Source organism: Phaseolus vulgaris, chromosome 10 (genome assembly GCF_051622355.1).
Source record: "Phaseolus vulgaris cultivar YP4 chromosome 10, ASM5162235v1, whole genome shotgun sequence".
In the NCBI taxonomy this organism is placed as follows: Eukaryota; Viridiplantae; Streptophyta; class Magnoliopsida; order Fabales; family Fabaceae; genus Phaseolus; species Phaseolus vulgaris.
In genome coordinates this window covers 42,035,471-42,167,500 of record NC_143507.1, presented here as the reverse complement: position 1 = coordinate 42,167,500, position 132,030 = coordinate 42,035,471, and the positions used below count along the sequence as shown (strand labels likewise).

The window sequence follows — 132,030 nt, the reverse complement described above, 5'->3', positions numbered from 1 at the left end:
GTAAGTGTCTGCAATATTATTTTTAAATAATCTTCTTCACCTTTTTATGCACTATTTTTGTAATTTTTGTTTTAATTTTATTCTTTTATTTTATATAATTTATATGTATAATTGATTATGTTTAAAAGATGTCATTTAAAATTTACATGTATTGCTAAACAGATTTGTTACTACGTTTTGTTATTTGTTTATACAATTACGGTGTGAAAATGTTGACTTTTGATGATGTTTAAGATTTTTTTTATTAAAAACAAAGTAATTTAAATTAATGCATTTAGGATTGTAATTATAATGTTTTTACACAAGCTTATACATAATGCTTGCTATGCACTCATTCAAATGTGTTATTATTATTACTTAAAACTTTTGGCACTAATGTCATTTAGTTGTAATTTTTAATATATTTCAGTCACTATGAAAATGTGTATTGGGAATAATATTATTCGAAATTTAATCAAGCCTAATCGAACCCATAAGTTATCCATCATTTTGAAGTGTAAGAGGGGGTTTAATGGATAAACTGACACAACATAGTGAGTGTGCTAAACCACTGATAAAGTCATAATGTATTACATTAGCTTATCAAATCATGCTGAATATGGTCGCCAAACAAGCCTTTATTTTACAATAATTTTTTAGGAATAAATGGAACATGAGTGGATAAGATATCTTCAAAATAAACTTTCTTCCCTCCCTTTTTTTACCATTTTTTTTCATGCCGTCAATGTTTTAGATTTTAGGATCTTTATACCAGTTGTTGAAGTTATTCCGTTGTTATGAAATTTTCTAACTATTGCACTTTTGTTTTCCAGAAAATAGCAGAGCAAGGAGGGAAATGTGAAGCAGCTGTATATGCAGCCCAGTGTAGCAACCTAAAACGGATGCTTCCACTCTGCAATGACTGGGAGGTCTCTCTCTCCTATAATTGTTCTGGAAGTTTTTGTTCTTTCATCCATAGATATTGAGAATATGCATTCTACGAGCATACTGACATGCAAAGGCACTGTCATGAGACTGAAAACAAGCTATTTTGCTTTAACAGTTCATTAAACTGGTGTTGAATCCTTTAACGCAGTTATCAATCCCATATATAGAGGTGTGTTGTAGTTGACCCCTAAAATGCTTTAGCAGGATAGTGGGTAGTGGGATGCTGCTGTAGCAAATACTATAGAAACAAGACTTATATAAGTGCTAAATAAACAGTATTATCGAAATTTGAAGACATGTTTATAAGAATAAAAGGTGCTGGACAATAAGCAAGAGTGGGAGTGAATTCTTACAAAAGTATTCTAACAACAAGAGCCTCTTTTAAAAAATATTTCTTAAATCTTCTTGATGTCTGTTTCTTAATGTTGCAAGAAAAATATAAGGAAAATGTGGGACAAGCAGGAACACAAAATTTTAGATTGATTTGATTCTCCCTTGTCTACATCTAGTTCAATACAACCAACCTGAGATAAGTTGTTTATTATTCTTCAAATTCAACACGGTTACATACACTCAACCACAGAGTATGCAACACGCATGAGGATATGATCTCTTTTGGAAACCTATCAAGAAAAGACTAAGAACAGAAACCTACTACACCAACATACTAAACCTAGGTGTGATAACCATTAGAAGAAATGATGAGATGGGTTACAATGATATTACTTTCAATGTGTTTGACTTCTAACCAAGAATGAACTAAGAAAGGAAGACTTCTATTGAGATTTTTAATGCAACTTGTTCCAAGAACCCTATCTTTTTGTCTGTCAGTAGAAACTGAAAGGTTTTAATTAGAGGGAGAATCTTGAATAACTCTTTGTTTTCCTATGTATGCATTTTCTAGAATTTATTATCTTATAGATTTTGAAAAGATAATTTATATAACCTTTGAATGTAGAGTAAATTGATTATTATTGATAGTCAGTTATGTTGTTATTGTTGTTGATGGGGTTTGGAAATCCATTAGGAACAAATTAATTGATTATGTCCCATGATAATTGATTATTTGTGCGTGCTATGTTTCAAGAATCCTGATATAATCAACTATGTATTGATGATAATCAATTATCTACAAGCCTAAAGCTTTTCTCAAGCATGAAGTTCGTATGATAATTGGTTAATATGTAATTTAGTCAATTAAAAGGTCCTAAACGATTTTTCCAAAATATTTTTCGAAAATGAGTGTTCTTGGATCAAGTAATCAATCAAGCTCATGAATTCGTCTTAGAATGCTTAAGCTAATGCATGAAACACATACAATCAAACATGAAAACAATACCCACCTTGGTACATTGTTCATCACTAAAACAATAATGAAAAAACTAATTTTCGTAACTCTTGTAAAATCAATAACGTCAACAATTAATAAAAATAAAATATAGTCAGATATATGACTGAATATAGTATATAAGTGAGTGAAAATCTCATTTCAAAAACTGGTTTCGAGGTTGTGTTCAATTTTTAAGATGATATCAAAATCTATCTTAATAAGATTTTTTGGGCCTATCGTATCTTCCATTATCGCGACCACTCACGAATATCTAGTTTAATGTTTGAGATGTCTAATCCTTGTTGTGAGGGGTTTGTGTTAGGAGTCCTACATCAATTAGAAATATGACCAAATTATAGTATGTAAGCGGATGTTAACTTCACCTCACAAAGTGGGTTTTTGAGGTTGAGTTAGACTCAAAGACAAATAATCACCTAAAGAGGGTGATGGAATCTGTATGTATGTCAAACAGAACAGATAGTATTAGTGTGTAAAGCACTACAGAAACCAGTATTGAATAGAGACTTCATGGGTGAGCAGTGACCCAATGAGTAGTGTGTGTGTGGAGGACACTTGGCTTGGTTAGAAACAAGCTGGGGAGTATTAGTAACAAGTCACAGATTGTTTTGAAACAGAACCCAAATGATGAGGTAAAAGGTTTAAAACCCTATAATGTTTCCGCTTCCTAAAATGGGGGAGATATACAAAATATTTTAATGGGTTGGAAAACTCATTATAGCATCTGTGATGCAATGATGTGATACATAATCTCAGCTCTCAGGCTTCTAACTCCAGTTCTTTAAGGAGTTATTGACTAGCCTGCCTACTACAAAGCTCTACGAGTTTTAAATAGACTTCTAACTTATTTGATAGAAATGGATTAGATTTATAGGTAAAATGGGAAAAATTCCCTTGAGGCTCTGCATCTCTCAATATGCCCTAAGGGCCCTATCATCTCAAAATGACAAGATGAAATTGCTCTCATTCCCTCTTATATTTGTAGACAGCTGCAGGTCTTCTAGCATAAACCCACCCTCAATGGGCCTAATCAGTTGCCGGCACATTAACGTATCCCATTGTATTTCTTAGACTAGCATAACTAACTACTTGCCTAACATTATTAGTTTTTCCATTGTACTATCATAGTTGGAAACCTTATTTACAGTGTAACACCTAATGTTGCAGTCAGCATGCTGGGCAATGGCAAAGTCTTGGCTAGATGTGCAGGTGGACTTGGAAATCACTCGTTCACTGCCAGGGGGAGTTGATCAACTTAGAACTTTTGGAGATGTAATTGATGGAAGCCCTGGACACGCTGACGGTTCTTTTGAGCCTTCTAATGGACCTGAAAATTGGCCAATTCAAGTTTTGAATCAACAACCTCGACAACTCTCGTCTCTTCTGCAAAAACTTCATTCAGGGTAGTTGTGTAATTTTTTCAGCATTTGTAGTCTTTGTTATGGTTGTTATATGTTACAAATCTGTTTGCTTTCCATTTTAGGGAAATGATCCATGAATCTGTTACTAGACAATGCAAGGAGCAACAGCGACAAATTCAGGTATTTTTTTAAGAAATGTGTGATTACCATATTTTTTGTTTGTCATTTTTTAAACTATTTCATATTCAAACATTTTTTAAGTTTATAGCATTTCAGCTATCATAAGAAAAGGAAATAAGGGTGATGCAAAGTTGGGATTTTTTAATTCCAACTATCTGTAAACGTGTAGCTGCTGATGAGAAGATATAGAGCCTTTTATTCGAAGGATAATCTTTAGCATCTTTTTTAATTTTAATTTAATTACATAAAAGAAACTCGATGGTGCAACCACTTTGGTGCAGACAGAACAATGATACTTTTTAATTCTCTTTAACTTAGTTTATGTTTTTCTTTGCTGATGTCCTGAGGTATATATTGCTTCACAGATGACTTTAATGCTTGGGGACATACCACGTGTACTAGACCTTATATGGTCATGGATAGCACCTACTGAAGATAATCAGAATGTATTTAGGTAAGTGTTGTTACAGCTCTTTCCTCGTCAGATGAAACCTGTTAAAATCTTTATATGAAACAATTTTTAGAAGTTCTTTCCTATTGTTATCCAAATGGGTCCCTCACTAAAACCTGTTAGAGACATGCATGACAGTAATTCTTTTTCATACTAGTATTGCTGCAATAATAACATGTGGGATTACTTTGAGCTTGTAATAGAATAATGGATATATTATAGGTATAACTCTCACAAGTGAAAATTTCAATTTCATCATTTGATACTTTAGTAGTGTGAAGTGTCTAGAGAATTTATAGAAGAGAATTTTAGGAAGGTGACAATGGGAATATTTTTATTGGATTTGGAGACAAGGTATTATAACTATTGGAGATCCTACATCGACTAGAGATAAGGACATTTCATAGTATATAAGTAGGTGAGACTACCATATTATGGCTGCGTATGAAAAATCCACCACCGCTTTTGATCATGGTGCTACCATGGTCATTTTTCAATAAACCTGCTGATGGCAGTCCTGTGATTAAGCAAGTGTATTTTAGGAGGAAGTAGTTGGGCCACAGCTGGATGGGCACTCATAAGGGTAGTTTTTTTGTTATACACGGTAAATCTGTTGATGGGATACTGTTGACCAAAATTTTTTGTGCTCTCTCACAGGCCGTGTGGAGATCCTCAAATGATACGATTTGGTGCACATCTGGTCCTTGTGCTTCGATATTTACTAGCTGAGGAAATGAAGGACACCTTCAAGGACAAGATTCTCAGTGTTGGTGATAATATTTTGCACTTGTAAGTAATGTTGTGTGATGTTCTTTCCACTCCTTTTCTCTTCAATAATATTAGAGTGAAGATGGCCGCACTATATTTAGACAATACCTTAGCTTTCCTGCTTGTTGCATGACTTCCTAGTCTGTGACTTTTAACATAATTTTAAGTATACGATGGAAGCAGAAAAGCATTGTGTTGAATGACAATTTGCTCTGCTATATTCATTTATTGCAATGGAAAACATCAGGTATGCCCTATTTCTCTTTTCAAAGGAGCATGAAGAGTTGGTGGGCATATATGCTTCTCAGCTTGCATGTCACCGTTGCATTGATCTCTTTGTGCACATGATGGAGCTTAGGCTGCACAGCAGGTAATATGGACTTATTCCTTGTTATCTGTTTTCTTTTCTTTTTGCAATAATTATGTCACCTGTTAATCTAATTTTGTTTTTATTGATGTGGTTGCAATCTCCGTTCTTGTTATATGCGTCATGTCGATTCTCCCAAGTGAACTAGGTTTTTTGGTGCAAAGTAAGACTATATTTTGTCAGGGATCATTTGAACATGTAGTATAACATGAAAGTTCATAACTGGCAAGTACATTCCTGATTTTGGACATCAGATTTATCTATTTTTTAAAGCAATTGTAGACAAAGGGTTCATTACAAGGTAAAAGAAGTACAAAGGATGAGGGTTGAATATATTTTTCTAAAGCAGAAAAAAGCAACAATGAAGAGCATTGAGTCAAAAAGCTAACCAGTCCTTTTCATAATACTTAAATGAAACCACTTAAATAAGGCCATGGTAACTTCGAGAGGACTATGAAACAAACCTGTAACTTAAAAGAGGTGATTGGAAAAAAGGGCTGGGTAAATAGGTGACAATCCAAATACACCAAACATTAGTCATCAATTGTTCCTGTAAAATGTTTGTAATTCTAATATTCTATCAAGACAGAAAATTAACCTGCTTGGAAGAATGTAGGGGTGAAGTAGTCAGTCTTGGCTGTTAGAATTAGAATAGTTGGTTAGCTAGATAAACAAATATGGGGAAATCTGGGAGGGGGATTATTCAGGGAATTGTGTTAAGAGAACCGAGCACGTGAACAATTGTGTGAGGGGAAGCTTTTGTATTAAAGCAAAGATCTTTCTCCTTTTTGTGTTCATTTTCAGACAAGCATTAAAATTGTTTTTCCCCACTATTTCCTTTTTGGTTCCTAACAACTGTGATCTATATTTTGATTAAATAGTGTACATGTCAAATACAAGATATTCCTTTCTGCTATGGAATATTTACCATTTTCTTCTGTGGATGATTCCAAGGGAAATTTTGAAGACATTACTGAGAGGTATATAAACTGTTGATTTATAATCTAATCTTTTTTGCACATAGGAAGTTTTTTTCTTTTCATGATAAATTCATTTGGAACAGAATTTTGGCAAGATCCCGAGAGATCAAGGTTGGCAAATACGATAACCTGTCAGATGTTGCAGAACAGCACAGACTGCAGAGTCTTCAAAAAGCTAAAGTCATCCAATGGCTTTGCTTTACACCACCATCAACAATTACAAATGTCAAAGATGTCAGTAAAAAGCTTCTTCTTCGAGCACTGGTTCATAGGTAAATAAGGCATCTACTAAATGCCCCATCATGAGATTTCTCTGACAAACTGCATTGGTGAAAGTTAAGCAATTAAAAGTAGTGAAACCTGGGAATGATGTTTGACCTTTCACCCCCAATTTTTATACAGATGTTTGCAATATCTTGTGCCTATTCTTATTTTGTATTCAACACTTGAACCTACCCAGTGGGAAAGAAGCTTTTGTTGGAATACTATTATTTGAATTTCCTAGATTTATATAAGAACCTGATATTTCCGGTCCTCCTGTTGGTTGTTTTGTATATAACTTTTACATCACAGAATTTTAATCCGTCCCTGTATTATTTGCTCTTCCAATTTAATTTTGCCCCTCGTTCTGAATTTATAACACTTTTCCTCCCTCTGTAGCAACATACTCTTCAGGGAGTTTGCTTTGATTTCTATGTGGAGAGTGCCAGCAATGCCTATAGGTGCCCACACAGTGCTTGGTTTCCTCGCTGAACCCTTAAAACAGTTTGCAGAAGCTCTTGAGACCTCTGAGGATTATAATGTTTTTGAGGATCTGAGGGAGTTCCAAGACTGGGTACTCTGAACTAAGCTTTTCCTAGTTTAATTTTGACACCTCAATCACATAATATCTGGCTTGACTGTAACACTTAACATTTATATTTGTCCTGCATTCAACTAGCGTGAGTATTACTCTTGTGATGCAACCTACCGCAACTGGCTTAAAATTGAAGTGGAGAATGCAGAGGTTCCTGTCACTGAACTTTCACTTGAGGAAAAGGAAAGGTCCATTTCAGCTGCCAAGGAAACACTGAAGGCATCCCTTTCACTGCTACAAAGTGAGTTAGTTGACAACCTTGTTCAAAAATCTAATGTTTTAGCAATATATTGATTGTGAAACTTCTGTTCATGTTTCAAAATTAATTAGTACATTGACATTTTAACAGACTTGTAATTCTCCTTTATGTAGGAAAAGAGACACCTTGGTTGGCTTCAACTGGTCGTATGTATGAGTCAGCTGAACCAGTTTTCCTTGAACTTCATGCAACAGCAATGCTCTGCCTGCCATCTGGAGAATGTTTGTGTCCAGATGCTACTGTTTGTACTACACTTACAAGTGCTCTCTACTCTTCAGCTGGTGACGAGGTTGTCTTAAATCGACAACTAATGGTATGTTTTTTCAACCATTGACAGCTTAAGCTAGCAAATATACTGATGTTCCATAAACTATTTATGCCTGTTTGAATGATTTTAAAAATTCTTGTTCAGTGATGTTTATTTCAAAAGACAAGTCACATGTTTGCCCCTTTATTTTTTCTATATGATTTAAAATGTGTAATGAGCCCCTATAGTTTTGAAATCTCTTTCAATCAGGTCCTCAATTCCTATTTGTTGTTCAGTCCCTGATTTTTTTTGATGAAATATCTATTTATAGAGCTTAAAACTATTGCTACCATGCTTTTTCTTAAAACTGTTGCTTCATGATTTCAGTAAAGTAAAGTAAATGCTTGTTTTTCAAGAGCAGAAAAAAGTTACTGAAGAGCAAATCATTCATTTCAGAGATTTACTTGGGTCAAAAATTAATTTGCTTAGTATGTGTCTAATTGGTGAATGATGTTATATGGCTGGCATTGTCAAGCTTCCGTTGTTCTCTTGGATAAATTATATTGAGTGGCTTTTCTGAGTTTACGATCTATTATTTTTGCAGGTGAATGTTTCCATATCTTCAAGGGACAGTTATTGCATTGATGTTGTTCTTCGTTGCTTAGCAATTCCTGATGATGGACTTGAACCACATGAGCTCAATGATGGTGGTATTCTTGGCACCATCCTGGCTTCTGGTTTTAAAGGTATAAATTTTATTAAATAATGGCTAGCTTTCATGAATTATAAGGTGTCACCTGTCATTAAAATCCCTCCCCTATCTTGATATCATACAGTGAACTAAGGGACTTTTCCAATTAAATATGCGAAGACATTTAAGTTAGATTAATCTATTGATGTTCCGTTGTGGAGTCGTTATCTTAAACTTGAGTTAATGCTTTGCGATTTCTCATGTTTTACTATTTTTTTTCTTCTCTTCATTCCTTTTTTAAGTGTCATTATTGTGCACAAATTTAGAAATTTAATTAATGTCCTTATTTATATTAAATTATCTTTTAAATTTCCTATGCCTATTTTAATTAATATGTCATTTCTCTTATTAATCATAGCTATTATCGGTGCATTGAAATTGAAATATCCAAAGCGTGTGGGATTATAAATACTTAATTATAGGTAAAATATATATTTGGTCTGGTTTTAATTTTGGATTTGTCTATAATTTATTGTTTATGATAAGTGTGTTGGAGTATTTGTGAAGCAATAGTTAGTTATCCTAGCAGTCTTATATCTGTTACAGGAAATTACAAAAAATTGCTTCCTATCTCTACTATAAATACTTGAAAACTTTGTAGAGAGATTCTGAAAATAAAATAAAATAAGAGAAAACTTTCTTCTCTTTCAATTCTCAGTTTCTCTAAACTCTTCAGTGTGTAAAATAACTAATAAAAATATAATTGAAAAAAATAGTGATTAATATTATCCGGGACTTTAAAACCACATAGAAATATTAAATTTTTTCTTCCGAAACGTTAATTGAAAAGGAACAGTAGTGTTTTGGTTGGGAACCCCTTCCAGTGACATACAAATTTTGTTGTCCTAATAAAATTGGCTTTACCTAATTTAGTTCACCTCCTTCCTGTAATGAGAAGTTGGAATTGTTAAAAATTATAAAACCATTTCTTAGTCTGCTCTATACTTACGTTTTTATCAAGAGCCATTCCATATTATGGTATTGAAGCCTTTTTGTTGACCAGATAATCAGTAGCTTGGCTTGGCTCTTTCTTCCATTCTACACTGTTGACTTAAATCACAAAGAATGGTGCACTGGGTCTTTGTTTTCTTTATGTTCCAAGCTTAAGAAGCTGTTCAGTGAAAGGTTTTGTAAGAAATATAAAAACCATTATTGAGAGAAATTTCAAATATAAGTGTTTTCTGATTTTTGAAATTTATTGTTATAAGACATTAATATATTTGTTTCTTCCATGGAATATAATACTGGATCATATCAAATGTGTAGATCTTGTAACTTTATTTCCTTGTCACAGGTGAGCTTCCTCGGTTTCAAGCTGGAGTTACCATGGAAATATCCCGTTTGGATGCTTGGTATTCTGACAAAGATGGCCCCCTAGAGTGCCCGGCAACCTACATAGTGAAAGGACTTTGTCGTAGGTGCTGCCTTCCAGAAGTCATTCTTCGTTGTATGCAAGTAAGTCAAGGGATTGTATTGACACTATATATTTACAATTTTTGAAACTAAAGCTGAACTGTTGATAATGTTTCCAATGGGAGTTCATTGAATCACTCAGGAGTAGTTAATCAAGGGGGTAACATTAATTAGTTGAGTACTCAACTGGTTCTAAATAAAATATGTTCACAATGATTTATTTATTTTTTCGGAATTTTCAGAGATTTATTATGTTCAACTTCTGTCTTACCAACAGGTCTCTGTTTCTCTAATGGGATCGGGAGTCCTGCCTGACTGTCATGATACTTTGATCGAGCTGGTTGGCAGTCCTGAAACTGACTTTCTTCACTTGTTTAGTCAACAACAATTACAGGCAAGATTATAGTTTGATGTTTCTCAAAGAAACATTAGTTTCTATGCTTTAAACGTCATCCTTTGTCTATTAGCCTATTTTTATGTGAGACCTCGTTGTATTGTTTTCATTATTGGCTTTAACGCACAGGAGTAAGTTACAAGACATTTTTTGCCACATTTTTAATGTTACTACTGAGACACCCATTTTAATATTAAAAGTATGAGAAAAAATGAAATTGACTTCTAGCTTATAAAACTTGTTATGAAGATGTTCTTTCTAAAAGACCTATTGACTTTTTATCAATTTCATTATCACAAGGTGCGATAAGTTGCATATAAATAACAGCAACATAACACCTAGTTGTCTGTTCCGTATATTTCAATTTAGATATTCAAGTCATTGAGACACTGGATTATATGTACATGAAAAATATTAGAGGGGTGTGTCAGTTGCAACTAAAAATAGCATTTATTTTGTCAATTTAAGCCTGACTGGATGTTTATCTTTTCACTTGTAGGAGTTTTTATTGTTCGAGAGGGAATACTCAATCTGCAAAATGGAGATTACAGAGGAATGATTACTGACCCTTGAGTAGAGCTTTTTCGGTGCTTCTGGAGCTACAAATTTTGAAAGGATGAATTGCCTTCTAAATGCTTACACTTTCTTGTTTATGTAGTCTTTAATTTGCTTTTGGAAGAAAGGGCGAGGATAAAAGTGTCTGGTGCTGATTGCACAAAGTGGCCGGACTCAAGCCTGCTGCTATTGTATGCCTTCGCTGTTACCATTATTCTATATTTTAGGTTCGAGACTTATTGAACAAAGTGTATTGGGAATTGTGATTTTAGCCTAGTTCTTAAATCGTTAAAAGAAAATCCCCTTGTATATAGTTTTGTATTATTTAAATCAGACTATTTTTATATATATCATCCTGGTTCTCCTTTCCGCTCTGTTTGGTTGTCTTTTATTTGCATATTATTAGAGTTTAAGAGAGAAAGAGGAAAAAGGGGTAATTTGTATTGATAATAAGTTTCTTCCAAAATAACAATGGTTCTCTTTGTATGGTGGAAGAAAAGAAATAAAGTTGTGAAATATCAGAATGATAAAACGCCTATAACAAATTTGATACAACACTAACACCATCCGCCCGCAAACTTAAGGTGGGTGATAATTAATGTAAGGCAACCACACTAATTTTGTCCCAAATAAACCTGAAAAAACTTTGGAGAGAGAGGTTTGGTAATAAGATTAGTTCATTGTATTTGGGTTGTAATATGTTGAAAATATAGACTCTTGGATAATACTTTTTCATGTGCTTAGTTCTTGCATTAAGAACATGATTATGTGTTTAGTTATTGTACTTCGGTTATCACTATGGAGAACCATGTGATATTTCAAGTTCTTTAAAAGGAGTTTAAATCTATAGAATTTTAGCAGTTGTTTGAGCAAGATTGTGATACCCACTTTTACCTCACCACAACTTATTTCTTAAACCACAATGCAATGAGATTTGATCTATAGGAAGAAGAATCGGGATAAAATTCAAAACCTTCTTTTGATAATTTGTAATTAGAGATCAAAGAGAAGTGAACTTAACTTCAAACATCTTACATCACATCGATCTAAGATATGACGAAGATATTTTCTTTGGGTTAAAAGAGGAGAATTATCTATTTCTAGTATTGATAAAAAAAGAAGAAAATAATTTTTTTTATGTTGAATCATGAATAAGAAAATAAAATGGGGAAAAGTGTTAAAGTCAATTAAATTGGTGATAACACATATGTTATAATAAAGTTATAATTCAACCTCTAATTTAGGAATTTGGTTTTTTTTTTTACATATTTTTTATTATAAAATGAATATGAACGATCTTTTTTTAAGTTTGTGCTAATTTCAGTAATATAGGGGAAGATGAAGATAAAAAAGGACTAAGGGAGAATGAAAAAGTTAAAGACAAGATGAAAGACAAAGTTGGAATATTGAAATCTGGCCCGAACTCGCTCAAGGCTTATCCAGTGAAGTTGGGCTTTTTGTCGTGAAACTCACTTAAGCAAACAATATTTCGCTTGAGCGATATGTCACTTAACCTAAGCCCAATTAGATTAAATAGAAGGCGTGGTGCAAAACTCTAGATATCGTTCGGAGGATAATCAGAGATAGAAAACTCTAGAGGATGCAACCGTTAAGAAGAAACACCATGGATATTCTTTTATTATTTTCCATGCTTGTAATGACCAATATTAGTGGCTGAGTATTTCCTTTGGAATTGTGAGTTATCTGTTCAAACTCTTATGTATTGGTATTATCATTTTATTCTTAAAGTTTGAATCTTTATTCATAACTTTGATCTTTAGATTTGACTGAAAAGTATTTATAAGCATCTGACCTAAATGATAATGCTTAACATATTTGAATGCTAGAAATATATTTGAATTGTTAATTTTTTTTATAACATTTGCTCGCAATGATAAGAAATTTTTATAAATATGCAAGAAATCAATATTTTGGAGACATTCTTAATAATTTTGTATGAGAGGAATCAATATGAATTGTTTTTATATATGCATTAATGTCAATCAAGATGAAATGTTATATATTTATATTCATTAAAAATACAAACGAGTGAGAATGGTGAACCTCAATCCACATTCTTTCAATTGAATTTTCTACAACATTTATTTTGTTTGTTTTTATTTAATTTCTTACAAATCATGATACAAATAACCTTTGACACATCTTTTCATATTCATATTTAGTGAATATTATACTTGAAATGTTAGAATTGTTCCTTGTGGGTTCAATATCCATCTTTAGGAACAATTTATTACTTCTAACTCTATATAATTATTGTTAAGAAGTCATCAGTATTATTAAACACCATGTTATTTATATGTCTCCAAAGTTCACTCACAATACTTATCGACATGCTGTCACACACAAATTTCCTAGTTTTATTGTTAGTCTTAAACTATTAAATTGATTAAAGTAATATTTGAAATCATGATGTTGAACCGCCAAAACCACCTGAAACACTAGTTCCAAACTGATAGTACAACAATAAAAAAACAAGTAGTGGTTAACAGTTTCTAAGTCCATGGTGCATAAAACACACAAAGTATTATCGAAAAATATTTTCCTTCTATAGGTTAACTTTAATTGCAATCTTGTTTATCATTACTTCCATCCTACAACCTTTGTTGATGGTAGTGCCTTTAATTTCCAAAACTGATCGAAAGTGTTGCTAATTTTCGCATTTTCCTCCTTTCCAAACTCATTGTATGCTGATTTGACGAAGTAAATCTGGGTTAACCATTCCATCTCCATTCATCTTTCTTATCCTTACTTGGACAATTGTATATGATGCATTTGAAAATAAAGAAACATGGTAATTTTTGGAAATGCAGTCGTATATGGTGAAGAAACATTTGCAGAAACTCAAAGAAAAGATTGATCTTGCACCACTAATGAGGTACCTATAGTGCTCGTTTTCATACTCAAATTGGTACTATAGATGTATATTTCTTTTATACTATATGTGTTACAACACCCGAGTATTAATTCTATTTCACATATAGTTTCCTTTTGCCAATATATATAAATAAAAAAATGCTTAGTTAATTGACATATACCCAACCTCACTTTTCTGATTTTATGTGCTAGTCAACACTAAGTAAAGAATTAAAAAAATATTATATACACATTCATAACCCAGTAAAGAGAAATGTATTAGATAATAAACCTTATACAATAATAATATTGTAAATTTTCAGTTATAACTATTTTATCTGTCACCTTAATACTAATATACAGGAGTTACAATTGATAATAGTTATAACTGAAAATTTAAATATTATATGAAATGAGAATATCATCTAATAAGATGTTATTGTATTAAGAGTAATTGAGCATGTGAATATGAATGTAAATTATGTTGAAAAGAAAGATAAGTTGTATCTCCCATCAAGTTGGTTTAACCTTGTTCTTACTTGTGATCTTGAGATTGGAGTTGGATGTTGTAATCAACCATTGTTCAAAATCTTGAGCTTCAAATTGGATCCTGAGAATCCCTTGATTCCTAAATCCATATTCTTCAGCAGATCTACCCAGCAGCTCTTGGAAATAAGCATCAGCAAGTGCTTTGGTGTGAACCATAAACCACTTCCAATCATCCTCACTTTTCCCAACCCATATTGGAACATAACCTTTAGGTACCAATAAACTACCTCCATAATCACTTTTCCTTAACTTGCTTTCTCTTCCTCCCATTTTCATCAACCTTTTCTTAATCATCTTCTTCCAATGTTCCATATTCCATCTCCTTTAAATTATCCTTTCTTTTCTAACTTCTGTTATTTACTATGACCATGATATTGACATTGATGCTGATGCCTTTGTACTTTCTGTGTATTTTGCCTCGATACTCAATGTCCTAACAACAATGTTTTAAATACATTTTTTAAATAATAGTCTAACATATCTTATACAATCTATATAAGTATTTCTAATATATTCCAAATAAATTATTAAGAAAATCAAGTGTAGCAAGAGGTTAATTTCACACAAAATATGATTGTTTAAATTCTTCTTACATTAAATATAATATAATAATTTTACTTCACTAGGTTAATCGATGCTCCGTTACGATTTTGTACTTAAAAAATGTTTTAATGAGTTACGGTTGGAAAAAAAGAAGTACATAAATTGTTTTTAGTCTTAATTATAAACGATGTGCGACTATATTGACAGTAGTAGAACACATAGATATATATTATTCTATCCCATCCAAATATTTAATTATTTTTTAAATATATTTTACCTAGTACTCTGAGTGTCTAAACCAAACTTACTTAATTGGTATAGTTGGCAGAAGACTGAAATTTTGGCTCCTTCTTATAAAATATAAAAATGTTTATTTCATATCATACCACTACTCTCTCTCTCTATATATATATAAAACAGTGAAATGTTTATAAATAAACGTTTTCTAAATGTTAGAGTGAATAATATTGTAAAATGATAGAATTGAGGTATAAATGTTTGATAAGATATATAACAAATTAAATGGTTCCTAATCCATATCTATTTAATGAAACACAAAATTTATATTAATTGAAGACAGTATTTTTCTCATTTTAACCAAGTAATATCATTTATATTTTTTTATATATTTTTAAACATTAAATACCTTCAACTTTTTGTTAATTTTTTCATCTCGAATTCTAGGTCTTATATCTTTAAATTAGTTTCATTTCATGTTTTAAAATTTTATTTTCTGAGTATAATTTTATTATTTATATACTTAACTTATTTGTATTTTTTAGTTTTTAAACATTTATCTCTAAACTATTTTAAAAAAATTATTTTCTTATTGATATTTTTAGATTGAATGTTCAATTTTTTTTTATATATATTTTTAACCTTTTTATTGTTGATAAGTTAAATTTTTTAATTAAATTAACATAACCATACTATCATTTTCTTAAATACTCGTATACATAATACATGAAATATTTGTTAATTTGTAATCCTACATAGTACAATCTCATAAAAATACTAAGCATTTTTCAAATTATGATCTGTTCATTAATAAACACTAAACTCGTTAATTATAAAGGACTGTAAGAAAGCCATCCAACCCTATTTTCATAATCAAAATTTGCCAATAAGTATTTTCCCACCAAACAAAGTAACAGATTTCAAAGGTTAGAAACTATAAATATCATTTACATAGACAAATGTTCATTTGTAATATTATTTATTTTCATCAATAATTAAAAGTTTAGATTTACTCTATTTCTTTTATATAATATATTCATCTATCAGTTTATTTATTTATTGAATCACTCAAAATATGTGATGGTGGTTATGTTATACATGGATATTAATCACATATTAAGCAGTGCTGCAAACATGTCAAGAACGTTTGTGTATGGTAACTTTCAAGCCATGAGCCATGGATAATATTGTCATCATCCTATATTTCACTGTATGACCTGGCACCAAGTTGAACTTGTAAAATCTGCACAAAATAGCTAGCACCATCCTCATCTGTAGATATGCAGAGTCCTTACCAAGGCATATCCTAGGGCCTGCCTATAAGGTCCAAAGGAAAAACAATAAAACTAAGGTCTTTTGTTCATCTTGATTCAAACTTGCAACACCAACTTTGGATTGTTATCACATATAACAGATTTCAGAGGAGATCAAATTACCTGAAAAGCAGTGAATTTGAATGGAGATTCATTTTTTAGAACACCATCTTTGAACCATCTCTCAGGGACAAATGAAGCTGCATCAGGACCCCAATTATACTCCATCCTTCCCATAGAGTATGGAACATAAGTTACCATACCCCCTGCCTTTACTTTGGTTCCATCTGGCAATACATCATCCTCTAATATGCCCTTTGGATCCTACAATTTAACATCCATGTTTACAAAATTGATTCATAGATCCTATATAGTGAACTTAAAGCAACAACCTTAGTGAGGCTCTTTTCAGAAGTAAATGAAAGTGCTTTGATTATCATAAAACCAAGAGTAAAATGTGTTTTGTTAATAGGGTAAAATGTGTTTTGTTAATAGGTTTCTTAATTTTCAGAACTTAGTTTTGTTAATATCTTCAGTTTCATGCAGAAAGACTAAATTAGTTAATTATAAAAACAGACTCTGACTTAAGATCTGATATTATATTCAACCTTACAAAACAAATGACTCATAATATATGTTGTTCTTATTTTTAATGTATATATGTGGATCTTCAACAGAAACTAAGATATTAGCTATGAGGTATTATTATCTTTAAACCAATTGACATAGTTAGAACTAATATAATCTATGCAATTTGCCTTTTTAGGATGATTAAAAATTGCCTCACTTTTTATGGAATTTTCATAACTAGAATCAATGTAGGAAAATGCATACCTGAGGAACTGCTGGATACAATCGTAGGGTCTCTGTTATTACAGCATGCAGATAGTGCAATCTCTCTAGTGAATCTTTATTCAATAACCTTGAAAATTGCTCTACTCTTTGATTGAATGATTCTGAGTCCTCTTTGTCACATTCAGGCAAGGAAATGTTCTCTTCTTTTGCACGATTCTCCTCAAAAAGTTTCAGCTCCAGGTAAAGTTTGTCAGCAACATGAGAATGTGTCATTACCATGTATATGGCCCATGATAGGGTTGTTGCAGTTGTGTCTCTACCAGCAATCACAAAGTTCAACATAATATCTCTCAAACTCTTGTCTGTTGCATTGCTTTCTCCCAGTTCTATGAATCTTGATAATATATCATGCTTCATCTGTTTTTTAACGTAGGTGATAAATCAATATGTGTTTGATCATTAATATTTGGTTAGGATATAAAACTACCTGGTTTTCTTGCCCACTTCTTTTGACATCTTCTATCTCTGCCTTTCTTTTCCGAATTACTGAGTAGGTGAAATCATCAACGACTTTGATACTCTTCTCAAGTTGTGCTTCAGAACCTATACTTAGCATTTTTTTAATCTTCCAAAGTGGATCAATGAAGCGAAGTGTTACTATGATATTTGCAGTGTCAAATGCATGAGCAAAACTATTCTTTGGTAAATTGGAAGATAGTGTTCCAATTTCCACTCCAAATCCAACCTTACATATGGAGTCCAAAGTCATTCTCATCAACAGTTCCTGGTAATTAACATTTCAACCATCATCAACTGCAAAATCCACTACTATGTATGAAAATAAAATTTAAGTTTGAAAAAAAAAAATTATGAGCATGGAGAATGGTTGCAGCACCTGCATGTCTATTTCTTGGTTAAGGATAGATGCTTGACTGAGAATGGCTGAAAGTTTCAAGCCATATTCTCTGAAAACTTTGGTGCTAAATTCCCTTAAATTTCTGGATGCAAACTCTAAGCTTGCAGTTTTCCTTTGTTTCTTCCAAGGCTCACCATCAACATTAAATATCCCATCACCAAGCAGCACTTCCATATATGAATGGTACACTTCACCCTGCAATTAGAACCACAAACTTTTCCTTCTTTCAATTATGCAGTTAAGAGTAAAATCTTTTTACACAGTCGAACAATAAAAAGAATTCTTAATACTTATTGTAAGAGTTAAGAAATTTACCATGTCAAAAAGGTTGTGATCATTGCATGCAATATTTAATAAAAATAATATGACTCAAACATGATGCAACACCATATGGTTTATTACTGAAACTAGAAATGAGGTGATGTAGATTACCTTTGGATAATTATTGAAGTTGGTCTTAAGTACATGTTCTACATTAGTAGGATCAGCAATGTAAGTATAAGTTGTGAAAGGCATAGGAACCACAACAGTTTTTGACATGGACAGATAATTGACAAGCCAATCATGCATTCTGTCATAGTTCATCAATTGTTCAATGGCAGCTCCAAAAAAGGGCCAAGTTTTGGGACCTTTCTTGTCTCTTTGACTCCATCTATGTATGAACATCCATGAAACAACCATGCATATCAGTACTACTAAACCTCCCATGTTTCATAGGTCCCTTAAGGGAGCAACTAATGCGAGGTTCCTCTCAACACCTTATTTTAAGACATGAAAAATGAACTGCATAGGAATATATAACGTGTCACAAAAGATGCATGTTTTTCTGTTTTTGACAAGCACAAAAGGTGCATGCTTGAGTGATTGGTTTGTGTTTATCTTTACAACAATTAAGAGGGAACAGAGGTAGTTATAATGTAGGTGTCTAACTGGTTTGTTTATTTGTTTTTGGTTGATTTAGCAGCTTTGTCACATTCTTTTAGTGCTTATGGTTTGAGCACTTCAAAGATAAAGGAAATTTTCATTTGTTTCGTGCCATTGACCTAAACTTCGTAGAACAACCAATATGGAGGGCACAACTGATATTGAAATCATTTAACTGATCTTCATTATCTTTAACTCTCCTTAAAGAGAAGAATATAATGAGTACTCATTTATTATCATCTATTCTCATCCAATTTTTGGTTTCCTACTCATAATTCATCCTCAAGGAGTCTATAAGTTCGGGAAAGATAAATGATTTCCTTCTACAATTTAATACTACCATCTCATCTTCTTCCAAAACTAAGATGAATCTTTCCTTAGTAAACATCTTAAAGACTTGTAATTGGTGTGCAACAGGACATAATGAAAACCTAATAGTTACCCGTGTGGATATAGGTTGCAGATGGCGACCGAATCACGTTAAATCCTGTGTTGTTTATTTTCTGTCAGTTGATTCGTGATTATGTGTATTGCTTCCGTATGCATTTTTTCCATAAAAGGAGACCATTCAAAATAAGATTACTCATATGTAGCAACAAGTAGAAGAAAGTCACAAAGTCTTAATGAAACTACAAGATCAATTGTAAGTACAACTTGGTAAAGACTTGGGAATAGTTGGACAAAAGCATCAAAATGAACTATAAGGACTTGGCTATCAGCTGGACATACTTGTTTGTGATTGTAACAAACAAGTTGCAGAATCTTAGGTCCAAGAAGTTACTCGTACTGAGAAAAAACACATTGAAAAAACACATTGAAACACTTAAAGGCATACATAACACAAGCCAATTTTTTTTCAGTGACTTGGTCATCCATTGCAAAATCTTTTACCACATTTATGGGACCAACTTTCTAATGATATTACTCATGTTGAGATCCTAAATGGTCTAAGATCCTATAGATGGTCTGTTGAAACACTACATGATTTATGACCCACTAAATGGTCGGATGACTAGAAAATCATATGAGGAGTTTATGTTTTCAAGACAATAAAAACAACCTGAATGATTTATTTGTATTTTGAATGTTCTAATAATATTTTGTACAATGTTAGTACATTAGTAGACTCTCTAAGTGTTTATAGTATGTGTTCATGATAAATGTTTGATAAAACTTGTTAATTGCATAACAAAGATTAAATATTTTATTTGTGATTTAAATGATCTAATAGTGATTTGTACAATGGTAGTATATAGTAGACTTGTTGATTATCTACAACTTTTGTTCATAACAAATGAGCTGGTAGATTATTCATGATAAACTATCTTATGAACAAATTGAACGCGTAACAGATTTTGAACACTTCTAACTTAAGTAGGAATTAACATAAACTTATCTTTTCTCTTTTTCTTAATTTTTCCATAAATCTTTCAATCTTTTCCTTCCACTCCATGATAACCTAAAACTTGTACAAAAGCTGGAATCAAATGATTCCATTTATCTCATGACTGATAAACATATATTTTTATTCAATAATTTTTAGATTAAAGTTAATAGTTATCTCATAACTATAATTATGACAAAAATTGACCAAATTTTCATATGTAGCTTCAATAAATATTGACCCTTATCACTCGCCAAATAAAGAAAAGATAACATTAATGATCAAATGAGTAAACTTTTGTTATAAAATCGTGACATTTGTTCTATAAAAATATAAATGTCCCTTATCAATACTTGATTGATAAAGTATTCAAAGTTTTTTCATAACTTATTACTAATTTTTTATAAGATAATAACAAGTCTATTAAAATTTTTATCTTATTATTTTATCATTAGCTTATAAAAATCTATAAAAACACATTGATTTCACATATTCATTCTTATTTATTGCTTACAATTGACTTAAAACTCTTACTTAATTACGTGTACAAGAATCTTTTGTTTCGGTCTTGGACTTCCTAATCAGATATCACCTTAAGAATGAGTCAGTTTTCTTCTCCAACTCAATTCAGCAACTCTCTATACTTTAATAAGAAAAAAAAAAGTATTTAATTTTTTCCTTTTCTTACTATCTTTAATCAAACTAATCTAATTTTTATTTTATTTTTCATCTATTTTTCTTTTTCTCACGTGCCTTCATCTCCTCGTTTATTTCCTTCCTCTCTTGTTAACAACAGCATTAAATTTTGATTAAATTGCAGTTTTAGTTTCTAAATTTTATAAGAACAGTAATTTTATTCAAATTTTAAATAATGCATACGTTTATTTTTTTTTATCCAATTAAACTATAGATTTAACATTTTCATTTTAGGTACCATAAAGAAATGATTTAGTTAATCAAAATATTAAAAAATAAAATACCTTAATATTAATATATGTCAAATTAAGAATGAAACCGAAATTACAAGATTTTTTTATGATGTATGAACTAAAATGGGACAACTAAACTTGGACGGTTTCTTCCTCCACCTCTATATCTTCTTCTGTCACCTTCATACACAACATGAAAAATATATTTTTATCCTTCTTGTGTCACCTCCATAAAGTAGTTTCTGGATTATGTAATTCGAAAACTCATTTGAAAAAAGACTTCCGGATTACATAATCTGAAAGCTAAATAAGACTTCTGAATTATATAATCCGGAAAGTAATCATGCATCTGAAAAAAGGCTTCCAGGTTATGTAATCCGGAAGCTAATTACAAATTTAAAAAATGAATTCTGAATTACGTAATCCAAAATATTATAAAGAGGCATTTTTGGAAATTCGAAAATTTATGGAGGTGAGAGAAGAAGGTATGGAGGTGCAGGAAGAAACAGTCCTAAACTTGTTACACTTACAGACACAAGATTTTGGGCTGCATAGTTGGGCCAAAAACTGAAGAAGCCCAAAAAAGAAGGCCCGTTTAGTGATAAGCCTGTTGGTTGGAGCTGTCGCCACTGTTGGTGGTGGCGGCGGTGCCAAGCAGAGAGGGAGAGATGTCGAGATTGCGAAGACTGATACAAGCTTCGGTTGATGCCACCAAGAGAGGTTCTTTTTCTTTTCAATCTTCAATTCATTCTCTGTTACTCTAAATGTTTGCTCTCTGTAACTCCTTTCTGCATTGGAACAAAAGCTATATCCGGTAATCTCGATGATTTGATGCCACCACCGGAGAGACCCATCTTCAGCTTCAATTCCAAGCAAGAGTTAAGCAAGTGGCATTTGTATTCGGATTCCGAATTTGGAGGTGGGGTGCCTCGTTTCGTGCCACTACTTCATTGATTCTAGTGAAGTTTACATTTTTTTTTTCTTTCATCCTTTTAGTTTTCGGGGTTTTTAATGATTCGTTGTTACCCAGGTTTGTCCTCTGCGTCTCTGCAGATAACAGAGTCGGAGAATGGGGTAACTTCTGGAATCTTCTCCGGGAACCTCTCTCAAGATGTCTCTGAGGGCTCTAAATGGAACATCAGTCGTAGTGGCTTCTGTGGAATGCGCTCAAAAAAGGTTGATTTTTTCAAAACCATGTTATATTTAATTAATGTGATTATTGGTGCTTGATTTTTGTTTTTTCTGTACAAACAAATTTGATTACAATGCACTAACAATGTAAGTTGTAAAGGGTTTTTTCGCTATTCAATCGTTGATATTGTCATCTTTGAAGTATGATAATATTGCTCAGTTTTGTACTAACTATTTTAAAAAATCATATCTAAGAATTTCTGATTAGTTCATAGTGGAAAAATCTTTACACTGACAGTGAGCGGGAGAGAAATTCTATATTAAATATGTTATTCTTACACAGTTTTTTGTGTCTTTGCAGTTTGATGGCTTTATTGATTTGGATTCATATGATACTATTGCTATGAAACTTAAAGGAGATGGAAGATGTTATATATCTACTGTGAGTGCACTTTTTCATTGCCAATTATGTTATGCTAGAAAATCTAGAAGTTGAGGGCTTAAAAATTTCATTTCTGAGGTGGGTTTATGAGCATTCTGCCTGGGGTGATTTTTGTACAGATCTACACAGAGAATTGGGTCAATTCACCGGGACAGATGGAAGATAACTCATGGCAGGCTTTTGTTTATGTGCCTGAAGGCAACTGGTACATTACAAAGGTAAGTTCTATTTGCTTCTCACTGCTTACAACCTACTCATGATTGACTAGGCTTTCACTGTGTTTCTCTTTGGTGGGATGTCTGCTCAAGTAACTTCTTTGAGTGATATATATCCTGTTGCTTGAAACTTATGATAATTTCTCCTGCATACACTATTTTACTAGTTGTGCCGAATTAAATGGCGAAAGTTATAGGTTTATCTTTGGGAAAATAAGGACTTGGACAAGTCAAATAAGATGCAACGAAAGATGTTGCACATCACCACATTGCTTCTGTAGCTTTCCATCTACTTCCTTAGAAGCCTTGCTACTGCAATGTTTATAAAAGGTCTAGGTGTGATGAGGAAATACTATTCCTGGAATCAAATTATAACAGTACACTATTTCCCGGAATAATGTACTGTTTTGCTTTGATTATAAATCTCTAGAGCATTAACACAACACTGGATCATGGAATTTGTAAGTTGGAAAGCTTCTGATACATTTCAGGAGGCTTCCAAGGAAGTATAAACACTTCAAAATAATGGTTGTTTGTGTCATAACCATATCAGACTCGTATATATCTTAGACTGTTCACAAGCACTTCAACTTCTTCTAACTGCATTCACAAGTTTTTTTCTTTTTTATTCTTTTGAAACTTAATACCAATAAAGATGTGAATATGACAATAATTAGATAAACTATGGCTTTTTATTCGTCTCTTCTGATTTTCAAAATTTGCCATACTATTTTCTAGTGGTATCATAGTTGTAGTTTTTATGAGGTAGCTTTTGTGAATAAGAAATGTTGATTGTTTCTGTGGATCTTATGTTTAACAATGTAATTTCTGTGCTGCTCATATTTGGAAAAACTCAGGCCGTCATGTCTGCTACTCATAAAAGTATTAAATATCAACATTGTTATTTGTGAGTAAAGTAGGTCTTGATGTGCTCCAATCTTATTATTTGAAGTTGAGTGGATAACATGTCAACATATGATAGAATTTTGCTAGGTTTTGTACATGGTTAATCTCGGTCTATGGCTTCATAATCAGCTCATGCCCTGATAAAAGGAGGGTTGTGTAGATCCTCAGCAGCCAACATAAAAATTTTCAATATACTAAACACGGATCACTCATGCTCTTCATCCAAGTCCAATGACATCGTGTAATCTAAGTAGTGAGCCTTACCTAGTGACATAAGAGTTTCTTTGTATTGTTTGTACCTAGTTGATTTTCTATATCAACACAAGTGATGGGTATCACATGCATATTAAATTCATTGATTGACCAGATTCCTCTAGCTCGGTATTTACCTACATGGAGAGGGAATGTTATAGATGCACAATTGGAAATGAATCCATCTCGTATTTTGGGCATGTCTTTGTCTATCAATGCTGAGGGTGGTGTCCCAGGTGCTAGATCTGGACCAGGTGATTTCAGAGTTGAACTTGATTGGATCAAAGCCTTGAGGACAGAATGAAGTGTATAGGTTACACATAAAAATCAAGAATTTTCCTCTTCTTTTAGGGAGCCCTTTTTTGTAATAATAATGTATCATTTTATGGTTCTCAATGGAAAAATGTATTTGGTAGTTTTCACAGTACCGATACAAAGACTGTATTATTGAGTGCTATAGTAGGTCCAATAATGTAAGCACTTGCAAAGAACAAAATTCATTGTTTTCATCATGTTCATAGCAGAAGAATCAAGACTTATTGTCACCTTGAAAATATTGCTGACATAATTGGATTGTCGGTCATGAATTAAATGTGGTGAATGAATTTGATAGAAATGTGCAATGCTACTAACCTAGTAATAGTGGCCAAATCTCATCATGAGCTGGTCTTGTACCCATACATAAATTAAAGCTGATGACAGCAATTATGATCTTCTCATGCTATAGGATATTAGTAGCTTACTACTCTAGTTTGCCAAACTAACTGATGCCTTCTGCTAAGAAAGGGTTTCTAAATGTGAAATGATAGCAATATATTTCCTGATGTACTCTTTGAAATAGTATCCTTACCAATGACTGAAAATCATTATAACTCAAAATAATGCATGTTTCATGATCTATCACTTATTAATTCACTTTTCAATAGAAAGGCAAATTTCAGCTGTTTATTAATTCAAAATTATTTCACTAAAATAAAGTATGCTTAACTTTAAAACAAATGGGCCGAGGCTCATTTTTATATTGTGTTTTCTTATAAATTTAAGCTAAAAATAGATAATTGAGAATGTTTTGAAAAGAGTGATAATGGATGTACGATAAATTCTCCCTCTCCCTCCATATATTTTCCCTCCATCTTCATACTTTTTTTTGTGTTTTCAACAATTTCCTTCTGGTTATGGTGGAGAATGTAGTGCATTTTTTTTTTTTCATTTTCAAGTGGTGGTGGTCGTTGTTGTTTGTGGTAGCTGATAGTGTTGGTGATTGAGGTAAATTTGTGGTGTTTTTATGTTTTCGTTCGCTTTTTTTTTCATTCTTTGGAAGCTACAAAATTAAAAAAAAAAATTAACGAGATGCAAGAAATAAAGTACAAAATTATATATATATATATATATATATATATATATAACGAATTTTTTTTTAATTTTCATACGTTCAAATGATGGAATTGTTTTCTCAAATACTGGTTGGAAAAAAAAATTAAATTGTTCTGGAAGGAATGTATGGATTGTGGTGTTATAGTTGATGTTATTTAAAAAAAATGAGGTTATTATTTATTTAGGATTATTTAAAATTTTTGAAAAGGTTAAAATTAATTTTTTATAATTAATATGGAGGTATAAAGGTAGGTAGGGAGGTGGAGGGAGAATTTGTGTATTCATTACTTATTGCTTTGAATGAAACTTATTTGATTTTTTGTGTTAGGTATCTTGCAATAACTTTAATATATCATTAATATGAATGCAACTGGATTATATTTTCCTGAAAAATCTCATTTTTGAATTCTGCAGAGGAAATGAATATGTTATTGGAAATAAATATTTCATTAAATGTGATCAACGTGGTATTTGAACAAAGACTAGTCGTAACCAGGATAATAGATCTTTTTGGACTAATGTCACAATAAAGAAAATATCATAGGTTTCCTTTGATTTATTATGTGATCTATAATTGGGCTTGCAGACTTTTCTTTTTCCTTTTGAAGTATATGCCATTACCCACTCCTCGTTATCTGCTGCATTTTTCTGCAGAAAATATCTTATCTTATCAGTGCTATCAGTCACAATGACTGAAGATCCTAATAAGATAAACTTATAACTACAAGCTTCATACTGTTTCATCTTATTATGTTAAATCTACTCTTTGGATATAAATAGTTTTTGGTATACCTTACTTAACTTAATCATCTAAATGAATTAATTAGAATGAATATCTTTCATGTACTTGTATTAGTTTTCCCACTAAAATATTTTTAGATTTTTTTAAACTAAAGCATTTTAAAGATATCTTCTTAACTTGGACAAAATAAACATCTGTTCTTACATTACAGTGATTAAAAACTAGTAAAATAAGCATCTGTTCTTACATTACAGTGATTAAAATAATAATAAATTAGGTTTCTATGAAAGGACAGTGCCTGTGTAAATCTTTTTGTTCTTGAATTGTAACTAGAAGAAGGATACACAAACACAATCCACTTCAATTGGGCTAGGGGTTTCAGATGCTTTGCATATGGTCATATATTGAAGTAAAATTCTCACTTATTCTACAATTTAGAAGTCACAAAACTTAGAAAGAAAGTAAACGAGGTGCAAAATAGGAATACAAAAAAAAAAAAGTTATTTTCATGTTGTAGAGTAAACTTTTGATTCCGAGAGTTCATAATTTGCTTTAAATTATAAAAAAATCAAATTTCATGGAACCATCACAAGTGTAACAATAGTTATTTTCTTTCTTGATAAATTTTTTGTGATGTTACATGAGGACAAACTTCTAACTACAAGAGACTCAAGTCCTCAAGTAAGTGTGAATTTATCTTATGAAGTAATTAAAACATGGCAAATGATAAAGAACTACTCTATCAAACGATGTAGCTGAAAAAGAATGGACGTGTCTCAAGTGGAAGGAAAGTACCAGGGTACAGGAGTGTAATTGAGATTATTTAGATAGATGGAGTTATGTTTTATTTAGAGTTATTTAAAATTTTTAAAAGGAATATTAAAATTGACTTTTCACAGTTAATATGTATGGAGATGGAGGAATAATTTGCTTAAAAACAAACATAAAAAATTATTGATATTTGGTATTTTGTATTTAATAAACCTTAATTCAAATTAATGTATGATTTTATAGATAAACTTACTACATGATACTTTTGTTAATGTAATGATGAATTTTAAAATGAAAATTATAGAGTGATGCAACAATAATTGTAGCTTAGGATAAACTCTTCTTCTCTCTTTGTATATTAAAGGAAACCAGCTAACACCACTTGTTGCATTTACTGTAAAAAAAAGCAAAACTAAGAGTATCAATTCTTATAATAATAAAACGTCCTTGTATGTCACAGTAAAGCCACTTGACAGTTAAATTATTATTCTTGCAACAACTTGCTATATTTTGCATTGTTCTCTTTTTCTCCTTTCTTTGAATTATTACTAATATTGGAAGTGTGATTAGAGTGTATGGGGCCACATAACATAAGTAACTAAACAAAAAGGGTATCTTCTTGGCTGCATTAAACTACTGCAAATTGGTGTCTTTCTTCAGTGTGCAAGTTGTGAAAGACTAGTTGCAAATGGCCATAAGAAGTCAATGCCATGAACCTTGTTTTTGCTGAGTTATTGGTCAAGTTTAGCCAGCTGAAATAAAATAGTTTCTGAAAATATTGAACAAAAATGGAGTGCCCCCACAAACTTTTTGAAGATTAAGATGATGAGATGGGAATTTGAACTCGTGGACAATTGCCTTCCAACAAGACAACAACCAATGAAAGGATATGGTTTTTCTTTTCCTCCTAAACATGATGCCCTGTTTTAGAAAAATTATTTCCAACAATTCACACTAAAAAAATTATTAAATAAAGTATTTTCTTTATTATAATACTAATTTTTAAAAATAAGAAAAAACTTGAATAGGTTTTTAGTATTTTGTTGAAATATCTTAAATTAACTTTTTTTTTCACTTTGTTCATAAACATATGTTGTTATTATCACTTAAGTTCTAAAAGTAGGGACTAAAATTTTTAGAAATGTCACATCAATTAGGATATGAACGAATTGTATATTATCTTATAAATTGATGTTGTGAAGTTGATTTAGACATAGATATGTTTTTTATTAGCTTTCAACCAATTTTGTTATGATAAATTTTGATATATAAGAAAAAAATATATTTTTAATCTAATTTTATAAAACTAGTTTGCAAAATACGATGATTGTATAATTTTAGGAAGATAATAGAAATCCTAAAAAGAGCTTAGATACTCACTTTTTTTTTCTTAGATTGAAGGACTTCAATCCGTCATTTATTTAAATAAACAAAGGGAACTTCGCAAAATACAAAACAATAAAAAAAAATCGGTGGGAATATACATAGCAATTAAATGTCTTTTTTTATTAATAAATTATAAATTGTTAAATAGTTAAGAAATAAATTTATCTAAGAAAATAATACAAAGGGGGGTTTTGTATTATCTATATAAGAAAAACATGTAAAATAATAAATTTTAACTACTTTTTTCACACATAAATTGTCGGTGTTAACTCTTCTCATCACGTACAATACAATTGTTTGTTTTCTATTATTTTTAAAACTTACATCTTATGAATAAGGGGTCACCCATAATTTTGACTGAATGGTTCAGTTTCTATAAAAGAATCATGTGGACAAAAATGCTTGTTGCCCATTTCAATCTTCTGTGAACAAAAGCAAAAAACATTTGAATTATATTTGAACTCGTTATAGGTTGAAATTCAAACAAAAAATGATTTCATAAACACTCCAAAAGTTTACCCAATCAAAACCAGTCTAATCAAATTCAAACAAGAGAGAAATTTGCATGTAAAAGTAGAAGATTAAGAAGTACTGAAAATGGTAAAAAAAAAAAAGGGTTACATGAACATAGGTGCTAGAGTGTTCATGCAAGCTAAGGCCATGAGTGGTCCACGATCCACATACCCTTCTTTTCCTTCTACTTGCAAGACAATGTCTCCTTTAAGTGCATGCGTGTGATGAAGAATTGAAGATGGTGGTATCATACATATTAGTGTGGTATTGTGTCACGATGTGGCACGTGATTTCGAGGGACTTCTAGTCCTACATGGCCATGAGGGACCACCATCCAAAGGACTATTTGTCTTTGTCACTGCCATAACTCTTGTGGTTCAGCACTTTCTGGTCCCACGGGATCATACCTCATGTCTACTTCATTGCATCACATGAGATCAAAGATCACTGCCCTATAACCCAATACTTCAAAATATCACTCTTCTCTCTTCACTCTACTACTGTGTTTCTGCATCAAGACTGGTTTTTGCAAGAAATCATTTCATAAATTTACCAAACTGTATATATCAAGTCTTTGTTTTAGTAGAAAACCAAGTACTTGAAGAAAGAAATAGAAAATGGTAATTGAATGATGATATATTGATAATCATGTATCAGATTCTGGAGAAATTATATTATAAACTGTGTCGGTTTGTACTAGACGATAAATAGAGCTCTCAGCATTTGGTTAGTGTTGACATGAACAAAATTCATTAGGTTCAACATAAGATTAAATGCATTAAAGTAATTCAACATTAAGTAAGACATTTCTCATTATGATCCAAAACTCTAATCCAGTTCAATAACAAAGAATCCGTGATAATCATATAAAGAGATACACACATTAATGGTATCAAACACTAAATATCAGGATCTAACTTCAACATCAGAGTATTTTTTACAAATATAGAGTTTGTGAAAACAAAATATTTAATAAAAAAAAGGCAAAAAACAATCAACTGATAAAAAAAGAAAAATAATAGTTTTCTTAATTATATTCTTTTTGAAATAATATTTTTATGGATTAAGTGTGTAAACCTAGTTTTCTCTTATTTTCACCTTGCATGCAAACATGCAATGAATGCTGACGACATTCCCTAATGTCTAGTCTCATCTTCCAAAATTCCATAGTGTCACTTTTTTTTCTTTTTTTTTTTCCTGAAATTGAAATATTATATTTTTGGATCGTGACCATTAAGTATATGAACGTGGGAGACAGAATAATAATAAACTTTTCTTAGTGTGAAGTTGATCTTTAATATTACAAATTTAATAACAAAAAAGCTTTATAATGAAGTATTTATTGTATATATTTTGCAGAAACATAACCTACTTTGGAAAAGTGAGTTGAGTCTTTAACCTTTTTTCTGTGTATGTTATAGGACAGTGACAAGTGCGACGAGGCAGCAGCAATCAATTTCTCCAAGCTGTTAAACAGCCCCAAAAACCAGTGGGACCCACACTTTCATCTCTCTCCTCTTAAAATTCACAAACTCATAAAGAAAAGGACTTTCACATTCACAAAGAAAAAATGGAGTTTCACAATCACAAAGAAAGAACCTTCTGGACACACCCTCCCATGAAATATCTAACCCACCACAGATTCTCAGCCCTACGTTACCACCCTCTCTATTCTCATACCATAGTCAAAATCAACCACCTTGCTTTTCATCAATTTTTATTATTTTTTACTTCCATCCATTTTCTTAAAGAACACTTTTTTATACATATTCTTCAAAAAAATCACTAATTTATATGCACTTCATCAAAATTGTAATTGGTATTTTATAAAAAATTGAGGAAACTAGAATAAAACTAAAAGGGTGTTTTTATCATACTTTATTTTTTTCTTTAAAGAGTATGAAAACCAAATATATAAAAAAAAAAAAAAACTATATAAGGTGCAAGGCAGGATTCGAGGTTCTGGAGTGTTCATGAGATCCTAATTTGCTCTTCACCTTTCACTCCACGGAATCAAAAGCAAGTGCTGAGTTCCGTGTCCCTATTCACAAACATGTAGAGCACCAAACCCAACTTGCCATCAAAGTTTTATAATATATTTGTGTATATATAATACCATTTACTTAACAGTGGTATTAATATTGTTGTGATTGTGTGTGATTTTGGTGTTCCTTTTTTAATGTTATGGCTGTACTGAGGTTGTGTGTAAGTTCAATTTGTCGACAACAAACCTTGGTTTGATATTTGATTGGTTCGGTGGAGAGTTTTGCTTTGGTGTGGTTTTTTTTTGTGGGAAGTTTGGTTTGTTGTTGGTGGTGGGAATAACAATGGCTAATGAAGGAAACAAAAGCAGTGACTTCTATACGATCTTGGGGTTGAAAAAGGAGTGCACTGAATTGGAGCTAAAGAATGCATATAAGAAACTTGCAAAGGTTGGAATTGAACCCAAATGCTTCTTTCTCTGTTCTGCTTTTCTCATTTCTGAACCATGTTTCTTCAAAATTAACAGTTATGAATGATGTTTTGTTTTTTGATTGGATAGAAATGGCACCCGGATCGTTGTTCAGCATCTGGGAATTCAGAGTTAGTGGAACAAGCTAAAAAGAAATTCCAGGAAATTGGGGAGGCCTATTCTGGTAATGCCCTTTTGATGTTTCCACGATTGAACATTGACCCATGATTCACTTGTTCATTTTCTCCTAAAAATTGAAACAAAGTTGGAATTTTTGTTCTTGTTGGAAATTTCATTCTGTGCTGTTTGGTTGATGTAAATGGTGTTTTTCCTCTGTGACAGTTTTATCTGACGCCAACAAAAGATTAATGTACGACGTTGGAGTCTACGATAGTGATGACGACGAAAACGTAAGTCACTCACCTCATCTCATGCCATCTTCTACAGTAACCATGCCCTAAGTTCTGCTCATCCCTATGTTTCATTGCCTTGAAGTGAAGCAATTTTAGTTTGACCCTCTTTTTTCTCAAAGTAACCAATTTGGTTCTATCTTTTTTCAATTCTGTTCTTCTTTGTGTTTAAGGGTAAAACTTGTTTTTTCATGGGGCTTTCCAAATTGGAATAAGGAGAGTAAATAGTGTAGATTTGAGATTCAATCATCATATACAGTTAAATTGTTAAGGTTTGTTAATTTTACATAACCATTTTAGAAGTCACGTATTTTTTTATTAGTTTTTATACTGTTACGATTTTGTAATCAGAATAGGTGAATGAAGAGTAGAAGACTTATATATTTAAAATATGCATGAGATAGGAAGGGTCTGATTTTCACTCAACGGTGATGATTAGATTGTGTGAATGCATGAGTGTTATTGTTGTCCTGGAGTCTTGTCACGTTTCTGTTTTTTGCACCGTCCATGTTTTTGTTTTCGTGTTAGAAGGGGCATCTTCTTGTGGAGTAATAAGAATCCGATTAGTCCTACAAATACTTGGCTGTATTCATTGGGATTGCCACAAAGGCACAAGCTTTGATACTACAAGTCAATTTGTTTGTCACAAATCACATGGGCATGTTGCTTATAGAATTCAGTGAGATGGGAATAATTCATCGAATCGAGTTTGGTTTTGGTGGAGGGGACTGAATCTTGTTCGTGATCCGATAATTTATTTGAGCTGATCAAACAATGAATTTCCTTTTGCAGGGCATGGGGGACTTTTTGGACGAAATGTTAACAATGATGAGTCAGACCAAATCAAATGTGAGTCATCATCTAGCTAGTGGGGTGTTGGGTCAGAAAGCTATTCGATTTCAATGTTGTTTGTTTTATATATTTTTTTTGTTTGATGCATAAAGCTAGACATACACATAGTATTTGCTTTTGTCAAATACTATGTAGTTTATAGTTTTTCGATTGTCATGAATGGACCAATCCATTGTCACCAAGCCACCTTTTTTTCTTTTTTGGACTTGGGACCTAACCAAATGCTATGAAATAGGAAGGCTATTATTGAAGTTTCTCGTTGGACCAAAAAAAAGATTAATATTGAAGTTTCTTGCCGCAGACCAAATCAACAACTAGTTGAAGGCCAGTTAGCCAACACCTTTTTTTATCATTCTTGCCTAAATTATAATCATCAAAATTTTCAATAAGTGTCCATTAAAACTAAATTAACTCTTCTCGAATATTTTAAATTGTAACTATAGGTCTGAGAACTCCATTGAGTTTGCTAGTTTTGAAAGGACCATCCTTGGTATGATAATCTTGTAAGAGTTTGAAAAAAATTGAAAGCATCTAAAGGTTGGTGCTAAGTTTATTTGGGCATAGACAATTGATGAATTTATGTGTGAAATAACAGGAAAATGGAGAGGAGAGCTTTGAGGAGTTGCAGCAGTTGTTTGAAGACATGTTTCAAGCTGATATTGGATTGGATGGAAGCTCTTCTCTTTCTTCTGCCAATTGCTCTACTTCATCTGCTTACATGACTTACAGTGAAAGTTCTGGTTCAAATAAACGCAATTCCACTGAGATGAAATTTGGGAAGGCAGAGGATTCCTCAGTCTTTGATACCAGTTACCAGAATTTCTGTTTTGGGGTCAGTATATACTGCATTTTTCTTATTTTTCATTTGATACATCATATACCATCCATGCCATACATAATGATTATGAGAAATGAAGTGTTGGACTGACAGTATATGGAAATTAAACTCAACAAGAATTTGCATGATCTGTTGGGGGTATTGGTTAAGGGAAAAGATAGTTTATTTTTAGTTGAATCTTTCATTCAGTCTTTTATGTTGTTCGTGTCCACAAGGTCGGTCATGTAAACTATCATTACCAGTGAGTGAGGATACAAAAGAATGAAGTATGTGTGAGGCATGTAAAAGTGGTAAGTGATTCCCTCTAGTTTTCTGCTTATACAATTTCGTTTATCTCAGGTTTTTGGCTGGTAATTGTGTAAGTCCAAATTCATGTGCCTCATATACATTACATGGCATAATACCTCATGCATTATGATGAGACTTAACCTGACTTTGTATTTCTTGATCTTGGTGTGAAGACAGGTGAACCTACTCCAAGATATAGAGGAGGAAAGGGAGGGAATTCCAGAAGGAGGAGGTAGCAAAAGATATAGAAATGGCAGAGAGCAAAAAATGTCCTACGAACATGATGTTTAATCTAATAGCTACGCAGGAGTTTCCAGAGTAATGAACTTGTACAATTCAAAATTTAGGAGGGGAAAAGAACTAAGGAAGAGCATAGTTTATACAGAATTAGTTCTAGGCCATTGTAACTTCCTGCCATGCCATACAAAAACTATGGTAGTGGCATCTTCAATCTCTTGTTGAATCTGTTGCAGTTTCATGCTAGTAATTTAAATTGAAATCAGTTGAGGAATCGTTTAAGCTTCTTCATTTGTGCAAATTGCCACTATTTCATTTTCAGATATTTAGTTCAAAAGTGCAATATTAACCATTTGTTTCAGAATTGAGACACAGTTCTTAATGTTCACTTTGATTTGAAGGGAATATTCTTCTTGTGTAGCCTAAAGTAGACAAGGGAAAGAAAGGATAAGGAGGGTAACACAACAGAACAGAAACTTATTCAGTGATATTTGACAAATTGTCCAATTCAAGGATGTGGAGTGCATTCCACTTCCTCTCTGGCCTTAAAAGATATTTTCCTGACATCATGAAAACGTGTGGAATGAATGAAAAGATGAATTGAAGCAAAGGAAAATGGCAGGTGGTGGACATTAATTCTATAAATGGATTGGCCCTACATCACGTGCAGAGAGACCCCACATGCTATGGAAACATGAGCAGATTACAAAACAATTTCTCAACTAAAAAATAGAGCAGATATTCAGATAGACACTTCTAGTTCACTTTTGGGTTTGAAAGCATTTTGGGGCCCCAATTCCTTGCAAGTAGCCAAATATTTTAATTGCCAGAAGTGTAATTTGTGGGTCCTTGAGGCACAATAATTGGTTGGCTTTTGTTGCACAAGTTGTGCAACTTGTGTTTAACATAGAATTTGATGGTTGTCCATAGTTTCCAAGTGTTTGAGCAAAAAGCGTAAACCATGGCGGCACCACAACTTTAGTCTGTCATTCTCATTGATTGGTTTTCGGTAGTTGGTACTCAATGCAATGTTCTGGTTTTTAACTTGACAAGAAAATCACTGCTAATTTACACTTCAAATAAAAGTACTACTAAATGTGTTTGTTTTTTTTTAGTTTCTTTAATCTTTAAACAATTCAAATCTTAAAAAACAATACTATTTTGGCACCAAGATATATTCTTAAAAAAACAAACAAGCCCAAGTTATGACACTGGAACACACATTTAAGACCAACACGTAATTTAGTATAAAGTAAATTTAAGTTTAATTCGTCTTCACAAAATCGACTTATGAAGTGAAGTTTGTCATAGTTTATATACTATAATTCAGTTTTATATCTAGTTTATGTGAGATATCTTACACACTCTCTCATAGCAAGACTTGTACATCTTGTGTGTAAGACTAGATATTTATGGATGGTTAGCAAGTGACGGAATAATTCCAACAAAGTTCAGTAAGATAGATTATGATATTATATTGCATTTCTATGGTTAGAGAAATCGGAACAAAAAGGCATATAAGTTTTGATGTGATGATCTAAAGTTGTGATAAAGATATATGTTGGCTATTTAGAAGTTTTGATGGAAGAAGATGAAAATATTTTGCTTGAAGTTTCGTAATCACGTGACAATCTACATCATTGTGCTTTGTACGCTAGTGAAAAATAAGATTCATAACAATTAGCCTAGTTGTTAGGCTATAACAATAAAGGTTAGTCGGATGATAAGGATAAATTTGGAGATCACATTAAAGAAACATTAGTCATTGTAACTCACAGGAAGTGTAAGCTAGAGCTCGATACTCAACATTGGAGGAAAAACGAGATATGGTGCTCAATTTTTTTGTTTTCCAAGATATATGCAATAAAAATCTTTACAGTGTGATGTTAAGGGAGCTTTATACTTTCCAAACAGGTCTTCTTACATATGTATATATACACTAGTTTATCAAGAATATGTAAAAAAAAAAAAATTGAATTCTTGATTCATTGGGTGAGATAGCTTAGAATCATCTAAAGTAGTTTTCCCTTCTCAATTTGAATTGTTGAAAACCTTTAATTGTATAAGCAAGGGAAAAAAAGCACCCTATGCAGGAGAGCCCTTTATGTACCTTAGGATACGACCCACAACATTGTGATGATAAATAGGAGGAATTGGCTCCAAAATTGTACACCGAATTTGATGTCAAGTCTAGTGTTAGTCAATAAAGTAACCTTCCAATCATTCGAAGATATGATTCAACTTTATTGAACATTTGTTTTACGTTTGTTGTCATAGGTGTAAAACATGGTTTGGCTGCACACATTTTGAAGTCTACTAAAATGTTAAGAGCACACTTCTTTGACAAACATGTATCCCTTTGATTGAGCAAGCTATCTCCAACCCCAAGAAAAAATTCCAGTTGATCAAAACCTTTCATTTTAAAACTTTCATTTAGAAATTCGTTGACTTTGTTCATGTCGTTGAGATTGTCACCACCAAGAATGATGTCGTCCACATAAACGAGTAAGGCAAGAAAGTAAGTGACATTTTTATTAGTGAATAAGAAGTTATCGGAAGGAGATTGAATGAATTTGAGGTTATGTAGAGTTGAAGAAAGCTTAGCATACCACTACATGCTTGCTTGTTTTAGGACATAGAAACTAACACACTTTATTTGGCTTGTTGGTGTTCAGTCATTGGGGGTAAGATCATGTAAACTTCTTCATTTAAATCACCATGGAAAAATGTGTTATTTACCTCAAGTTGTTCTAAAAATCAATTCTTAGAAACAGCTAGAGCAATGAGTAGACGAACAATGATCATCTTGACAACTAGAGGATATGTGTCTAAATAATCAATCATTCATGTTGGTACATTGTATTTTGAATTATAGAATCTGAAATACATATCAAAATTTAATTATGGGTTGTAAAATTCAGAATACAAAATTTGTATTCCAAATTGGACAATTTTGGTATTTTTTGAAAATATGGGGTGCCACAAGAAATTATGGAGTTGCAAGAAGAATTTGCCTACAAATACTTGCAGCTGTGATTCAATTGGGCTCAAGCCCAAAAACTGGACGGTCTAACTTTGAGACCATAGAAGCCTTATGATACCCATTCAAATTTAAAAAGGGGTTTCTATTTGTAGCCCCCTTTTGAATTTTCACATTAATAATATTTTTTAAAAATCATATAATACCTTAATTAATCTTATCCTCACACCCTTCTCTCCTTTCTCTTGTTCAATTCCTCATTTCAAAAAAATTTGGATTTATTATTAGAAACCAAAAAGATACTCACTTCACTGGACTTACTCTTTACCAAATAAAGAAATATTGGTTGGGCCTAATTAGAGGCTTCTTCTTCCTGCACCCCTACATTTTTCTTCCTGCACCCCCACAATTTTCTAAATCCCGAAATTGGCCTTAATACTTTATTTGAAAAAGGAGACCGTGGTTACCGAAAATAGGAATCTGGGAGTGTGCTACGGATTCAACAATCCAGAACTGAATTTATTTTTTTCTGGATGAGGGAGTGTTCCAGAAGCAATTTTTGCATAAATTATTGATTTCTGGATTGTTGAATCCGGAAGTCTAATTCTATTATGGATTTATGGATCTGGAATGCTTTTTTTTTTTTAAATTACAGATTTTTGAATCCGGAATGCATATTCTGTTACGGATTGGTGGATCCGGAATGCTTTTTTGAATGATGCATATTTTGAATTACGGATTGGTGGATTCGAAATTTTACCGGAAGTGTCAATCCGAAATTTTTCCGGATTCCATAATCCATAATGCAAAAAATAAATATAGTTCAAGTGCATTTTAGGGTTTTTAAAGAATAATAGGGATAATTTAGTCTTTGCATAACATTGTGGGGGTGCAGGAAGAAAAATGTAGGGGTGCAGGAAGAAACTGCCCTAATTAGAAAACCGAATAGGTAACAAGAAAGGGTTTCTATCTGTACCCCTGTGTTGTGTTTTTCACTCAATGTTGATCCTTTTGACTTATATGATGTATTTATTTATGAATCTTTTCTATTCAGTAAAAAGTACATAATTTTGATGTTTAAAATACTTTGTTTTCACAATGTTGGTTCATAAATCACCCCAGTGGTGTAATTTTAAATTTTAGTATGCCATCAACATATCATCACATCACATGTGAGGATGCCATATTAATGTATTTATTTGTCAAAACTAACACATTATGTCGCATGTTAATGAGATGTTATTACTATAGTTATTAATGGCTAAATAGATTAAATTCGACGTATTTAATTTAAAAAATATAAATATAATTAGTGCATGTATTTAGGGTTTGGATCTATCTTCATTCATTCAATAGAAATCTATTTAAAATGTGTGAATAATGATGAAAAGTAACGGATTTTTAAAAAAATGAAAACAAATAATAGACTCATTTTTTTTTTCAAAAGCTAATAATAGGTTCAATCACTAAAATGATGTAATTTATGTTCCATTTTTTTATATAGGTAAGTTTCTTTTAAAAATAATATGTAAATGGATAACTTGAGCTTGAAAATGTCACTTCGCAAATAAGAAATTATTATTGTAAATACAATTTTTTTAATAATTTTGATGAAGAAGTTCTGCTTTATTTGATGACTTTAGGTGATTTACTGTTTATTTTTTGAATCAATGTAGAATTATGATTCTAACTATGACTTTGAGATTATTTTTTTTTAAATTCAAATAAAAGTTATGCTTTAAAACATGTTTAGATTTTTTTTATATTATTTAAATTGAAATTGTGTTTGTAAGGGCAACTTTTTTATGAAATAATTTTTATTTCATTATTTTCCATGTACAATAACTTTAAGTTTACCAAAATTTATTTATTTTACACAGAAATTATATTTGAATTATACTCAACCTACAATTAAATAAATAATTATATTATAAAAAAAAATTAAAAATAAAAAACATAAAATGTGTACAAAATTAGGCAGAGCCAACATAGCAACGGGTATGTAAATAGATGGCTGAAAAGAAACCCTTATTAGCCGGAGCTAAGTCTCCATAATTAATCAATAATTAGTTAATTAGTTAATTAATTAAACCTGTTAACTCAACCTTCCATTTCTCGTTATAAGTAATCGCTCATTCTTGACAAAAATCAAACAAAAAAAAAAAGAAAAATTATAAAAAAAAAAGTTTGTTTCTGGTTTTTTTTTTCTCTCTGTCGTTTCGCTCCCTTCATCTTTGATCTCGTGTTGCAAACTCGCACATACTAATATTCGTGAGAAAAGAGAAGATATAGTGTATATGATGGGTTTTCTTCACAAGCTTTGGGACGAAACGTTGGCGGGTCCCGCACCGGAAACGGGTCTGGGCAAGCTCCGAAAGTTTAACACCTTCTCCGCCGGCACCGCCTTCCATCCAACGGTGCCGGAGGATGTTCCGATCAGCCGCAGCATCACCATTGTTCGGACTCACTCTGGTCTGGGAAGCACCTCAACCTCTGCTACTGCTTCTCCTTCTTCTTCTGCGCCTGTCACCCCTCGCTCCCCCTTGTCTCGTTCGTAACAACCTCTCTCTCTCTCTCTATAAAGCAAACAGAAATTGTCGGATTTTTTCGATTAAATCGACCAGTTATTAAGAATGTTACATTAATAAAACATTTACGAAGTTGTAGCATGAATTCAAGTTTTGTGACAATTGCAGAGGAGTCGCCCGGCGGTGATTTCAAGAAGTTCACGAGGAGGAAATTGTCAACAGTGGAGAGTGCTGCAAATAGAAGTCCGACAATTTACGATTGGTTCTCTGATTTTCAATTATTGTTCTCTTAATTTCTGCGACATTTTCTGCGACATTTAACGTGACATATGTGTCTCTCGTATTAACATGCCTATTTTCTCATTATGGTTGTTGTGTTTTGCACTCTGCAGGGTGATTCTGAGTTCTTTGGATCGCTACTGAGAGGGGAAAGGAGATGTTTTGCTTTTAATTAACTTGAATATCATCCCGCTGAGGCAGAGAGGGATTACGTTTTCTGTACATACAGCACCACTGATTCCAATTTCCGAAGGGAGCCATGTTATATTATGCATGGCACCTTTCTATATTGCACATATTATATAGTATAAAGTATATGAATATATGAGTACTTTCACCAACCAATAAAATGGCTCAGGTGATGCAGGGTCTACCCAGCAGATTGAGCCAATGCTTCATGGGATTCCGAGCATCAAAATGAGTACAAAACCAGCTTATGTATATATGGTTTTCTTTTTCCTTTGTAAATATCACTTCTGTACTCTGAAATCTCTCAGTGAACTCAATGAAGCTTGAAAATTGCTATTATATATAAATATATGTTTCTGCTTTTGTTACACCCCTGGTGCTTAGTGTTAAGGATTTAATTCTCATTTCATAAGAAAATTCAGCGACATATCTTCATACATGCACAATCCAAAGATTGAGTATGTATCAGCTTTTTACTCAAATAGATGATTAATTGTTACATGGCCTCAAGCAATTGATTGGTTCAATTCAAAAAGACTGAAACAGCAATTATTATTTGAGGAAATTAAGAGGTAAATGCGTAGATGACAATACATTAGACATTAAGCATTCTATATCAATTTCTGTCAAAATCTGAAAGGACAGTTATGGTTTGACCCCAGCTTCTTTTAGGTTGAAGCAGTCTTCACCTTCTCAATCAGATCAGCGGCATCTTGGACGGTAGAGATGTTCTCAGCTCCACCTTCTCCAATAGAAATGTCAAACTTCTCTTCCAAAGCCATCATGATTTCAACCTATTTAAATTTAGGCATATCAGAACATATGACAAACCACTTTATGCCTAGATTAATACTTATTTATCTTGTATCATATAAGATACAACTAAAAACAGTGCTAGAATTTGAGGCCTTACAGTGTCAAGAGAATCAGCACCCAACTCTGAAAATTTAGTTTGTGGAGTCACAGTGGTTTCATCAATAGAAAGTTGCTTCGCAATTGTGCATTGTACAATTTGCAGAGTTTCTTGTTGAGCCTTCAACCAGTAAATGCAACACATAAGAGAAGCCAACAAAACAAGAGACTTAGGAAATAAGTATTTAACTAGAGAAAGTGGGAGAAAGAAATTATTACAATGGAGCAAGAGATTGTACTATTAATGCCACCAGAGCATGCAAATGTCCATTTTGTTGCCTTTTTCAACTGGACTTTGTTTATATGTTTTAGCCCGCTAAATACAGAGCTTCCCTGCATAAGAAAACAAATGATGACAACAAAGAATCACTACAGACTACAAAATTCTCCCTCTGATCGAGTATTAGCACACTCAGGTTGAATATCAAGGACTTGAATTCTAGATTAGTGGTTAAGTTAGAACAATTTTAAGTTAGTTAATCCATGTGTTTGGTAGTTAAACCACTGATAACATGCAGTACAAGATACAAACTTATTTCAATGAAGAAAACAGTGTTTTTCTTACCATTGTGGACAGTTTCATCATTTGGTGAGTGGTTGTTGTTCTGACCCCATGATTGAAGGAGAGGGTAGCCAATGAAGTTGCAGTGGAGAGAATAGAAGCCATGACTTATTTGGGTAAGTGCTCAACTAGAAAAATATAACTCCTGAGAGGCAAGAACTTTATTGGCTATATTCTAATGCAGATTTTATATGGTTGATGCCATTGAGAATATATATGTAATGATTTAGCTCAAACAGCTAATAGGTTATGAGTTAGAATCGATGATTAAAATAAAACATTCTGAGGAGGAGCCATAAATTGGGCGGAGTGCACCAGAAAATGTGTCTTTTTTACAGATGGGTTATTGATTATTGAATAAGCCATTCCATGCTAAAAGACCAAAGACACTTCCTATAATTTTTGTCTGCTTTACAACTGATCAACACTATGTCAATGAGACAAGACAATCCTTACCTTTTTCGTTCTATTCTATTTTATTTTAGGTCTTTGTCTTCCCAAAGTCACAATAATCCAAATTAATGAGTCAAGTTTGATGAAGTTACTTAGGGGGATACAAATACTTTAACATTTTCTTTTCTTTAGAAATGCTAATAAATTATTCTTTGAATAAACATTTTATTGACTAAAGTTTATTGAAAATCTAAAATGCTAAAACATTTTTTTTTTAATTTAAGATATCAAAACCAACCTTTATGCAAATTAAATTTCCTTCAATCGATATGGTTGACATTTCGTTCAATAAAATTAATTTAATGTAAAAAATAGTTTTGAAATATAAAGAAAGATTCACTATAAGATAACCTACTATTATAATTTTCCAATAATTATAACTACTAACTATTAAACTAATAATATAACATATAATATTAATATAATATAAAGTGGTTGAATCTACATTTTCTTTTTTAATTGAAACTTTGGAACCTATGCTTACATCCTTATTTGTTATTACATAAAAAAAAAAAATCAATCAAATACGAGAAATTAGATCAAAACTTCTACACAAGAAATAATAAGATCACAAAATTAAATAATTGTAAATAATAATCTCTAAGACGTTATTCAACGTAATAAAGATAACTAGAAAAAAAAATTAAAAAAAATAAAATAATATATATATAAAAGGTTAAACTGTTTATGTTAATATTAAGAAAGGTTATCTATCTCAAATGTAATCTCTAACATAAAATACAGAAAAGAAGAGTAAAAGATATATCTTAATTGAACAAATTATCATTTTTTTTCAATTCACTAGAATATTATTTAGTTCACATTATTTTTCATGTCCAAACACACAAAAATTTCAAAATCTCAATATTCAATAAAATTCACTTAATTCATAACATTTTCATTCTCAATCTTGACTAAATAATGTATAAAATTAATTACAATGTTTATACAATATAATCTAAATTATGTAATTAATATGATAAAGCTCGTATTCAAAATTTATTTTATAAAAAATACAATCTCTCTTTAAACTATTTTTGTTTGTCTTACCTCTAGATTTTTGAATTAATAGTTCATCATTTTTAAGATCTGAGTCACACTTAACAAAGCTAGCTAAGTGAAGAATAAAAGTTGGCAATTGAATTTTTGTAAAAAGTGAGTTTTTGTTTGTCCATTGGGTTGTTTACATGTGTGTTTTGAACTACTAGTTTAGGGTTGTAATAGTACCTTTAGTTTAGGGTTTGTGAAACTATAACCGTTGGAATTTGTTGTAGTAGCTAGATTTCTAGATGAACGAAGATATTCTTATTAAGTATTCATGCATGTACCATCCTTAGTAATGAATATTCTCTTATGGATAGATTATAAATATTAAAAATTATTGTGATATTGTTGTTTTGATGAAAAAGGTTCAATCATAAAATTGACATTTGGTTAGAGTTATTCTTTAGTTCAGTTACTGGATTTGAAAAAGATTATTTAAATTTCAAGTTGAGGAGTTTGTGATATGTGATTATATTGAAATTCAATGTTAGGTTTTTAGTTGATGGAGTTTTTCTGTTGGTTAGAATTGAGCTTTGGACTCAAATGAAAGAATTGAAAATAATATGTCCTTTAAATGATGTCTTTTACATTATTGAATGATAATATGAGTGTGGAATGGTTAGATGCATTGAACTTATTGCGTTTGAATGAAGAACGTTTGTTAAATAAATCTGAACATTAGTCTTAGAATCATAGAAGTTTTATTTGGGAATTTTGAAATGGTTAAATTGATCATAGTAAAAAATAAATATAGTTATCTTTTGTTTGAGTTTTGAGATTAAATCATAATTAGATGGCACATGATGGAATTGTATTATGTATTTAAATGTATATTTATTGAATGTGAATGTAGTTTTGGGATTTGAATGATCAACTCAAATAATTAGTTGAAGTTAATTTTGAAAATTAGGTAGATTGATAAGTTTTTCATAAATTCGATCAAGCATTAATTATCTGTGGAGAAAACGTGAATATCAATGCGAATAAAGTTAAAAACACACAAATCGAAAACGAAATGCGAAGAAAATTGTAATTTACTAAATAAATATATATTTACTTAATTAATTAATTATAATTTATTTTTTTATACTTTTATTTTACATTTAAATTATTATTATTTTTATTTAAAATAAAATTAGAATTTAAATATAAAATATAATCAGAATTGTAAAAAAATAATTATTATAAAATAACATAATAAATGATATTATAAATATAAATAATAATCAAAATAAATATATTTTTTAATAATATAGAAATAAATTTATATAATAATTATATTAATTACAAAAAAGTAAAGATAAAAATAATAAAGTTATTTAATGTAAAAATAAATTTATATCAAATATTTATAATTATAAATAATTATAATTTATAAATAAATAAATCAAATTAATTTTTTTAACAATTTTTAAATATAAGGGTAAATTTGTAAACTTACGTTTTTATCAATTAAAAAAATAATAATTTCAATCACATCTATCACATTACTTACAAACTTTTCCTACACTTTCTATTCTATTTACCTTAATCCAAACACCATAACTTTTTTTTCACTCTTCCTTTTTCTCATTTTCACTATCTCTTCCAAACATAGCATTGCATTCACTCAACGATTTTGTTGTTGCTGAGTAATTCAATAATTAAGATTAGTATTTTTCATTGTAGTTTTGTAGTTATTGAATAGTTCAATTCTTTTTTAACTAGGACTAGTAATCTGCATGAAATTGTTGCTGTTATATTTACAATGATTTTAGAATCAATTAAAAAAACAATCTAAAACTCGAGTTATGATTGTTTAAGTGATAAAAAATCAAACAATCAATTTTAGTTGAAGTTGTTATTTTTAAACTTTTAAGCTAAATAAATTATTTTTTTTAACTTGAAGTCTTCATAAGATTTATATTTTATCATCTTAACTGGTTAATGAGATATATTTTAAGTATGATTGGATGAATAAAATTCGATATGTTTATTATCTTTAACAATTGTAATGCAATGATTATTTTGTGAATTATTTTTGAATTATTATGTTATATAATGAAGTAAGAAAGCATAATATATGATACGATGACTATTTTAAATATTATTAATTTAATTTATTTAATATATATATATATATATATATATATATATTTAATTTGTATTTATGTGACTTCAATTGTAATGAACCATATTATTGAATTTATGTATTAAATAACAGAACATACAATATAAAAAAAAACACTTCACCAATAATTTAACTCATATAAACATAAGATTATTAGATGATAAGAAGTTAAAGCCGAATTGTTACCCAACATAACATAAGATTATATATATATATATATATATATTAATAATAATAATAAGTATTTACGGAACTTTTACAGACAATTTATATTTGTAAATGTTACGTGTTTAAAAAAATAATAACTGCACAGATGTGTGTTTATTTTTATTATTTTTTTTCAATGAGAATAAATTTAGGAAGAACTTAAAACTTAATTAAATTTAAAAATAAATTAATTTTCTAACTTTATTATAAATGGTTTTTTTATTGTATAGATAGTTTCATCTACTGTAGATAATTATTTAAAATTAAAAAAAACTTAATTAAAATATAGAATAATAAGAATTTGTATACACTAGAAAAAGAAATTAAAAGAAAATTCCTTTATTAATGCTAATAGTCATAACACTAATACAAATGTTAAAAATACTATGACAAGTACAATCTTTGAAGTAGTTATAAATGTGTTAGAGCTGCAACACTGTGTGCATCAAACTGGGCTTATATATGTGTTTGAAGTTGATGAGGAATGAAATGGTGTTATGTTATGGAAGAAGAAGTTGTAAAGAATAAAAAAAGAGTGAGAGAAGATAATAAAATAAAGATGGATAAGATAAGTTTGATGGTTGAATGAGGTGGAAATGAATAAGAATGTTTGAAGGAGAAAGAAGATGACGTAAGGGCTATAAAGAAGAGAAAGAAAAGCAATAAGCACTTACCCTTGCGTGCGTCATCTTTGCTTCAATCAGCTACATTTCAATTCCCCAAATTCTCCTCCCTCCATCATTCTCCAATACTACAAAACTCGGTTTAATGAAGGAACAATTTATAGAAAGGAAAAGGGTAAAATGGGAATATCGGCGGAAGAGGGTTAGTGTTGTGTTTATCGTCAAACTCGTGAACCAGTGAGACCAGACAATAACAGAGAAGGTCCACCAACTGAGCCGGTGACGGAGTTTCGCGCACGTCCAATTCACTTCTGCCACGTCACCAACACTTCCTCTGCTCGCGCCCCACGTGGCGACGGTCACCGTCAACTCACTCCCTTCCGTCAAACCAAACCCCAAAAAAGGTTCCAAACCAATTTCACCCAAATTTTTCTTTTAAATAAATCGAAATAAAAACGAACAAGCCACGAAAAGGCGTCGATATATTCTCGCCGGCCAAAATTCAATTAAATTAAAATAAATAAAAACCCTAGCTACGATTTTTCTCTTTCTCTGTCTCTCTCTAACTTCGCTTTCTCTCTCTACGGTAGATCGGCGGCGAGGAGGAGATGGACGACGACGAAGAGATCCAGTCGCATCCGTCGCCGGCGAGCGGATCCCCGGTGTCGTCTCCGCGGGCCAACGGACGGATAACGGTGACGGTCGCGGCGCCGGCGCCGTCGAATAGTTTGGCATTAGCGCTTCCGATTCAGCAGCCGGCGAAGGGGAACGGTGGGGGAGGAGGCGGCGGCGGTGGAGGGAGGGAGGATTGCTGGAGCGAAGGCGCGACGGCGGTACTGATCGACGCGTGGGGAGAGAGGTATCTGGAACTGAGCAGAGGAAATCTGAAACAGAAGCACTGGAAGGAGGTGGCGGATATTGTGAGCGGCAGAGAGGATTACACGAAGGCGCCGAAGACGGATATTCAGTGCAAAAACCGGATCGACACCGTAAAGAAGAAGTACAAATCGGAGAAGGCGAAGATCGCCGCCGGCGCCACCAGCAAGTGGCCGTTCTTCGACCGATTGGACAAATTGATAGGGCCAAGCGCCAAGATCCCCGGCGCCGGCGGCTCCTCCGGGACCGCCGGCACCAGCGCTGCCGGAAACAGTATTTTACAGCCGCAGAAAGTGCCTTTGGGGATTCCGGTCGGCATTCGCGACGGCGTGAATCAGTACCACCGTCCTCAAAGGCCGGCGCAGCAGCAACAACAGCAGCCGGTTCCGTTGAAGAACCAGAAGATTCAGTTCCGGCGCCGCGATCCACCGTTGGAATCCGATTCGGACGAGCGTGGCGCGTCGTCGCCAGCCTCAAGCGACAGTTTTCCGCCGGAGAGTTTCGAGCGGAAGAGGCCGCGGGTGATGAGTTCGAACGCGGGGAAAGGAAGCGAAGGAAGACGGAAGGCGAAGGGCTGGGGAAGCGCGGTGAGGGAACTGACGCAGGCGATTCTGAAATTTGGCGAGGCGTATGAACATGCGGAGAGCTCGAAGCTGCAGCAGGTGGTGGAGATGGAGAAGCAGAGGATGAAGTTCGCGAAGGATTTGGAGTTGCAGAGGATGCAGTTTTTCATGAAGACCCAGTTGGAGATTTCGCAACTCAAGCTTGGGAGAAAAGGTGCTAATCCTAGCAACAATCACCATAGCACCAACATCAATAACAATAACAACAATCATAACAATAATAGTGACAGCGAGTGAATGAGAGAATGAGTGAGGGATAACTAGGTTAAGGTTAAGTTTAAGGTTAAGCTTAGAATTGAATTGCATTAGCCTGTGGTGTATGCCTTTAGTTTATATTATTATTTATCCCTTAACTGTTACAGTTAACTTAAGCGGGATTGCTTTGCTGCACCCTAAACAGAGCAGGAAAATTTGCAGGAGTATGTGCTGAGTACTGAATAATCTAATAATCTCTTTGCAGCAGATGTATCACTTCTCATAATCTGTAACACCTTCTGGGTTATATCAGTATCAGGGCATCATATCATCATTCATTATTCGTAGCTCTACTTCCATATTTTGTTTGTACATATTGGATATGCAATCTCATGGATACCAATTTACTGCATTTTCAATTTCCTGCAATATCTTCGACTTTATTACCTCAATTCCTGAGCTTTTTCTATTCTTCTCTGGAGCTGTTGTCTATTAGGTTCATCGTTCACCATCTGAAAAGACCGTTTCTTTAAAAAGTCCATCACAGACATTATCTGCCTTAACAAATGAGTGCAAAGCAGACATCTTTTACAATGGAATTGTGCACTTTGTAACAACATAAAGTTCAAATTACTAAGATACACTAAATAAATGAAGTCGTTAAAATGTGAGTTATAAAAACAATTTCTTTTGATGCTTTTTTATAAAAAGAAAGTGGAAAACTGTTATACAAGTACATTTTCTCGAGTTCTAAATCTATCAGTTCATTTCTCGCGTCTGGGGATTTCTTCAATTTATTTTGTTGTTGTTGAGACTGTGTAGCTCCTGATTGAAGTGATTTTGGCCTCAGACATCACCTTGAAATTCAACACAGCACTAAGTTGGGCTAATCTTGGAGATTTAATAACTATTATGAAGGTTTTAGTGACTAATTCTTGTGCGTTCACACTCTTGTATTGGTTTTATGTCTTTACTAAATTTCAACTTTGGATTCTTTGAATGCTGCCTCCAAAACCTAAACTAATTCTTACAACTTAACATGGACCTCTCTTACACACTGCTAATTTCAAAGTTTAGACTTTTGTCCACGCTGCCAATCATATCAGTATATTTAATCACAAGTCCTGATATCTACAGAAATGCTGAATGTTAGGTAGATCATTGCATTATTGAATATCTCTTCAATCAATTGATTAGAAATAAGTAAAAAAAATGATATCAAATAACTCGAGTTTAAATAATGATATCATGAAAGCTCATAGTTAAAGCATTGGATTCTGGTGCATTCATAAGATCACAAAACAAAAAAGAGAACATGTTTAGTGAAGTTTCAGTTGTTTTCCATTGCTATTGACAGACCAAAATGTAGTCACTTATTGCCACTTCCCTCGTATATTAAAAATAGACAGACACGTACTTCATAGTGTCTATATTTAAGATTCATTTAATCTCTGACAGCATTTCTGCATGCTGGTTTGTGATTACCTTGGTTGAGTGTGTAGTTTACATTTGAGTAGATAAAATCAAATAACTTGACTTCGTCAAGTACTTAGTTGTATAAAATCCTTCAAGTCTCCATCAATGATGGAAGTTTCAATACCTGTCTCCAAATAAAGTACATCTTCATAGCTATCAGCATATAAGGAACACAGATAACTTAAAAAGATCAAACTTAACTATTCAGTACTTTTATATTGTTCTTTGATGACTATTTAACCTTGAAAATTGGGGTCTATTTTAAGTTTCAACCTTTTTTGTACAACAGGTTACTAAAGTAAAACTGCATTTCTAATTGAGAAAAAGATTTAGTTGTCTCCCACCTCAAATTAAGAGAGGAATGTCTTCTTCTTGAACTATCAAGCTATGGGATTTTAGCACACAAGGGTCATGACCCTAGCTCTTTTAGATAAGGTAAGCATAGGCAAAGTCAGCAACATGCCACACTTGGAAGAGCTCTAGATAAAACTTGTTACTACCTCAACTCTACCAAGATAACATCTACCAAGATAACATCTACCAAGATAACATCTACCAAGATAACATCGTTAAAATAATAGTATGGTTAAAATCAAAATTATAGTAATTGAAGTATTGTAAACTTTAGATTTTTGGTGATTTGTTATGTTTTTGTCCTTAATTCGTGATTTGTCCTTAATTATTTGTTTGTATTCGAAAGGAGACCTATGAGAATTTAAAGAATTTTTGAGTAATTTGACAAAAAAAAAAGTGAAAAAAGTTAAATTATTTGGATTAAGGTATATATAATGAATTTGTAGAAAAAAATTATTAATTTTTGTAAGTGATATGATATGATGAATGTGAGTGAATTTTAAAAAATATAAGTTTACAAATTTATTATCGTTTTTAAAAATAAATAAAAAGAAAAGCAAAGAAATGGATTCATCCGATGCTACATAGGGACATTTATATATTATCGTGAAATCCTATGTGTATTTCGTCGTGTATTTCTCCACGTGAGAGAGGAAAAGTTTCTCCTTTGTGTATTTCTTTGCTTCCATTTTCTCACATACACCCTGATCCAAACGCAAGTAATCTGTACTCTTTCGTTGTTGCCGATAATAATATTTCACTTGATCTAAACACACAGTAAAAGATATATAGGAGAATTAAAGAAAATAAAATATATTTGATTTGTTTTTAAGAATCGACTTCTAAATGTAAAACTATTGTATTTAAATAAATATAATAATCAAGAACTATGAGATATTTTTACAATATCTTTTCCATTATCTAGTGAATATTTTAAATTTTAATATCAATTCTACTACTATAGCATTATTAGCATCGATAAACATACAAGAACAAAACTTATTTATTTTTAATACTAATAGTAATAAAGCAATATTATATTATTATGTCAAAAAGAAACCAAGATGATTACAACTTTAGGATCAGAGTAATTTTAGTTTTTTCTATCAAAATTAGGTTTTATTTTGATACATTGAAAAACAATATTAGAGATTAGATAACAGAAGAAGCAAACCTTTTCTAATACTTGCGTGATGGATACAATTCACACAACTTTTTTTGTATTTAACGTGATTATGTATACCCTCTAATACTTAGTAGAATAAGATTAATATAATTTACAAAGTTTTTTAGCATTTAATATAATTATGTATTGAATTCAAAAATACTGATTTAAACTAAAATAGTCTCACATTTAGATATAACAATACTTGAATATTATCTATATTAGTAAGATAAAATGTATATAACACCTTAAATCTTATATTTTGTTCTCTAATGGACTAATTATATCTTCATTAGTTTCTAAAATTTAGAATGGTTTCAGTTTTACTCCCTCAATTTTTTTTAAAATAATCCCAAGCATTAAATTTGAAAATTTAAAACAAGTTTTAAAAGGTGTAGAGTTCACTTTTAGAGTTTAAGTTTTAAATTTTAGGGTTTAAAATTGTGTTTTAGTATTTTGAACTTAATTTTTAGAAACAATTTTTTTTTTAACTTTGAGAGAGTAACAAAATCTTTTCTAATTTTGAAGAATCAAATAAAAACATAATTAAACATGATCTAATTCTAATGAGAAACACATTACAAATCAATATTAAATATATTAGGAACAACAAGGTTACTTTTTATGTGCATTGTCCCAAAACAATCACAAACATTTTGTGAAATATAATATAGAGTTAGAGAAGTATATTTTAAGCTTAACTTAATTTCGTAGAACTGGTTTATGACGTGGGATCTCCAACACATTCCCTCGCGTTGAGAGTGACATCTCATACGTGAGATAACATATTATGGGTGGTCCGATAACGGTCCGATAGCGGGTGACCTGATAAGCCCAACAAACACTTCCTAGAATAAGCTCGAAAATTACTCTGATACCATATTAAGAAGTAGATTTTAAACTTAACTCAACCTCATAAAATCGATTTATGAGGTGAGATTTTGCACCCACTTATATACAATGAAATGCTCTAATTTCTTGTTGATGTAATATCTCCAACAATTAGATGAACACATTGTGAATTTTGTAGATGAAAGTTTATTTTGAATAATTTTTCAACAATAAAATGGCATATATTATTTGAATTGGGGAACCAAGTTATGATGAGATTCTCAAAGTGTAGATTATAATGTCCTTGACTCTGAATTCTGAAACAATGGCTATGGTATGAACATTTCTAAGAGTAGATGAAAGAGGAGAGATTTTTAATTTGAAAATGAACATGGCTCCAAAAATGCTATTGGTCATGCATGCATGTATGGCACCTACTATTCAAATGATGGGTGTAGAATATAGTATGTATAGTGAGATTTGTTTGAGAGATAAGTAAGTAATATATTTTCCAAAAATGTGATGAGTTTGGTCCCACATCGCTAGAGTTTGTGGGAATCATTGTAAGTGGTTCCTATTGGTGGAAGAGACTCCATGAGTATCACACCCTTCTTTTCCTATCACTCTAATTTTATATATTGATTTAAAAAACAATTAATATAAAAAGTACTTTGAATATTAACAAAATCATTATATATTTGTAACATTATTTATATTTATATTATAGATTAAAATTATGTTTTTGTATTAATAGATAAAAGGATTAAATATTATATTTTCATATGTTACAAAATCATCTAGTTTGATTTTCATATTGTACTACAAGTTAGTTTATGTTAAAGAAACTTGTGACAGAAAACTATAAATTGAAAAAATGATTAAAATTATAAGAGAATTGTAAGTTTTAAAACTATTTCATTTTGAAAAATACACCTCTGACAAAAGGGAGGTGGATTTATTTTTTATTAACTCAAATTTTAATATAAAAAAGTAACTTTACTTTTTATTTTAGTTATTAGTCAACTTCTCTTACTATATTTGAAGTATATTGAATTTATCACCATCATTTTTATTAATTTTTTATTTAGTAAAGAAAATAAAGAAAAATAAATGAAAAGAAAGATTATTTAGGTAAAAAATAGTGAAAAATTATTTATTATTTTTTATATTTTGATATTATTATAATAAAAAAAAAGCATGCACTTATAACTAATTATAAATATCTTGCTATTAATCATGTTTGTAAAATATTTTTTTTTTCATATAAAGGGTATTGATAGTTATTTCTTTTTTCTACCATAGCAAAAGATTAACTTATCATCAAGTTTATTTAACATGGATAATGAAAATGACATTTTATTTGATGTGTTTTCGTTTTTTTTAATTTAATACAAAACCTTTTCTATTTGATTTTTACTAAATTAATTAAAAATTTGACGTAGGCACATCACATTTTAGTCTGTTTATAGTTTAAATGCTTTATTTCAGTTATATGTCGATAAGAAATGATGTGACGTTAAATTTAATGATACTTTGTTATATTTGGTGACAATTAATTCTTTTTCTATATTTATCTCTTGAAATTATTTAGTACAAATCTTTATCAGTATGAAAACGATTTTTATTGACTAAAAGTGGCTAGAAATTGATATAATTCATTATTTTTTATTTTTTTTTGTATTTGGTGACAAAAATTAAGATGAAACTAGTTGCCTTGTGATTGGGGCACAAATTCGTTAGCAAACCAAATCAATAAGACAAAATGACATGCCACTTATTCTCCAAACCCTAATTTTGGTTTTCAATTTTCATTTTTTCTTTATATGATAAGTATTACTTAAGAAATCTCCTTTTCCAAATTCAATCTTCAAATACAAGTAATTTTACTTAGGATAATTTTTTTATTTTTTATTTTTATTTTTACCTTATATAACACACATCATTTCGAAATTATACAAAAATTCTCACAATAATGCAAAACACTTCCACCATAATTTTAAACCAATAAATGATTACGTCATGTTTAATGTTCCAACCGTTATTTACTTACACGATTCATTACCATGATTATTAGTAATAGTTTTGAATTATTTCATAATTTACGTGAAAAATGTGAAAAGAGTTAACAAAATTCAAAATATGCAAGCTCACCAATAGTGGGTTCCAACAGAATTTATAATAAGTAATTAATAATAATAATAATATTTTTTTCATTTTTCTTTTCAACCACTTTTTTAGGCTCTCAAAATACGACTTTGATTTATTTATTACGATTTTTTTTATTATTATTTACAGGCTGGTTTGGTTATGTTATTTGACCGATGAATGAATCACTAATTGGTTTTTTTTTTTTTTTAATTTAAGTGTAAGCGCAAAATAAAATTTTATGTATTTTATTGCAAAGTATTTAAATTTAAATAGTAAAACTCTATTTTAACATTGAAGTGTAAAATTAAATATTCGAAATATATGGTTGGACTAGACGACGACGTTAGATGGAAAATAAAATAGTAGTAAATTTTGAAAACGACAAAATCATATCAAATAGTTAGGAAAAACACGATTACACATATTAGAAAAAGACCCTACGGATTATTTTACACTTCAACAAATATTATATTTTAATAAAAAAAATAAAATAATAAAGTTTCACCAAACTTAATTTACTTCACTAACAAACATTTAATCTGAATTTAAATATAACTTGTACAATGATTATTATTATTATTATGTAAAGACTTTGAAGCAATAGAATACAACAGTGTAAACTGGTGTTGACCAGGACTTAGTGAAGTTACAGAAATGTCCCTTGTGTCCAATACATAGATTCGTCTATTTCGAATACCCCAATCATAGAGTACAATAAAGTATTAAAGGGTGAAAATGAAACAATTCATGCCACGAAATTTGAATCAGTTTATTATTGTGTTTATATTATGAGTTAGTAAATGACAAAAACATGGGAAATGCAACCTGGTTAATGTTTCTTGCCCAATGATTCGGTTTTTTAATTTTTAAATTTTGATTTTTGGTTACAATCTGGTTTTAAAAGTTAACCACCATTATTAGTTGAAGAAGAAAAAAACTGGTAAAGTCTTAGGGAGTAAAAGTTTCAGTCACGTTGGGGTCTGGCACTGTCAATCATCACCGTTATTCACCGCAGCACACTGTTTTTTTTTTTTTTTTGTTTGGATTGAATCCTTGTTATCTGCTAATTAATTGCGTTTTTTCAAAATGCAAATGTGACAACGTTTTTTGTTTTTTGTTTGTGTCTGAACGTTGTCATTCTCTGTTTCTACTGAGAGAGAGGGACGGTGTGTGTGGAGAGAGAAAGTAGAGGGGTTTTGAAATGAAGGATGAGTAAAGCAAAAACCATCTTTTTCATTGTGGGGTTTTCGTAAAACTTCAATTTAAAAGAAAAGAAGAAAGAAAATGAGAGAAGAGAAAGAAAAAGAAAGAGGCTCATTTCCTCCACAGTGAGACACAAAAAGGGAAGAACAAGAAGAAGAGAGAAAGAAGAACATAAAAGACAAAGGAGCCAAATGCTGGTACCCTTTTGAACTCTAAATTGGAGGATCGGGTCACGCAATCGAAGATCTCGAACCTTCATATCTGCACTTCACATTCAATTCTACGCCCCTTCCACATTTCACTCCAAATTTTCAATGCAATAAAGTGATTAGGGTTTGTTCATTTTCTTTTTCCTATTTTGCAGCATGGGTGTTTGTTTGTGTGTAACCTTGATAATGCTTCGCTTGACTCTCTGTTCTTTATTTGATTATTGTGTTCTTTTAGTATGTTTTTGGGTTTAGCTTGGTTGGTATTGGATTTTGGGTTTATTTGGTATCTATGCAGCTTTAGTCAAGTTCGGTCTTTTGCTGAATCAGATCTATTTCTGATAGTTTCTGTGGCAAATTTGGGTTTCTGTTTTGCTGCAAAAGCTTGAACTTTTGGGTCACGGGTTGGGATCTATGGCGTGGAATGGTTCTGTTGAGGGTTGCAACAAGTGGGATTTACCTTAAGTGCATCTGGGTTGTTACTTGATTTTGTTCAATTTCGGACTTGATAGAAAATGTAGATTTGTAATGTAATGCAAATAGGAAAATGACTCACTGAACGCACTTGTTCGTCTGACGCGGAATTTTGCAATAGTGTTCTTTTCCTTTTTCTTTTTTAACCATGCTTCTGCAGAATCTACATTCTTAATTTTGGATTTCTTTTGTGTAGTGTTGTTGATTATGGTTGGTGCCAAATGGAAACGATGGTTGAGATTGCATTTGCTTGCGTGAAATGATCCGAAGAGTGATAGAGAGTAGCATCACCTTCAATATAGGAAAATGAAGTCTGATACGCTTCTTGATTATGCGTTATTCCAATTGTCTCCAAGGCGTTCAAGGTACGGGCAACTTTTTCCTTGGGATTTTCTGGTTTCTGAGATGTGCTTCTCTGTTTTTTTATTAGAGTTTGTAACAATGTTTTTGTGGTGTACACACCAAAACAAAGAGTTCGTAATCGTGTTTCCTTGTTTTTCTTTCTTTCATCGGGCAGATGTGAGTTGCTGGTTTCGAGTGATGGGAACACTGAGAAACTAGCATCAGGATTGTTGAAGCCATTCTTGACCAATTTAAAGGTTGCAGAAGAGCAGGTTGCTCTAGCTGCCTCATCAATCAAGCTAGAAATTGATAGACATAAGAATGCCGAGGCGTGGTTTACAAAAGGAACATTTGAGAGGTAACACTACTCTTTGATTGTATGCACTGAGCATTTTGGTTTACCTTTTGATTTGATTGGTTTTGGTGCTTACAGGTTTGTGCGGTTTGTTAGCACACCAGAGGTTTTGGAAATGGTCAATACCTATGATGCAGAAATGTCCCAATTAGAAGCAGCAAGAAGAATATATTCTCAGGTAACAACAGAGTTATGATCAAAGAGAGAAGAATGGTGCAAACAACTGAACTAAGCAATCACTTTTTTTCTTTCTTTTGTTGATATTTGGAATGTCTTATTTCAGGGGGCAGGGGATCAGCGTTCAGATCCACAAGGTATGTTTTCTTTGTTAATAGACACATAACCAAATAACAACTCTCTTTGCAATTAGACCTATAACCCAGGACAATTTGAAACTTCTTTTTGATCGTGTTACTGCTCATCAGTAACCACTCTGATGAATTTCTCTTTTCAATATTTACTACTCTTAACTCTTAAGACATTTATGTTGCATTTCCCTACTGCATATCTTGTAGTCATGGAGAAAAAAATTGTGTTTCTTCTTCTGTTGTACAAAATCGATTGAAAATTGTTGTACAGTTATGACTTTTAGTTATATTGGCTGGCATCATGCTGTCCAAATATGGAAGCTTGATTATTGTCAAAGTTCATTACTTAATCTCACATCTCATATTTTACTGTTAAAAGTAATGGAGCTGACGTATTCTACACTTTACTTAGTGTTTACCATTAAATGAAATTATTATTATAACGGAATCTTGAGGCTATATTTATGAACTGGCTACTGATTTTAGATATTTGCGCACTTCTAAAATGTTTTCTTGTCTGTAATAGTCTGCTAATTATTGCCCAATTCGGTGATAGCCTATAATATATGTGATGTTGATGTAGGTTGTTCTAAATGTGAGAGTAGATAGAAAAAATGAAATTAAATGTAGCCAGAGAGGAAAGATAAAAAAAAGTCAATAAACCATTCTCAGTTCTTAATTGCCACATGCTCCCCCATAAATGCCCCAACAGAGTTGCTTTATCTTCCTTGTTGAGAGAGCATGTCAAAATGGGTTGAGGTTTCAACAATAGAACTAGAAATGAAGAATGAAACAGTGTTGTTTTTCTTTGAATTTGTGCATAAATAAAGTATTATTTTTGATGGTTTTTTGAAAGAAAATAAAAAGCAGTGTTTTGTTGAATGAATGATGTGGTGAATTTGGCAGGTGGGAATGGAGCAGGAGCAATAACAGTGGCAGATGCTACAACGTAAGATTTGATCTACCTAGACTGCGTTTTGCATGTTCCTTTTAGAGATGCAATTGATTGATTTGTTGGTACAATTTACTTGCACAGGAAGGAACTGCTAAGAGCAATTGATGTACGACTGAGTGCAGTTAGGCAGGACCTAACCACAGCATGTGCTCGTGCATCAGCCTCTGGTTTCAATCCCCACACCATCTCTCATCTCAAACATTTCTCTCATCGTTTCGGTGCTCATAGATTGAAGTAACTCATTTTCTTAAATAATAAATACCATTAACTATTTTTCATTTTCATTTTCATGTATGGTAAAATATTGAATAAATAACGATGTTATTAATGTAATGTTGTTGTTTAATTAATTATAATGTTTTTTTTTTTGCGGTGCAGTGAAGCATGTACTAAGTACATGTCACTGTACGAAAGAAGACCGGACCTTATCAGTCACTGGCCAGGTGGCGATGACAGGGAACTCCGATCATCAGTTAGTTCTGACATGTCCATCGACAACGATGATGGGCCCAACCAACCTCAGGCCCAGGCCCAAGCCCAAGCCCATGATCAACTATCCGACCCACCAAAGCCCAAGCCTTCTGCTAACTTGGCCTCGCTGCGACGAAGCAATACTAGCGTGAACTCGAGGGACGACAACAACGACACCCCTACCAAAGAGGAGACGGAGTCGCCGGCGTCGGCCACCTCGGCGTCGACGGCTCCGGCGGGTCGGAGGCTTAGCGTGCAGGACCGGATCAACCTGTTCGAGAATAAGCAGAAGGAGAATTCCTCCGGGAAGCCGCCGGAACTCCGGCGGCTCTCCTCTGATGTGCTGCGGCGGTGGAGCGTCGCGAGCGACATGAGCATCGACGTGAGCGGGGAGAAGAAGGAATCGGATAGCCCCTTGTCGTCCTCTGTTTCGCAGACGAAGTCCCTTGTTTCTGAAGAGAAGGATCGAAACGACAACATATCGGAGAAATTTGGGAAGACTGATCAAGGGTCTTATCAGGAGACAGGGAAAGTTTCCGTTTTTGACGAGGACATGAACGAGGGGTTTAAGGATCAGGTGGGTGGTGATGGTGGTGTTCCTGAGGCCGCAGTATTGAAGAAGGGTTCATCTGAGGTTGTTGGTGGTGGTCCTATGTTGTCTTCTGGGGATGATGATGTGAAGGTTTATGGTGGGCTGAAAAATCATGTGGTTGCACCGTCACTTATTAGGGGTCCCCGAAGTCATTCTCGATCCTTATCAGCACAGTTTGAAGGTGGCAATGGACTCAAATTGAGGGATGTTTCTGTTCGTGCTGATCAATCTTCACAGATTGAGGTTGAGGACTCTTCTTCATTCCCTAACAAGGATAAGGATTCCCAAATCCCAAAAATGAAGTACCAGAAATCTCTACCTGGTAGAAGTGAACAACAGTTGAGCATGATACAAGGTAAAAGGGATGAAACTAACAAAAGTACTCATGAACTTAGCAAAATGAAACAAGTTTTGGAGACTCGGGACAATGCACGTCCAACCTCAACCCCACCTTTAGAGCAGCAACATCAGAGGATGAGGCAAGCTAAAGGAAATCAAGGGCTGCATGATGAGCTGAAAATGAAGGCTGATGAACTTGAAAAGCTTTTTGCTGAGCATAAACTGAGGGTTCCTGGGGACCAGTCTGGTTCTGCGAGGAGAGTTGAGCCGGCTGATGCACATATAGAACAGTCACAGTATAGGAAAGCTGGAGTAGGGGAGTCCACTCCTCAATTGCCTTCCAGAAGCAACGTGATTGAAGTGGCTGGGAGTTCAAGCAGTCTGGCAAGCTTTGATGCTAAGTCGGTTGCAAAGACAGTGGACAGTCACAATTCTGGTGATGCTTTGAGGCAAAGTTTTTCTGATCTTAACTTGAGTGAAGATTCTAGAGGAAAGTTTTATGAGAAGTACATGAAGAAGAGGAATGCCAAGCTTCGAGAAGATTGGAGTACGAACAGAGCTGAGAAGGAAGCTAGGATGAAGGCCATGCAGGATAGCCTTGAGATGAGTAGAGCTGAAATGAAGGCCAAGTTTTCGGGCTCTAACAACAGACAAGATTTAGCATCAGGTGCTCATCGTGCCGAGAAACTTAGATATTTCAAATCAAATATTAAGAGGGAGCAGGTATTCATTGGCTTTTTTATGATTTTTGTGATGACTGTAGAATTTTAATTTTTCGAATGCAAAGTTTGTTTTTAAATTAAAAACATCAAATTCCATTTTCAGTTCTGATTTATATACCCCTTTTTTTGGACAGCATCCGATAGATTCCCTTCAGAATGAAGATGATGAAGATGTTTCTGAATTCTCAGAAGAGAAAACTTATGGTGCTTCAAGGCAAAGTAGGAAATTTTTTCCTAGACATACATCTTCAGGTACCCCTCGAACTACGGCTGTGTCGGTCTCACGCTCATCTGGAAGGCGAAGAGACAATCCACTTGCTCAGTCTGTTCCAAACTTTTCTGATTTAAGAAAAGAAAATACAAAGCCTTCTTCTGGAGTCAGTAAAACAACCCGCACTCAGGTGAGGTCTTATTCCCGTAGCAAAAGCACCACCGAGGAGATGCAAGGAGTCAAGGAAGAGAAGTCGAGGCAAGCTCAGTCTTTAAGGAAAAGTTCTGCTAATCCTGCAGAGTTTAAGGATTTGTCCGCTTTGAACCCAGATGGGATTGTTTTGTCTCCATTGAAATTTGATATGGACGAGACTGATCTAGGTCCTTATGATCAATCACCTAGATCTTTCCTTAAAAAGGGTAATAACATAGGTTCTGGTTCTGTTGGCAATGCTATCCGGATGAAAGCTTCAATGGCATCTGATACTCAAAAAAATAAAGAATTTGATGACCTTGAATTTGATGAGGATGATTCTTTGCAGATGGCCACAGAGGAACAGGATGACATTGAAACTATGGTTATCAAAGATATTGCTTATAATAATAACGGAAAGGTTAGTCTGAGCCAGGAATCCGGAAAGTCTGGTAATTCTGGATCTGAAATTGGTGATTCTACTAGGTCTTTCGCCCAGGTTGACCCTATTTCAGGAGGTGAAATGGCTTCTGGGTTTCCATCCACATTCAACGGTGTAAGATCTGTGCAGGATTCTCCTGTTGAAAGTCCCGTGTCATGGAATTCTCGCGTGCCTCATCCTTTTTCATACCCGCATGAGTCATCTGACATTGATGCTTCCGTAGATTCTCCAATTGGAAGCCCTGCATCTTGGAATTCTCATTCTCTTAACCAGGGTGACAATGATGCTGCCAGAATGAGGAAAAAATGGGGAAGTGCTCAAAAACCATTTCTTGTTGCTAATTCATCCCAAAATCAACCCCGCAAGGATGTCACTAAAGGTTTTAAGCGGTTGCTAAAGTTTGGGAGGAAAACTCGTGGATCCGAGAGTTTGGCTGATTGGATCTCTGCTACAACATCTGAAGGAGATGATGACACTGAAGATGGCCGAGATCTGGCCAATCGGTCATCAGAAGACCTGAGGAAGTCAAGAATGGGATTCTCTCATGGTCATCCTTCTGATGACAGCTTCAATGAAAATGAGCTGTTCAATGAACAGGGTAACCTATTTTTTTCTCAGATTTCTTGTTATTGATCAACACGCTTGGTTATTGCTTAAAATCTAGATATTTAAGCAGAAATATTTTTATTTTATCATTTGATCTTGCCAATATCTTGTGCTATCCTGCTATCAGGAAATGGATCCTTTAATTTATTCATTGATGTCTTTCCACTGTTGGTTGCACATTTAAACAAATTGTACCTATCCTTAGATATTGATGTGTGTGGAGGGACAAGGAAAATTTCAATTAATGTCTTTATTTTTTAACTTTCGGTTTTTAATAGACTCAACTTCTAATTGATTATTTTTTTCTTAATTCCTGCAGTCCAATCCTTGCAAAGCTCTATTCCTGCACCTCCTGCTCATTTTAAACTAAGGGATGATCACATGTCTGGAAGTTCATTAAAAGGTGATGCCTGGGTAACATTATAGGTCAATTTTTCATCCATTTTTGGTGTAGTTTCACGTGTCTGGCTGATGAATTAGTTCTGTAAGTTGTCAGGAGTTCTCAAAATGTGTCCTCTTTGCATTTCATTGATTTTGGTAGTTCATTCTTAGATTAGGGCCAATCTCTTTGGAATTGTTTTGCTAAGAATGTAATCCTCGACTCACCGGAATGCTATTGTTAATAAAGACTTGGGATTCACATATGCTGTGGATTTCTTTTCATTGATTTCAAGAATGATAACAGTTGATTTTCTACAGATTTAATATCTTTTATACGATGCCATAGTTACATGTTAACTTCAATTTGTGCAGCTCCCAAATCATTTTTTTCACTATCAACTTTCCGAAGCAAGGGTAGTGACTCGAAACCCAGATGATATTTCACTGATTGAGCCTGGCAAGTAATTCGGATGATCTTCAATGGTAGGGGTGTAAAGCACAATATTAAATATGATACAGAAAAAGAGAGGTAGGCTCGATACAATGATCTATATGAAAGAAAGATATATGTGATTGGGGTTATGTATATTTTCTTGGACTCATGAGGTTTTCCCCTATGATTTAGTTAGTCATGGTTGTGTTGATATATGCTGCATACTGTAGTCAATGAAAAGTCGCCTATTGGTGCAGTGTCATTGTAATTTTGGCAGTAGTGGCATTCTTTTGCTCGTTTATTTTGATTTACTTGTGTGATGTATATCAGAGTTGAACTCCTGTTAGAATGAATCAGTACAGTCAGAGTTAAGAAGAGTAATGTGATTGCGGAGCAAAATAGTAGCTTTCAAAAGATTATTTCCCTCCCCCCATGAAAAGAACGAATAAGAATGATTGGTTACTTATCCTTTGCCACTTTATTGTTTTTAGCTGTATGAACTTTCAGCTATTAATGCTCATTTTCATGACAGCTACACGTTACTTAATGTAAATCATCACACAGTAAATAAACATGGCCATCGATCTTTCTTACCTTGTGATTCTGCATCCATTACTTATTGCTTTGGGCCTTGTGAACATCGAACCGTTCCATAGCAGTAATGAATGAGAACGCTTATTGTATTCCATTTATTATATTGATTTTTGGCTACTTAGAATCAGTTTCTTTCTTTCTCTTCCGACCTTTTTGCACCATGCCTCCGGTTGAGAAGTTTGTTTAATTTCTTTAAAAGCGATTTAAGTTGTTAGTTAATGCTTCTAACTAGTAACTACGAAGATGGTATTGGGAATTTATCAAATGCTTAACGCCAAAGAAAGAAAAGTAAAAGCGTGAATGATAATGGGAAGTGCAAGGACAAGACAAGGCCATCAGATCATCTTTATTTACCACATAAAGAAATAGCCGAACCAATGTTAGCCGACACAATCTTTTATGATTTGATCACTTCTAGGAAGCAATTCGGCCAATCAACAATAAATGAAGACACCAATGTTGTTATTTGATTTTCTTGGATTAAACGTACTATTCTATTATTATTATGTATCAGCAAAATAATGCACTTTGTACCCTACCTTGTTTTCCAGATTCCTCTCTGTACCTTACATTTTGTTGAAGTTAAGTTTCACCCATCAAATAAGCTGGCATCGTGTGAAACTTACAATAAAACTTACCGTCCTTTATGTACTCGTGTCCTTGCGGAAAACACTGCTTTGTAAATTCCACTGTAACTTTTGAGTCTTTTAAGGTTAATGTTTGTTTATTGCCTTTCCTTTTCTCCTGAAATATTCATTACAAACTACTACTTGGTTAAGTCTTAATTACATGGCACGACATACCTGTTACCTAGTCAAAGAGGTGATGCCACAAACATACTTTGCAGTCAGAAGATAATCTCTACATGACAAATGTAAAGTCCTTGATAGTTTTTGTTCTGATTACGGATAAGGAGAGAGAAATGTGGAATTGATGTTATAAAAAAACTCACACAAGTCAATTCAATCCAAACATGTCCTCTAAACAACAACTGCTAAAATTGAAAACAACCGAGTCAGAACTATGCTCAGCCGGCCACTTAGCTTTTGCATGCCGTCCATACACAACACATAGGATCAATGCATAAAGCATTCCCAAACAAAAAGATAAACCAGATGTTTGGTGTTTTGTTCAATCTATTGTCAGACTATGCTAGAAAACATGGGTGGAACAATCTAAGTTGTCAGATACATTGAACCAATCTCCATGGTTCACTAATCAGAAAGTAGAACTCTAGTTTTTACTTCACCCCATTTCATTCCTTTCCTTTCTTTCTAGTTACTTATTCTCTTCAAAACTCGTGTTTGCAAGCCATGGCTGATTCTTTTTCCTTTGAGGGTGACTCCTTCTCAAGCCACCAGAGACGACACCATCCAACACCAGTGAGTTATCACAGCGTGTCTGGCTCTGGCTCTTTCATACCATCCAGCTTTCATACCGATGCCACTTCCACAACCAGAACAGCTCGCCACAACCGAGTTCCTGCCACACCCTTCGCTTCAGATGATGACCATTCATGGCAAGAAGAGGTTTCATGGAAGTTTGAGGCCACCGGGTGGCACCATTATAGCACAAACTTTGGTTCTCTTCTGACTCCATGGCCAGCTAGCTCCCCTTCTGATCACAGCCGTATATTTCGACAATCAGCCAATGACTTCTACCTTTCAAGAACAAGTAGGTTCAGAGGTCTCCCAAGCTCTTCTTATGAACATTCTAGCCATGGTAGAGTTGAACTAAAGAGCTATGTTGCTAGGGACAATGATCATAGTTACTTTGATCAGCGTAGTGAGCCTCATGGATTATCCAAATCGGGGCAGAGTAGTAGAAAAGGTAAGAGCAGTCCATTGGCAGGGGAAGATGAGCTTAGTATGATAAATTATAGCATAACAGAAGAGCATCTAAATTCACCCAATGGGAATGGTCATGGTCTTGAATCCCCATATTTTAAAAATGGTCATGGGCTACCTTCACATGATGGTAGCCATCTTTATGGAAGTGGTGGGGGTTATAGTTATCCTCACCATAACATTGAGAAGTATTCAGGATATGATGAAGAAGGAGAGGAGAATATGGATGAGGAAGATGCAAGTCCTCCAAAGGCTGTTGGGCTATTCAGCTTGTTTAGATACTCAACAAAGTGGGATTGGATGCTTGTGTTTGTGGGGTGTTTAGGGGCCCTCATAAATGGAGGATCACTTCCATGGTACTCATATCTTTTTGGAGACTTGGTCAACAAGATTTCAGAAGCAGACAAGGACAAAAAACAGATGATGAAGGATGTAGAGAAGGTAGTAACCTTCATTTCTTGATTTCTTACTCTATTTTTGTTGGTCAAATGATTCTGTGGAGTTGAAGTTTGTTTTCATTGAGGAATTGTAATTTTCAGATATGCCTATTTATGACGGGGCTAGCTGCTGTTGTGGTGGTTGGAGCATATCTGCGTAAGGAGATTAAGACACGAGCCATATTTAAGTTGTAGTTTGTTATGATTTAGGTGTGTGTTGCAATAATTTTTGTTGATGACTGAAATTGGCAGAGATCACATGTTGGAGGTTAGTGGGGGCAAGATCTGCACAAAGAATTAGAACTCAGTATCTAAGAGCAGTTCTTAGACAAGACATCACTTTCTTTGACACAGATATCAGCACAGGTGATATTATGCATGGAATTGCAAGCGATGTTGCACAGATTCAGGAAGTTATGGGAGAGAAGGTTGTTTCTTCTTTCTCCTATTCTACTCACAAACTTATTTATCTGCTTTTACTCATAGACTAATTAGTATGAAAATATTAGGGTTTTTTTACTGTGGGGTTATTTTTTTTGCTTTTTATTAAAATGGGGTCCGTTTAAAAAAAATTACAAATTTAGGCAAGTCGTGTCAATTCGACACGACTTCATATGTACAAATCGTTCCAATTTGACACGACTCTGCCATGTCATACTGAAGTCGTGCCAAGTTGGCACGACTTCTGCCCTGTCATACTAAAGTTGTGTCAACTTGGCACGACTTTTGTCACGTCATAATTTTTTTTTTATTTTTTTATTTTATTGTTTATATATTGAGTAGTAAGTTATGTAATGTTAAAAATTAATTTGATACATAATTTTCTAAGAGTGTTAGTTTTAAGGAACAAAAAAATTGGATAATCGTGTATGGATCATGTGTTATTTCACATTTTCAGATTTGTCAATTTTTCAGTATGACATGGCAGAAGTCGTGCCAAGTTGACACAACTTGAGTATGACAGAGCAGAAGTCGTGCTAAGTTGGCACAACTTCAGTATGACATGGCAGAGTCGTGTCAAATTAGAACGATTTGTTCATATGAAATCGTGCCGAATTGACACGACTTGCCTAAATTTGTAATTTTTTTTAAACGAACCCCATTTTGGTAAAAAGAAAAAAAAAATAACCCCATGATGTTGAAAAATCCAAAATATTACTTTGAAAGATGCAGGTTGAAAGACATTGTTTACAATTAGATTTGGTAAAAGCAATTTTAATTACTTCATTTCAGTAAAAAAAATTATTTATCAGCTAACAAATATTTGAGTATTATTAGATGGCATGCAATGCTAGGAATTTAACTCAATGAAAAATAATATAGTAAGTTTTAGTACTTAAAAAGATATTTCCACTTTCTTTCTCTCGTACCAAACAACACAAATTAATTTCCTTTATTTGTCTTTAATTTTTTTTTCGATGAAACAACTCATTCTCTTCATTCTTTAATTTTTTGGGACATCCTAAGTGCACTTTTCATTTTAAGTGGTTTTTCCCCTTAATATTTCTCTACATTTTTTTACTATCTAAAAAAAGTTATCTTTTTTAACTCTTTAATTAAAGAACTGATAATTAAAATCAAAATATACATATACTGATAAAATGAGTATAATTAAAGATGTTAAGTGAGTTATCATAAAGATAATATATTACTAAAAGATTATTAAATAAAAACTAATTTTAGAGACAAAAATAATTAATTGCAATATTAATTAAATTATATATTATTTTATAAATTAAAAATAAATATTTAAATTAATTTTTATTATTAATAAATAATTTTTAAGTTATTATCTAATTAGTTACTCTAACATGTGAAATGCATTTTTTCAACCAAAGAGGAGAATGTTAAAAAACAAATGAGATAGCAATTAATGCAAAAAGTAAGAGATTGGAAATAACAATAACTTTATTAGAGATTTTAATTTATAATAGAGTGGTGATATGTCCACATCTTAAATAAAAAACATTCACTTTGACAATTTAAAATAATAATATTTCAATCAAATTTACTTTTTAACTTAAAATTCTAATTCATATTATTATATTATTTAAATGAGTTATAAAATGGGTGAATTTTTTAGAGGGTGTTAAAGTATTATTTTTTTTATAATATTAATTACATTACACTCTCTTCCCTTTAAAATTTCTTTATTTTAAGAATGACATATGATATTTTTTTAAGCTTAAATTCACTTTTCTTGATTTAATTATGCATTTTTTAATTTTAAAAAATTTATATTATTTATTTTTAATTTTACTGAGGTTTAAAAATTTGTATACAAGATATTCAATAGATTTAATACAAGTTGAATTTTTAAATGAAAATAATTTTAAATTGTATTCTATAGATTCCAAGCATTGCCCTGATTTTTTCTTTTTTACGAATCCATATCATTTACAAGTTTACATTTGGGACATTATATAATTTTAAGAAAATAAGTTACTTCTTACCGATAGCATTACCTAGAAATCCATTAATCAATTTCTAAATTTTTGAAAACTTAAGTATAGATTTTATAAAATTGCGTTTTATAAATAAGTTCCTACAATTTGTGGGAGCTAGATAAAGTTAAAAAGCATTGACACCAATAATTGATAGGCTAATGGGGACTTGTTTATCAATTTTAAAAGTCTAGGCATTGAGTTATATTCTTTTAAACAGTAGAACTTATTTAAATAATTAATAAAACACTCTAAAAATAAAAATAAAAAATGATTAGGACTAACATATTAATTTAAGTCAAATGATAACATGTATAGTATGACATTGATTAAAATATTATAAATGATTTTTGTATTGAAATGCATAAAAATACTCTCACCTATGATTTTTTAATACGTTCTTATATGATTTCAATAAAAAAATACTCTGTTTTAATTCTTTAACTACTTAATTAGTAAAAGAATAAGACATCATTTTGAATAACTATAACCTTGGTTTGTTTCCCTTTCAATATCTTTGAACAACATCCCCACTTGTTTTCTCCTAATTCAAGGATGATATTTGCCTCTAAAGTTTCAGTTCATGTGCACCTATGATCATATTTTTTTAGACTGACAACAATTATATATGGTTGGAGATTCTGACATCTAACTAAAAATTAAGATATTAAATAAAATATAATTGACTGTAAATCTCATTTTCTAAGTCGATTTTATAAAGTTGAGTTAGACTTAAACTTTAGTTCTTAATATGCTATCAAGTCATATATTATTTTTTTAAACTGATTTTATAAGGTTGAATTAGACTTAAAGTACGCTTCTTAATTATGTAAATTCTGTGTGTTTCATATATCATGATAGCATAGAACTTGCATGCATGTGTATTTATTTTTTTGTTTTTGGTACTGCAGATGGCCCACTTCATTCATCACATATTTACATTCATATGTGGATACGCAGTTGGGTTTAAAAGATCATGGAAAGTCTCTCTTGTGGTATTCTCAGTCACTCCATTGACAATGTTCTGTGGCATGGCTTACAAAGCACTTTATGGTGGCCTAACAGCAAAAGAGGAAGTAAGATAAAAACAATAAAACAGACACTTGAGTATTCATTAAATTTGATGTTGTATGTCTCAACATTTTGTTCATCCACTTTTTGTAACTATTTTCTCTAAAGGCTTCTTATAGGAAAGCTGGTAGCATTGCGGAGCAGGCCATACGTTCAATAAGGACAGTGTTTTCATTTGTTGCAGAAAACCAATTAGCTGGAAAATATGATGAACTACTGCAGCAATCAGCTCCATTAGGGGCAAAAGTTGGTTTTGCTAAAGGTATTGGCATGGGTGTGATCTACTTGATAACCTATTCAACATGGGCACTGGCATTCTGGTATGGCTCAGTATTAATTGCCAAGAATGAACTTGATGGAGGTTCAGCTATTGCTTGTTTCTTTGGTGTCAATGTTGGGGGAAGGTGTGGCTTCTTCTCTCTTTTAACTTAGTAGAACATATTTGATTTGGAAAACAAAAACATTCAACCATGATTGTTAAGAACTACTTGGATTATGAGTAAATTGTTTATACTATTATCCAGTTACAAATCCCATGATAAGTTTATTGATTTTTACAATAACAATCTTAAGCATTGTACTAAATATACTTTCTGAGTGATTGATGGTGTAGAAAGTTTTGTATTGATCTTGTATAGAAATTCAAAGTTTATTCAGTTGTGTTTTTGATTGACAGAGGATTGGCACTGGCACTTTCATATTTTGCACAGTTTGCACAAGGGACTGTTGCAGCAAGCCGTGTATTCTATGTTATTGAGAGAATCCCTGAGATTGATCCCTACAGCCCTGAGGGTAGGAAGCTTTCTGGTGTTCGTGGAAGGATTGAGTTAAAAAGTGTTAGTTTTGCATATCCATCACGTCCTGATTCTCTGATACTTCATTCCCTTAATTTGATATTACCATCTTCAAAAACTGTGGCATTAGTTGGTGCCAGTGGTGGGGGAAAGTCCACTATCTTTGCTCTCATAGAGAGGTTTTATGACCCTACTGAAGGTAAAAGGAGCTATATCTGCCAAAGATCTTGTGAAAGCTAAGCAAGTTATCTATTCTCCTAACTTTGTTGAGTTTCAATATCTTTGTAGGGATTATTACCTTGGATGGTCATGATTTGAGGACATTGCAAGTAAAGTGGCTACGTGAACAGATTGGGATGGTTGGTCAAGAGCCAATCCTCTTTGCCACATCTATACTGGAAAACGTGATGATGGGGAGAGATAATGCCACAAAGGAAGAGGCAGTTGCTGCTTGTATTGCTGCTGATGCTCATAGCTTCATCTCTAGCCTACCACTAAGCTATGACACTCAGGTGTAGTTAGTAACTAACGAACGACAATCATATTTCTCCTTTTCTACAATGATATATATTGAACAAAACTAGGTTGCAAAGTAGTTCTTATGCAATACACAGGAAATAGCCAATCTACACATCTATCTAAAAATAGATATAGATATATATGTATGGCATTCAAAAGTGCATACACAAGTTTGCTAAAGAATTATGGTAGAAAAATGTTACTTTTTTTACAACTGCAAATTAAAAGACACTAGTTTAGAACTGGAATTTGATCAATACAATTTTAAAATTGTTCCATTTTAGTAAAAAATCATTTCCCTTTTCTGGTGCATGATTGTGAACAAACTCTTTATGGTATGATGTTTAACTCTTACATAGGAAGTACTATATTTTGCAGGCGGGAGACAGGGGTACAAAGCTCTCCGGAGGTCAAAAGCAGAGAATTGCACTGGCTCGAGCAATGATCAAAGATCCTAAAATCCTTCTTCTAGATGAACCTACTAGTGCTCTTGATGCCGAGTCAGAGTCTGCGGTCCAACGGGCAATTGACAAGATTTCTGCTGGCCGAACAACCATTGTGATTGCTCACAGAATAGCAACAGTGAAGAATGCTCATACAATTGTGGTTCTTGAACATGGTTCTGTCACTGAGATTGGTGACCATCGACAGCTGTTATCAAAAGCAGGAGCATACCACAACCTTGTCAAGCTTGCTACAGAAGCCATTTCAAAACCTCTAGCTATAGAGAATGGCATACAAAAAGGCAATGATTTATCCATCTATGATAAATCTGCTGCTGCTTTATCAGGATCAAGATATCTAGTTGATATCCCTGGGCCTAAAGACTTAATATCTATGCATGAGGAGGAGAAACAGGAAGACATGGAAGTTCATGACAAAATAAAGGCAAAAAGTTACAGACTTTCTGAAGTATGGAAACTGCAAAGGCCTGAGCTTGTGATGCTATTTTCAGGACTTATTCTGGGAATGTTTGCTGGTGCTATTCTGTCCCTTTTCCCATTGATTTTAGGCATATCCTTGGAAGTATATTTTGGCGATGACACTTCTAAGATGAAAAGAGATGTTTCCCACCTTTGTTTAACACTTGTTGGCCTTGGATTTGGTTGCATACTTTCCATGACAGGACAACAAGGTTTCTGTGGTTGGGCTGGATCAAAGCTGACACAAAGAGTTAGAGACATATTGTTTCAATCCATACTTAAACAAGAACCTGGGTGGTTTGACTTTGAAGAAAACTCTACGGGAGTGTTGGTATCAAGGCTCTCATCCGACTGTGTTAGTTTTCGATCAGTACTTGGTGACAGATTCTCTGTCCTTCTTATGGGGTTGAGTTCAGCTGCTGTTGGCGTTGGTGTGTCCTTTGTCTTCAATTGGAGACTAACACTTGTGGCAGCTGCTGTAACTCCTTTTGCACTTGGTGCAAGCTACATAAACTTGATCATAAACATTGGGCCGCGAGTGGACAACGACTCTTATGCCAAAGCTAGTAACATTGCTTCTGGTGCAGTGTCCAACATAAGGACAGTTACCACATTCTCTGCCCAGGAACAGATAGTTAAGTCCTTTGATAGAGCCCTTTCAGAACCTAGAAAAAAATCATTACGAAGTTCACAACTTCAAGGTTTTGTGTTTGGGTTGTTTCAAGGTTCCATGTATGGAGCATACACCTTAACACTTTGGTTTGGCTCATACCTTGTAGAACATGACAAGGCAAAACTTGGAGACGTGTTTAAGATCTTTCTCATTCTTGTTCTCAGCTCATTTTCTGTGGGACAACTAGCTGGTTTGGCACCAGATACTTCTATGGCGGCTACAGCAATTCCTGCAGTTCAAGATATCATAAAACGCAGGCCTCTGATTAACAATGATAGAACAAAAGTAAGGAAAGTAGACAAATCAAAGCCATTCAACATAGAATTCAAGATGGTGACATTTGCATACCCATCTAGGCCAGAAGTGACTGTGTTGAGGGACTTTTGTTTAAAGGTCAAAGGTGGAAGCACAGTGGCCCTGGTGGGACCAAGTGGATCAGGGAAGTCAACGGTCATATGGTTGACTCAGAGGTTCTATGATCCTGACCAAGGAAAGGTGATGTTGAGTGGGGTAGATTTGAGGGAGATTGATGTGAAGTGGTTGAGGAGGCAAATGGCTTTGGTGGGTCAAGAACCTACACTTTTTGCTGGGAGCATAAGGGAGAATATTGCATTTGGGGACCCAAATGCTTCATGGACTGAAATTGAAGAGGCTGCAAAGGAGGCTTACATCCACAAGTTCATCAGTGGCCTGCCTCAGGGTTATGAGACACAGGTAATAATTCTAAAGCAAATTCTATGAAATTCTAGCAATACATTAACTCACATATACATTTTAACAGTGACTCGTATACACTTGTCACACATCGACATCCATAGGACATGTATTGATGTATCGATGAAGTGTTTAATTCAAATAATATTTATTCGATTTCTGACAATTATACCACGGTTCTAAAAAGAGAAATACATTAATTTTATAAAAAGTCAAACTTATTGTATAAGTTTTTATTATTATAATAAAAAAAAAGAAACAAATCATTTTGAACCAGTCATAAAAAACATATTTCTGTTAAAAAAAATCTGAAACACACTTGTGCACATAAATTTTTATTATCAATTTATATAATTCATAATTATATAATATATAGATCTGTGTCTCGTGTCCTACATTTTAGAAATTATATGTATTTGTATGTGTGATATGTTAGTTTCTGTGCTACATTGCTCAATTCTATGAGCAAAGCATATGATCAATTTTCTCATCTTCTCTAAACTAGGTTGGTGAAAGTGGGGTCCAGTTATCAGGTGGCCAGAAACAACGAATTGCTATAGCAAGGGCCATATTGAAGAGATCGAGGGTACTTTTGCTTGATGAAGCAAGCAGTGCCTTGGACTTGGAATCAGAGAAGCACGTTCAAGAAGCCCTTAAAAATGTTGGCAAAGAGGCAACAACCATTATAGTTGCTCACCGTCTTTCCACAATCAGAGAAGCTGGTAAGATCGCAGTTATGAGAGACGGGGAAGTGGTGGAGTATGGGAGCCATGACACTCTCATGGCTTCAACTCAAAATGGCTTGTATGCTAGCCTAGTTCGAGCTGAGACTGAAGCCAATGCCTTTTCTTGATCACATATATATATGATGAGCCTGTAACATTATTGTCAACATATAGCAATTGTGACACAAAAGAATGCCCCCATTGGCCTAAATCATTTGGATAAAACTAGAAAAGAAAGAACCAGTTTAATTGGTTTGGGCTGTTTTGAAGTGTGGATCATACAACAAAAATCATTTGATTCTATCTTTTAGGTCAGATTTCTTCTTTTTCAAATAAACAAAAGATATGTGCCGCTTGATTATGTAAATTTCATAAGGAAATACTTCAACATTTTTGTTTACTTTCTTCTATAGCACTTTTTCTTGATTATGGCAAAATAATGATTATGAATATGCAAATGCATGCTCAATATGGAGGGGGGGCTAATAATGATGCAAGTAAGGCCACAGAAATAAATGGCAATGAGCGTATCCTTAAATCTTTCAGTGGTTACATTGGCTCTAACTAAAAACGACATGTGACCAGATTGAGCCCCACCAACATCATGTATTCTATAATATCCATTAAATTGCCAACCAGGTTAGCAGGCATAATTCTTTGGTAAAGGAACCGATTTATCACTTCATGTCTCATAAAAAGTGCTTCAAATTTCCCACGCTCAAGTGTGTTGTTGTTCCATAGTTTTCAAGCCATGAGAATTTGATGCTAACGTGCCTTCAATATAAGACATTTATATAATCTTGGTTAATCCTCTGGAAAAAGCAATCAGAAGCATTCTTGTTTGGAAGCCTACTGTTTCCGCTTGTCCTTTCTGGTCTGAAGAATTTCTTACAACCCTTTCACAAACAATGCCTCTTTGATTCTTCTCTTACACACTTCTCGCGTCACTTCATGCTTCAACTCTGAATTAGGTAACATGATACATATACATACATATGCAAACACATACAAACAAATTCACATGCAAACACACACGTGTATGTTATCTGTATATCAAAATGTTTTTCCAATGTTTTTTGGCTTACTTTTTATCTATCATGTGAGATTAAATCTTGCTGCTTAATTTTCTTGTTTTGAATATCACATTAAACGATTAACTATTCCAGTTAGGTACATCTTTGAAACAATATTTTAGCACGTTAGGGGATTAGAAAACTAAAAAATTGCTTGCATTTTACACCTTAAACGGCTTAGGAGTTAGGACCTATATAAAAAGTAAGTCCATTTGAACAGAAGTATCTACCAAAATGTATTAATTTTGCTTGATGTGCAGCTCCTTGCATTCAATATTCCAGACATGCAAATTTGTTGACCCCTGAATAATATAATACATAAAACAGAAGAAAGTGAAGAGGCATGGCATCCCTTATTCCGGGGGTTCTACTGAAGCTTCTCCAAAGTATGGATTCTAATGTGAAATTTAATGGGGAATATAGATCAGTCCTTCTGCAAGTGATCAGCATTGTGCCTGCAATAACTGGATCTGAATTATGGCCTAACCAAGGTTTCTTCCTGAAAATCTCTGACTCTTCTCATTCAACTTATGTCTCACTCTCAAAGGAAGACAACGAGCTTATCTTGAACAATAAGTTGCAGCTTGGACAATTCTTTTATGTGGATAGCATAGAGGCTGGAACACCGGTCCCTATTCTTGTTGATGTTAGACCAGTTCCTGGCCGGCACCCTTTTATTGGAAATCCTAAGGATTTAATGCAAATGTTAGAGGCATCAGAGGGTCCAGTGCAATCTGATAATCCTAGAATTAATCGTTCAAAATCCATGAACTCAACAACATCCAAAGAAAGCAGAAGTCCATGGCACAAAATTGTTATTAAAGAGGACAAGTCTGCTGTTGCATCCAGGTACATGCAGGGTGTTAGAATTCCAACCTCAAATGTGAATGTGTATGATGCTATTGAAGAAAGAAAAGGAAATGATTTTCAGAATGATGTAGATAGTACTAAGAAGGTGGGATCTGCAAAAGTAAAACTGCAAAAATTACAGGTCAGGTATGATTCTTATCTTTGATAAGCAGATTGCTAGTTAAACAAGTTTCATATTTGGTTACTGGGAAATCATGTGCATTATGTGTCTAGCATTGCTCTAACCAGTGCAAGATTTTTTCTACAACAATAATTAAATAATTCAAAGATGCAGGAATGCACATTGGCATAAAGGGAATATTCATTTTGGGAAAAAATGTTCAGTGTTCATAACAAGTTTAGTGCTGAATTGTATGCTGTGCTAAATGCTAAATAGGTAATAGTAGTGAAAATTAAAAGATTGAGAATGATTTGTTTTAGCATCACAGGCACTCTCAGTGAATACAACTCGTACTCTACTGCTTGAAACATCTTCACCAAAGCTGAGGGTTGCTCAATGTAACATCCAGGAGACTGTGATGTCACCTTCTAAGCGCATATCAACCAAACCTAATTGTACTAAACTGGAAACTACAAACTTGAATGTTTTGCCAAGCAGTGAAGATAAAAGCTGGAGCACAGAGGCAATTCCATGGTCCTCTTTGCCAGCCAAACTTTTGAGGCCTGGAAAGGTACATTGCAGTTTTTTCTCTCCTTTGAATGATAGATATTACTGTAAAATTTTGATGCAATTTGTTAATCTTGTTCTGTAATCAAAATTGGAGTTTCATCTCAGTATATAATAGAGGATTCCATCAAATATTATTGTGTATTGTAGAAGTGAAACTCCAAAACTAATTAGAGAACAGTACCATAAATACTTATAATACTATATTTAAATTTATTGCTTCATCTCAATGTCTTTTTTTAGTAAAGCAAAGCTGTCTCAGAAGTTACATGATTTTTTGTTGACAATCATAAAAATTTCCACATTTTACTAGGAATTGCTTAGAAGGAAACATATAGCCTCCATGGTTGTTATAGAAGCTCAAAAAGAAGTTACTGCTGCTACAGTCCTTGTCAAGTTTTTAAGGTACATTATGCATTTTGTCGTAATATTGTCAAATTACTTACTCAAAGTTTATGTACTTGGGAAATTTTAAAAATTATACAAAAAAATTGTTGCTATATTACTACATTATAAAGATGTTAAAACTTTCTTTGAGTTTTCTAGCATTTGGATCTACACGGCATAATGTCATCTCAGCCAAGGTAGTAATAATTGGTAACCAAGCAAAATCTACCACAAATATTATTTTAGCAGACAACTCAGACTGACTTGTAAATCATTATTTTTATGTAGGAACTAAAATATAAAGTTTTTTCATTGGATTAAATTTTTAAAAATGGTGTCAAATACAAGGATAACATTTTTTCCATTTAAATTCTTCAGTTATTTTGCCTCTCTTTCCTTTTCAGTATGTTTTCCAACATCTGCACCTCAGCTGCATCAGAGAATCCTCATGTCACACTGAACAAGTTTTTTTCTTTCCAAGAACTCATGATGAACCATTCAAATGGTACAAGCACAGTTCCACACACGGATAAATTACTTAATCTATATAAAACTTCTTCTCCTACAGAAACAGATAAAAATTACAAGAAATCAGTTTTAGTGCCTGGGAAAAGTTCATCAAAGTCTCCAAAATACTCACCAGATTTATCCGACACTGAGAAACAAGAATGGGCCACAGGAAATGGTCTAGAAGAGATAAATGAACTGAGAGAGGTCCTTTTGATGGAAACAAAATTATGGTTTTTGAAATACTTGGAAAAAACATTGGATTTCTGGTTTTCCACAAGCTCCCAAGAGAAGAGGGGAAAGACGAGTAAGGAGACTGCAGGGAAGAAAAAGAATCATGCAAATCATATAGCTCTCACGTTGTCACACCTTAAGCAAGCAGATGAATGGTTAGAGAAACTGAGAAACACTACAAATTTGGAAAATGAAGAGATGTTTGAAACTGTTGACAGATTGAAGCAAAGAGTTTATTCTTGTTTGCTCCTACATGTTGACTCTGCTGCATTTGCTTTGGAAAGCCGAGCTTGATTATTGGATACTGATATGTTTTAAAGCACCTATTCTATTTAAAGTTATTTATAAGTTAAATTATCTTATTGTGGTTGAGACAGACATGGCTAATGGAAAATGTAATGTGATATGATATGACAATAAAGAACACCCTTTGAAGGGCGTTCAAATGAAGTCTAGTTGTAACATGATTTCCTGATAGATACACCTTGTTAGATGAAATCAGCTACATGATCATACAACCCTATTCCAGTAATGTTATTTACCATGAAATCCCTCTTACAACTTCTCCAATGTCCTTTTACAGAACTAAAAGACCATACAATCTACTCTTCTAACTTGTGGCAATGTTTGACTTAAAAGTGGGAATCCAGGTATTAGACACTTGTTTCATATTGGAATCTTAATACATGTACACATAGCAGTTGGAAGAGCTTACCTTGTAGCTGACAAATTGATCTATACAACAACATTGCCAAGAGATTGAAACAGGCTGGAAAAGTAGGACACATGCTTTAAAACTTAAACAAATCAAGCATGTGTCCTGCTTCTCCAGCGTGGTTCAATCTCTTCTACTCTTTCATGCCATCAATATAGGCTGAGAGAGTTGAATTGAGAATGTGGAAACATAAAACATACTTCTGTGGGAGTACAAGTTTGCTAGGTAATGTGATATGCATGTTTAGGTTGGATTTTATAAACAGAAAATGATACAACTTTATGAAGTTAAGTTTGAGATGACTCAAATGCATTGGTTGTTAACCATTTTGTTGGTGAGCAGGGTTGTTCAACTGTGTTTTCTTATACTAAAAAATGAAGTTTATATTATCTCATCATAGCTTTGTTCATGTACTGTTGAAGTTTGGCAACCAAATAAGAGTTTTCTGAGTGCTTAGTTGAAAGGTAAAGTGAGATGTTACCAAATGCCAACAAAAGTTAGCAGCTCTGCAATGTGACAGACCCACCCACTAACACCTTGCTACAGATGAATTCTCAATTACACATTCTATTTTATGGCTGAATCTAAGTTTTTAAAAATTATAAATAAATACAAATCCTAAATATTTTTATTTCCTACTTAAATAAAAATCTAAAAAAAATATATCCATTTTTACTTTCACAAACGGCGAGTATGTACACTGCAGAACGCCGCTTCCACAAACGGCGATCATGTACACTGCAGAACGTCACTTCCACAGACGGCGACTATGTACACTGAAGAACGCCACTTTTACCATGTTTACCTTCTTTATTTTCTTCGTAAAAATTTTTGGTAACTAATTCATAGTATTTTTTTTAAACCATAAATTAAATAACAAAAAAAAAATAATGACAAATTTATTGGCTTTGATTTTCATTTTACATGATTTTATGAACAAAATATAAATTATAATATTGAAAAATTAATGAATAAAATGATATAATATTGATAATTAAATGGAAACTTAACATGAGCTATACAATAAATTACTAATTTAAAAAAGGTATTTATATATTTTTATTAATGGCAATTGAATTCTTAAAAACTTTGTCTTTCTTTCGAAGATTTTCAAAATCCTAAATAAATAAAAATTCTTATGATTTTTAAACCAAAATTTGATTCAAAATTCAAAATATATACATATCCTAAAATTTCATATACATAAAATAACTGTTTTATGATTTCACTTTTATTTATTTTTCAGATTTCACTTACAACATTAATTTTTTATTTTACTTTTATAATATAGTTTAAATCTTAAGTTATTTTTTTATATCAATAGAAACATCAAAAGCAATCAATTTTTTATAAGAAAATCAAAAAAGAAATCATTTTTATGTTGCAACAAACACAGAAACAACCATATGAAAAACAATAGAAGAAACAAACCGATAAAGAGATGAAAAGAATCGACATAAATGATAAAAGTAAAAAACTTTAATAAAAAAAACCTCAAAAAATACCATAAAAAAATCAAAAATATAATATAAAATATTATTAATATAATAATAATAATACTTCATCAATCATTGTACCTAATAATTATATCTGTATTTTTTTCCCGTGCGATGCACGGGTTAGTAACACTAGTAATATACATGAAAGTTAAGAGAAAATGGTTTATTTATTTAAAGAATTTGGAGGACTAAATATGTTATTAAACTTTGATAAGAATAGAAATTACAATAACTAAAAATGAATTTAAATCTAAATCTTTATGTAATAAAACTGAAAGAACAAAGAAAATTATTAATAGTATGTAAATAATATGTATTAGCTTATGTAATTATTTCTCTAAAATCTTGTTTGGACGGTAGGATGAAAAGTGGGATAGTAGAAAAGAAAAATAAAGAGTAAAAATTACTGCAAAGTATGATATCTTATTTATTATAAATAATTTCATTTTTGATATTTTTTCCATAAATTTATTATTATAATAAAAAATACTTTTAATCAATTAAGAATGAGAAAACCACGTAAAATCACCTATTATTTTATTTACACAATCGAGTATATTATCAATTGTGTCCACTTTTATTAACAAAAATTCTCTTCTTTCACGTCTCTTTTTTTTTCGTACAAATGATCTTAAGTTCCTTAAAAGAAAATCCTTATTATGAAAATTAAAATTATAAGTTGCTGATATATTCTAAGAAAATATTTAGACAAGGAAATGTATGAAATAAGATTACTTTTTTTAATAAATGAAATAAGATTACTGTTTTTAATAATTATAAATAATTAAATATGTTTTTTATTATATTATAACACGATATTATTGATTTTCATAATATAATTATTAAAGTAACTTTTAATTTTGATCACTAGCTTTGGTGGCAGTGATATGTGGAGCTCCGAGAGGAATGCATAGTGAGCAAACATTTTCAAAACATAAACATTATTGCAATATTGGATAATTATAAATATTTAAATAGGACAGACTAATAATAAAGTTTATAACTGGTTAGATCTGAAACATTAAATATTTTATTAATATATAATGTGCTATTTACTAATAAAAACTTAAAATTTATAGAGTAATTATTTTTTATTTACTTGATTCGGAAAATTATCTACTATGTAATTGTTTCCTTCTTACATGGTCTTTATGTTTTTTCCAACTCAGCCTCATTTTCTTACTTTTGTGCTCTCATATATTTACACTTAATAAATATATTTTAAATATATTTATAAAACTAAAATACATTGGTTTATATTTTTTTTTATCTATTTTAGATGAAAATAAAGATGTAAATTCTATAACTCTTTTAGTTATAGAGCTTGTTATCGTTCGGAGGGGCCTCGTTCGGGTATTGAGACCTGGAGAACGATTGTTAGATGCACCTGTCGGTCGGTCACTCCTATCTTCGATCCTCTTCTCTTACCACTTTCCTTTCTTCTCCTATCTGCTCTTGCGGTCGTCCAGTAGCACAGACTCGGATGGTACCTGTAAAAGGCACTCTCACGATCAAGTTAGTAAAAGACTCGACTCTCGGTTGTCAGAACACTGTAGATAATGACGTACCTGATTCTTGGAATTTGCACTATTTATATTACCTTAATGGACCTTCGTTGATGAGCCGGATTAGGAGATTGGTTCATGTTTAGGATTGTGCTAAGTAATCTTTAATTGTGGGTTAACCCGGTTGACTTAGTCAACTCATGACTCGTCGGATCGGTTGGCATCGTATTACCACGCGACCTTCCTTATCGTGGGTGAGTGGTCAGATGGTCTGGGATTCTGACCAACTCAGGGTGGTCGACCGGCCGTACCAGTAAAGCTAAAATTATAAAATCTTTAATTAGATATCAAAATTTTGACATATTATTATGATAAAAAGTTTAATATTCCCTTCAAAAAATTTCATGCCTGTAAAAACAATAATGGAAAGGAAATTAATTATTATAAAATTAAATTAATTACTATAAAATTAAATTAAGGTGTAACAATTATAAAAACAAAAACTTATTCCATCCAAACCAAAAAAATCAATGTAAAATTCAACTTCATTTTTTCAGAAATAATAGTGTATTTTCAATTTAAAATAAAACACTATTAAAAAAAATTCTTCAACATACCAATGACAACTTCAATTTTTTATTTTACTCAAAGTCAAAATTGAATTTAAACTGCTCATTATTACGGCCTTCAATGTTGTCTTTTCCTTTCGATTTAAAACGACGTGGCATTTGCCTAAATTTCCAACACCATTTTCATTTCATTTCAATTTCAATTTCAATTCTCTCTGTTCATCGATCGACTCTGGACCATCCACGCCGCCGTTTTTCACGGCAGCTCCGGCCACTCTCTCATCGCCATTCAGGTTTCTCTCTCATCGTCCCTTCCTTTTACTTCAATCAATAATTATTCGTTACTTTTCTTCTCCTTTCGGAAATTGAAATAATAATAAGAAACCTAATGTCGTTGTTCTCTGCCTAAGAACAAATTAGACGATCTAAGCATGCAAGATCTGGTTGACGTCTATTAGGCTTACTTGCCGTTTTTCTTTGTTTATTCTATTGCGATTTGTCAGATCTAGTTCGCAAATCCTAATTGCAATAACGAGGTATTAGCTGAATTGACGATATGAGCTGCTACATCGTGTGCCATGCATTGGTTTTCCTGTGAATTTCGTTTAGTTTAGACCGCAATTACCTCATTGTTGCACTATACGCGTTCTTCATTTTTTAAAAATGTGTTAGTTATGCTACTTTTTGTTCAATGCTTTGCAATTTGAAGAATATGTTTGGAACTGCGAGTTTCTGTCTCGAGAGGAAAAAATAGATTGTTGGATTGTGAAGTTGGGTCGATTTGGTTACTGATGTTGACGGATCAAACTTTGTTTAAAGCTGTGGTGTCAGGCCTTTTGTGGATGCTTGGTCGTGTATGAATGAGGGTTTTATTCTTTAGTTATTAAATATATTTTTAGTGGCCTATATATTATGGAAATATTGAATCAAGGGAATGTAAATACTGTTTGTGTATTTTTCTTTTATCTGCTTGAATCTATTTAACTTTGATTTGTTTGTCTCTTGGTTGGGAATTGCAGTGTATTTTGGTTTAGTTGCAAAGCTTTTGAGTCTGAGTGGAAGATTGTGAAGCTAAGAAACATGGTGAAGTTGACTATGATTGCCCGTGTTACTGATGGTCTTCCCCTAGCTGAAGGACTGGATGATGGTCGTGATCTTAAAGATGCGGAATATTACAAACAGCAAGTCAAGGCTTTGTTTAAGAATCTCTCAAGAGGACATTATGAAGCATCAAGGATGTCAGTTGAAACTGGACCTTATGTTTTTCAGTATCCTTATTGAATCATAGTTGTTGCATAATATACTCATGGTAGTCGAATAAAAATTGCTTGATTATCCTACTTGTTGTATTGTACAATGCATGAAATATCTAAGCAGTCAATCTTGTGCTGCAGAACCACTGTAGCTGTGCTACAGAGCATGTGGTTATAGGTTGCCTTGACGAACCCTGTCATGTCATAATTTTCCCACTTTCAGTCCTTTCAAATGCTAATCGGTTTTGCTCCCTTCTCTCTTTGACGTGAACCATTTGACCCAGAGCTCCCTGCTGTGTTTCTAGCCAACCCATGGTGCTATAGTGGAGTTTCCAGCCTAGCCATACACTGTCGAACTCTGACATTATTCTCTTGTATCTCTCTGTTCACATCCTTTTGAGTGTGTTCTTTTCATGTCACAGAGGGTCTTTGTTTTGTTTTGTATTCTTTCTTTCACTGTTGCACTTAGATATGTAACTTTCTTTCTTGTGTTTTGCTACATATTTCTCTCATCTTGAATTACAATTCAGATGCTTCTTTTATATATTATATGTATGTGAAAATTGGGATACTGTCTTTTTAATCCACAATCATACTTCTTTAAGTAGGTCATTAGTTATTTCCTTGTTTTCAACTGTTTTTGATATCTATCATATTTTATGTTAGTTGCAGTTTTAAAAAACGTGCTTTAACTTTATTTGGAAGAGTTTCACAGCCTAAAATGACCTTGACAGAGCCTTAGTTATATTATAGAAGGACGGGTCTGTTACTTAACAATGTGTGATCGTGCATACCCTAAGAAACTAGCCTTTCAATATCTTGAAGAGCTCAGGAACGAGTTTGAGCGTGTTAATGGGTCTCAAATTGAAACTGCAGCCAGACCTTATGCCTTCATCAAGTTTGGTAGATATCACTTTCTATACCGTCATTATCATTTTTAGCATTTTTTGTCTTTTTCTATTGGGGCTTAATCTACCTTTTTTTTTTTCTTTTCCTTTTAATTGTTTAAAAGATACATTTATACAGAAGACAAAGAAACTTTACCAGGATACGCATACTCAGCGCAATATTTCTAAATTGAATGATGAACTCTACGAAGTCCACCAGATAATGACTCGTAATGTGCAGGATGTTCTTGGTGTTGGTGAACAGTTGGACCGTAAGATATTTCTTGTAATCTCTGAATAGTTTTAGTTTTATCATTTTTGTCTGCTGATTGCTTACAATGCAACTCTAAATTTGCAGTAAGGAGCTTCATTTATTTGAGTATAATATAGAAATTGAGGCCTCTATTATACATGCAACTATTGTAGTTAGCTTTGCCTGATTTCTATCTTCATAATAAAGTCAGTTATAAAGCATGTTTTTGGAGCTCTATGATGGTATTTTTTTCCCCCTTGATATTACAGTGATTGTCATTGTTAGAGGTCTCACATCAACTAGAAATATGAACAAAATACATTCTATTAATGGGGTCAATTCTCACCTTATTAGTTGGTTTTGTGAGATTGGGTTCGGTCCAAACCCAAATTTTAAGATGGTAGAATTAACACTTATTCTAAGAGACATGCATTAGAAACAGTAGTCATTACTATGGCATAGTAGCAGAGTGGAACAGTGCTTGATTGTTATGGGATTCAAATAGCAAAACAGCTTTCTGTAGTGCCATTTTGTGTGGTACTGTGCTATAGAGTGGTGCTACAATTATATAGAGTTCAAAAACCCTTTTTTTTTTTCTCATGGAAAACTTTCTTTTATGGGTTTTTTGGGGTAAAATTGTGACTTCTCTTCCATTTTTTAATTCAATTGCTTCAGAAACATAATAGTGTCTGAAACTTTGTTAGAGTGCAAGAGTGAATGTGAAGTGCTGAATTGGGTATACATGAACAAGTTGAATAAAGACCCACAATTTTTTTATATTGAATGCAGTTTGCTTGTAGCCCTTGTGTGGAAGATCTTGCCATTTTGTCCCTCTTGACCATTCCACAGAAGTTATGTCTGCTTTTTTTTTACCACTATTCTCTATTCTTTCACCCTTTACAACACCTTTTTTTTTTTCCTTTTTTCCTTGAATTTCTTTACATTGCTAATTTGAATCTAATTTATGTTCCTTTTCTATTAATTTCAACAGTATCACTATGCTTTTTGTTCCTAGATTAATGATGATTGTGTCCGTAAATGTGACTAATTATTTGTCATGATTTTCCTTTTTTTTTAATATGTGAAGTACAAGTTATTTGCTTTGCATTATAATATATAAAAGAACAGCCATTACTTGCTGATATCCAACTATAGGGTTTTCAGAATTGGCAGCTATGTGCCCCTATCTGAGTTGATAACTTGGGTCTTAGGAGTAGTAAAACTTGGTTCAGGTTTATATCAGGTTGACGTGAGAAGAGATAAAGATGATGTAGCAATGTCCACATTTCCAACTCTATTATTCTGATAGATGATCTTTATTTATTTCCGCTTTTAATGCAGTTTCATTTTTGTTTTATGTTTTGGTTTTACTTGTGAAGTATGGAATTTATGTTCTACATTTGATTTCAAATTCTAATTTGCAGAGGTCAGCCAAATGTCCAGTCGCTTATCATCAGAATCTCGCGTATATGCTGATAAGGCTAGAGATTTAAATAGGCAGGTTAGTCATTTTCACTTTTCCTTCATGATTATTTTTACCATGTGAATTTGGTTTTGACTTCTGAGATATCTTGCTGTAATTGTAAATTGCTTCTATAATTTAGATAGAAGAAGAGTGCAATATTAGAATTTATACATTTTCTATTGCCTTTTACCTAAGTATAGTGACAGATTTGAAACACGGAACTTCATTTACCTTTTTGTAATAAATATTTCCATTAACTGAAATACAAAGTAACATTGTTCTATGTACTGGGTTTGTATGCCCGTGTTTGTGTGTTTTAGAATGTTTCCACACTTGTATTAACTTTGAAATCTAAGTTTTTAAAGTGCTAGTTTTAATTTGTGTAATCTGTGGTTATTTTGTAGCATTTGGTTGTCAAATAGAATTATATTTGATCAGTCAATGGTTTTATTTTTGAACTTCATGAACAGTTGCAGATTCTGTTTAGTTTAATAAATGCAAGTTAGAGATATTCCTATATCTTGTACGAATTAAAATCAAATGTAGATGACACCTTAGAGCATGTTTTACCATTGCTCTGAAATCCCAATGATGTTTTGCAATGTTTGCACGCGTTCTTTAATGCAAAATGTTGGCCTTTTAGTATCGATGAACAAGTTGATGGTTGATGTCGATATTGCCCTGCCCAATTTTAGGAAGAAATTATTAACTTTGAAGCTTCTTGCTTATATTTGGATTCTAGTTATATTCCGTATCGTGGATAAATAATTTAAAATCAAATATTTGATGTAGGCTCTGATTCGGAAGTGGGCCCCTGTTGCAATTGTTTTTGGAGTTGTCTTCGTACTTTTCTGGATCAAAAATAAAATATGGTGATCGAGCTCAGTGTCTGACATTTAAAACCTGGATTGCGTTACTGTGGCTTCTCCCATGATCATCCAGATTTTGAACAGATTGGTGGGAACCCTATAATGCATGATATGATGTCGACTTTTTCTGGACAACTTTGGTTTAGAAAAAAAAGACTATCCTCTATGACATCTAAGCATGCTGGATCAGTCTTTCTGGAACAGGAACCTTTAACCTTTATAGTAAGGAGCCAGGATATGAGAAAACTTTATCCCTGCGGGGATGCATATAGGCATTTCTTCTTTATACTTCTCAATTATTTTCAGGATTATTGTGTTAATGAATTAAATATATTACCTCCTCGATTTTATTGTTTCCATCTGAGCCGCTGAATTAGAATTGCTTTTATATACAGCTAGTATAATGATAATAAGTAGTATGTTACCAGTATAACTTTTTACCTGTGTTGCAGCACTGTTGTTTCAATGAATTTTTGTAAGATTGTTGTTTGAATAAAAAAATAATTAGCATTAAAGATTTTGAAAGTGGGAAAAAGAAACCGAAAACGTTTTACTCTTTTACATTGTTGTTTGGTTGAGCCTATATTTACTCTTGGAGTGGATTTGAAGGCCGAGAAGGTGATAGTAGTGTTCATGCATGGTTGAGTTGATTTGCATTTATTTAGAAGGAAATAAAGGAGTGGGGAGGGAAGAATGACTTCCCTAAACTGTGAAGAAATGCATGGAAAATTTGGTTTGAATGAGCTAATTACAAACCTAGATTTTACTTGCATGAGAATTGTTAGCAACTTGGTCATATGATCATATTTGTATCATAATTGATTATGGATTCCTTTATAGGTTTTCATAATTGGTAATGGTTTTCAAGAATATTAAAAAAAATCATGGTTTGGGCACAGTATATTCTTGGATGTTTTGGATGGTTGTGGAAATGTTATGAATAGTGTTGGATGTGCAAGGTGCAAAGTGACCTCGTCTATATAATATAACTTGTGTCCATGGCTTCTAAAGAAAGTTGCATAAGGGGTATGGAAATGGTTATATTTGATTATGCATTAGGACATAATTGATCCTAATTGGTTAGGGTTTGTTAGATAATCGATTAGGTTTGCCTTTATAGGTGGCATTATGTATGTCAATGTTATATGATTAGGTTTGGCTTTATAGGTGGCATTATCCATGTTAATGTTATATCAGTGCAAAATTATGAATTTGGTTACTAACTCATGAATATAGGATTCAGTTAAAATTTCATTTTATTTGGTCCAAGCATAAATTTCTTTATTTCATTGTATTTTATTGTGTATAAGAGAAACAAGAGTGAGGGTTACTTTGAACTTTAAAAAGTCACGTGGGAGTGATAATGATTCGTTAATCAAGATTTAATTAGCTTTGTAAAGTAAAGCAAGGGCACAATAAGGTTTGAAAATTTGTATTCATACAGAAAATTGGAAATAAAACGATTGATTTAATGTTGAGAAATAAAAAAATAACTGGTATAATTCATTATACAAATTTATTTTAGGAATAGTGATTACCAACACCAAATGCCTAAATTAAATTCATCAAGGTTATTTATATTGAACTTTTAGTTTTTTCATTGGAGTCTCATTCGTGTTCAGTGACAATACGTTCTAAAAAAATTATGAATTTTAAAAACAAATATATAAATATACGTATAAATACTAATATTTAAATTTTTATTTTTATTTTAATTCAAATCCTTTTACAAAATAGGATATTCTGATAAATTAATTAATTATACAATTATTTTTTATATTTCAATCATATTATTTACAAATTTTTACTTAAATATACTCACTTTCTGAACATTAAAACAACGTAATTTTTCACTCAAATATGAATTGTTTTCTTTGAGAAATCACTAAAGTGAATTGTTTGAAGCAGTTCGATTCTTTTTACAAACATAAGAACTATTTTAGAGGAACCACTTAGTAACTGAGTTGGCTTCGTAAAATTGGCTTTTAAATCTTTTTTTATTTGGCTAATTCTCTCCACACCAAATCAATTGTGATTTGTACCCACTACTTGTAAAAAAAAGTCCTTAACCTTCGGATATCTATGTCCTTCCCTGATATAAATAAGGTAGTTCTGAATATGCAAGTTTACAACTGAGATGTGACTACCATATATCCGTAGTCTTATTTGTATACACAAGAATGTCTTCCGATCATTAAGGTTCTTATTTGTACACACAAGAATGTCTTCCGATCATTAAGGTTCGAAAGTCTTTTTTTCTCATTCTAGATGTGAAAATTTGGAATGTACATTACATACTTCCAAATAACTGTAGGTCATTCTCTGGATTCCGATATCTGGTAACAACTTCAAATCATGTGCATCTGCAATCAAACAAAAATGAAAATGCTTACCTAAAAAGACAACTTCACCGCACCTAATAGTAATGCTTTGGCCACCACCACCATAACAAACCACTGTACCACTACCACCTCCACTCAAAAACCCTCCACTACAATAAAAGAGCTTCTTTGCAGCTTTTTTTTTTAAATAAGGTGACAAGGACAGTTTGGGATTTTAAAATAAATGTTGGGTGCATATCACAATTAATTTGATGTAGGGAGAATTAGCCTTCTTATTTTACAAAATGGATACCCAAAAGCCCAATAACGTTAATTGGGCTTAATTAGTCCAAACTCCAATTGGGGACTGCTTCTTCTTGCACCTCCATCACTTCTTTAGCCACCCCTATACTAAAACTAATTTTAACATTATATCCTTAAATGAATAATATTAAAAAATAAAAAAACTAACGTAACATTTATTTTTCACACTAACATTCACTCTCACTCCCAGCATCAGCAACATTCACACTTGCCTCTTCATCCACCACAAGGTTAGTACTTTTGTTTCTTTCAATTTGTAAGTGTTTTTAATTTGAATGGTGGAAGTGTTTTAATTCGGTAGTTAGTTTGATAAATAGGTTCCAGATTATGTAATAAGTAGATAGGTTTATTTTGTTAAATTGGTTTCAAATTAGGTAATAATTGTTTAGTTAATTTTTTAATTATGTAATCTAAAAGTATTTTTTTTTTCGAATTATATAATTTGGAAGTTATTATTTTTTAATTATGGATTACGTAATCTAGAAGTGATTATTTTTGTTAGTTTTAAATTACGTAATTCAAAAGTAAGAGTTTTGTTTTGTTCTGGATTTAAAATATATAAGGATTCACTAATCCATAACCTTTAAATTTGGTGTTACATAATATAGAACTTTGTTATGGATAATTCCAATAGAGAAGGTAATGTTATATTACGAATTAAATAATCCATAATCTTATTCTGATCCAAAATTAAGTTTTGTATATGATTACTTCAAATTCACACTTGGATTCACTCAACAACAGAATGTAAAAACATTACCTTTAATTTTTATCATTTTTACTTAAGGGTAATTTAGGAATTTTAAAATCTATGAAGGTGGCTCAAGAAGTGATGGAGGTGCAGGAAGAAGCAGTCCCAACTGAGCTTTTTCAATTAGTCCTAAATAAATAATAATAAAAAAAAACCTCCCCCAAATTAAGCACTGAGCTTCGTCAACAGAGCAGCGAGCAACGGCGAAAACCTTATTCATCGTTTCTCTTCGACCTTCATTTCACGGCGGCGACGTTGACGTCTATTGTTGAGTATTTGTTCTTATTTTCTTTTTAATTTTTTCTTTGTTTTATGAATGTAATTTCTCTTATAGTTTGTGTGCACTGCAGATGGAGGGTAGGTTTGCTGAAGAACTTTATGCTGAAAGTTTAGAACTGTCCAAATTAGAACTCAAATCCACCAGTGCTGTTGATGAAAAAGATAAGTTAAACGGTAAGATGTAGCGTGAGTGAATTGATTTGGAAACACTTTTACGAAAGGGGCATACACTAAATGCATCTATTGTTATTGTTTTTCAGTCTTTTGCTTTAGTTAAGGCTTTTAATTTTTCATTATGGTTTTAGATTGTGGTGGTGATGATGATTTGAGTTTTTGGGGTGATTCTGATGACAAGTTGGATAGTTCGTTGGATTTGGACAGGGAGTGGCAGAGGAGGCATGACCAATTCCATACGGTGTTTGTTTTGAAATTCTGGAATCAGTTTTCCTTATTTTTGTTTCTAATTCTATACTTCTATGCTGTGATTATCTAACTTTTCATTTTCAATTCTCCATCATATTTTAGATTGGGTATCGAGATGGTCTTATAGCTGGGAAGGAAGCTTCTGCTCAAGAGGGGTTCAATATTGGTTTTAAGCAATCGATTCTTGATGGTTACAGTTGGGGTGTTGTAAGAGGTGTTACCAGGTATGATACATGCAGTTTATTTTATTTTTAGTACTGTGATTGTTTCACTAATTGTATTTAAAAAAAATTAATTTTGGCGATTTGCTTCTTGTGAAGTGCTTTTTCTCATCTTCCACATCAATTAAAGGAGAGGTTGATTGAAACACAAGAAAAGAGGAATGAATTTCAAGTGCTGTATGAATCTGTTCATTCTTTGTCAACAACAGATGCCCTTGGATTATTTAGTGAAGAAATCAAAGCACAAGAAGCTTTGGAACATAGTGAACACTCAGAAGTTAGCCATCACACAGCAGGTTTGCAAGAGCAGTCTTCCCATGGCTCTCGACTGAGAAATTATCGTGGACAACTTGAATCTCTGATTAGTGATTCTCCGGCCATTGATATTCATTTACCTGAACCAAAATAAATGGTGATCTCTCTGTTTTATGTAATATACTTCAGCATAGAATGATAAGAGCTTCTTGTTCACATTTTTCGACTTTATGACTGTAAAAACAGATCAATTAATGTAATTGGTTACCTTTATTAAAAGTTTGCTTTATTTTTCTAATGTAAACCAAAATTTTAATTAAAAATTTGCAGTTTTACCTTTTTCCTAGTCGTAGATGTTACCAATTGTTGTTCTTTAAACTTAATTAAATGGATAATGTAATTCGTATCTACTTTTGCTTAATAAAACACAGTTGAAGTGAACAAAAATGTTGAAATGCCGTTGTAATTGGTTATCTGAATCATAGTTATTGAAAAAATTATCCTTGCAGTTCATTACGACATAAATCATTATAACTATGTTTAGATATCGTCACATCACAAAGCAGTTTAGCTTAAGTTTCCCCTATATACGGTTGTTTGTTTGTAAGTCTAGTATATGGCTTGAGCAACATATGTTGGCTATGCTTTTGGACAGAAATAAAATACATTAACAGATCTTGAGGGTGGTTTGCGTTTACTATAAACAAAAGTAATACTGCATCAAACACCTTAAAAAAATAAATACCAAAGTATGAAAAACAAATTCATATAGCAAATCCACGTCCAGTTCTTGTGAATTAGGTTCTCCTGGTTAAATTCATCATCGTCATTCTCTAGGCTTGCATCTTTGTCTTCACAGCTCTTATTCAACTTTCACTAGTGTTGTAGCATTTACTATTTTCAACAATCTCTTCATCAAGTAGCATTGAGACAACCAACCTCATAATCCAAATGTTTCTCATTTTCTCTGTTGTTATCTTTTGCATTTGTTAGATCCTAAAATACTTCCTCGGTCAATACTCAGAATTTATAGCCTTGGATGGATAATATGTTTCTTGAATAACAAACTCGATGCTTTCACTTGTATGTCTATTGTCCGCTCATAGTGTCTATCGTCCACGAGGTGCAACACGAGGACAACGTCTGTCTTTTCGTTTAGCGTAGGTTTCTGTTAGTTTTCTGTATTCTCTGCTTTATAAAACTGCCTTCTCAGATGTTTTTCCTTTCATACGTTTCTTGTTTGCATTTTTGTTTTCTCTCAATTGGTTTGTGAAGCTTATTGTCTAAAGCAATTTTTAAACACCTTGCTGTCATGGAGATCAAATACTTGCAAAGGAAATGAAGAGTTTTATGGCTTTCTAAGAGAGCTCTGTTGGGTTTCTCTGATCTTTCTCTTCTCCCTTTGTTTTCTTGCTTTTCTTTCTTTCTTTCTTTCATCCCTCTTGTTTTCTTTTTTGCATCATGAATGAAGATACAGCTCAATCCCCTTCTGTCACAATTTTCTATATCTTCATCCAAGTAAAAAGTCTGCTACACCTCTTGTTTCTCTCGTTCTTAGTTCAAAACATTATCATTCATGGATTAGGTCCATGATTACGCTTTAAGTTCCAAGAACAAACTTGAGTTTATTGATGGCCCTGCTTGTTGAACCTGTCGAGGAAGTTGTTTCTTATCAAGCTTGGAAACGATGTAGCACGTGGTGGTTTCTTTTCTTGGCTTTTTCAATCGGTCTCACCTAAAATACGAAAAAACATCTTGTGGATGGATAAAGGTGAAGAGATTTTGAATGATTTGAAAAACAAGTTTTTCAAAGATAATCTCTAGAGAATTTCAGAGCTGCAGATGGAGGCTTCATTCATCTTTGAAACAAGGAAATCTCACGGTGATTGAATTCCTTACAAAATTAAGAGTTTTATGGGATGAACTAGATAATTTTTGGACTGATCTTACTTGCAGTTGTAGCATCATATTTTCTTGCAGGGTTATTTCTTTGATTTCTCAAAGAAAGTGAAAAGATCATGCTAAACAATTCCTAAAGTTGATATTTGGAGTCTTTGTTCCAATTCATTCCTACATAGTCATAGATAAAAAATTCCCATAGTCAAATTTTAAACTATTATGTATTATAAAATTATTAACTTTTATAATGATTATTTCAAAGGAGATACATATGATGATTTGTTACTGTAAATATAATATATATATATATATATATATATATATAAACCAAATTCTTTCTTTTAAACATAAGTTTTTTATATAATTAAAAAATAAATTTAAGTACAAAACATAAATTGATATGCAGTTGTTTTATTTACAACATCAAAACCTAAAGAAAACCAAGTGATACTGAAGACAAAAGAAATAAAATATAAACTTTCTTTTTTAAGAAAATGAAAGAGAAACTATATCTTATATTATTTTCTTTTAATTATTCTTTATGGTACTATTAATTATTAATATAATAATAGCTAATATTTATTTATTTTATTTATTTTTGAATCTCATTCACCTGAAAAACCCTGTTTTTGCAACGGTCAAGTTCCTCTGCAACTCCCTCTTTATATTGCTGAAACACTCTACACTTTCATTCACCTATGGCGACCAAAGATTCTCCTATGGAACTGCTCGATAGCACCACCGAATCCGAAGGATCCGACCCGGATTCCGACTGTGATGATTCGGGAGAAGACCCCGATTACGACGCGCTCGAAGAAACACATAGCAAGTTCTCAAACCTCTCACTTAAGCACAAGGCAAAAGCGCGGTAAAATCGTGAACCGATTCCGCCCCATTGTTTAAAATCAAACTTTTAAGCCTTATTTGGTTGTAACTTTGGTATACAGCTTTATCGAGGAGAAGGGTCAAGGTGAGGAAGTGTTGGAGGTCACTGCATCTGTAAATGATGGAGAGAGTTTTGGGAAAGTTCAAAAGTTATTCGAAGGTTAATCCTCATTTTTTTGTTTTTTGGGTTTTACTATGAAGAGGTTAACTATCGTTAGCTACACTTTTTTCAAGTCTTTCTTTTAAACCCTTTGTGTTCTTATTTAGAAGTGGAAATAGAACTGAACATGATGCGTGTTTTTGGCTGTGTTTAAGTTTTTCTATTGAACGTGTCATTTTTTTTGGTTGGCAGAGGGATTGTTGAAGAAATTGAAAGTGGATGAATGCAAGTTGTATTTGAGGAAGAATGGTCTTAGGCTAACTGGAAATAAGGACACGCTTATACAACGCATAAAGGAGCACTTTGAGTAAATAATATTTTCTGTGCAACACTGCAACTAGCAGTTTTTCTTTTTTTTTAAAGTTGCATGGTTTCTCTAATGCTTTGGGATTTTCAGGATTTTAAATGGAGGGGAGCAAAGGTATCCGCCTTCTAGCTTTGTGTTGAATTGTAAAGGTGGGTTCTTGTGTGTTTTTTAAATATGTTGCTTAAATACAGCATTTCTAAAAGTTATGAGATTACTTGTGTTTTTTTAAATATGTTGCTTAAATGCAGCATTTCTACAAGTTATGAGATTACTTGTTCGGATCAACATAATATGTAAACTGATTCGTTGTGTTCCTCATAAGTTTGAAAGAAATAATGTGATAATTCGAACCACAAGAATATTTGGAGCTCTTTAGTTTTTTCAAAACATTGTTTCCAAGTCAAAATTTTAATTAAGTACCCTGTTTTTGAAATCTGGTATTAAGCATTCACGTGTATTCCCATTATTAAAGTTGTTATACATATTTCTTGTTTGTATTATTTACTTTTCTGATTTCTGTATCTGTTTAACAGTTTCTGCAGTTAGCTACATCCTATAGATTTGTGATCATCATCTTTTAGTTTATGTTTGCTCAAACTCGGTTGGCCTATTTTCTTTATCATCCATATGCTTCAGAACCTGAAAATAGTTTGGCTTGTGCAGGTGATGCATGCACTGGTGATGTTGTTTTGTTTGAGCAAAATGTCTATGAAATGTAAGCTGTTTTTTTATAACATTTTTCTATCTCAATGCATGGTAAATGGCAAAGACCTCACATGCTATATTTTATGCACTGAAACTTTTTTGAAGGCATACATATATGCATAAAGATTGACTAGCACAGCATTGTTATGCTTACTGCTTACTAACATATATGCCATTGGATATATTGTCCAGCGAGGACTGACTTCCAAAGGAGAGATTAATGATATTGGTGAAGTTCAATTCTAAATTACAGCCATCTTCTAGTTTCCTTATCAGATTTGGTTTCCTAGGTTCAACATCGCATCCAGGAGTGCTAGTGGTCCACCTTGTGGCACAAGGATTGTTGCAGGCCGCATAGTGAAAGAAAGCTATGGTGCTGCTAAACAACAGCATACATTTACGGTGAGAATAAATTTAGATAGTTCTCTTTGATGGATACTGACAATAGGGCAAAGTGTGCTTCTCTTACACAAGGGTACCAGTCACTTGTTTACCGAACTACAGAATTTTCTTGGAACATATTTTTATATACCAATCATGACGCATATTATCTCTCCTTGGCTAGCAGCAGTATAGTTTAAGCTGCTAGCTTGTTGGTTATCTTTGAATCATTATTTTTATTTTCCAGTAACAATATGCTTTGTACTCGTCCTGTTCATAAACAGATTGAAGTGCTCTGGAGTAAAGGAGAAAAGCCTCTCCCTCCCCTTTACCCCCTACTGATTAAGGGTCGAAACCTTTACAGGCTGAAGACTATGAGACAGGTTTCTCTCGTTTGCTAGCATTTCTCTTTCTGATTTCAAAGAGAGCTATTCCACTTTGACACAGATTCCTTAAATGATTAATATGTTCTGTGTCCCTAATATTAGAAATGGGAAGATGAAGCAAAGAGGCAGAAAATATTGATGGAAAAACACTCAAGGGGATATCTTGCTAGGGCAGATAGAGAATCAAGGATTCAAGAAAAGGAGAAGAGGAAAATTAATAAGGAAAATAGGTACTTGATTTCAGATTTAAAGTATCTTGTCTTCTACACTGCCACTGTTAATAGTACTAACTAATGATTACAAAATAATTTCATGTACTTTCTACGTTATATGTTCAGGGTCTACAAAAAGGAAGCAAGGAACCAATGTCAACCTCAAGCAACAAATGTAGTCATTAATCCAGGAAAACCCGAATTTCCATCTCGAAATTCAGGTTTATCTGTCAATATAATGAACGAAAGGTCCTCTATTTTAAATAATCCAGCAGCAACTTTAGGAAGAACATCATTTGCTGTTCATAGTATGCCTAATCAGCAAGCTATAATTGGTGGTGTGAGGGGAGCTGAACTTGGTGCAAACTATAATTATGCAGACCCCCATTTCAGAGAAAACCTACCTAGTATTGTGAATTGCAACCGTATGGCCGAGAAGACAACTCATTATAGGAAGCCTTTGGCAAATGCCCACCATCACCCATTCGTGGCCTCCAACAGAGAAAGCTATCACCCATTCATGGCCTCCAACAGAGAAAGCTATAACCCATTAATGGCCTCCAACAGAGAAAGATATAAGCTAAATCAGGTGTGTAGACATTTTTCCCGTGGAAGGTGCTATTTTGGGGACGACTGCAAATTCTTACATGATTTTAGAGACAGAGGGAATGCATGAATTAAAGAAAAATTATGAGGGCATGATTTCATATGTTGTGCCATTCAAATGTTCTGTTTTTTTTTATTGGAAAATAGAACAAATTTTGTCTGTCCTCTTATTGTGGTGTTTCCCTCTTATTGCCAATTTTCCAAGATTACAAGATTTTGTGGTGTTTCCCTCTTATTGTCAATTTTCCATCCTGACCTCTTCTTTCCTTCCTTTCACTTCAGTATTACAATGAAATAATAATTTATATAGTTGAAATGTGAATGTAAAAATAAGAAAAGTTTTCAATGAATCCATAATAATGGGTTACTCTAACCGTAATTATATATATATATATATAATTTCCTAATACTTATATTAAAATGATACAATTTAAACTAGGTATAATTTTGTAAGGTGGTAGTAAGGAATATATGTAGTAGTTATTTTAGAGGACAAAGAGGATGTTTAATTATTTATTTTATTAAATAAAAATTTATTTTATTTATTAAAAGGATAAAATTGTCTAACTAAAAAGTGACATCAAAAGAAATTAGAAAAATATGTATATCCCATGTTTATATTTTTTTTTTACTATATGCATTTTTTTATTAAATTTAATACATGTTATTTGAAAAAAATCATATTAATTTTAATTTCTGAAAATTAAAAGAAAGAGTGATTCTTAAAATAAATTATCTGGCGTACCAAAAACAAATACATTAGAACACGTGTATATATATAATAAAATATCCTCACATTTTGAATAAAAATAATAATAAAAAATATATTATTTACCTCGTTGTAAAAATATCACTTGTAATATCAATATTTGGCAATATATAGGCTTCGTTCGATATTTAGTTCAAAACTCATTACTCATTGTAGATCAATAAAATAAAATAATCAAACATTAAATTATATTTCATACAAAAGTTTACATTCCATAATAAGTAATTTGAAAAAACAAAGTTATGATTATGTTATCTATAATAGTTTTTGCATACTTCTTGATGGTTCAATTAAGAATGGTCTCATTAGCTTCAAGACTAACTACTTCAAGCAAGAGTCATAAATCACTTTCTAAAATAGGTGCTTAGAAAATAGCTTATGAATTAACCTATCCAAAATTTAATAAATAGATTTCTAGATTTTACAATTTAAAGTGATTTAAGAGTGTATTTTTCCGAGATAGTATAATCTGAAATTTCTACAAATATAATAACCATGGATTGTATTATCAAGAGTGCAATATTATTTTTCTTTCAAAACATATAATTTGCAATAAAACAAAATCTCAAAATTATATTCTAGAGTACTTTATTTAGATGACTTTCGGATAACGCAATTTGAAAAATACTAAAACAGTTTGGATCCACCATTTGAAAAAATGGTATCCATTACAATCACTTATTACACACACTTAATTACACTACTATTAAAGAAGACTAAATTATCCATGTTGTTCCTCATAATTTTTAACTCCAAATTAAGTTTCTCCAACAATTTTCTGAATTGCAAAATCCTATCAAGGGAAATGTTATAAACAGAAAGCAATTACTATCAAAACATCATCACCTGAAATTCTCATTAGTTTTTTGCCATTATTTTGAAGGAATAAAGTTCATATGGATAACTTGAATCATTTTTTATTTTACAATGTTGCATTCTTTTTCTTCAAACCAGGTCTCTTTATGGGGGCATGTCAACTTAAAAGACCCATCACTGAGAGAATTGACATCAGACAAGTAGACATAGAAATGAAGTGGCTAAATTGGTCAATAACAGTGGTTGAAAATATATGTTAAACTCAGAATAAAACTTACTTACAAAAAATTGCAAGCAAACTCAGAATAAAATTATTACTGTTGCAGATAAATAGAAGTTTATATCTTTCTATAACATATATGCAAATTATTCATTGTTGCACCTATCTATTTTAATTCATATAAATATCAGGTTAGAGTTCTATGGAGTTAGGTAGTCAACTCTTTTTTGGAAGGGAAGGAGTAAAGGGATCTACGACTGGCATAAACAATAAAATCTATGTAGCACTTCCTGATTTCAAGCAAATTAAATAAGAAAATATAAATGTAAAACCAGGAACGTGAAACCAAATCAATAAAATTTCTAGCAACAATAAATAAAGTACAAATTTAATTTGCAGACTCAATGATACAACTATTCATGAAGGATGTTTAGGTGTTCCAACCAAAAGGTTGGTCCAATAATGTCAATATGTTCCACAATGACCTCTCCTTTACTTTCAAAAGAGTTTCCATTGTCATGGTCCCTATAAACTGAGGATCCTAGTCGGAACATGGCTGGTAATTTACTGTAGTCAATAGCCAACTCTTCAACTTTCTTTTGCAACTGACCACCCTTTAAATTATTCTGGGCTTCTCTCTTGCTTTTTCCAGATGCAACTAGCTTCCAGAAACAAGAGTTATATTGATTGTTGATGTGGCAATCCACCTGTCTCCATGAAAGGTAGTCCCTTAGAATCTCAGTAGATGGATAGCACACTGCTCGTCCATCAAAGGAAGGAGGGTACTTTAACTCACTCTGTGGGAAGAACTCATTCCATCTCATCACATAAGTGGATGTGAAGAGAGACACAATGGCTGAAACTATTTTATTAGCTCTCCTTTGGTAAAGATTACTGCTTTTCTTAACAATAAAACTGTACTCATCACTAACCCCATAGGCAAAGACTATATCCTCACAAAACTTTTCTAAGACAGAAACTGCACACAAATTCATCAAATTAAGGGCTCTATCATCATTTGGCTTCACAAATTCATGTACCTCAGAAAATCTGTGGAAGTGGCATCCATCTATTCGAACTACAATCCATGTAGATGGCATCAATTTGCTATCAAACTCAAAGGATCTCACATACTCTGGAGTCACATTGTTAATCTCTTCAATAAAACCACCGAGTTCCTTCAAAAGAACAGTATGCTCATTCCAAAATCTCTTACCAGCTATTTTCTTGGAATGCACAGTAATTATCTTCCGTCTGTTCCTTTTAATTGGAGCACCATTATCAGTATATTTCACAATATCCTCTACTACTGTCTTTAGAACACAAGACCCTTGTCGGAATATTGGCTCCACTTTATTGTAATTGACACTGAACTCATCAAATAACAGATTGTTTAGGTCACTTTTGTCAAAACCCTTGATGAAATCCCATGCTTCCTTCTCATTCATTCCACGTTCAACAAGACGCCAAAGACATTGCTCATGTTGATTACTCAAATGACAAATATTCTGCCGCCACAAAAGATACTCTTGAAGGGCTTCTGTGGACGCACAAGGTATGACTCGCCCGTGGAAGGAAGGAGGACTTTGCAGTTCCTTGTGCGGAAAGAACTCACCCCATTTTCGTAGAAAGACAGAGGAGAAAAAAGAAGTAATTATGGATAACACTTTGCTAGCACGCCTTTCGTAAAACTTGGAGGCCTTCTTCAATACAAAAGTATACTCATCACTGAATCCATATGCAAAGACTACATCTGCATACTCTTCAAGAGTTTCAACAGCACAAGAGTTCATCAGCTTCAAAGTGTTTAGATCATAAGGCTTATGAAGGCTACAGGCATTTATCCAAACAAGGATGATATTGGGAAACATGACCTCTTCTTCAACTTCAAAACACTTGACATACTCATATTTGCTGTTTGCCATGCTGCATGCAAAAGTTTACACATACATGCTCTTTCTTCTCACATAAAACAACAGCTGCCACATGCTTGCTGGCTTTGCCCTTGTGCACAGAAGTCACAGCTATTGAATCTTCCCCCACCAATAACTTCAAATAGGACTTGCAAGCACACCAACAGGTGCGGTGGGTGGCAGTAAAATCTGTAATTTTAAAAGAATTAGAATTGCCTGAGAGTAGCAATGCATTCTACCATTATAAAAGGTTTATTACTATTAGTGCACACAAGTTAACAAACAAAACGGCAAAAGCCTTATCCCACTACAAGCACACACAAGTTAACAAAGCAAGTAAAACTATTTTTATTGTAATAATCATGGTTGTCAAACTCGCGAGTCATCTCGTTGACTCGTCTGAGTTTACGTTTCCACATACCGTACCGAGTTAACTCGTGGTAAACTCGGTTTTCTGAGTAAACTCGGCAGATTCTGAGCGAACTCGGTGAACTCGCTCAAACTCGCGAGTCTGCTCCGAGTTGGCGAGTTCAACTGGGTTTTCGTTTTAACCCAAAACGGTGTCCTTCTGAATGGGGAAAATTAAATGAAATAAACTGACCTTTAGGGTTTCGCTTTTCGTTTTCGTTTTGGTTTCACTTTGCGTCTTCTTTGGAGAGCGCGGAGGTGGTGCGTCTTCTCTGAACGAGTGCGGCGGTGGTGGCGATCGAGCGAAGGGATCGCGCGGTGGTAGCGATTAGGTCGCAGGGTGATGGTGGTTCGTACGTTCGTGCGTTCGGGCGGAGATTGCGGTGGTCGGGGGTTGCAGGTCGACGGTGGTGCCGGAGGTGCCGTAGGGTGGTGTGGAATTAGGGTTCCATTGCTATGTGGTGTGATTTAGGGAATTAGGGTTCTGTTTTTTTTATTGGGCTGCAGAATACAAGGTCCAAATTGGAATTTTTTTTATTTAATTGAGGTGCAGAGTTTTTGGTATAATTGATAAAAGATGGTATTTGGTTTCAATTATTCCAGTAAAAATAGTATTAGGTCAAAAGGTTTCAGATTGGAAAGTCAAGTAACTTCTCTGTCTATAAACTTTCAAAAACTGTAGAATTTGTTCGGTTGTTTTTACAGAAACCTGTTAAAAACTAATATAAAGAGTTAAAATGTTATAAAATCCAAGTATTTGTATACAATAGGTTATACATTCTCAATATTAAAAACACAAAATCCATTATTATTTACTAGATTTTCACCAAACTTCTGAGGGCTCAGTTTTTTGTTTATTAATTGGAAATGGAAATTTTAGTGTATATTTACATTAAGTTATGTTTACTTGATGTTCTTTAGTCAATAAAAACACTCCCCTCAGCATTTCGATTGTAATTATCAACATTTCTGCAAAAAGAAAAATATATAAACTCGAGATTTTCATTAACAATGTTTGAACACAAGCTTTGCTATTGATGTACCTGTCCATCAAAGCCATGAATAAACGTTGTATGAAAAATGTCGATGCGGAAAAAAATACATTTAAGAACACTCTTTCTATAATATTTTTCCCTTAAATATGTTTTTATTAAAAACGATAATAATTCATTCCGAATTTGCTTTTTCCAAAATATTTTTTTTTTTTATATTCTGGATTTTCATTTTGGAAAGGATATTTTTGGAAATTTAAAAGTATATATAAAGTGCAGGTTCAGAAAAGTTGGGTGTAAGAAGAATTTGCCTAAAATAAAAATAAAATAGGTATATAATAGAAGCTAATATTGGCCTAAATATGAATGGGTGCAAAATAGAAAAAGAAACTATTTACAACAGACACAATAGATGTGATCCCCCTATAGTTACAAAGCAGAAGCATATTTATTCAACATGCTTTATGTTTATTTATAAGTAAATAATTATCAATTTCCGGCATACTTTAATGCACTAATATTCAACATTATTTGCTTGGTTCCAGAGTTTTCAACAACCAAAATTGGAGGGGCACTGATTTGGACATTTTAGGCTTTGTAACTTCATTGTGCATTACTGACAGAGTTGCTCTTGTTAACACCTTGCATATCCATAGGGGAGTTTGTTATACTACTAACAGAGCCAAGGGTCTGAGAACTCAACTGTGGACTTGCTGGACAAGCTTCAGGATTACCGGCACTTATGGCATGAATAGCACCTGAGCTTATTTGGGGACTCATCGGAGTTCGTTGACTGATTTGCTGAGGGCTTGCTTGCTGCTGTGTTTGTTGGTTCAATGGTGGAACTCCCATTGATGGAGATCCCACTTGTGGGGGAGAAACAACTGCCTGCAATTGTGAACTTGTTTCTTGCTGCTGCTGCTGCTGCAACTGTTGTTGAATTTGTAACTGCTGTTGGTGTTGCTGCTGTTGTTGGGGTTGTTGTTGTTGCTGCTGCTGCTGATTCATATAAAGATTCATCCCTGCCATCATCTTTGGTGGACCCATAGGTCCAATTGGCCGCTGCATTGTATTAGCCCTACCCAACATTGAAAGACTGGCAGTGCCAGGATGCATTTGTCTGGCACCAGAGATGCCAGCTATGTTGGACTGAGGGGAACCTAACATGCTTCCACGAGTCTGTACCAATCTAAGCCTCGATAAAATCTCAGCAGATGTGGAATTTAGCGATCCGGACCTGAATTGTTGGCTTATGGAATTAGTAATATTTGAAGTCTGGCTAAGATTCATAGGATTCTGACCCGTATTTCCCATGCCAGAAATAGATGTCATTGGTGCTGAGATTCCACTTCCTCCTATTCCTCCCCTTGCACCTCCCATACCCATAGGATTGCCCATGGGTGCAAGCCCAACTAGGTTACTTCTCAAATTACCCATTCCCATAGCTTGTCCAAGTCCCATCATCATTTTCCTTTGCATTTGTGGCTGCTGCTGCTGCTGCTGCTGTTGTTGATGTTGTTGGAACATCTGAATCTGGAGAGCCGAAGATTTGTTGAGCATGTGATTACCTAACGGCATGTTGGAGTTCTGTCCAACTGGATTTAAGTGTGAAAGCTGATTTGTCCCAAGCATCATAGGAGATCTCTGGAACTGGGGATTCTGCTGTTGAATGAGTGTGTGTTGATTTTGTTGCAGCTGCTGCTGCTGCTGTACAGTTTGTTGAGAGTCCAGTTGCTGTGGTCTTGAAGACATTGAAACACCAGAGAGAAGTCCTTGAGAAATCTGTAAGGCTTGGGGGTTTCCAGGTGGCAACATCCTTGGGTTTGTTACAAGATTCTGAGATAGGTTTATAGATGCATTATTTCCAGGAGCTGGTTTTGCAACTTCATTAGATGACTGGCCAGGTACGGATTCTCCGTATTGTTGCATTTCAACTACAGAATTATTAGGAGGCGTAGATTGATTGCCCAGTGGAAGGTTCACACGGTTTGGTTTAAGTTGGATCCGGTCATCTTCCTTCACATATCCTTCGTGTATCATCTACAATAGGAAGATTAAACTATTCAAAAAACAAACTTGCAAAGATATGTTTTAGAAGGATCTGTCTAAGATAGAGTGACCTACCTGTGAACAGAACTGTTGAGCAAGCAAATCCGCAGAATGCTGATCCACAAAAGTCACATAAATCAGAGCAATAAACTTGTAGAAACCCCCTCACATTAATATTACTGTGACCCTTTTAATGAATCTAGGATAGGCTTTATCATCATCTTAGAATGTGAATTTGGACATAACTCAAGCTCATAAAACTACTTTTAAAGTAAAGATTGCCTTCCACTTGTATATTCTATTAAAGTCCTATCTCAAGTCAATGTGGGAGTTGGATTTTATACACACACACATGTATGTATGTATATATATATATATATATATATAAAGATCTACAGTGAAACTTACAGTATTGGGTAATGTGAGGAGATAATCCTCTGCAGCTAGGTAATCAGCCTCTTCAGCATCCCCGTAATACAGAGCAACAGTACCATCAGATTTCTCGAATATTATCATCCTAGTTCGCAACCTTGGAACTACAGAAACATGATTTCCTGAATAAAAATGGAATGTCAGATAAGGAAGACGAAATATATATTTCCAAAAAGCTAGAGAAATTGCGACAAACCTTGAACTACACGCTCAGGCACACAAAATGTTATGATTCTCATTTTACACGCATTCATACTCCCACCTATAAGTGACTTTGACAAAGAGATTGAATCGTCTATCACTCCCTCGTTACTAGTTGAATTGGCAAGATGTGGTGTTATATGTTGTGTTACAAATGCATTTTGCTTCTTCATTTGAAAATCCTCGACCCTATTCTTCTTGAAGTTAAGTTGATGCCTGAAAGAAGTCCATACCATATATGTAAGAACACAAAACATGACATTGCCACTGTGTTTCAAAAGAAGGGCAAAGGCTAATCCATTAAAATAAATCAAATTATCAAAGAAAATAAAATCTACGATAATAGATTAAATATTTATCGAACCCACACCACCACAGAATATTTGCATTATATTTTTAAGGATAAATCCGTGGAATATCAGAAATATTGGATTATAAAAGACATCGAGATGCAGTTTTAAATTCCTCATAAAATACCTCATTGTCACAACTTCAATTTTTGAGAACCGATCAAGCATATTTTGAAGGCCTTGATCAACCAAACCTGAGGTCACAACTGAGGGACTATTAGCATTCAGTGGGACACTGGTTGTGCCAACACTAACAGGAGAGCCAACTCCATTCATTGCCGGAGTCTTAGGAAGGGAATTAGATCTCCGTTTTGCAGCTAGTTGTGCCTGCTGTTGTCTTTGTGTAGAATCATTTGATGGAGTTCCAACAGTGGCAGGAACTGAGACCATTGATGTCTTGTCTTTTTGTGATGTACCGGGCACAGCAGCCATTGAAGATGGTCCAAAACTTGGTCCTACTGCACCATTGGAAAATTCACCTGATTTTGAAGATAATGGGGAGTGAGGTAATGCCCCAGTCGACAACCGAGGGCTCTGAACTGATTTCCTTTTCTGATGCTGGTCATCTTTTTTTGTTTCTTTCTCTATATGCTGACTCAGGTTCCAGGCTGCCTGAGGGAAATTAGGTCTCATGAATGCATGCTGTGACAACTGATGCTGAATCCGCAACTGTTGTGGATCTAATATGTTTGTTTCCATTTCCATTTCACTCTTATTGCGGTTTGTCTTTGCACCATCTACCTTTTCCATTTCAAACTGTTCTTCCTTTGCAACCAATCTCATGCCCTGCTGACCAGAAGTAAAGGAAACTGCCCCCATCTCTTGATTCATCCCCCCTTCGAAAACCTGCTGAGAAAACTTCTGAATGCTACTACTTCCATATGGAATACCTCTGGCCAAAGCTTGTTGTTGCAATGTATTCTGCCAATTCATATCTGGTCCTTGAAGAGATTCAACATGTGAACCTATTTGCTGATGCTGCATTGATTCAACAGCAGATGTAGGCCTCATTCTTTTTGCAATATTGGTTAAAGGCGATGCTTGTCCATCTTGATTATCCCTTTTTCCATGAAGAGAAGTACTTGAGTTTGCATGATCAGCATAAGAAATCAAGACATCTTGTGCAGAAGGAGAAGCCCCTGATGAATTAATAGAAGGAACTGGTCCCTGCTCCTGCAAATTTCTTGGATTTCCAACTGCCATTGCATATCTTGATTGATGGGACATCATTGAAAAGTTAGGGATGGAAGAATCAGGTATAAAATTCTTAGGTCTCAAGGCCATGGCAACATTCGGACTAAGATTTTGCATGGATTGATTTTCATGGGTCTGCTGTACAACAGCATTAGATACAGTGTTTCCCGAATCACCAAACCTGCTAATTGAACCTTCTTGCACTCTATCTATGCATACTTTCTTCCCATGAATTTTATTGGTAGAAGTAACAGCAAACTCTGGCATATTCCTTAATCGCTTTCTTGGCAAATTGAGCTGTAACATTAAATTCAACATTATTAAGATGCACCTAATACTGAACTACGTTCATAAAGGGGAAAAAATAACTTCAGTATACCTTTGTTGGAAGTGAACTTTCACACAGCCGATCTAACTTTGGAGTAGGGTCTAGATGAAGTTTTGGTTGTAATGATTTTAGTATTTTTGATTCAACTTCCTATTATCAATGTGAACATAGCTAAGTGAGATCAATGAAAAAATTATAGGAATTGGTCATTCAAGAATGATGATGGATCATACTCACCATCAGATCACCATATGTCCAAGACTTGTCAGTAATCGATGGAATGTCCTTAACAATATTTTCTAATGACATCTTGAGGCATACTTTGCTAACAGTAGGAGAACTTTCTGCAGACACACTACTCCCTTTTTCAGAAGAGCATCTTCGATAATCATGCACCTGGAGAGTGACAGGATTGATATAAAGCTCAATCTTATAAAAAATGTGCATCATTAAAAATTGATATTAAATATCGAATGGAAAATGCTAAGAAGCAACTACTGAAGAGGAAAAAATTTAAAAAGTGCATATTGGAACGGATAAGAAGTTGTCTATATTGTCTACAATTAATATAACTAGAAGTATAAGACGAGATATCAATATGAACAACAGAACCAATTAACCAAACTACAGCAGAGAAGAAAATTCACATCCTTTAGTAAATTTGTATATGAAAGTAAACTGAAATCTAAATGTTAACTTTAAAAGCAAAGCATCTAAAAAATAAAAAGGCTCACCTCACATATTAGTGCTCCATCAACATATTTGGCAGGTATATCATCAAGAATATCCCCAGGCAAGTGACCTGACTCAATGGCCTGCAAATACAGTATTATATAAAAAAAGGAATGTTAGTACATGAATCTTAACATAAACACACAAACTGAAATTTATAACAAAATTACAAAAAACATAATGTGTTGGATAAGCCACAGAATGTGAAGCTACACAAGGAAAGGTCTCAAACAACAGCAAATGTCTGGTTCAATTTATATTTCCAATCAGAATAATTAATAGCACGTAACAACAATTTTACAATGCCATTGCAGTGTGGAGCAGTATCAGGCAGTTACAGAGACTCAATTGGGTGGTCTTTTTCTTGTTGAAGCTGAACAGAAGCCCAGATAGCAGGTTTGTAATGCATGATAGGGGTGTAAGGTAGATGAGTAACAAAAACCCAATTTGGTCCCTGTTCCAGTGTTTTTTTGGGCTTTTGTAAAGTAAAAATGGCATCGAGCCTTGGTTAGGCCCAAAAGGGTAAACCCTAATCCCCTCCCATTTCCACAGCAAAAACAAACATCCTCACTTCTCTCTTTCTCTTCTCAACCCAACATGCCTTCTCTCTGCTCACCTTTGCCTTTTGAAATTTACTTGAGTGTTCTAATAAGAAAGATATGGTATGGGAATAAATAAAAATGTTCAAAATGATACATATATAATTTAGATATTCCTGATTGTATAGAATCAGCTCCTTAAATTTATTTCTATAATCATAACAGTAAAGATTGTGTATAAGAAAATTTTGAAATATCAGTCATCTTTGTGCTATCCCATTATAGTGTTTTTGGGGTCAGGATGTTTTCAATTTTCAGGAACTGAGTAAAGAACGTGAAAACAAATACCAAATCCAGTAACACTAAACTCAAAATTGTGAAACTCAATTATGAAGTCATTAAAAATTGATTGAATCAAGCCAAGACTCCTAAAGTCTAGCATGGGAATTTTGATACAAGCATAAAATAATGTATATTTTAAATTAGTACAAAGTGGTGAATGTCCCACTCAATGATTAGAAATGCTTACTATACATATGGCGAAAGTGCTGATTGTCGCAGTCAATGATTGTGAACCTTAGAATTTAAAATTTAAAACTGAAAGAACACGAAATTACAGGGTTCCAAGAGGATTACCAGGAAAAGACTTTCAGATGACCTATCATACGGGTGTAACAACTTTGGAAAATCTTGATATTTTGAATGATTTTCTGCCTCATTCTGAAAATTCACAAAATAGTTAACTTCAAAAGAATACATATAAAGGTCAAACTCCAAGATTCTACCACATTTTTGTTATTCCTTCAACTACAGCAAAATATTAATTGTTGTTTTAAACAAACCTCTGAAGGTTTTCCAATAGAATAACCATCTGCAAACAGGTTCAATGTGAAAGAAGCTTCCCTCTCTGTCAAAACAAGTAACTAAGTAAACACCACACTCAGGATTTATACACAAGTGAGCTATAAACTTTGATGGCTGACCTGCTAATGAAAGAGTTTCAGATGAAGCAGATGACTGGGGAATTTGAGCAATGTTTTCACCAGCCTCAACAAGACCACTCTGTATAAATAACGATAGTTAAGGAAATCAAGAAAGCAACTTAAATTCCAAAAGATTTAACAATTTCCGTTGTTTACATTAATTTTTTAACTGAACTTATTAGTCAAACTACAGATACTATGCCATGCAATTGCAACATAAGACAGGGTTACACGTTCTTTTTTAAGAATAGAACAATAGACCAATCTACTGAACTAATTAAATCCAGAAAACTCATTTTTTTCAAATTTCACATATTATTAAGCTAGCTCCCTTAGATCCCATCTCCGGAGCTGGAAATCATAAGAACAGACACGTATTAGCTGTATGCTTGTGTGGCCTCAGCCAATCCAACCAATTGATGCAGCTTATTTACTTTTCTAGATACCGTATAGTGGCGATAAAACAAAAGACTTTACTTTCGTTAGCAGACAATGATTTTCACATCTAACCTCCTCCCCACACATTCCCTAGCGCAACTATTCTTCATTACTTTTGTGTGTAATAATCTCAGTGAAACGGAAAATAACAATGGATGAAACTTCAATAAGCTTAGATAATAAATAAATGCTGTTTTCTCTATTTTCTTCCATAGGTATCATACGGCCCAAATTTCTCTGAATTCTTGGTTCGGAACAAAAAAGATCAGTTGAGTTAGGCACATTTAATGTAGTTGAACGCCTCTTCAAACCTCAGTTCAACACATTGTGAGGAACTATTCTTCAATTTTACTTGTAGATTAGAACAACACCCAAAAAAGATTAAAAAAAAATACATATCGAAAATGACAAGAAAAACACAAACTTGAGAATTAATTGAGAGGCCCAGAACTCAATTTCCGATTGTTTCTTGAAATATCGAATCGAATTACGGTTGCACATTGGTGATCTTACCTGGGACTTGGAATTGTCGGATGCGCCTTCGTGCGGTTGGGGAATTGACTTGGGGCGAAACCTAGTGCCGGTCTTGGAGACCTTGAAGGAGACCCCCATGGTGGGGGAGCACAATTTTGTGGGGAATAGTGAAGACAAAACAAAACCCTAGAAAATTAGCAGAAAACAATGAAGGAGAGAGAGAGAGAGTTAAAAGTGGTGTGTTGAGTTGAGTTAAAAGGTTTCAACTCAGCACAACACAACACATATATAGACAGAGAGAAAGAGAGAGAGAGAGAGGAGCAGTGTCGCACACAACATGCAATGTTCATTCGATTCGATTCGATTTGTGTTGAGTTTCTTTGTTTTCCCTTTCCGCTACGCGTAAAAAATATATTATTTTCTCGAAAACAAATACTATTTATCTTTTTTTTAAATTTATTATACATTATATTTTACAAAATACAATTAATTATTTAAAATAAATAATTTTAAAGTATAAATATTACACCTTTAGATAATATAAATTCAATTAGCAGTTAGATATCAATAATAAAGCTCATTAGATAATAAATTTCAAATCTATACCCAATAAATCCATTTAGAATATATATATATATATATATATATATTATGTTGAAACTAAATATATAGCTATAAAATTAATTAGTTAAATATATTAATATAGAAAAAATAATAGGTTTAGTTATCCCTAAATTATTTTGAATAGTTGTAGGTATACATTTCATACAGGAACTAAATATATATCTGTAAAATAATTAATTAATCAGATAAATACACTAAATTCAACTATGTAAAGTATGGTAAATTCTCTATCCAACACCATTTACATTTTTATTTCCCTAACTAGCATTGTTTTGTTTTTATTTCCTTATCTAACACCCTTTTGTTTTAATTTTCCTATCTAGCACCCTTTTATTTTTTATTTTCCTATCTAACACCATTTCAAAAATAAATAAATAAATAATAAATTATTATTTTTTTGATAATTTTAATTTTGAATGTATTAAGAAATAAGTATTTTTAATATTTAAAATAGTTATAAATATAATTAATAAATAAAGAAATGAGTTTTTACAAAATAAAAATAATAAATTAAAAATGTTTAGTTTAAAATTATTTTGTTAAAAATGAAGAAAATATGAAATTAAACCCTACAACAACATAAAAGTTGAATCTATAAACATAAATTAGTATTTATTTTTATTATTATTGATTATGTAATCATGTTAATTTCAAGTAAAAAATACAATACATAATTATAAAAAAAGCCAAAGTCATTTAGTATTAATTAATAGTGAACACACAAATAATATTGAAGTGTCTGCAAAATTTTAAAAAAAAAAACTAATGCAAATGTTACACTTAATGCTTGAAAATGAGAAGAAAAAAATGCGAAAATAAATAAGTATAGAAAATAAAAACAACAATAATAAAATATAAAAAAAAACAATGGCAAAAAAAATAATAACTAAAAACATATAAGATATAAAATAAAAACAAAACAAAATAAGATAAACATACAAGATATAAAAAAAAATCCAAAATAAAGACAAAAAATATAAGACGATACTAAATAAGTAGATGTTGATCCTAAAAAGAAAAATAAATGAAAGATGATCATTCATTTAATATTTTCTTCAATAATACATTAAATAAATAGTTTGTGCGAAATGAAACATAATTAATGATGAGAAGTGCACAATCCAATAATGTTGGGATATGTTCTTTTTTGTGTGTCCTGGTGTTTGACAATATGAATATTTTTTTGTTCAATCATGTTGTTCTTTTGTGTCCATATCAGTCCTTATTCGACTTGACTTAGGTCTCTCCTTTAAGATTATTTTCATGTCGAGACTTAGGCATAGTATTTGACCAGTGTATGCAGACCAATACTCTTCATTTCTGAGTTCCATCAAATAGTCTTTTGTAACATAAAATATCTGTTGCGATGTTGTTGTTTTTATTTTATATATTTATTTATTTTTACATTTTTCTTCTCATTTTTAAACATTAAGTGTAGCAATTGCATTAGTTTTTTTTTAGGATTTTTCATTTAGGGTAAATAGATACTTCAATATTATTTGTGTGCGTTCAATATTAATTAATATTAATTGACTTTGATTTTTTTATAATTATGTTATGTATTTTTTACTTGAAATTAACTTGATTACATCATCAATAATAATAAAAATAAATATTAATTTATGTTTATAGATTCAACTTTTATTATGTTATTGTAGAGTTTAATTTTTATTTTCTTCATTATTAAAAAAAATTAAACTAAACATTTTTAATCTATTACTTTTTATTTTTATTTTGTAAAAACTCATTTCTTTATTCATTAATTATATTTCTAACTATTTTAAACATTAAAAATACTTTTTTTATTGTATTCAAAATTAAAATTATAAAAAAAATTATTATTTATTTATTTATTTTTGAAATGGTGCTAGATAGGAAAATAAAAAATAAAAGAATGCTAGATATGGAAATAAAAACAAAAAGGTGTTTGATAGGGAAATAAAAACAAAATAGTGTTAGATAGGAAAATAAAAGTAAAAATGGTGCTATATTAGGGAGTTTATTATTTTATCTCAATATTATATTAAAATATATTATTTTATTAATTATATCTACATTAATATACTTCTTTAAATAGTAGACATAAACTTTACATTGAAGTTAAATATACATCTATAAATAATTTGATCAATTACATATACTAATATAAAATAATATACTTAAAAAAATTGATATAAAATAATAGTATTAATATTACATCAAACATGCTTAGATAAATAAACATAAAGCATTTAACATAATTATGCAAAATAATTATTATTTACTTATAAATAAACATAAAGCATGTTGAATAAATATGCTTCTGCTTTTAACTATATATGGGGATCACATCTATTGTGTAGTTTCTTGTTATTTTTTGCACCCATTCAATTTAGGCCAATATTAGCATCTATTATATACCTATTTTTTTTTGGCAAATTCTTCCTACACCCAACTTTTTTAACTTGCACTTTGTATACTTTTAAATTTCCAAAATACATCCTTCATTCTGAAAATTCAGAATATAAAGATGAAATATTTTGGAAAAAAACAAATTTGGAATGGACTATTAAATTCTATAATAGAATTTGAAAATCAATATCTCAGGATAAGCGATTCTAGAATAAAAAAAATCGTTTAAAATAAAAAATGGAAAAAAAATCTAAAAGCATATTTAAGGAAAAAAATATTACAGAAAGAGTGTTCTTAAATGTATTTTTATCCGCATCTCCTTAATTTTATTTAAGGACAATTTTATTATTTCACATAAAAATTGAGAGTGTAGCTTCAAATTTGATTGGGTTATATTTTTTTTGTTTTTGCAAAAATGTTGATAATTACAATAGAAATGTTGATGGGAGTGTTTTTATTGACTAAAGAACATCAAGTAAACATAACTTAACGTAAATATACACTAAAATTTCCATTTCCAATTATGAAACAAAAAATTGAGCCATCAGTTTGGTGAAAATCTAGTAAATAATAATGGATTTTGTGTTTTAAATATTGAGGGATACAAACTATGTAGGAGAGATAGTAACACAGACACTGATATGACACGAATATGGATACCAAGATACGTAGGAACACAAATTTATATATTATATAATTAAATTATATAAATTCACAATAAAGATTTATTGCATTAAGTATGTTTCAGTTTTTTTTTAGAGCATAAAGATATTTTTTTATGGCGAGTTCAAAAGGATTTGTTCCTTATTTTCATAATCATAATAAAAATTTATACAATAAATTTAAGTTTTTAGAAAATTAATGTATTTATTTTTTCTAAAATTGTGTTAGACTTGTATTGTAATTGTCAGAAATCCAACAAATATTTTTTTAATTGGACACTTCACCAATACGTGTTTTATGAGTGTTAGTGTCTGATACGTGTATCTGATACAAACACATCATTTAAAAGATGTGTCGAAACATCATAGAATACAAATAGAGTGTATAAATAACATTAGTGAATGACAATATACTATTGTATACAAATACTTATATTTTATTTTAACTCTATTTATATTAGTTTTTATCAGGTTTATGGAAAAACAACCGAACAAATTCTACAATTTTGAAATCCTCACCTTCATCATCTCTATTAAACCATAAACCCTAAATTTTTATTGTTCCATTTAAGTGAACGCTGAAATGTAAATATTCTTTCACTTACTATTTGAATAATAATTACATTTTATTTTTTTACCATTTTTATTAATATCTATCTCATACTTCCATCCGATCTATGTTTTAGACCATTTTTACTTCTATTAAAAATAAAAAATGCACTTAGATTGATCAAATTTGATCCACACCCGAACATTCCTTAAAAAATACACTACCCCAAATTTAATTTCTACCAAAATAAAAAAAAAATTACAGCAAATTTTCCCAATTAAAAAAAAACAGAGCAATAAAAAAAATCTGCCCCTCAATTAAATAAAATAAAAAATTTAATTTGTAGCCATTTTGTATTAAAAAATGTTTTATTAACAACCTGTATCACTAATTGACGTTACAGACGTGACATTTGGTGAGAATGTGACACTGACTCTATATTATAATATATGACCCGTAGCATACGCAAAACTAGTTACCCGTATGTCTGTAAGTAGTTACTTAGGTGAAATTTATGACCACCCACTCTCCATGAAAAAATAATAATTTTTTTTAATAAGAACCATGTATTTCTTACTTAATCGGTGTAATAACCCTACCAAAACTATCAAACCACATGTTCCTCCACATATATTGACACACGCAAAACTGGCTACTCGTGTGTATGTAAGTGGTTACTTATGTGACGTTTATGGTCACTCACTTTTCATGAAAAAAAATCATTTGTTTTAATAAAAACGATGTAACCGATGTAATACTCCTACCAAAACTGGTTACCCAGCCACAGGTTCCTCCACATATACTGGTATACGCAAAAGGTTATCCTGTATATGTAAGTGGTTACCTATGTGACGTTTATGACGCACTCACTCTTTATGAAAAAAATTTATTATTTTTTTAATATAAATCATATATTATATCGATTAAATAATTTAACCAACATGCTTATTCTGACTTAAAAAAATATATTACACTCAATTTATTGCCACGTCTAGTCAAATGTGTGTAAAGTATGAGGACTCTTTTGTATTTTGCAGCCCAATAAAAAAAAGACCTTAATTTCCAAAATCACACCACATAACAATGGAATCCTAATTCCACACCACCCTAACGGCACCACCGTCGACCTGCAACACTCGACCACCGCAATCGCCGCACGAACGTACGAACCGCCACCGCCGCGCGACCGCTCCGCTCGATCGCCACCACCGCCGCACTCGTTCTCTGCTTCTTCTCGAACCATCGCCGCTGCTATCTCACCACTGTCTCTCTCGGCCAACGCATCAAAGGTATCTACTCTCTCGCTCGATCGCTCGCTCAATTTTGTCTATTCATTTTTCCTTTCTTTCACCGAATTGCATGTTTCTTTGCGCTTGTTTATGTATAGGGTTTTTGTTTCATTCTGCTTATGAATGCGTGTTTCTTATGGTTGATTTTTTTTTTCTTGTTGTATTTCTTTGATTCTTCTTGGTGGTACTTTCAGCTTGACTCCTATTTTTTTCTTTTTCTTTTAGGTTTCGGGTGTTATTCTGTTCTGTTCCAGCAAACTCAAACGCAGAAGCAGAATCAGAAGTGCAGTAGTGCGGGGTTGTTTGAGGAACAAGAGGAAGTGAACAATGGCGAATCAGGGCGCTAAGAAACGCAAAGAAGAGAATGCTCGTCACATGGCCAGGCTCCGCCAAGTCATCATCGCCTGCAACGTGCTCTCTCTTATTCTCTTAAATTGTGATTGTTGCAACCGATTTTTGTTCGATACTGTCGATTGAGGACCTAATTCTATGGTTTTCTTTTGAATTGATATATAGGTTATCTATGTGTTGCTAAGAATGTTGGTGTTCCATTCGAGTTTCACCTGGAAGCACTGGATTGGGTTGATTTTGACTTCTTTGGCATATGTTATTCCCTATCAACAGCTCGCAAAGATGGCAACTCCTGCTTACGCTGAAGATGGTGAACTTTTAGATGGTGGGTTTGATATGTCTACAGGCGGAGTTTGTGGGTATGTCTTTATTGTTGTTTCGTTTTCAACTACTTCCCGTGTTGATTGCTGATGTATCTGGGATATCTGTGTTCCATGATTCTTCTTAGTTTTGTGTTTTTTGTTGTTGGGGTTAGGCCCCTCTCAGATGTTAAAAAATAAACGGTCATCCGATCACAGAACATAATGTGTTCTGAGTTTTTTCACTTTTTATAATAACCACCTAAAGTATAAGTACATGAAATGTGATATGGGTCGTAAAATTGTTTTATGATGTCAGTGTGACCATGAAATGCACTCTCTTTATGTCTTCTGACTTGGTGTATGATGTTCATTATTAATCTTTTGCAGATACTTACACGATGTTATCTACATAACATGTTTTGTGCAAGTCATGTCCATTATATCTGGAAAGTTCTGGTTTACATATCTTATGGTAAGGCTCTGCTCACAAAAGTATCATAACTTTAAAATATAGGTTTTGTAATTTTTAATGTTATAGTTCTGCGCTAGAGCTACTTCAAACAGTCTTGTATCCATAAAGAGAGATTTATTGTACTTTTTCCTTAGCTGTGTGCATTTGTATGTACTATCGCCATCTTGTTTTGCAGTTAGACATAGGTGTGCTTATGCCCTAGGGAAGAGTACTTTCCAAGAAAGAGAGGTAGTCAGAGAGAACAAATTCCTTATAAGTGCATGTTGTGTATTCTCTATATCGGAAAACAATCAATCTACAATTGGAGAGACTAGAATGCTAAAGAGAGGAGCTGCAAAAAATAGTGTCATTTATCACTAATCCGCCTACGAAACACAGTTGGCAAATAATTGAGTTTCTTAAGCATGTTGACCAAGGTTCAGTTCCTAGTCATGTGTATAGAAAACACTTTGTTAAGAGACAAAGTTCACTTTGGTGGTCTCTGTCTCAAAAGATTAGTCTCGAACTGTTAGCTAAGAGATGTCCATGTGGTGCCCACACAAATAATTTTACACTACCCATCAATCAAGTATTAAAAATTGTTTTCTAGAATAATTTTGCACTACCCATCAATCAATTTCTCATCCAAAATCTATGAAGTCTACATTTTTTCCAAAACCATTATTTTAGATACCAAAATCAAAAGCAGGTGATATGTTTTATCATTTTCTTCAGTTTTCATTTTTTTTCAACCCTTCTCTCAATCCCACGCCTGGCTGCGTGTCTTGTATCACTTTCTACTAGTTATCTGAACAAATTTGTTTAACTGTATACAAATCAAACCTTTTTCTTAAATTTTGAAATCAAACATAACCAAGTCTGTGACATAATTTTGCTTTTGCTTGGCATTTTATAGATACCGGCTTTTGGAGCATACAAGTCCTTTGGCTTCATTAAAGGATTTTTGCCACAAGGTTCAGAGGTACGGTCACCTTGTTGATCAATGTTCATCTCAGACCACAAAAAATAACCATAGACCTTGATGTTCAATGTTTACTTTCAGACCACAAAAGAACCATAGACCTTAGTAACTTAAATTTTGTATTTCTTTTGTGAATTAGGAATCATTTGAAGATGAAAAGACCCGCAAGAAAAGGGAAAAGATGGAGAAGAAGGCATCGAGACCCAAGTTTGTGAAGACAAGAACTAGATAGTTTGTTTCAGTGTACGCACCCAGATACACTGTAACCCAATATTGATGGAGATTGCCCTGAAACTTCCACCTTATTGGGAGAACATGCTGCACAAAGTCTAAGTTGTATTTCATGTATAACATTAATTTCAGTTTTTATGCCCTCCAAGAACATGTATGCTTTCACAGTTTAGAAAAAGTCTTTGGAAAAGCTAACCTTTGTGGGATATTGAGATTACGAGTTGTTAATTTCGGGATTCATCATATTTATCAAACGTGTCAACATTTTCAAATACTCAGTGTATGAAATTTTCCTAATACTCAGTGTAGCACTGCCAAATGCTTATTTTTGTGTATTTTTGTAAGGATGAATGTTGCTGTTGTAATTATGCTGACTAATGGTTATTTTTCCTCTTATGATATCTGTGGCTTACTTTGTGAGGTTACTGTATGTGTTGGAACTTAGATTATTGCTAAATTTCGTATTGTTGGGACAGAATGGGGCAACTGTTAGTTCTTTAGTTAGTTAGAAAGATTGATTACACCAGCAGGGGAAACTAAGACTCAGATTAGAAGTTTCATTTTGAATTTGATAGTTTGTGAGTGAAAGGAGAAATCCTTTTTGAAAGCGGAAATCGAGCAGGAGAGACTCTCCTCTGTTTTATTCTCAATCATTTAACAAAATCGTTATTTCTTTTCATTTATTTCCATCTATCGTGCCCTTTCTTCTCACTTGGTTTGTAACATATAAAGTAGCAGAACTAAGGAGAAAGTTTGGGACTTGTCTGTGGGTTGTTTTCGTCCAAATTTGCTGATCATTCAGGTGACTCAAATGAGAATGTTTACAAAATTGGTGTTGTCATTGTTTCCAGAGCTTTATATGTGTTCATTCATTGTGTAGTGGACACATACGGTCAGTTTATTATTTTGTTAGTTTATATTGTGCACTAATACTTGCTAGTCTACAAGTTTTGGATTCAGCTACTTTCCTATAGGCCTTAATTGTTTTAGTTATTATTCTTATTTCAATAAATTTTTTTGTCAGTCCTATTACCTTCTTTGACCACTAATATTATTCTAATCTCTCTGATTCTCTATAATGCAGACTTGTTGTCATTTTACAGGACAAAGCATATGTATATGAAATAAATAGTCTCAGTATTGTAGACATTATTGACACAGTGCCAAATATTAAAGGTGAGGCTAGAATCAATGGGGGCCGTAATTTCACTCAATTGGATACTTTAATTGTTAATTGTAGTTGGTACTTGTTAGATTATGATTCTATTATTATTCTCATCGGTTTGCAACAAACATGCCAACAAACTGCTATATATTATGCGTATAATTTTCTGAGGCAATTTTTCCCCACAGGGCTTTGTGCTTTTTCCCCTTGTTTGGATGCTTGCTACTTGGCTCTTCCCGCCAGTACTACAAAGGATCTGCATTGTTATATAATGTCATGAATCGACATTTACACTGTGAGGTTATACATAAATTTCCTTCTGAATAGTGTTAAATGACTTTGTTACTATAAAATTCATGAATGTTTTACTTTTGTATCATCCTATCTTGTAGCCTCAAGCTAGTGAGATGATAAAAACTTATGCTTTACGTTTTGAATTTTTAGTAATAATCAATTTTTATTTACCGTCTTCATGATTTGACATGTCTTGCTTATTCTAATTTTTTAATATATTAACCAGTTACATTGCATTTGTATCGTTCTAATATGTTAAAATGCCTACTTGCATTGTGGGATTTTCTTCTTTAGGGAGCACAAAAGGAAAAGGTCGAGTTTAACTGCACATCAGCAATTCACTTATTTTATCTTCTGACAGTGATATTTTTTTTAATGGTTGACGTATGAGCTAATATATGGTTGTTTATATCTTTTACCTATATTCATAAACATTATTATCAAACATGAATTACAGATTGATGCTCATCGTTCACCATTGGTTGCAATGGCTCTTTCTTCTAATGGAATGTACATAGCTACAGCATCTGAGCAAGGTACCATAATCAGAGTTCATTTGGTGTCAGATGCAACAAAGGTGACGAATAGAAGTCAATTTTTCTAAATATTGATAGGGAATATTAGTGATGTCAACTGTTATTTCTTACAGGTTTCAGTATTTTTTTTTTCTCGAAACTACACCAAATTATTTTTGGTCATAAAATATCAATTTGTGGTACAGTTCTCTGGTAGTTATTTTTAAATCATATAAAACACAGTCCCTTAACTAAGAATGCTGATTCAAGTGTGTGGATTCTCATAATATTAGGTAGCAATGTTCGTAAATTGATTTTGCACCCTGGACATATATCCTCCATTTTATATTTTGCCTATGTACTATCTAATAGGAAACTTATGCTATTAGTATTTATACGGTTATGCATTTGTGTGGCAGTTTCTGTATTCAATGGGCATTATTGGTTGTGTTTGAGAGAGAAACACTCTCTGTTAGGGCTTGGGCCTTTATATTTGTAAATTGAGAGAGTGGTCAAAGAGAGTTGTACATTTTAAGTGAATAGGCCGTTAATCCTTCTGTTGTTTTCTCATATCCTCATTTAAGGTTGTGCACTGTCTGTCTACCAGATGAATCTTTGGATAGAACACCAATTGATAAACTAATAAAATACATCACTGGACACATCATACATAATACATGAATACAATTGCTTTTCCAGAACAAAGTGTCCTACCAAGGGTATTCTTTGTCCACAACCTGCAAAAAACAACACACTTTCGTAATAATACATACTATCATGTTGGTTTTCTTATAATTCAAGCCTCAGCTTTTATTCTGTTAAGGTTTTCTGGATGACTTAAATTCAATTTATAATTCATCAATACTTATTTTGGTAATATTTATAAACCTAATGATGTTTTGATTGCTTTCTTGCTCCAGTGAGAATCTCTTTTGCTTGACAGAAATCCTGATTGACAATCTCAAAGAACATGACTATATTTGATGCCGTACATGTCTTGAAATCCTGGTTACATTCAGTATATGTTATTCATGACTTTGGATTTTTACTAAATAATTAAATATGTAGACACAGATTTTGTGACCAAAGGCTGATTAATTTTTTTTTTCCTAACCATGTTATTGAAGGTAAAAATGTAAAGTCTCTAGCATAAATTGAACCATGGAACTAAATAATTTCCTATAACGTAATGCTATTTTTTTTTCAAGTGCTATTTTTTTAACCTTGGATTTCATATGATCTTTATTTTTCATAATCTGAAATACTTTCTTTACCTTGATATTTTATTGTGTTATACAAACCAACCTTGTTTAGGTTTATGATTATATATGTGTATGAAATTTGTATCTTTAGAATTATTTTTTAACATCTTCTATTTGTCTTACAGCTATATAGTAATTCGCAAGGTTGAAAACTTGACCAACTCATCATCTGAACTCCTAGCTTGTAGGTGAGTGCTCATTATTGATCTTGGTCTGTTGACAATCCACTGGAACTCTTTATTTGATATCCCCGTTTTACCCCCATTCACTCATTGCTTAGTTTTGGCTTTGTCCTCTTAAATTAATTATCTGCTGCTGATAGGTTAAATTGAGATTCTGCTCGTGTTGTGTTAGCTTTTAAAGTATTTGCTTATATGTAGCTTCATTTGCCTCTTTAATATGTAAGCTTCTCTTTCACGTGGAACAAGGTTTACTGTGTTCTAGTTTGCTGACATTGATATTTCATCTATGTATATCCATGTCCCAGATGTTTTAAACTACAACTGTGCAATGTTAGGTTGCTCGGATTAAATGAGAACTCATAATCCAAATGTTAATTTGGTGGTTTGATAAAAATCAAAGTACGTTATAAAGGTGTAGAACTATCAAACCATCATGAGTGTGTTGTTTGGAAGAAGCAGTGATACAAAATTCCGTACAACCCAAATTGCTACTCATGTTACATACTTACTATTTGAAAGGAAGTATTTGGAGGCACAGTTCACTTTGTCAATTTTTCCAAAGATCCTAAGGCCATAAATAAGAGAAATGTCAGACTTAGCAAAGGAATCAAATACTTCATTAGCTCCTCTAAACTTGATTATGACTACACCTCACCATTTCATAACACATGTAAATCACCACAACTTCTGGGGAGAAGATTAATGGCATAGAAAGAGTTTAAAGAGATTTTTTCATGCCAAATATCCCCATAACTCCAGCTAAAACAGAGCAATGACCTAAATTAGCCAAACAACAAAATGCCATTATCATCTGTAATGTTTTTGAGTATTTTTAGTTCCTTTTATTTGAAAAGAAACTTATTTTTGAAAAATGAAAAAAAAAATGTCATTAAAATATCTAATTCTGAACTCTCTTTTTTCATTAAAATAGCTTAAAAAATATTCTTAAGAATCTTTTTTTTTTTTTTTTTATCAGCAAGAATCTTTTTCTTAATGCAGTAAAAGATGTCCGCCTAATTTTTTCCAAATAAACATAATGCAAATGTTTTCTTCTTAATTGAATTGATACACTGATATATCATTTTTGATAAAAATGATATATTAATTATTATCTTATGATCATATCGTGAGACTTTAATTTTAGACAAAATTAACATACATTTGCGGTTATATATGCAATAAGTGAGCAGTTAGATCTCAACAGGAGCCCATTATCTAAAAAATTTAGAGACATGTATAATTAATGAAAATAAAGATATAAACATCTCTTCAAAATATTTTATAATTTATAACTATGTTTCAAATTATACATTTGTTTTTAAATTTATGGTATTAAGAAAAGTACGCAACTTAAATTATATATTTTATGCTTAAACTATATTTGATATTTAAACAACATAAACATGTTACTCTCTTGAAATTTCATAAAAAAAAATTATGTGAAGAATTTCCAAAAAAAAACTTCAACAATTTTCAAAAATACTCTTAAACCCATCTAATATATACCTATTTTTATATATTAATTATAAATCTTTGAATGTCAAATGCACAGTAATTAACTTGATTTGATTTTGTTTAAAATGATTCATCAGAGGTTTTGACTCTTTCACTGATAGCACCAGACTTTTCTTTGTAACTTTAACCAATTAATAAAATGTTAATTTAGTAATTTAATGTAACCATTATTTATTTAATATATAGCACTTTATTTGAACATTTTTTTCTTCAAAATAGACTAATTTTTTTACGATCTAAAATAAATATATAATTAAAAAAATTTAACAACTAGATAATCTTGTGTATCACACGGTCTATTCATTATCTTTTAACTGTGCTAAAACAATAACTTCTTAAATTAATTTCTTAAATATATCATAAAATACATTTAAATGCAACAATTTTTAAATTCATATATATTAAATTTATACCACTATTGATATAATTTAATTATTCTTACTTAAGTTTGGAGAGATTATGTCAATTCTAATATTCTATGTCATATTATGATTTCCAAGAATATGTTTAATTGCGGAATACATTAAAATACAGTCCTTTTAAAAATCAATATATGTTAATATTAATATAATTTTATTTAAATTTCGTTTTTACTTAAATTTATTTGATTGGACAGGTGTATATTTGTTCATATTTATTCTTATCTACGAAATAAAAATTCATATTTATAGATGTAAAATTTTTGGTCTCATCTGAATTTGAATAGGTATACCCATACTAGTCCAAAATGTTTGTAAAATACTCATTTTACAAAAAAGTAAAAGTCAAAATAAAACAAATAGTAATGTATTTTCGTTTTTATGCTAAATAATAATAAAATCTATAAATTTTAAAATATAATACCAAATAAATTAAGAGTATTTTAGTAGTTTAAAATATAAATGAATATAAAGATAAAGTTAATATATGACCGTTAATCGAGCACATAACCAATAATTAATTATCTTTATACGAATTCATTTTGCATCCTTAGTTAAATGTTCATATTCACTTAAATAATGACGTGTTTTAAGTTATCGTACAATATTAAATTATTGTTTTTTAATTTAAATAAAATATTGGTAACATAAAAATATTTGAATATATTTATAATAATTTTCAAATTAAAATTTAAATATATACTAAAATAAAATGATTAAATTATTGTTTTTTAATTTAAATAAAATATTGGTAACATAAAAATATTTGAATATATTTATAATAATTTTCTAAATTAAAATTTAAATATATACTAAAATAAAATGATTAAAATTTAAATATATACTAAATTAAAATTTAAATATATACTAAAATTAATTATATGTTTGCTTTTTCTTATTGTATTAAGTGATTATAAAGACAGTCACCTGATTTATATGTCAACTTTCAGAATTATTAATATTTTATTATTTATCGTTGTTTATGTTTAGTAATTTAATTATTTATTTATTTAAAAGTATAGTTTAAAAAAAAAACATAATTTTAAGAAAAAAATTACTTACAACGTATACTAACAATAAAATTATTTAGATAAAAAATATTATTAATGTCATGAATAGTAAATAGAAAACTTATAAACTAAATCTGTGAAATGTATATATAACATGTCGACTTTTTTTTATCTATTTGAATAAATTTTTATCAATTTTTAGAAGATATAACGCTTAAAAGAATTATGAGTTGTCCTATTAATTGTTATCTTTTCAAATATTCTTTATTAACTAGAACTAAAAAAACAGTTTAAAAAAAGAAAAATAAAATTCAGAAGCCACTCAATTATCAGAGCCAGGTTTCGATCCTGGGACCTGTGAGTTATGGGCCCACCACTCTTCCGCTGCGCCACTCTGATTTGTTGATATATTATGACTATTAAAATTATGGCTCTATTGGAATGTTAGCTCAACAGTATTACAACGTTTACAACAGAATTATAATATTTTATTATTTATTGTTGTTTATGTTTAGTAATTTACTTATTTATTTATTTAAAAGTAATAATTTTGAAAAATAATTAAGTTTTATAAGAAATTAATTTGAAGAAAAAATGTCAAAGATAAATAGGTGTTTCTTTATAAATACAGAATGAAAATTAAATCACTAGACATGGCTAATGTATTCAAGTATGAAACATCATACATGAATCTAGATTGACCAATTTGTCTACTGTCGAGTATATAAGATGATACATAGTCAATTTCATATACTTCCTATTGGTGGATACTCTAAGATCCAATGGTCCATCATCAAAGGAGGACTTAGCAATTGTGAGTTGACACAACTTTTTCCTCCTCCTAATCATATGTATAAGTTAAACATTACTCCTAACATTTTACATAATTACTAGACACCCCAATAGAGAAAACCATAGATGGTAGAAGACATTCAATTTTATCATTTTCTGATTTAGGCATGCCAAATTTTTTTCATAGAACATGTCGTAACACCACCACTCGCCCAAGGTTTTGTACAATCCTCTTACACGGGAACTATGCTCTAGAGGAATGAAACTAGCATCCAACATGTCATCACTGACATACAAGACAAGTTTGACAAGGATATAGAGCTATTATAAAATCTACATTGCAATGAAATGTATACTCTTCATCAATAAATCATTACACTACAATAAGACTAGACCACCCAGTGGTTCGAACAAACTCACACCAACACAGAGCATGCCCCTTGGCACTCGTGTTCCCTTTGCAAGGAGCAATACTTTAAAATCAAAACAAAAAAAAATTCACAATCTCCTTCTCCGAGTGGTATTCGGATGTGTTTCGAGGAGGATTCAATTTTTGTAAAAAAATAATGGTTGCGGTGATTTATGCTCCTTTGACATTTTCAGCCACAACATTCAATGGTGCACAATTTGGGAATGCCTCTCTGTATGTCAGGGATCTCAACATCAATGTGATAGAGTTAATTGTTTGACCTATTCAATCAAGTGACTCAAGTGATTTTGATTAGGGTTTGTAGGGACCAAACTAGGCGATTTTATCTCGGCTATGCATATGTCAATTTATCCAATGTTTATTGTCATTGCCATGAAATATTTGAACTTCACTCCCCATAATGGAAAACCCAATTGTATTATGTTTTCTCTCTATTATCCCATCAGTAGATGAAGGCACTGCATGACACTTTTGCTACCTTTAGTTGATCATAATAGTCAATGTAAATAATATGGATTTGTACATTTTGACAATGATGAGTTTACTTAAAATGTTATCAAAAAATTAAATGGCATCTTAATAAATGATAAGAAGGTATATGTTATACATTGAGAAAGATCTTAAGCAACTCTTTAATACCTATGTTACTATAACTAGTGTTGTGGTCATGAAAAGCATATGGAAATGCAGATGTTTTGGTTTTGTGAATTTTGAAAGTCCATATTCAACAACTACTGTAATTGAAAGAGATTTCTTCTTGCAAGGTAATGGTTGATGCTCTTGGACGCAACAAGGGTTGTGATTTTATTGGTTTATGTACTCTTGAAGGAGCCAATAAAATGTTGAATGAAATTAATGAAAAGATAATTGGACAAAAGTCTTTCTATGTTGTGGTAGCATAAAGAAAATAAGAAAGGAAGACTATTCTACATGCTCAATTTTCTCATATGCAAAGTTGGAATGATTGGTATCATCTATTTGGAACACGTCATCCTCAGTTGTATTTTGGTCCAGGAACAATTGATTTTGTTTCACCTCAGCCAACAGGTATGGTTTCCAACCGCATATTTTAGTAGGTGTTGCTCTAAATTTCAAAATTATGCCATACCACCTTTAAAGACATGGTCCTTCCAAATAAAGGATGAGTTTTATCCGAAGGATTGGAAATAACCAGGTCTCTCTCATCCAAGGAATTAAATACATGTCAACGGGTTAAAATGACATACATCATATCTGGTGACTCCTTTAGACATTTTTGCATCTCCTACCAATATTAAAGCTTTTGACTCCGAAGGTCACAAGGATGTTATGTTATTTGAAATGGATCAATATGAAATTATCCATATTATATAATCTTCAGAAGATTTAAGTAATTTTTTATGTTTGAATGAGTATTTTCTATCACAACTAATAATCGGATCAAAGTTATTCAATTAACAACTAATCGAATTAAAGTTTTTTTGGTTACAATCAAAGTTACTCGATTATCACAATTGAATCAAAGTTATTTGGTTATAACAATTAATCATATCAAAATTATTCAATTATCAAAATTAATTAGATCAAAGTTATTCGATTATCACAATTAATCAAATCAAAGTTATTCGATTATCACGATCAAATCAAAGTTATTCAGTTATCACAATTTATCAAATCAAAGTTATCTAATTATCATAATTAATCGAATAAAAGTTATTCAATTATGGATCAAAGTAATTCGGTTATCACAATTTATCAAATCAAAGTTATCTAATTATCATAATTAATCGAATAAAAGTTATTCAATTATGGATCAAAGTAATTCGGTTAACCCATATAATCGATCAAAGTAATTTAGTTATCATCACTAATCATATCAAAGTAATCTAGTTATCATCACTAATCATATCAAAGTAATCTAGTTATCTAGACTAATAGGATAAAAGTAATTCGATTAATATGTTTGAAAACAAAGTAATTCGACATCAAAACAAAGTAATCACAGGATGCTCAAATCAAAGTCATCAGACAATTGAATCAAAGTAATTCGATTAACAAATATAATCACATCAAAATAATTCGGTTATCACCACTAATCGGATCAAAGTCATCTAATTATCTCAATTAATAGAATTAAAGTAATTTGATTACTACGTTAAAAAATGAACAAGGTCAAATCAAAATTCATCTGACCAAAACAAAACTTAATAGTATCATTTCATAGTAAGAATTATTGTTTTAATTACTTCAATTATACTAAACTCGATCTATCGAGCTAGATAAGCTCGGACCATCAAGCTAAACGAATGACCGCAAAGTTTAACATAAGGCTAGTCACGAAAATACAATCCCTTTTCTAAAAAGCTTGGCCAAAAATATTTTTCCAAGCTACCCAATACCAAAGATTGAGAATATAATAGTTAAGTTAAACCACTTGCAAATTGAAAATTAAATTTTGTTACAACATAAATAAATACTATATTTGATAACAAAGTAATCACTCAAATATTTGATAATCAAATATCTCACTACACTCAAAACCTATAAATACAACATTATTCTATAAGGTGTACACTCAATATAAATTTTACATGTATATTCATTTCAATATTATATCTCTCTAAACTCTTACTAACTTAATTAAACATTTAAAAATCTTCTACAGATAAATTATCTCTGGATCTCCATAAAATAAAGTTCGACAATCCATTTATAAATAAGTCAACTTGTCAAAATACCTTGAAAGAACATTTCCCATAAAAACAATATTTATATGTAATAGTTGATTGTACATCTAAAAATAAAAACAATATTTATATGTAATAGTTGACTGTAATGTATAATTAAAAATAAGAACTTTATAATAATTATTTTAAAAATCATATTTAAAATTATTTCTAATTAGTTTGATAATATTTTATCACTATTTTTTTATTATATATATATATATATTTTGGAAAAACTAAATATGTTTCGCTAAATGTTTTGAATTGTTTAAAACATTAAAGAATTTTATGTTTTCAATATAAAACCTTTAAAAATTAAAAAAGAAAAAACTCTTAAACAAACATATTTACAAACAATTAATTTTCAATATTTCTTTGTAGAATCTATAAGATGACAATTTGACCAGTGTTGTCTTTGAACCAGGGAACAAAAGTTAGGGGTAAGATATCAAACACAAATTTAACATAACATTTGTAATTACATAAGGTGGAAATGTGATGAACTAGTTTTTTTTTTTTTTCGCGTTTAACACTTCAAAATAAACTGAGATGGGTTCATTAGGTTAATATTATTAATTTGTTCTTTATAATTTATAGATATACAAGCTGGTTCAAACAAATTTTAAAAGTAATTAAAAAAATAATAAAATTACTAAGAAAATTTCAATTTCAAATATCTCATAAAAATAATGATTTATTGTAATATAATAGTCAAAATAAAAGTTTTAATATTTGTTATGTGAGTGGTCAAACACACATCCCGAACCACTCTGACTACACATATATGATCAAACCTTTGAAGGTGATCGATTATTCAAAGATAAATCTCATTTTAATCACAATATTAACTACATAAGTTGTGTCAAACATTAGTTACCTTATTATCCTTATAGATATACGTTTAACAACGAAATAAAGATATACATTTAATAACAATTAATATTCCAATCATCATATATATTGAATTTTAACTTGAGCGTTTTGAAGGTACCCTGCCTTCCACTGCAGTCTTTGACTAGAACCATTAGTAATTGTTTGAGAAGATGACTCATTCCTAATATTGAATCATAACTTGAACATCATAATGCCTTCTTTAGATACCACACCTCCAACTACAGCAGAAGAAGACTGGGATCATTAATAATTGTTTGAGAATATGACCGTTAATAATCTGTTATTTATTGGAAATAAAGAAAGGATTGTTATTCATAATTATACAAATCCACTAAACCAAAATGTGATGATGAAGCTGAAAAATAAGATCATTGTATTGGAAGTGCACACTACTTTTTTCATGTGGGAATTAAAGTTTTGAAATAACAAAAGACTTATCCATTTAAAAGGTTTTTAAATAGAGAATGACAAAAGGGAAAAAAACTTAAAATTGGTCCTAAAAATGTAAATATGAAGAAGAAAGTGATAGTTACTATTTTGGGCCATGATGATTGGTTTCTACACCTTTAAACAGCTAGCACTTTCCACATATAAGTTTTTGTATCCATCTTCTTCTTCTTCTAAGCATTTCGTCATATTTCATGGTTCATGATTCTTCTTGCTGTGATGTAGAAACAAAAGATTACGTAATTGAATACATATGCAATAACTTGTTTATTTTAAACCAAGCAATGTCCATTGTTTTTGTTGCATATCTATAGCATATGAAGTTGAGACAATGATGATGCACATGCCCTACACTTATCAATTCATTCACAACTAGTAAGCTCAAATCTTTAACCAAATCTTATCAAAATTTATATCTCTCTCACCTGTGTCCTGCTGTGGGCCTCAACTCTCCTAGCAGCCACCACACACCATTTTTCATCTATAATTTTTAAATATTTTTTTAACCTACACAATTATCTTTTATAAGCACAATTATAAGATTGATGTATATTTAGGATATTCAGTATTCGTATCGACTGACCACATAAGTGTTAAATCGTAAAAAAATAATTATATAATATAACTTTAATCATGATATTTATGATAATTTTAACTCAAAAGATAATAAAGATTATATAAATAAATACAACAATCAAAATAAACTATATACGTTATTATTGTAACACTTATTATACTCACATATCAAACACTTGCTTAATCTTAAAAAGACTTTTAGAGATATATGAAAGTCGAAATTTAAGTTTAAAAAAATGAAAGAAAAGAAGAAATCATGACCTTGAACCGAAACTGTCTCGACTCCTATAAAATAATTTAAAAATAATGTTAAAGTTTATTAATTATTAATTATAATTATATTTTACACTTGTTGTAGGCTATTGATGGAATGTAAAATTAAAATAAAAAATAAAAAAATTGAACTCTGCCACTCCTTATCTGTCAATAAGTAAGACAGGCTAGTTGGGCTGCATTTACAGTTGTTAACAGAGTTGTGCAGCACACAGATGAAGAAAAAGAGATGTTCAGAATTATGCATGCACCTAATGTAAAATAAACTATAATCTTAAATTCTATTCCAGCTAGAATTTCAGAGACTATGTTCAGTAAAAAAGTTAACATCAAAGAGTACTACACCCTTTTTAATTAATTTTTTAAGAAAAATCTCTTTCTTTTGGGATAAGTCTCTCCTTATTATTACTACAATATAACTTTGTTTCTACATATAAAAATTGGATTGTACTTTAAGGGTAACATCGAGTACTGAAATTATATTTCAATAATAAAATTGAAAATAATATGTAAAACAAAATTAGGTATGCATGTAAAAAACATAAAGGACTTTCAAATAATTTTCTTAATTTGACATTCATATTTATTCCTCTAGAAAAATATTGAAAATTAATTTTAAATATAATTACAATCAAAGCTAAAAATTAGATTTTTCCCAACTTATTAAGACACCATTTAGTTTGGACAACAAAATTTGGCAAGAAAAATAGGTATTAAAAAGGATGATATTTTTGAGTTTGCTTACCCTCTTTATTAGGAATCACATGGGACCAAAAAATTTAGAGTCTTAACCAAGCAATCTTATAAAAAAACACAAAATCTCTATTTCATAAGCAAAAGATTTGAAAAACAAAGACAACAAATGCTAGGACTAGATCCTGTAATTTCGGAAGAGATCATAGTTAGTGTCGAATCCAACACACTTTTTCTTTGTACAATAACATCAAAAGCACTTATGCTTGCGTGTGTTAATTCTGATCCCCATGTTCTTATAGTTTGGATTTTGATGTCTAATTGAATTCAAGAGAGGTCCTCAATGTGCAACACTTTTTTTAATCCTTTGAATCTTATTCTTAATGTGTGGTCAAATACACTTGATGACAGAAAAATAAGTCAAACGTCACTCTCTTTGGCTGATCCAATTAGATGTATCAGATATTGGGAACATCCATTAATGTTTGAGCTAATTAAGAAATCATCAATTTGCTTATAATGAAAACGTGAGTGTAGTTAAAACATATTCATTCTTCCCACTTTTCTTTCTTTTCTTGTCAACCACAAATCTCATTTACTTTACCACTTTTTTTTAGCTTGGAAATGGATCACAGCTTGGTGAAAAGTGGTTGAAAGCTTTCATCTAGTAGTGTACTATCAGAATTCATACTATTAATATGTTTCCAAGTTCTTTATTCATGGTATCCAACATCACACACTTTGAGGAACATGTAGGACAAGCAATTAAAAAAATTTACATGACGTAAACCATACTTGTATATACTTCTATATACTTGAAAACCTCCACAATTATTCGACATACGATTAATACTATTTTTTTTTAATAAGTATAATAATTTTATATCGCTTAGAAATTGAGATTAAGAATAATTTTTAAATACATTTTTTCATTTAATTTTTCGAGACGTCTTTTAAAAATAAATATGTGACAATGGAAGTTTTTCCAAAAAAATTCTCGTTAAATACACTTTTCTCCTTTATCCTTATAATAAATAGTATAATATGGTTTAAGATATTAATACATAGAGCATCCTCGTTCGACATGAATGTGGTACACTTAATAGTTTCAATAGTTTAAGAGTTGAAGTTAAAGATAATTAATAATTTTTTTTTAATTTCTTGATGCGTATTTTACTCTTCATTTGTTTCCAAGCATAGAAATGAGGGTGTTTAATGCACAATGATCAAGAGAATAATAAAAGGTCAAAATCATGGAAAACGAAAATTGTTTTTACTTTCAACTTTTTTTCACATTTTATAAGAGATTTACAAAAAAAGCTTTATATGTATATTTATATAATTAATTATTTGTAATTTACTCTATTACCCTTTTTTTCATTTTAAACTCAAATTATTATACATTTTTATGTAAACTAAAATTACAATTTAAACCAAAAAATATAAACAAAATTATTAAAATAATAATATAATTAATCATATTATAAATATAATACATTATATATTATATTTCAATTTGTAAATAATATTTTAATAAAAAATTATAATCTAAAAAAAATCAATCAAATTAATTTTTTAATAATTTTTAAATATAAGGATAAATTTATAAATTTACACTTTTATCAATTAAAAAATATATAATTTCAATTGCATCTCTCTAGACATTCACAAACTTTCATAAATTTTCCTTCACACTTTCCACTTTATTTACCTTAATCCAAACAACCTCACTTTTTTCACACTTTTTTTTAAATCGTCTCAAATTCACTCTCTAATTGCTCTAATCCAAACAAAGCATTAAGAATAAAACTATAACAATGGAAAAGTTGTTCTAAAAACAAACTTTCGTTAAATACAATTTTCTCTTTTGTCTCTACAATGAACTTGAGATTGAAACAATAGTTTAAGATATTAATGAGTGCATAAGTTATATATTGTAGGAATGCAAGGGAAGGAGGGAGTGAAAGTAGATGAAACATAAACTTAAAGTTTATGTGATCACCAATGTCGGCCACTGTGATTACCATTATAAGAAGTATGATATGCAATTATTAATGACAGTTACTCAACTAACCAGAACATTTATAATTAATGAGTAAAAAGTAAGTGGCCTAATGATCCTCTCTTTACCCCCAAGCAAGAAGCACTAGGTGCTATACCTCTTCCTTATTGGTGCCAAAAACCTACCAATAATATTCTCTTTTATCATATTGCTGCATTCCATCACCAATCTTAGTCACCACCAAAACTTCTGTCACATAAGTTAAGCCTGTCAATTCAACTAATTTCATAATCACTTCAAATATAAAAGATATCAAAATCAATTCATTTTTATATTTTTAATCACTAAAGTAAAATGAAAGTATAAACTTTCATTTGTACTACAAAATAACTAAACATAATCCATAATTTTAGAAAAAACTATTAGGTACACAAATTTATCACAAGACATAATGGTGGCTTGGCATGTCTATTTATTAACTGGTGTCTGATTCTAAAGGCTCTGAACATAGATCCTACATGATAGGTTAGATATTGATCTTTGGGTTGACTTCTTTATGTAGGTGCACATAAATGTAAATAGGCATGATTGTTTCATTGTCCCTCTAGTATACAAAGTTATTTAAAAAATGTAATACCCATATGGAATTAAATCGAATA

At 32.1% G+C, this 132,030-nt stretch overlaps 17 protein-coding genes, 1 long non-coding RNA gene and 1 pseudogene across 27 annotated transcripts in view; 14 read left to right on the top strand and 5 right to left on the bottom strand.

Moving 5' to 3' along the window:
- LOC137818406 (nuclear pore complex protein) overlaps window positions 1–11,231 on the top strand; it is a 21,725-nt gene extending 10,494 nt beyond the window's left edge. For 2 of the 4 annotated variants that reach the window (XM_068621814.2, XM_068621815.2), the window contains exons 10-24: window positions 813–908; window positions 3,443–3,678; window positions 3,759–3,816; window positions 4,182–4,270; window positions 4,925–5,056; window positions 5,283–5,405; window positions 6,284–6,382; window positions 6,466–6,654; window positions 7,043–7,217; window positions 7,323–7,479; window positions 7,611–7,810; window positions 8,349–8,490; window positions 9,790–9,950; window positions 10,186–10,302; window positions 10,802–11,231. In XM_068621814.2, coding sequence (XP_068477915.2) covers window positions 813–908; window positions 3,443–3,678; window positions 3,759–3,816; window positions 4,182–4,270; window positions 4,925–5,056; window positions 5,283–5,405; window positions 6,284–6,382; window positions 6,466–6,654; window positions 7,043–7,217; window positions 7,323–7,479; window positions 7,611–7,810; window positions 8,349–8,490; window positions 9,790–9,950; window positions 10,186–10,302; window positions 10,802–10,861 — 2,034 coding nt within the window. In that variant the 3' untranslated portion in view covers window positions 10,862–11,231. The remainder of the gene's footprint in view (window positions 1–812; window positions 909–3,442; window positions 3,679–3,758; window positions 3,817–4,181; window positions 4,271–4,924; window positions 5,057–5,282; window positions 5,406–6,283; window positions 6,383–6,465; window positions 6,655–7,042; window positions 7,218–7,322; window positions 7,480–7,610; window positions 7,811–8,348; window positions 8,491–9,789; window positions 9,951–10,185; window positions 10,303–10,801) is intronic. The other 2 variants (XR_016516319.1, XM_090296494.1) reach the window with 2 other exon arrangements.
- Window positions 11,232–14,151: 2,920 nt separating this feature from the next.
- On the bottom strand, window positions 14,152–14,672 carry LOC137818064 (auxin-responsive protein SAUR71). Its single transcript, XM_068621286.2, has one exon. The coding sequence runs from the start codon at window positions 14,590–14,592 to the stop codon at window positions 14,245–14,247; it is 348 nt and encodes a 115-aa protein (XP_068477387.2). The 5' UTR covers window positions 14,593–14,672; the 3' UTR covers window positions 14,152–14,244.
- A 1,382-nt stretch (window positions 14,673–16,054) lies between these two features.
- On the bottom strand, window positions 16,055–18,829 carry CYP704B1 (cytochrome P450, family 704, subfamily B, polypeptide 1). Its single transcript, XM_068622619.2, has 6 exons — window positions 18,517–18,829; window positions 18,064–18,279; window positions 17,656–17,952; window positions 17,208–17,585; window positions 16,497–16,697; window positions 16,055–16,377 (listed from the first exon to the last, which is right to left on the bottom strand). The coding sequence occupies exons 1-6, from the start codon at window positions 18,790–18,792 to the stop codon at window positions 16,198–16,200; spliced, it is 1,548 nt and encodes a 515-aa protein (XP_068478720.2). The 5' UTR covers window positions 18,793–18,829; the 3' UTR covers window positions 16,055–16,197.
- Window positions 18,830–21,879: 3,050 nt separating this feature from the next.
- On the top strand, window positions 21,880–24,821 carry LOC137818960 (putative complex I intermediate-associated protein 30). Its single transcript, XM_068622629.2, has 6 exons — window positions 21,880–22,041; window positions 22,127–22,240; window positions 22,352–22,497; window positions 22,814–22,894; window positions 23,014–23,112; window positions 24,383–24,821. Exons 1-6 carry the CDS (start codon window positions 21,990–21,992, stop codon window positions 24,569–24,571), a joined length of 681 nt encoding a protein of 226 aa, XP_068478730.1. The 5' UTR covers window positions 21,880–21,989; the 3' UTR covers window positions 24,572–24,821.
- A 5,777-nt stretch (window positions 24,822–30,598) lies between these two features.
- On the top strand, window positions 30,599–34,417 carry LOC137818590 (uncharacterized). Of its 4 annotated transcripts, none has more exons than XM_068622112.2 (7): window positions 30,607–31,485; window positions 31,596–31,689; window positions 31,848–31,915; window positions 32,708–32,764; window positions 33,363–33,599; window positions 33,821–33,895; window positions 34,071–34,417. In XM_068622112.2, exons 1-6 carry the CDS (start codon window positions 31,381–31,383, stop codon window positions 33,848–33,850), a joined length of 591 nt encoding a protein of 196 aa, XP_068478213.2. In that variant the 5' UTR covers window positions 30,607–31,380; the 3' UTR covers window positions 33,851–33,895; window positions 34,071–34,417. The 4 variants fall into 4 exon arrangements, with proteins under 4 accessions (XP_068478211.2, XP_068478213.2, XP_068478212.2 ...); XM_068622111.2 differs by having other exon boundaries at window positions 34,067–34,417; XM_068622110.2 differs by lacking the exon at window positions 33,821–33,895 and having other exon boundaries at window positions 30,599–31,485; window positions 34,067–34,417.
- A 4,833-nt stretch (window positions 34,418–39,250) lies between these two features.
- Window positions 39,251–40,474, top strand: LOC137819502 (Dormancy/auxin associated family protein). Of its 2 annotated transcripts, none has more exons than XM_068623377.2 (3): window positions 39,251–39,660; window positions 39,807–39,881; window positions 40,031–40,474. In XM_068623377.2, exons 1-3 carry the CDS (start codon window positions 39,408–39,410, stop codon window positions 40,033–40,035), a joined length of 333 nt encoding a protein of 110 aa, XP_068479478.1. In that variant the 5' UTR covers window positions 39,251–39,407; the 3' UTR covers window positions 40,036–40,474. The 2 variants fall into 2 exon arrangements, with proteins under 2 accessions (XP_068479478.1, XP_068479477.1); XM_068623376.2 differs by having other exon boundaries at window positions 39,261–39,660; window positions 39,807–39,900.
- A 169-nt stretch (window positions 40,475–40,643) lies between these two features.
- Window positions 40,644–46,134, bottom strand: LOC137819007 (acyl carrier protein 4, chloroplastic). The gene is made up of 5 exons (XM_068622703.2): window positions 46,069–46,134; window positions 41,584–41,725; window positions 41,238–41,351; window positions 41,020–41,139; window positions 40,644–40,900 (listed from the first exon to the last, which is right to left on the bottom strand). Exons 2-5 carry the CDS (start codon window positions 41,683–41,685, stop codon window positions 40,775–40,777), a joined length of 462 nt encoding a protein of 153 aa, XP_068478804.2. The 5' UTR covers window positions 41,686–41,725; window positions 46,069–46,134; the 3' UTR covers window positions 40,644–40,774.
- Window positions 46,120–48,123, top strand: ASIL2 (sequence-specific DNA binding transcription factor). The gene is made up of 2 exons (XM_068621628.2): window positions 46,120–46,421; window positions 46,608–48,123. Exon 2 carries the CDS (start codon window positions 46,626–46,628, stop codon window positions 47,751–47,753), a length of 1,128 nt encoding a protein of 375 aa, XP_068477729.2. The 5' UTR covers window positions 46,120–46,421; window positions 46,608–46,625; the 3' UTR covers window positions 47,754–48,123.
- A 6,600-nt stretch (window positions 48,124–54,723) lies between these two features.
- Window positions 54,724–62,383, top strand: LOC137812510 (GPI-anchored adhesin-like protein). Its single transcript, XM_068614524.2, has 11 exons — window positions 54,724–55,221; window positions 55,765–55,933; window positions 56,086–56,268; window positions 56,344–56,443; window positions 56,549–56,579; window positions 57,480–57,522; window positions 57,610–57,762; window positions 57,907–59,653; window positions 59,787–61,095; window positions 61,423–61,506; window positions 61,857–62,383. Exons 2-11 carry the CDS (start codon window positions 55,875–55,877, stop codon window positions 61,919–61,921), a joined length of 3,774 nt encoding a protein of 1,257 aa, XP_068470625.2. The 5' UTR covers window positions 54,724–55,221; window positions 55,765–55,874; the 3' UTR covers window positions 61,922–62,383.
- Window positions 62,384–63,483: 1,100 nt separating this feature from the next.
- Window positions 63,484–73,056, top strand: LOC137819684 (ABC transporter B family member 19). Its single transcript, XM_068623601.2, has 9 exons — window positions 63,484–64,799; window positions 64,898–64,952; window positions 65,048–65,223; window positions 68,151–68,315; window positions 68,419–68,714; window positions 68,987–69,303; window positions 69,393–69,616; window positions 70,002–71,933; window positions 72,439–73,056. Exons 1-9 carry the CDS (start codon window positions 63,825–63,827, stop codon window positions 72,784–72,786), a joined length of 4,488 nt encoding a protein of 1,495 aa, XP_068479702.2. The 5' UTR covers window positions 63,484–63,824; the 3' UTR covers window positions 72,787–73,056.
- A 421-nt stretch (window positions 73,057–73,477) lies between these two features.
- Window positions 73,478–76,939, top strand: LOC137819667 (protein CORTICAL MICROTUBULE DISORDERING 1). 2 transcript variants are annotated; one of them, XM_068623570.2, is made up of 5 exons: window positions 73,478–73,629; window positions 73,992–74,722; window positions 75,030–75,272; window positions 75,582–75,673; window positions 76,060–76,939. In XM_068623570.2, the coding sequence occupies exons 2-5, from the start codon at window positions 74,075–74,077 to the stop codon at window positions 76,688–76,690; spliced, it is 1,614 nt and encodes a 537-aa protein (XP_068479671.2). In that variant the 5' UTR covers window positions 73,478–73,629; window positions 73,992–74,074; the 3' UTR covers window positions 76,691–76,939. The 2 variants fall into 2 exon arrangements, with proteins under 2 accessions (XP_068479671.2, XP_090152567.1); XM_090296441.1 differs by lacking the exon at window positions 73,478–73,629 and having other exon boundaries at window positions 74,590–74,727; window positions 76,060–76,837.
- Window positions 76,940–80,725: 3,786 nt separating this feature from the next.
- On the top strand, window positions 80,726–85,768 carry SEC22 (Synaptobrevin family protein). The gene is made up of 6 exons (XM_068621947.2): window positions 80,726–80,977; window positions 81,704–81,952; window positions 82,680–82,840; window positions 82,950–83,096; window positions 84,502–84,578; window positions 85,335–85,768. Exons 2-6 carry the CDS (start codon window positions 81,765–81,767, stop codon window positions 85,416–85,418), a joined length of 657 nt encoding a protein of 218 aa, XP_068478048.1. The 5' UTR covers window positions 80,726–80,977; window positions 81,704–81,764; the 3' UTR covers window positions 85,419–85,768.
- A 3,149-nt stretch (window positions 85,769–88,917) lies between these two features.
- On the top strand, window positions 88,918–90,264 carry LOC137818866 (uncharacterized). The gene is made up of 5 exons (XM_068622498.2): window positions 88,918–89,074; window positions 89,158–89,260; window positions 89,392–89,501; window positions 89,612–89,733; window positions 89,830–90,264. The coding sequence occupies exons 2-5, from the start codon at window positions 89,158–89,160 to the stop codon at window positions 90,137–90,139; spliced, it is 645 nt and encodes a 214-aa protein (XP_068478599.2). The 5' UTR covers window positions 88,918–89,074; the 3' UTR covers window positions 90,140–90,264.
- A 2,211-nt stretch (window positions 90,265–92,475) lies between these two features.
- Window positions 92,476–95,761, top strand: LOC137818864 (zinc finger CCCH domain-containing protein 62). Its single transcript, XM_068622497.2, has 9 exons — window positions 92,476–92,752; window positions 92,832–92,929; window positions 93,122–93,236; window positions 93,327–93,385; window positions 93,900–93,951; window positions 94,232–94,343; window positions 94,607–94,705; window positions 94,811–94,938; window positions 95,047–95,761. The coding sequence occupies exons 1-9, from the start codon at window positions 92,583–92,585 to the stop codon at window positions 95,594–95,596; spliced, it is 1,383 nt and encodes a 460-aa protein (XP_068478598.1). The 5' UTR covers window positions 92,476–92,582; the 3' UTR covers window positions 95,597–95,761.
- Window positions 95,762–97,671: 1,910 nt separating this feature from the next.
- LOC137819681 (tRNA(His) guanylyltransferase 2) lies at window positions 97,672–100,164 on the bottom strand. The gene is made up of 2 exons (XM_068623598.2): window positions 99,846–100,164; window positions 97,672–99,433 (listed from the first exon to the last, which is right to left on the bottom strand). Exon 2 carries the CDS (start codon window positions 99,254–99,256, stop codon window positions 97,745–97,747), a length of 1,512 nt encoding a protein of 503 aa, XP_068479699.2. The 5' UTR covers window positions 99,257–99,433; window positions 99,846–100,164; the 3' UTR covers window positions 97,672–97,744.
- Window positions 100,165–101,022: 858 nt separating this feature from the next.
- Window positions 101,023–108,754, bottom strand: LOC137819680 (nuclear receptor coactivator). The gene is made up of 12 exons (XM_068623597.2): window positions 108,404–108,754; window positions 107,453–107,531; window positions 107,312–107,376; window positions 107,106–107,189; window positions 105,933–106,013; window positions 105,436–105,594; window positions 105,250–105,348; window positions 103,804–105,167; window positions 103,322–103,542; window positions 103,102–103,247; window positions 102,769–102,807; window positions 101,023–102,684 (listed from the first exon to the last, which is right to left on the bottom strand). Exons 1-12 carry the CDS (start codon window positions 108,500–108,502, stop codon window positions 101,248–101,250), a joined length of 3,873 nt encoding a protein of 1,290 aa, XP_068479698.2. The 5' UTR covers window positions 108,503–108,754; the 3' UTR covers window positions 101,023–101,247.
- A 4,839-nt stretch (window positions 108,755–113,593) lies between these two features.
- On the top strand, window positions 113,594–116,469 carry LOC137818795 (uncharacterized). The gene is made up of 6 exons (XM_068622404.2): window positions 113,594–113,880; window positions 114,106–114,291; window positions 114,397–114,590; window positions 114,921–115,005; window positions 115,901–115,966; window positions 116,106–116,469. Exons 2-6 carry the CDS (start codon window positions 114,208–114,210, stop codon window positions 116,196–116,198), a joined length of 522 nt encoding a protein of 173 aa, XP_068478505.1. The 5' UTR covers window positions 113,594–113,880; window positions 114,106–114,207; the 3' UTR covers window positions 116,199–116,469.
- Window positions 116,470–117,233: 764 nt separating this feature from the next.
- Window positions 117,234–119,931, top strand: LOC137818796 (uncharacterized). 2 transcript variants are annotated; one of them, XR_011082142.2, is made up of 4 exons: window positions 117,234–117,373; window positions 117,551–117,662; window positions 118,114–118,233; window positions 119,559–119,931. It is a non-coding gene; the product is annotated as an uncharacterized LOC137818796 (long non-coding RNA). The 2 variants fall into 2 exon arrangements; XR_016516353.1 differs by lacking the exon at window positions 119,559–119,931 and having other exon boundaries at window positions 117,551–117,657; window positions 118,114–118,248.
- A 3,986-nt stretch (window positions 119,932–123,917) lies between these two features.
- On the top strand, window positions 123,918–124,556 carry LOC150024820 (polyadenylate-binding protein 2-like; annotated as a pseudogene).
- The last annotated feature ends 7,474 nt before the right edge of the window (window positions 124,557–132,030 follow it).

Excerpts from the sequence above, each read along its gene's own strand:
- LOC137812510 (XM_068614524.2), top strand. The coding sequence starts at position 55,875 with ATGAAGTCTGATACGCTTCTTGATTATGCGTTATTCCAATTGTCTCCA. Across the intron at positions 56,269-56,343 it reads ACAAAAGGAACATTTGAGAG|GTTTGTGCGGTTTGTTAGCA; the intron begins GTAACACTACTC and ends TGGTGCTTACAG. Across the intron at positions 61,096-61,422 it reads TGAGCTGTTCAATGAACAGG|TCCAATCCTTGCAAAGCTCT; the intron begins GTAACCTATTTT and ends TAATTCCTGCAG.
- SEC22 (XM_068621947.2), top strand. The coding sequence starts at position 81,765 with ATGGTGAAGTTGACTATGATTGCCCGTGTTACTGATGGTCTTCCCCTA. Across the intron at positions 81,953-82,679 it reads ACTGGACCTTATGTTTTTCA|TTATATTATAGAAGGACGGG; the intron begins GTATCCTTATTG and ends ACAGAGCCTTAG. Across the intron at positions 82,841-82,949 it reads TTATGCCTTCATCAAGTTTG|ATACATTTATACAGAAGACA; the intron begins GTAGATATCACT and ends ATTGTTTAAAAG.
- LOC137819667 (XM_068623570.2), top strand. The coding sequence starts at position 74,075 with ATGGCATCCCTTATTCCGGGGGTTCTACTGAAGCTTCTCCAAAGTATG. Across the intron at positions 74,723-75,029 it reads TAAAACTGCAAAAATTACAG|GCACTCTCAGTGAATACAAC; the intron begins GTCAGGTATGAT and ends TTAGCATCACAG. Across the intron at positions 75,273-75,581 it reads AACTTTTGAGGCCTGGAAAG|GAATTGCTTAGAAGGAAACA; the intron begins GTACATTGCAGT and ends ACATTTTACTAG.
- LOC137818064 (XM_068621286.2), bottom strand. The coding sequence starts at position 14,592 with ATGGAACATTGGAAGAAGATGATTAAGAAAAGGTTGATGAAAATGGGA.
- LOC137818864 (XM_068622497.2), top strand. The coding sequence starts at position 92,583 with ATGGCGACCAAAGATTCTCCTATGGAACTGCTCGATAGCACCACCGAA. Across the intron at positions 93,952-94,231 it reads GAGCAAAATGTCTATGAAAT|GTTCAACATCGCATCCAGGA; the intron begins GTAAGCTGTTTT and ends TTGGTTTCCTAG. Across the intron at positions 94,706-94,810 it reads GGCTGAAGACTATGAGACAG|AAATGGGAAGATGAAGCAAA; the intron begins GTTTCTCTCGTT and ends CCCTAATATTAG.
- LOC137819502 (XM_068623376.2), top strand. The coding sequence starts at position 39,408 with ATGATGGGTTTTCTTCACAAGCTTTGGGACGAAACGTTGGCGGGTCCC. Across the intron at positions 39,661-39,806 it reads CCCTCGCTCCCCCTTGTCTC|AGGAGTCGCCCGGCGGTGAT; the intron begins GTTCGTAACAAC and ends TGACAATTGCAG. Across the intron at positions 39,901-40,030 it reads AGTCCGACAATTTACGATTG|GGTGATTCTGAGTTCTTTGG; the intron begins GTTCTCTGATTT and ends TGCACTCTGCAG.
- LOC137819680 (XM_068623597.2), bottom strand. The coding sequence starts at position 108,502 with ATGGGGGTCTCCTTCAAGGTCTCCAAGACCGGCACTAGGTTTCGCCCC. Across the intron at positions 107,377-107,452 it reads TGAAACTCTTTCATTAGCAG|AGAGGGAAGCTTCTTTCACA; the intron begins GTCAGCCATCAA and ends TTGTTTTGACAG. Across the intron at positions 102,685-102,768 it reads CTCAACAGTTCTGTTCACAG|ATGATACACGAAGGATATGT; the intron begins GTAGGTCACTCT and ends TTCCTATTGTAG.
- LOC137818866 (XM_068622498.2), top strand. The coding sequence starts at position 89,158 with ATGGAGGGTAGGTTTGCTGAAGAACTTTATGCTGAAAGTTTAGAACTG. Across the intron at positions 89,261-89,391 it reads TGAAAAAGATAAGTTAAACG|ATTGTGGTGGTGATGATGAT; the intron begins GTAAGATGTAGC and ends TTATGGTTTTAG. Across the intron at positions 89,734-89,829 it reads GTTGTAAGAGGTGTTACCAG|TGCTTTTTCTCATCTTCCAC; the intron begins GTATGATACATG and ends CTTCTTGTGAAG.
- LOC137819007 (XM_068622703.2), bottom strand. The coding sequence starts at position 41,685 with ATGGCTTCTATTCTCTCCACTGCAACTTCATTGGCTACCCTCTCCTTC. Across the intron at positions 41,352-41,583 it reads TGATGAAACTGTCCACAATG|GGAAGCTCTGTATTTAGCGG; the intron begins GTAAGAAAAACA and ends TTTCTTATGCAG. Across the intron at positions 40,901-41,019 it reads GTGCTGATTCTCTTGACACT|GTTGAAATCATGATGGCTTT; the intron begins GTAAGGCCTCAA and ends AAATTTAAATAG.
- ASIL2 (XM_068621628.2), top strand. The coding sequence starts at position 46,626 with ATGGACGACGACGAAGAGATCCAGTCGCATCCGTCGCCGGCGAGCGGA.
- LOC137818960 (XM_068622629.2), top strand. The coding sequence starts at position 21,990 with ATGTCGAGATTGCGAAGACTGATACAAGCTTCGGTTGATGCCACCAAG. Across the intron at positions 22,042-22,126 it reads GGTTGATGCCACCAAGAGAG|CTATATCCGGTAATCTCGAT; the intron begins GTTCTTTTTCTT and ends TTGGAACAAAAG. Across the intron at positions 22,498-22,813 it reads GTGGAATGCGCTCAAAAAAG|TTTGATGGCTTTATTGATTT; the intron begins GTTGATTTTTTC and ends GTGTCTTTGCAG.
- LOC137819684 (XM_068623601.2), top strand. The coding sequence starts at position 63,825 with ATGGCTGATTCTTTTTCCTTTGAGGGTGACTCCTTCTCAAGCCACCAG. Across the intron at positions 65,224-68,150 it reads AGGAAGTTATGGGAGAGAAG|ATGGCCCACTTCATTCATCA; the intron begins GTTGTTTCTTCT and ends TTGGTACTGCAG. Across the intron at positions 71,934-72,438 it reads CTCAGGGTTATGAGACACAG|GTTGGTGAAAGTGGGGTCCA; the intron begins GTAATAATTCTA and ends TCTCTAAACTAG.
- LOC137819681 (XM_068623598.2), bottom strand. The coding sequence starts at position 99,256 with ATGGCAAACAGCAAATATGAGTATGTCAAGTGTTTTGAAGTTGAAGAA.
- LOC137818795 (XM_068622404.2), top strand. The coding sequence starts at position 114,208 with ATGGCGAATCAGGGCGCTAAGAAACGCAAAGAAGAGAATGCTCGTCAC. Across the intron at positions 114,292-114,396 it reads AAGTCATCATCGCCTGCAAC|GTTATCTATGTGTTGCTAAG; the intron begins GTGCTCTCTCTT and ends ATTGATATATAG. Across the intron at positions 114,591-114,920 it reads TCTACAGGCGGAGTTTGTGG|ATACTTACACGATGTTATCT; the intron begins GTATGTCTTTAT and ends AATCTTTTGCAG.
- LOC137818590 (XM_068622109.2), top strand. The coding sequence starts at position 31,381 with ATGGCTAATGAAGGAAACAAAAGCAGTGACTTCTATACGATCTTGGGG. Across the intron at positions 31,690-31,847 it reads AATTGGGGAGGCCTATTCTG|TTTTATCTGACGCCAACAAA; the intron begins GTAATGCCCTTT and ends CCTCTGTGACAG. Across the intron at positions 31,916-32,707 it reads ATAGTGATGACGACGAAAAC|GGCATGGGGGACTTTTTGGA; the intron begins GTAAGTCACTCA and ends TTCCTTTTGCAG.
- CYP704B1 (XM_068622619.2), bottom strand. The coding sequence starts at position 18,792 with ATGGGAGGTTTAGTAGTACTGATATGCATGGTTGTTTCATGGATGTTC. Across the intron at positions 18,280-18,516 it reads ACTTCAATAATTATCCAAAG|GGTGAAGTGTACCATTCATA; the intron begins GTAATCTACATC and ends TTCTAATTGCAG. Across the intron at positions 17,953-18,063 it reads ACCAAGAAATAGACATGCAG|GAACTGTTGATGAGAATGAC; the intron begins GTGCTGCAACCA and ends GTTAATTACCAG.